Raw genomic sequence first — 139,166 nt, 5'->3', positions numbered from 1 at the left:
TTCAACACTTTAAATAACCAAGTTTTTAAAGTTATGTGATTGACACCTTGTAATGGGTCCTCGACAACTCTAAACTGCTGCAAGATGGCAGATTATCAGCATGAGAGAAGCGGGGATGTCGCTGAAACAACTGCACGTATTTTTGGTCATCACCATTCCACTATAAGTCGTTTTGAGAATAAAAATAAGGCACTAAACGATGTTAAAGACCTTCCGAGATAAAGAAGACCCCCTATACCATTTGCTAGGGAAAATCAAGCATAATAAAGGTTGGTCAGAAGGAAACCCATTGCATACAATACAATCCTAAAAAGAGAGTGGAAGGCGTACAGGAGCCTTTTAACAAGAACTTTTCGAGATCGACTCATCGCTACTGGTCATCGTGCGATAAGACCATTTCGAAGACCTTTGCTTACGAACAGACACACAGTTTTCCGTATCCAATGTAGTGCAGAGCTCGCTAAAGTTGAAAATTAGCATCGTGGAGGAAGATCCATTGTTTAAATGGAATTCGGTTCATCTTCCTTGGACGAATCGTAGCCCGGATTTGAACCACATCGAGCATATATGGGACACTATTGGGCGGAACGTGCGCGAAAGGACACCCCAGTTCAAACACATCATGAAATAAACAATGTCCTTCATCAGAAATGGTTGCTGCTACCTTAGCAACAAATTAGTCGATTTTGGGCAGGAATCAGAAGACGTTTAGATGCGGATATCCGTTTGAATGGAGGCTGCGCACAAAGTACTAATTCTTTGGCGTATAACGATCAACCATGATGTGAACAGACATCTGAAGATTAATTTTGAAATGTCTGACATTGTAAAGTTCGACTACAGTAAAAGTTGTAAAATGCATTTTTTTGTACAAAAAACACTTCATTTTGTTATTAAAATTGTGGTTATATAAATCATTTTTTTTTTCAAACATTTTTTGTTTGTTTCAATGCTAATGTTATCATAAACTATGTTTCAATAATATTATACAAATATTTTATTATATTTCATCCAAAAAAAGAGGCTGATTTTTCAAATTTTAAAAAATCAAGGTGTTGCAATACTTTTTTCCATGTGTATAGATGGAGATAAACTGTAAACATCAATAATGTTCAGCAAAGTAAGATTTACAAATAAGTCAACATGACCGAAATGGTCAATTGACCCCTAAGGAGTTATTGTTCTTTATAGTCAATGTTTAACAATTTTCATAAAATTTGTAAATTTTAACTAACATTTTCCACTGAAACTACTGGGCCAAGTTTATTATAGATAGAGATAATTGTAAGCAGCAAGAATGTTCAGTAAAGTAAGATGTACAAACACATCACCATCACCAAAACACAGTTTTGTCATGAATCCATCTGCTTCCTTTGTTTTATATTCACATAGACCAAGGTGAGCGACACAGGCTCTTTAGAGCCTCTAGTTTGTATACATAGTTGAATTATAAAGTAGCAAATAGACGACATATAGAAAACTAATTAGTCTACCATCACCCCTAAGGTTTACTGTGGTATAGAGATATTGCCATACCTATTCATCTCCAAATTACAGTGTAACCCTAGCTTAAAGTGTGGTACCCGTTTCAATGGCGTGTGGGATGTATAGATTTGCAGTCATATCTGGTCGGAATAAGGATGTAAAATTCGATTTCTCTATCCAAAGTTAAAAAAAAATGCCCTCATCTACAAGTGGCAGTCCCAATTTAGTTATACTTTAAAAAAAAGTAGTTATACTTCCTTGTGTTGATTTTATAAGAATATGCTATTTCTATTAAAATTAGTACATACATGTACTTCAATAACCTAGAAAGGAAAACAAAATTCATCCTAAATGAAGAGGTCATCATACATGCAGTCGGCTGTCCCATGTTAAGGGAGAGGTGAGAGCTCACAAAGTTGTTTAATCATACTACATCCTGTATGTGCTTGTCCTAAAACAGGAACTTATAATTCAGTGGTTGACGTTAGTTGCTGTGTGTCATTTTATTTTCGTTACTAAATGGTTTTGTTTTACGGTTAATTTTCTCGTTTGAATTGTTCCGCATTTGAACAGGTCAGGCCTTTATACCGGTATCTTCCTATCCAGAATAGATTTATTCCGTTGTGGATGATTCTACGATGACGTATATAGAGGGTGGTAAAGGGTTATTATCGTTGTACGTGTTTTGCCATTTTCATTTCAGGCGCAGCCGTGAAAAAAAGTTCATTATTCACTGTGTTTCGTGAAATCGGTAAAAAGATCAACATTTTTAATTGTTCGTTTATCGTGAAATGACAATTTTTAGTTCGCGTTTTTCCCTGCAGTTACACCCCCCTCAATGTAGACTTGTATACATATATAGCTTACATCCATGTCATTTATACTCTGATGATAGTTGTCTCACTATAGTAATCATTTCAAATCTCCTCATTTTTGTACCCAACAGCAGACAAGGGTCCTTACTGTATATATATCAAGCTATAAATTACTCCGATTCTAGAAAATCTGTGATTTAAAATACTTTCAAGCAAACAACAAAATCCCTTAAGGACAAGGACATTAAGATATAATTAAAGACAATCATTCACGAGTTTCCTTGGATACGCGACAGAAACGTTAACGTGTGGTTGAGGTATGCAAAAATCATTCCACCTTGTTCATGATAATCTAGAGATATCATACAAGTACCCGGCCACGTCCACTCTGTGTTTATGTTAGTATATTTTTATTTATATCCATCTGATGAGTTAAGCCTTTTTTAACTTATGTTTATAGTTCATTCTTATCTTGTACTATTACACTACTGTACCAGGTAAGGGGGAGGGTTGGGATCCCGCTAACATGTTTACCCTGCCACATTCTATATGTATGTGCCTGTCACAAGTCAGGCGCCTGTAATTCCGTGGTTGTCGTTTGTTGGTGTGTTACATATTTGTATTTCGTTCATTTTTTTTTTTACAAAAAATAAGAACATTAGTTTTCTCGTTTGAATTGTTTTACATTTGTCATTTCAGGGTCTTTTATAGCTGTCAGACTATGCGGTATGGACTGTGCTCATTGTTGAATGCCGTACGGTGACCTATAGTTGTTAATTTCTGTGTCATCTGGTCTCTTGTGGAGAGTTGTCTCATTGGCAATCATACCATATCATCTGATTTTATTCATATCAATGAAGAAAAAAAACAATGCCAATGGTACAGAAAGAATGCCGCTACATTTTGATATCGTCCGCTGTTTAAGCTAGAATACATGATGCAACGACATCGACAGTGCTAGAGACAATATCTTATTTAATACCAAAAGAAACGTATTTAGGACTGCTATACAGAGAAAAAACATCTTATAAATTTGCGTTACAATCTTGAAATAAATAATTTGTATACAAATTATAAAACAAAACTGTTTAATTATAGCATTTTGCATTTAGTCTCGTTTGGTGGACATCACCATGGTCTGTCGAAATTTAAATCATATTTTGAGTTGAGTTTTGTTAAAATTTTCCCGATGGTTAGATATACCTTTTTCAACCGGCATTTGTCCCTAAGTAATGACAATTGCTCCCCTGCTATAGCCCTTATCCGATCGTGCAAGACACTTATGGATAGGGAAGGTTGTTAAAAACTCCCCCCCCCCCCCCCCCCCGGCCGATGTAGCTCCATTTGCAATTAGTGATATATTAAAAACCTTCTTATTCATATAAAATTTCATAATAAATGATACAGTATTTTCCTCAGAAGTATAATCTAAAATTAAACGAACGTCTTTTTTTTTTTTGTGTTGCTGATTTTGTGTCTTATCGAGGTATAATATCTTAACAGCTTTTTATCCGTGATTATTGAAATAATTTGACTGATCATCTGCTCAGATTCTTACTGATGAGTCGAATTATCGTTCTTAGTCGAACTGAGTTGAACTGTCTTGAAGTACTACGATTTATCGCATGAATGATGAGTACTATTCTTGAATTTGTCAGAAAGTTCACTAAAATACAATTGTTCGTTCTAACTTTTATTCACTAATGATTGCAGTAGTTAGTAGCTCATAAGATTGTGGACATTATTGTTATGATTTGTTACTTACTCATTTTATCAGTGAAATGTTTCGCTAAAAATACTCACTAAAATGAACTAAACCATGGGATATACCATCTTTTCTTAAATGGACTGAGCTCAAGTTAGGGGGTAGAATCTATGAATACCTCTTTTCAAATGGACTTGACGACTATACACCAATCAAAACTAGGGGGAAAACATACTGCTAGTGACATCTCAAAACTCTTTTGTTTTCTTTAAAGACTTCAGGAACAGTCATATATATCGCTCATTAATTTGTCGGTTCTTATAAGTCCTAGGCTTTCAAATATTTGCCTTTCATCGTTCCTGGTGAAGGTATACGTCCAGAAAAGCGCTTTGGACGCATGAAATTGTAAAATGTCTTTTTTTTCCTTTTTTACCATTGTAATACATTAATTCCTAGAAATAAAAGGCACTCATTCAAAAATTTACAAGACACCCAAACAACGGGCAGTGAACGACGACTGGTTACCTGCCTTCAACATATAATTTCCCTGAAAGAAATAACTCATAGACTAGAAGAGCCAATACAATACTGACTTATTGTTATATATCTTGAAACCCCATTCGGACCCTGGAGTATATACTATTGATTATTTTTTTCGTACAAGACACCTGTGTCAACCCTCAACCAATAGACCTTTTCAACATCTCTCGACACCTACAGTTGAGAACGACTACGACAGGTAAAATGTGAAGGGTCGTCTCAAAAATAAAAAAATAAATGAGATCATTATTGATTTTATTGCTTTCAATCATTGACAATGATAAAACTTTCATACAGAGTCCAAATGACATGTTTTTTTTTTAATTTGTTATAAAGAAAATGACAGACTTTAAGTCACATTTCATCTTTTAGACATTATCCATTTTACCTGTAAACTGTAGGTGTCATTAGTCGGTGTCGAGAGATGTTGAAAAGGTTTAATAACACATAGGTGACCTGGAGTTTGATACAGCTGTGATACCGAAGAAAGCCGATTAACGTAATATTTTTAAGCAGAAGAACCTTTCTGAATCCTTTAAAATAATACAATGGAAATGAAGATCATCTAAACTATCTATATCACCATGGCAATCGAAATTTAAAAGTCTAAAAAAAATTTGAATATAGATAAAAAAAAAAAAATTAAGTACCCTTTCGGTCAAGATGTCCGGAATAGAAAAAAAATAATCGAATAGATTTCATTTGTATGATTTTTTTTCTGTCAAAATAATGTGCTGGTTAACGTCACGAATGATTTTTGTTATGTTCAAGCACTTTTATTCGATTGAATGTTTGATTTTGTTATAATGGTTTGGTAACATTAAAACGTTTAAATCCGCTGCAAATGTTTGCACCTGTCCAAAGTCAGGATTCTGATGTTCAGTAGTTGTCGTTTGTTGATGTGATTCATAAGTGTTTCAAGGTTCTCGTTTTTCTATATAGATAAGACCGTTCGTTTTTCCTGTTTGAATAGTTTCACACTAGTAATTTAGGTGGTCATGTATATATTGCTGTTCGGTGTGAGCCAAGGCTCCGTGTTGAAGACCGTACTTTGACCTATAATTGTTTACTTTTATAAGGATGGATAGTTGTCCTATTGACACTCATACCACATCTGCTTCATTTGGTTTTTATTAGCTCACCTGGCCTAAAAGGCCATGTGAGCTTTTCTCATCACTTGGCGTCCGTCGTCGTCGACGTCGTCGTCGTCGTCGTCGTCGTCGTCGTCTGTCGTCGTTAACAATTTTTCAAACATCTTCTCCTCTGAAACTACTGAATGGATTTGGTTAAAACTTAACATGATTGTTCCTTAGTATATCCTGCACAAAATGTGCGCTTCAATTTTTGATACGTCAAAAAACATGGCCGCCGTTACTTAAAATAGAACATAGGGGTCAAATGCAGTTTTTGGCTTATATCTCAAAAACGAAAGCATTTAGAGCAAATCTGACATGGGGTAAAAATGTTCATTAGGTCAAGATCTATCAGCCCTGAAATTTTCAGATGAATCAAACAAACCATTGTTGGGTTGCTGCCACTTAATTGGTAATTTTAAGGAAATTTTGCAGTTTTTGGTCATTATCTTGAATATTATTATAGATAAAGATAAACTGTAAACAGCAAAAAAGATCAGCAAAGTAAGATCTACAAATAAGTTAATATGACCAAAATTGTCAATTGACCCCTTAAGGGGTTATTGTCCTTTAATGACAATTTTTCACAATTTGTTCATCATATTTGCTAACTTTAAAAAATCTTCTCCTCTGAAACTACTGAATGGATTTGGTTAAAACTTAGCATGATTGTTCCTTAGATTATCCTGCACAAAGTGTGTGCTTTGATTTTTGATCCGTCAAAAAACATGGCCGCCGTTACTTAAAATAGAACATAGGGGTCAAGGGCAGTTTTTGGCTTATATCTCAAAAACGAAAGCATTTAGAGCAAATCTGACATGGAGTAAAAATGTTCATTAGGTCAAGATCTATCAGCCCTGAAATTTTCAGATGAATCAAACAAACCATTGTTGGGTTGCTGCCACTTAATTGGTAATTTTAAGGAAATTTTGCAGTTTTTGGTCATTATCTTGAATATTATTATAGATAAAGATAAACTGTAAACAGCAAAAAAGATCAGCAAAGTAAGATCTACAAATAAGTTAATTTGACCAAAATTGTCAATTGACCCCTTAAGGGGTTATTGTCCTTTAATGACAATTTTTCACAATTTGTTCATCATATTTGCTAACTTTAAAAAATCTTCTCCTCTGAAACTACTGAATGGATTTGGTTAAAACTTAGCATGGTTGTTCCTTAGATTATCCTGCACAAAGTGTGTGCTTTGATTTTTGATCCGTCAAAAAACATGGCCGCCGTTACTTAAAATAGAACATAGGGGTCAAATGCAGTTTTTGGCTTATATCTCAAAAACGAAAGCATTAAGAGCAAATCTGACATGGAGTAAAAATGTTCATTAGGTCAATATCTATCAGCCCTGAAATTTTCAGATGAATCAAACATCCAATTGTTGGGTTGCTGCCACTTAATTGGTAATTTTAAGGAAATTTTGCAATTTTTTATTCATTATCTTGAATATTATTATAGATAAAGATAAACTGTAAACAGCAAATATGATCAGCAAAGTAAGATCTACAAATAAGTCAATTTGACCAAAATTGTCAATTGACCTCTTTAGGAGTTATTGCCCTTTAAAGACTTTTTTCACAATTTGTTCACCATGTTGACTTACTTTAAAAAATCTTCTCTTATGAAACTGCTGTATCAATTTCAGCAAAACTTATGCTAAATGAGTTTCAGAGTTTCAGAGTATCTAGTATAAATTTTATATTTCATTTCCTTGTATGTCAAGAAACATAGCTCCTATGGCTAAAATAGAACATAGGAGAAAATGATTTTTTTTTGCTTTTGAAGAAAATAGGACGATTCAAAGAACATTTAAATAAATTGAAAAGCCAAAATAATCATTGATGAGAGATTAAACCAAAAAAATTCAGGTGAGCGATTCAGGCTCTTGAGAGCCTCTTGTTGTTATTATTTTGATGTTGTTCATGAATATATTGACAATAGTAATTCCGAGTTCTTTTTGTTCAACTTTTAAAAAGTGCTTTATATATTTTTATACACGGAGTGCTCGTAAACATGTTTAACTCGTCATATCGAACTTATTATATCTGACCTTAGTCAGGATTCTGTAATTCAGAGGTTGTTTTTTCTTTGCTGTTTTCGATATTTTTCTCGCGCTTATTTTTTAGCAGAGAGCAGATCATTGTTTTTTATCGTTTAAATTGTTTGAATATTATGACATTTCGGTGTATATTTATCCCTCTTATATACGGTTTGGTTTTGCTCATTGTTGGCGGCTCTATTGTGACATATAGTTGCTAACCGTCCTCGTTCTTGAATACGTCTTCTTGAAAAGTGTCTCATATTCAAAATCTCCGTATTCCTTTATTCCATACCACGCAATTACTGCAAAAAAATAATTCCATGCTATTTTCTTATTTAATCCAGGAGCATAAAATTACACAAAGACAAAAGTACAACATACCGAATCGTCTTGCTGAGAGCGCAATATATGAAATGCAGCCCTAGGAATAATAACTTTTTTTGTAAGTTTTGATCAACAATACGAAATAAAATCAATATATAACATATAAACTATGTTAGATTTTTGTTACATTTCAATAAATAAGCGTCAGGAATATATTGAATACAATCGTAAACCAGAGTTAGATTATGTGTGCCGGTAAAGTAAGATCTTTTTAAAGCTTATAGTACGGGGCGCCGAATGGGACTCTTGTGGTTTTGTACTCAAAATTCAATTTTGTACGGACAAAAGTGACTTTTGTTCAACAAAAATGAGTTCAGTTTAACAAAATTTGTATCATACTACAAATTTAAAATTTTGTCATACAAAATTATCTATCAGCGGACAAAATTCACTTTTGTCATGACAAAATTCATTTTTGTTACACAGACTTGACTTTTGTTACCTAATTTAAAAATTGGGCGACAAAAGTCAATTTTGTATTCAAATTAGTTTAGTTTGGTTTCTGTGAACTAATTTGCATACAAAATCGACTTTTGTTACACAAAATTGACTTTTGTGAGACAAAATTGACTTTTGTGAGACAAAATTGACTTTTGTGAGACAAAATTGACTTTTGTCTCAACAAAATTGACAAAATTGAATTTTGTCTCAACAAAATTGACAAAATTGACTTTTGTCTCAAAAAAATTGACAAAATTGACTTTTGTCTCAACAAAATTGACAAAATTGACTTTTGTGAGACAAAATTGAATTTTGTCTCAACAAAATTGACAAAATTGAATTTTGTCTCAACAAAATTGACAAAATTGAATTTCGTCTCAACAAAATTGATTTTTGTCTCACGAAAGTCAATTTTGTCTCACGAAAGTCAATTTTGTCTCTTAAAAGTCAATTTTGTCTCACGAAAGTCAATTTTGTCTCTTAAGAGACAATTTTGTTGTTACAAAATTGAATTTTGTCGTCACAAAAATGAATTTTGTAGTCACAAAATTCACTTTTGTCTCAACAAAATTGACAAAATTGACTTTTGTCTCAACAAAATTGACAAAATTGACTTTTGTCTCAACAAAATTGACTTTTGTCTCAACAAAATTAACAAAATTGACTTTTGTCTCAACAAAATTGACAAAAATGATTTTTGTCTCAACAAAATTGACAAAATTGACTTTTGTCTCAATAAAATTAACAAAATTGACTTTTGTCTCAACAAAATTGACAAAATTGAATTTTGTCTTACAAAAGTCAATTTTGTCTCACAAAAGTTAATTTTGTCTCACAAAAGTTAATTTTGTCTCACAAAAGTCAATTTCGTCTCACACAATTGAATCTTACCTCACACATTTGACTTTTGTGATTTAATTTCCATATCAGGTAACAAAAGTCAATTTTGTATGCAAATATGTTTATATTTGCATACCTTTTAGACAAAATTGACTTTTGTCATGACAAATATGAATATTGTCTACAAAAATGAATTTTTGTCATGACAAAAATGAATTTTGTCTACACAAATGAATTTTGTCACCACAAAATTGAAGTTCTCACAAAACAAGTCTGAAGCACATAGTTTTGTAAGACAAAAATGATTTTGTTATGACAGAATTGAATTTTGTACAAAACCACAAGAGTCCCATTCGGCGCCCCGTATATAGGCCATATACTTTACCTTAATTTAGGATACTAGACTCTTGAATTTCAAAGAGTCGAACTATATGTATATATCTATCGCGTCGGCCAAAGTGCAAGGCGATTTGGTGTCACGATATCTCAGTAGCATGAATTCGAATCCCAGTCAAGGAAGAACTAACATTGTTGGGCTGATATTTAGACGAAGTATATATAAATAATGTGTTTTCAGCCTTGTATCACCATTCCTAATGATTCGATGGATGACATCTGTCATAGAGTTGTCACTGGTTTAGACGTACTTATATATATGCTGTCTTGAAAAGACTTGATTTTATCTTCTAAAGCCCTGGTCACAACGAACCCACGACACATCTATGCAGCGCCACGACATGAAATTTTGTCAAATCGCGGGTCATCTGTGATCGTCGTACGACAGACGCACGATATTTCTTCTTCTTCTTTCTTCTTTTGTTACAGAAAACCATCAACGTACTGATGTTTACTTTCCGGCGCATGCCTGGTAAATGTTTTTAAAGTAAATTTATGTGAATAATTTTTTGTCTAAACATAAATTAAAAAATATTTCTTGTTCAAAGTTGTTTTTGGTCACATATTTTCGTATTTTTCAATTTTTACAATTTTTCTTTGTTTTTAATTTATACAATTTGTTTTTATTTAGTTTTAAATATTACATTTTTTATTTTTATTTTTTTTGTATAAGATAAAAACAAGAGTATCTGTTTATTTCAGATGAGGGTAAGTATCAAGGAGCACATCGTGTGTGAGTGCATCCTTGAAGTTTTCTGTAGTAGTGTTTTAAGTAATTTCAGCAGATAGTTTGTTCTAGTCTTTGGTGGTTTGACAGAAAATAGAAAATTTATAGCTGTCTTTATTGCATTGGATTTGTCTGTAAGATTCTTTATTGGTGGATCTTGTATTGGACTGACTCTGTTGTAATACATTATGCGATGGAATGGCTATATTTTCATTTACAATTGTGTGGAACATTATAAGCCTTGTTCGTAGTCGGCGTTCTTGTAAGGTTTGCCATTTCATGGTGTCAAGCATTTCAGACACACTGCTTGTGTTGTGATGTCTATTGCACACGTACCTTGCTGCCCGTCTCTGAACCTTTTCTAGTGATCTTATATTTTCATCAGTAAATGGGTCCCATACAGTACAACAGTATTCTAACTTTGGTCTTATAAGTGTTTGGTACGCTCTTTCTTTAATTGTTTGTGATTGGACTTTAAGGTTTCTTCTGATGAAACCTAAGGATTTGTTTGCTTTTGCAGCGGTTTGTTGGATGTGGGTGTTCCAATTTAGGTCTGCTGAGATGGTGATACCTAAGTATTTTGCATGTTTTACAGATTCTAAGATGTGTCCATACATGTTATAATAAAATTGGATGGGATTTCTTTTTGTTGTTATATTCATGATGTTACACTTGTCTGGGTGGAAAGACATAAGCCAATCTTTTTCCCATTGTATGGCAGCTTCTATGTCTTCTTGAAGCTTGAGGCAGTCGTTTTGAGTTTTAATTTGTCTGTAGATTATACTGTCATCTGCAAAGAGTCTGCTTTTGCTATGTTGGATGTAATCTGTGAGGTCATTTATGTAAATTAAAATAGTATTGGTCCTAGCAATGTACCCTGTGGGACTCCTGATGAGACTGGTATTTTTGAAGATGACATGTTTTCTAAAAGTACTGTTTGCGTTCTGTTTGAAAGAAAGGGTTCTACCCAGTTAATGATTTGATCTGATATGCCAAAGTATTTCATTTTGTATAGTAATCTTTTGTGTGGTACCTTGTCGAATGCTTTAGCAAAATCCATGATTATAAGATCTGTTTGTATGTTCTTGTCGTTGTTCTGGAATAGTTCATGTATCAGTGAGATGACTTGTGATTCACATGATCGTTTTGCCCTAAATCCATGTTGTAATTCATAAAGAGTGTTGTTTGTTTCTAAGTGATTCATCATGCTGCTAATTGCTTGCAAAGATATGTTCGAGTAGTTTGCAAGCTATGCATGTTAAGGATATAGGCCTATAGTTGCCTGGGTTGTGTTTATCCCCCTTTTTAAATTCAGGTGTGACATTTGCGTGGTTCCAGTCAGATGGTACTTTGCCTGTTTGTAGTGTTCTTGTAAATATTAAAGTGAGGATATCTGTACATATTTCGATGTTTTGTTTTAGAACTTTGCCTGCGATGGTGCCAGGACCAGTTGCTTTATTTGGGTTTATGTTTTTGATTAGCTTGTAAACACCATCTCTAGATATTCTAATGGGTTCCATTATAGGGTGTTTACTAGGACTTTTGTATGGAATGTTAGTGTTTGCTTCAGATGTAAAAGCAGACTGAAATTGTTTGTTGAGTATATTTGCTTTCTCAGATGGACTTGAGTGCAGTGTACCTTCACTTCGCAGAGGAGCTATGCCAGTGTTTTCGTTTTTCTGGCTTTTAATGTAGGTGTACAGTTTTTTAAGTGCATTATTGAAGCATGATTGATCTGGTTCTCTTATTTCAATATCGAAAATCATATTTTCTATGTATTGCCAGTACGAGTTTCTCATTTCTTTCTGGAGCTTTTTTTTTTTTTTTTTATCTTTTATTTGTTTTTCAATAGTCAGGATTTTACAATACCCCTACAATCACCACCTGACTATGGTTTTTGGGGTAAATATTGAAAGTTATATACAAGACTATCCATTTTGGTTTTTTAAATTTATATTCATAATACAAGAATATAGTTATTAAAGAAAAGAAAAAATATAGCTGTTCACTCACATTTTCTCTCACTACTTACACACAGTCGCTGCAATCTTACCATTAGCAGTCTATGGAAGAAGCGTATCGATAAAAACTTTTCTTATATCACAAAGCGATATTGTCTAATATCAATTGTAAATATGCAGACATTCCATGCGGGAAATGTTGTTTTCGGCAACGAAAAATTAAGAAAATACTAACTTTAAAACTTATTGTTCAAATATAAACAGCAATTGAGTCTAAATATACATTGAGATGTTAGTTAGAAGCTAAAGTTTATGTCCGTGTAAAATTTGAAGTGCTGTGTTTTTCTTATATACATAAATAAACAATGCGATACTTTTAATAGAGTCAAGAAACATTTTTGAAATGATAAGTTCATGTAAGCGTTAATTTTGTTACAGTTACGAAATTTTAGTGATATTGATCCTAAAACATTAAACCAGTCATGATCTAAGTTTGTGAATTATGTTTGCAGTTTTTCTTGACCTGCATTGTGACGTGTCATCGTATTAATTTTATATTAGAAAACTATAGCAGTAATATTAGAAAAGTATCGCATTCATAAATTTTTGATATTAAAAAATCATCGCTATGATATAAGACAAATATCGCATTGATATTTTAAAATATAGCAGTACCGTTGACTTATAGGTGATTTTGGCGTAGCAAACATTTGAATTCATCTCAATTGCATTCCACTGAATTTGCTACATGATATTGATATAATGTGTACATCTACAAATGATAAATCGTGCATTTATGTTTCATTTATTCAATAATTCAATTTTCTCGTTTAAATACACCTTACTTGTTATTACATAAAATAAATCATGAAAATTATACACCAGACGTATGTCGTGTTATATGTCACCCTGTTTTAAGAAAAGAGTCATTACTTTATACCGAGAAATCTGCCTTTCTTCGTACAAATGCTAACATTCGTCTGAAATTTCCCACAATGCAACTCGTTGATATAAGACAATATCGCTCGTTGATATAAGAAAAGCTTTTATCGAATTGCTTCTTCCATAGACTGATTAGTATGCCTGCATGTCTATATATAAAGTAAATTCAAAATATCACTGCTCACTATAGAAATTATAATTTAAATTATAAATGATAATAAATCATGAAAAAATTGTATGTAGTGGGGACCAGAATCTTTCATAAGATGCTGCTCTATTATTTTTGTTTGCAATATAAAATTCATTTGATTGGTATTGTTTTATTCTGAATTTAAGTCCTATAAAACTAGGAGCTATATTTCTTAACTTACATCTAAAGATGTAGTTTTTAGCTATAATTATTAACAAATTTATAAACAAACTCTCAGTAATAAATCCCAATAAAATTTCAATCTTGCTAATGCTGAAATGCTCATCAAATAATTTAATTTTCTGTAAAAATGGCAACCAAAAATTATATGTAACATTACAATCATAAAATAAATGTTCTATTGTTTCCTCTTCCTCATTACAGAAGGTACATAGACTTGTTTCCTTTTGCTTAATTCTATATAAAAATGTATTGGTAGGTATAATTCTATGTAATATTTTATATTGAAAGTTCTTTAAATATGTATTCCTACAACATCTTTTCAAAAGAGAAAAATACTTAGACCATTCTGAGATTTCTGAATTTGTTACATCCTCCCATTTTAAAAATTTCTCATATGGGAGTATGCATACTTTATCTACAAGATCTCTGTATACAAATTTTAACTTCTTATTTTCCAAGATCCTTTTAAAAAATGCATCAAAAGGAACAAAATTTTCTAAGTTCATATCACAATAATCTTTGATGTATTTTTTTATATATTTTGGAATGTTAGATAATAAACTATAGTATCTCAAAAAAATTTCCAAATTAAGTTTTTGTCTTACTTGTTGGAATGTTAGTAGTGATTTACTTTGACTATCTACAATGTCCCTTACAAACTGTATACCATATGATTTCCATTTCATATAAACAGGGTATTCAGATAGTGGTATTAAGTTTAAAATATCCAATGACAAAATTCTGAAACACATAACTTTGTATAAGGCTTTGCCATGTGTAGACATTCAAATATGTCTTTCCAAAATGGATTTTTTACGCATTCAGAAATTTCTTTAATCTTCTCCTTTTGTAATGTAAAGACTCTGTCACCACCTAACTGTTTTAGTTCTGCTAGTAATAAATTCTGCCAAGTACCTTCTGAATTTGATAAAAATCTCTTTACCCAAGATAATTTAAGATATGTACAGAAAGATTGCAAATGCACCATATTTAATCCTCCCTGTGAAAAATCTGCAATAAGAGTACTACGTTTTACTCTATCTGTCTTACCATTCCAAATGAAATTAAAAAACATAGCACTCAGCTCATTAAATTGTGAGTGAGGTAAATTTGGCAGGGCAGTCAACAAATGAATCAGTCTTGGCAATGCCAGAGTCTTAATTACAGTAATTTTACCTAGTAATGTTAATTTTCTATGTTGCCAGCTTTTTAGTATAGCTGAAACCTCTTTGATCTTTTTTTCTAAAACTAATATCAAGAATACTTTTTAAATCAAGCGAAAAATCTATTCCTAAAAGTCTAAAGTTTGTGTGTGACCACATAAGATTGTAATTAGGACACAATATTTTATCAGAATATTTTTTGTTACCAATCCAAACAGCTCTTGTCTTTGATTTGTTCATTTTCAATCCAGATAACATATAAAAAGAATCAAAACAATTGAGGCTTTCTTGTAGTGATGTCTCACTACCATCTAAAGTTAGAAAAGTATCATCTGCATACTGACTTAAAAGTGTTTGTTTTTCATTAATGAGGATACGGTGAATTTTGGGGTTTGACTTAAGTTTCAATGATAATAACTCTACACCAATAACAAACAAATAAGGGGAGAATGGTCACCTTGTCTGCAACCTCTCTCAAGATTGAAAAAATTTGACAAATTGCCATTGTTGATTACACAACTTTTAGCATTTTTGATTTCTTGGTATTGTTTTTTATACTTGGGATTTTTCTTTTTCTTTTTGTATAGTTTGTTTTTCTTGTTGATTAGCTTTTTAAGTTGGTAATTTACCCAAGGTAGTTTCGATTTGTTACCAATGCTTTTTGTTGGAATATTCTTGGTAATAGATTTTTGGATGTTGGTTTTGAACGTGTTCCAAAGTTCATCGAGATTTAATTTATCTTGATCTTGTTTAAGTTCTTTGTATGTTTCAGTGAGATCTTTTTCTATTTGCTCCCAATTTGCCTTTTTGTAGTGAATTACTGTATGAGCCTGTTGTTTATTTTGTGGCAGAGTTAAGTTTATTTCACTGTAGACAATGTCATGATCACTTGCTCCGATTGGTGGTAATGTTTCGACTCTATTAACAAATGATGGATTGGTCATACACAAAAGGTCTAGGGTTGTGTCGTTTCTGGTGTTCTTGTTTATGACCTGTGTTAAATTGTTGTCATTTAATATATCGAGGAGTTGTTGGTGTAGTGATGCATCAGGTTTACTAGGTATTACTGCTGGTGTGTTCCAGTCTATGTGGCCTAGGTTGAAGTCGCCACTTACCCAGATATTTGAGTTTGTTATCTTGCATAGAACTCTACTGAGTGAGATACCAAGTTGTTCTAAGGATTCTCCTTTATCTGATGGGGTCGATAGTAAGTGCATAGGTAAAGTGATTTGTTACCTTCATAGGATATTATTGCCCACACATTTTCACAATTTGTATCGAGGTCTTGATCGGTACCTGTATTTGTGATTTGTGTGGATGTAAACTGGTTTGATATAGCTAGTAACACTCCCCCATAGCCATCTTTTCTGTTTTTTGTATAGATGTTGTATTGGGAGGTTGGGATGTATTCGTATGGAGAGGTGTAATCTGAGAGCCATGTTTCAGTACCAAATATTATGCTGGGCTTACAAGAGTCAATGATGAGTTCAACTTCAGTTTTTTTGTTCTTTATTGACTGAAAGTGTATTGTAAGCAATCTTAGTGGTTCTGAGTTTTTAGCTGTGTGATTTGTTTTTAGCTTGCTTTTTTTGTTTTTGATTTTGTTTGATTTTTCTGGATTGGTGATGATGTATGTATTGGTGAACCAATATCTTCATTGTCAGATTCAGTGCTTGTTTCTAATTCTGAGTATGTATTTGACAATTCAAGTATGGTGCTATTGAAAAAAGTGGTTGAAAAGTTTAGCATACCACAGTTTATACATTCCCATGATAGGTTACTTTTGTCAAGTATTTTATACATTTTATTGTCGATACCTTGACAATTTATATGATACCATTGATCACAGCTGTCACAGCATACAGCTTTTTGTTTCCAAGTGCAGGCTTTATTGCAGGATCCACATGGATATTTTGATGGACCAGGGTTTGGCTCTGGTGCATAAGAGTTTGTTAAGAGAATGCTACATAGATATGTCAATACCAGTCTATCATATTTGATAGTTTTGGTTTTTCTTGTAAGTACAATCATTGATATTGTATGTATATTTGATTTTTATGTCTCTTGGTTTGATATTGTTACTGACCAGGATTTGTCTGGTGCCTCTTTATTAACTTTCATATTTCTGTTAGAGCTTACAGTCTTGCAGTTGACAAATAAATCTAGCTTGACACAATTAGCCAAAAATTATATGAGGGTAGTTGTTGTGGGTACTGCTTTTACATCGCGGCGCTGTCGTGTGTCGTGAAACAAAAATGGGACATGCATTTTTGTTGCTCTACGATTTTATTTTATCGTGTTACTGTCTTGTGGCTGTCGTGAAAGTGTCTTACCACAGTCGTGCGACTGTCGTGCGACTGTCGTGCGATAAACAAATTGTCGTGGGTTCCAAAATAAACAATTTTAAGTAAAACAATCGTACGACTGTTGCACGACTGTCGTACCACAATCTCACGACTGTCGCAGAACACTCGTGATACAGTCATACGATTGTCTCACGAATATCAAATTTCGTACGATGCTCGCAAAACGTTGATTGTCTGTTGTACGACAATGGTACGTTCGTCGTGCAACATAGTTTCGTTTTATTTAGAAGAATTCAATTTGGCGGAATGAATGTTGGAAAAACATACCATCTGCCGTATAAAAAGGATGGCTATTCCACCAGAACGATTACGCTTAGCTCTGCTGGAAAGGCGCCTTGCCGGACTCCCACAAGAGCAAATTATGGTCCTGTTAGCGTTGATTCGAGCTTGTAAACAGCAAAGGAACCGGCGAAGCGCCCGACGTTGGTGGGTTAGGTCATGGACCGAACGTCGCCTGATGTTTAGGCAGTATAGTACACTGATGCAATATTAAAAGCAAAAGTCAAATGGCACGCAGTATATCAGGCCTACTTTATATACTCGTAGATGGGAGTCAAACGCACGAGTGCCCCACGACTGTTGTGCAACAGTCATACGACAGTGGCACGACAGTAACTCGCGCATCCAATGAAATGAAAACCTAAACAACTCACGATTTTCATACGACTGTCGCTCGACCGACTTGCGACAAACCCACGACCGTACATTTACAATTTTTTCTGTCGTGTACCCATCGTGGAACCATCGAGGACATGTCATAGCTGATTTGACCACTTGAAATATTTATTTTTTACATTTTGCACGACAGTGCCACGATACCTATTTTATAGATCTTCCACGACAAAAAATCGTACGATCTGTTGTGACCGGGGCTTTAGCTGCTAGAAAGAGTAAAAAGTTACAAAGGAATAGATTCAATAGTACGTGTTTGAGGTGAAATGATTGATTATAATTCTGTATCTGAATATAATCATAATTGACATACAAGTAGAATACTGCTTAAGCTGGTGCTAGAGGTCGTCTGAAACTTGCTTTGAGGGGCCAGTATTTTGCTCATTGTTGAAGGCCTGAACTCATGTTGACTTCAAGATGAAGAAGTACCATAAAAGCATCATTTCACATCTTTGTTTATTCTCTATTGTTTTGGATTTTGTCACACGAAAGTTTACTCCATACCCCTTCCATTTCATTCGCATGAACAGTCTCCACAGTAATTTATAACTTTAAAAACAGTTAGTTTAAACATATTTAATTATAGTGAATTGGGAAACAAGTTTTGCAACTTATATTAATCCCTTTCCATTTTGAAAACAGTTATATTAACAGTAAATTCTATTCATAACTATTCATCTGTAAATGACTTTAAAAGTTGTCAAACAATTTTGGTTTCTGTGGCAGTAAATAGAAGTAAACACATAACAAAAATATTTGAAATGTTTATTATTAAATCTCTAGCTGCTAGTAATAATTCCAAAGAATTATATATATGTTCCGGGCCATATGAGTATTTGGACCATACGCGTATGGTCATGACAATATGCGTATACTCATATGGTCGTACGCGTATGGTCGTACCGTTCGCGTATATATGGTCGGACCATATGAGTATAATACTCGTTTGGTTATTAACGGGCCGGACCATATGCGTATTAATACCATTTAGGTATTTTTTTCAAATTACATTATAAATGTTTCAATAATACAAAAACTTTATCTTAAAAAACAGTGATGGTTACATGACAGTTTGTTAATTCTATAATTCAAAAATTACGTAAAAATTAGATATTGATGCCATAATTAGTTTTCATCGCTAGTTACATTCTTGCATGTAGGCTTGGGTTGACATTTACTACCACGTGGTATCATGTTTTTTTGCATTTGCGAGTCTCGGTAGTGCACGATCCTTTTCAGTTACACCTTTTGTTTGCGAGTGAAAAGTAGCCTTTTTTGCAGCTGCGTACAGTGATACCGAGGTCTTTGGCCATTCTGATCTCTACGGTGTTTTTAGGAAGCTCTTACTAGATCTCAAATCTCGCAAAATGACTGCAATACACCATATTCACAAGACATGATTTAAAATAAACTATGTTTACCTTATTTTTCAGTAACTTCTTGTTACAGTAACAGTTCATTAAGAGATTTTTTAAATTTAAATTTTTAAGTCGAAATATTGCCATTCACCCGTAATAACAAATCGGCAATGATCATCGGTAATGACCATCGGTATAAAATGTGTTTTTTTTTTTATATATATAGTTTTGACAAGTTAGTAAAATAAACGTTCTGAAACTTCTAATTTTTTTTTACCAAATCTTTTTATCATAATATAATAATAAAATTACCTATATGATAGCGTCTTTTTAATTAACGGTCATACCATGTGAAGAGTTTAGAAGTATTAAAAGTAAGCTGTAACAGAACGTTAATTACCCCGACCATACGCATACGGTCGGACCATATGCACGGTGGGTATGGTTGTCCTGCGAGAGAACGTTCTGTGCTGGTGATTCGGTCCTGACGGGTGCTGGTGATCAATGAATAAATGTAAACAAAGACGAAAATGATGATTTTTGACGTTTTCACTCATAAAAAATGGAAGAAAACAGTTGAGATTTTTCAATTTTGTTTCTTATGGGTTCATATGTAAGCCATTAAAAAATTGACCTTCTAAACTGTTTCAGTAAGCGTAACACAAAAATGCTCATTTTCAGAAAATCTAGAACTGAAAAAATAAAACAAAAATGCTCATAGAGTCCGCTTTCTATATCGCAATCCACACTATTTTGTGAATAAACATCGCCATTTATCAAAATTTAGCATTTTCTCAATTTATTCATGTCCTGATACTGTGCTGATGGGTCCTGATACGGTGCTGGTGATTTTGGATAAGAAGTTGGTCATATTTGAAACAAATGTTACAAAATCAATAAAATTGGGCAGATAATTGTTGTCAATAGGATCTATGACTCCTATTTTAGCTCTTGTGCATCCATTTGGCTGTTTAATATGTGTTTTCAAATGATCGTAACTTGTATTACATAATCACATAAAAGGGCAACATCTTTCGTCCAATATCAGATAACAATATATAGTATCTAAAATAAGAATAGTTTTATTAAGATATTAAATGTCCCTTAAATTGATGCTTCAAAAATGATCAAAGCCCATGCCGCATACATGTTTGTTAGCGCTCCGCACACCCCTCCCCACTTCCACCCACCAACCCTCCTCATTTCCTCCTTCATTGTTACAGTGGTGTACCAACACAACAATTTATCACATAAAATAATAACACAAAGACACACATTATTGAACAACGATCGCTCGCAGGTACTGAAAGCTAGTTCAAAGCCACATTTTCAACTAATAGATAAACCATGTTCTCATATACAAAAATCCCAATCGTGTCGATTAAAAAAGTCTCAAAACTTAAGTTCACATTTTAATGTTTGATGAAGCAGAACTTTAAAAGTGTGCAGTGAATCTTACGCTCACAACAGTTATTGTCATAATTATGTTTACATAAGACTTATAAAGGAATTAAGAAGGTATCAAGAAATATTTTACAATTCAATTTAATGATCATGAATGGAAGGAAATGGTACGGAAGTTTACATAGGACAAAAAGAAATTGATAGTATTTTTTGGCGAAAGACTTAAACTCTTCTTTGCATTATATAGTACAGTTCTTCTATAAAAGCATGAAAAAAAAACTTTGATTGACTTGCTTGCTATGTTTGCTTGGATGTTTTCAAACAATAGGTAGGCGGAGTTTCAATACATACTGGGATTTGATTGGACAAATACAAACTGACAGGAATTGAAGTTAATGTTTATTGTCCAAACAAATTCTAGTATATAGTCAACAGACTACTTACCTGTCGTTTACAAACATCCAAACAATCATAGCAAGCAATTTGATCAATGGTTTGCTTTGCATATATTTATAGAAGAGCTGTAAATTCTAAAAAAAAAATCTTGTTGTCGTAGATGGTTAAATCCTCAACAAAATCTCAATATTTTTGTTGGAACGAATAAAGGTTTTAAATCAAATGTTCGTGGACTTTTTAGCTTCTACCCTGACGAGGCATGTTAGCTGTTGCACCTGACGCACAGAAACTTTCACATTTCCATCTTCTTTTCTGAAATATTTTACCCAGCTCATACTTGACAGGATTGTTATCCTAGTAAAAGGTGTAACCAATGAATAGAACACAAGTTAAAAAATCCACAATACTATATATTCATTTTATGTGTCAATTTGTTCGAAAAAAGTCGAAAAGAAGAGAGTTTTTTTTTAATGTCATGATTATCTGTCGCTTTCTAGATCTATGCTTAGCATTTATTTCAGATGACATGGACTCCTCACCCTGGTGACCCTGTAAACTGGTCCGCCGTTCTATCCGAAGGAACGGGTTGGAGCTATTGTCACATTGCCATTAATTGGACGAGTCGTACAAATTCAACGATTCGCTAATAAAATTGGCCAATTAAAGTGATAGGAAATTGACCTCAAATGTTACTACTGCGATGCCGCAAAATAAACAAGTATCTGTTAATTAACCCCATGGTGGTACTCGCAGATAAATGACCAACGAGCGTGTTAACATGTTCTTGACAAACTGAGCCGGTATCTTTCATTCACGAAAGAACTCAGTAGGGTTATAAATGTGCTAATTTCTCTTTGATTTGCTATCAGTATAATACATAATCAAACATAGCACATGATGTACTAGTCTCGTCAAATTATTAAATCCCGTGGTCAGAATTCTGACCACGGGATTTAGGCCATACCTGTTGTCAGTGTAGCCATAAGTGAACACAACAGGGGTCCAGTTTAGTGACCCTGCTGCCTTTCATAACTTTATCCGTATACATTTATTAATAGATAAACAAAAGGCTGCAACTGGTATTTTTGTATTTAAAATGATTCGTTGTAAGGGGGCTACCATTTGATTTTTATGGGGGGGCTAGGATGAAATTTGAAAAAAATAGGCAGGACAGGAGTTTTGAGTAAAAAAAAAGGCAGGATGAGCATCTTGGCAAAAAAAAGAAGGCATGATGACAATTTGTGTAAAAAAAGTCAGGATAAACTAGTAAAAAAAAAGGCAGGACCGAATAGAGTAAAAAATAAAAAGGCAGGACAGGGATTACAACTAAAAAAAAAAGCAGGACAAATTTTTTCATCCTAGCCCCCCCCCATAAAAATCAAATGGTAGCTCCCTAACGAGAATATTTGTGGTGAATGGAAACTGTGAGGGTCATTATAAATGTTGCTGGACCCAGTTTCGTTATCCGATCTGAATTTTCTGAAATGTGGAAGGTAGATAGACATTGGCCTTTTGATTTTTTTTACTCGGTAAGTTTTGCCCTAATTGCTTGAACTTTTGCAATATTAAAGCCGATTTCAATGAGTGTATAGACAAAGGGAATATCTTTGGTTATCTTGCTTTCTGAACAGAAAAGTCATTGTTAGGTTATGTAAACTACCCTACTTTAAGAGTACACTAGTCCGACAAATGACACATCTTTCTGTCTGTAGGACCAGGCTACTTCGAAAGGAGGGTAGTATACCTTATCTAACAATGACTTCACGGTTTAGCTAACAAGCAAGCTAACCAAAGATATTACCTTTGCCTACATACTCAATGGAATCGGCTGTAACTAAAAACTCGAATACATTTTAACAGACAGTGGTCAGGTTTGTTGATGATTATTGTTTTTCCTAGATTCACTCTTGAAAAATCATTCGGTAACATTTGGTAAAGGAATTTCAGAAAAGTTCTTTTTGTAATTGCGGACGCCAAGACAATACATGAACCTCACACGACCCCTCGACACAGGTGAGCTTATATATGATCTTATAGCGATTCGGGTTGATAACCAGTTGAAATTAAACCAGTTGTTTGTGTGTGTAGATTTGTATTGTTTTAATCTGTTATGACCTTTTAAAGTTAAATGTAGGTGTTTAATCCAAGAATTTCTTTTTTAAACTTATATACTTGTTTTATACTCAATTGGTAGTATGAAGCTACGAGATATTTTAATTTTTGAAATTGACATATTCTAGTCTGCCCTTTCATAAAATAGTGAATTTTTTTCTAGTGTTCTATCGAACTTTCGAGAAAAAAAAACCTGATAACCGTTCAGACAAAAAAATTATGTTGAACAAATCTTACAGATACAGCAAGTGATTCTTAATAGCTATAAGATACATTTTTCTTTTAAAATACAACTTTTAAATCTTACGGGAAACTATTCCAAGCTTAAAACTTTCACTGTAACCTCTCTCTAACTTATCCCCGACCCCCCCCCCCCCCCCCCCCCCCAAAAAAAAAAACAAACAATCAAACAAACCCGCAATACTGTTGTCATTCTTATAGTCAGCACTAAATTGTTCACAAACAAATGTGTTATAAGCTGCTTAAGACATATGATTCAAACGCTCAGAAAGTCCTTTGTTCTATATTTTTGCTCTCCATTTTTATGCAAAACCTTTTACATTTTTATTTTATGGGTTATTGTTGAAGGTCGTACGATGACGTATGGTTGTTTACGCATACTTCCTTTGGTTTCTTATGGAAATTTGTCCATTGACAACAAACATACCACATCATCTACTTTATATAAGTATTGTATAAATTACAACGTATTTTGGTGATCTAGCAAAATGATCATAATCCCGAAAATCGTAAACATATTTTCTTATCTTAAAAGGGGGCAAGAATGGTTCCATTAACAGGCCAATAAATAAGATTACAGTTAATTTAAAAAAAAAATAAAAAAATAGGGGTACTTTTTCTCTCATAATAACAGTAAACAGATTCACAACAATGTCAATTTCAAGAAAGCAGACAACAGTTAATTAGTCAATAACAGTACAGCATCAATGATCTTGAATATATGCCACTTTTAACTAAAATATAAAGGCACAGAACCAGGACATAGGAGCACAGAACCAGGACCGTTTTTCTTATCACCAGCACAGCGTCAGGACAATTCCATTTAACGAACTTGCACGGCTTTTGCAATATAATATTGTTGTAATATACTTTGCATGGTACTTATGACGCATCAGAGAAAAATTAAGCAACACAACAGTCGTTTTATTGCCGTTCTGATACAATGTAAACAAACCCACCAGCACAGAATCAGGACCCACTAGCACCTGACAGGACCAAATCACCAGCACAGAACGTTCTCTCGCAGGACAACCATAACCACCGTGATATGAGTATATACCCATATGGTCATGACCATACGCGTATGGTCCAAATACTCATATGGTCCGGAACATATATATATATATATATATATAAATGTAAATTAAAAAAAAACAAATATGGTTGAGTTAAATAGTGAAATAAAGAAATACCAATTTCTTGCATATTATATTGCAAAGAAAAATCATTAAGTCCAAGTTTGTGAAAAAATGTTGGTCTCTTTTGCAAGTAATATTTAACTTAATGTTGTTTCATATAATCTATGTTTTAGTTGAGCGAAAAGAAATATTATAACCATTTTAGCCCAAGATTTTTAACCCATTCGAGCGAAAATGGAAATTATCTATGCCCATTTTAGAGTAATGCTTTAATCCATTTTATGATTAATGATTAATGATCAATGTTATTTTTTAATAGAAGCAAGACAGGACAATTTAAAAAATATCATGTCCATTAAAATATAACACTAAAATTTTAAAATCAAATTTTAAAAGTCCATTCTAGCCTGGAACCCCCTGTACAATGCTGTTCATAAAGTTGCAGTATAGGAACTGATTTTTCTCTTTCTCATGTCTAGATTGTGGTGCACATTCGTCTTTACATTGTATTTTTATATACGTTGTTGTTTGCAATTTGATGATAGTATCAAGACAAACGTAAATAGCTGAGTGATAACTATAAAATTACTTTTATTTTCATGATGAACCAAAGTGAACATATATATATATATTTACAACTTTAATATTAAGCCAGCATAAATTAATGCTCGTGGTTTTAGTATTATTCAACCAGGAAAGTTTTCGCTAAAATGGGCTATCGAAAATACAGCTGAACGGATTAATCCCGCGCTAAAATGGGCTCTAATGTCTGCGCTAAAATGGGCTCTAATGTCTGCGCTAAAATGGGCTCTAATGTCTGCGCTAAAATGTCCCCTAGTAGTTTTTGTTTATGAAATTGGCAAAATTTTATTGTGGTTAATTTTGCACTTGCTTTCAACTGTTGATTCTTTTAACATTTAATACATACGATGAAACAAACGATTCAACTAATAGAATTTGTATTCGGAAATTATCAAAAGCGGATAAAAGAATAAGCCCTTGACTCCATTTGCGGGTATGATGGTCTTGTGAAACAATGATAGTCCGTCGGAAGGGGGCGATAAATGACATACCCGTGTTAAGAGAGAGCAATATCTCTTGCACGTAAAAGTCACCCTTTTAGGTTGGTCTCATTGGGGTGTAAGCGTGACGCGGGATTGCAGATTTTTTGTAAGCGTGACACGTGAAAGTCAAATTATTACCCCCCAATGAGACCCCCTTTTAGATTTCGAAAAGAGCAGGTTAAGGCTACAAGGAAGCACTAGCACCCTCAAAGTGGAAACGGATTAATATAAGTTGTAATAACTTGTTTCCCAATCCACTATAAATAAATATGTTTAAACTAAAAGAAAAAGCAACACAAAAGACAGTGGTTTAAACTTTTTTTTAAATATCCTGTTTCAATCAAAAGAATGAGAAAATATCTTTGCTCCAAGTGGATACTAATTTAAATGAATATTATTCTGTTTTAATTTAACTGTACTTAAAAAATATGTGCCGCTTTTGCATTTCGGTTCTATACGTAGCAAGTCAAGCAAACCGCTTATATAAATTATGCTGTATGATTGAGCTGCACGAAATAAAAAAAGTACGACGTTATTTATACAATGCATGAAAAATAACGTCTAACTAACGTTAACAAAACTAACACCAACACCGTACGCGACGTCTATATTATTATAATATTATGATATAAATTATATACTATCAGCAGATTTGTGTTTGTCTTAAGAATAATTGTATTAAAAAATAAGTAATGATACCTTCTGTAACAAAACAGATTAGTGAAAGATTAGTGTTGTATTTTAGAAAGTCTACGAGATAGAGAGAGAGAGGGAAAATTTAAATGATGTCTATACAGTTGTTCCCTATTGGTTAAGTCCCCTATTGTTTGATTGTGATCGTTTATATATACGGTACAATTTAAAATATGATCATGCTAATAAAGTTATAAATTGTCTGTCAAAGCACCTAAGCTTCCCTTTACACGTGAAATCGAACAATGATTGACGCGAAAATCAATAGTCTGTTGCAACAGCAATGCATACTATGTTCGCATAGTGCAATTAACGCTAAATAGATATTTCTTTAAAAAAAAATATGCAAAAATGAGCAATTTTACTATAGAAGTGCTTTCTGAATATAATGATATACAAATATAGCCTTTGTATGAGGTTGATTCAAGGATATATTGACCTGAAAGAAGTATATTGACTGAGGACGAAGTCCGAGGTCGATATACTTCTTTGGGTCGATATATCCTGTATCGACCTCATACAAAGGCTATATTTGTTATATTATTAATTTCCGACCATGTTTGTATCAAAAATCGTCATTTAGGTTTGTTGGAACTTTATAGATATTACATTGTCTCCTTGACAATCACAACATATTAGCTGTTATTTCATTTACTTTTTTTTTGGACATCTTATGTATTTGAAGATTTTTTTTCGTCTAATAATCGATCACAGATAACATTTGTTTCAAAACGTTAAACAATATCCTGAAATTCATTACATGACGCTGAGACTACTATAACAGTTATAGTAGTCTTGAGCAGCATGACGTCACAGAGTATATCGATTTTTAGATATTCTAAAAATAACCGTGCAATATGCTTTTTGCCGGTCAATATGCATTTTGCTATCCGCCGTTTTTTTCTCTACCTTCGAAAATATAGTTTAACATGTGACTATCCCTTAACGAATCAAATTTGTTAAAATATACGAATTAATAATATTAAAGAATATCATCCATCTTGTGTAATTAACAGTCATATCGTGCAAAAATTTATATGATACTTCATGCACGACACGAGGGAAAACATATTATTGAGCTGCGTCGGATATAATTCGACATTACGCAAGTGCATGTATACATGTATACGACTTGGATTGATTTTGGGAACATTAATATACGATAATAACAGATGAATGTGTTCTGTTTTGTAAGGTTCTAATGTGTTCTCAGTTTGCAGTAACACTTTTTTCAATGTTTGTCGCGGGTGTAAAATTTCGCGATTTTCAATACGAAATATTTTGGCAGTTTCAAAACTTTTTTTAATACCTTTGTATGTGCACCTTTTAATTGGCGGAAATATTTTAGCGATCGACTTTGTTTTATCCTCGGAAATTTGCGAAAAATTACAAACCGCAATAATAACCGACTATACGAAAGGTTAACAGACTTATTGATATTCATTTGCATTATTATGTCATTGGCCGACTTCTATCCGAAGCAGCTAGTTGAAAAATGTGTCAGTTTACAGAGTATAGGAATGCTTTAATGCTTCTTGTATTCGCAACAATCAGTATGTTTCTTTCCCTACTGAAATGAATCGCCCGTGGTTCGGAGAGACCTTCACTTCCACATAACAGTTGTCGGTGTTGTTTTCCATCAGGAGAGATCATAATAAGATTGTTTGAACTACGTCCTACTACGTATATATTACCACTATTATCTACGGAGATGCCTCCGGGTGTGCACAAAACGTATCTATCTTGAAATGTCCATTGTATTTTACCTTGGAGATCATAACATTTAACGGTGTTCGTTTTCGGATTTGTAGTGAATAGTTTGTCTCCAAATGTTGCAACGTAGCAGTTAGGAGGTATTTCATCTCTGACTATATCGCTTATGGTCTCGTCATTTAGATTGATCATTCTAATTCCTATATTTAGCCCAGAATAAATTATTCTCGATCCATCATATGTTATTCCATAGATCCATCCATGTACAGGGATAGTTTTCTTGATTTTTTTGTTTTGCATGTCAATGATATATATACAATGGACATAAGAACCACCAGATGATACAGCCAATGTATTGTCTTCTGTAATGTATGCAACATCAAAGGATGATGATGGTAATGTTACTTCAAAATCCAGTGATCCATTTGCATTCAGAACGATGATAATACAATTTCCCAATCTACAAAATACCATCCTTCCATCAGGAAGCAGATATATACCACAAGTGTCTGTGTATTTACTTAATATGTTCACGGTCTGCTGCAGATTTAGGTTAATATTTTCAAACGATCTTGATGGTACTTTTGTTACCATTATTTGAGCTTGCTTTTGCTTTCTCGTGGTAAGCTCAATGCCAGACGGTATACTTTCAACCATGATCTTTCCGAAATTTGAGATCCCAGAAATAAGATTTTGAACAGCAGTGTTGATATTAAATGACAGAACGATGTTTTTCAAATTTTCCTTACATGATATTGACCTGATGTATTCATCTTTGCCAGTGACCTCCTTTTCGATTCGTTTCATTGACAAAAATGTTTGAAGATCAGACGCATGCTGTTTCATATCTGACATGTTCCCCTGTAATATCTCAATCTCTTGCTGTTTTTCCTCTAATGAATTAAGCAGTTGACGGATTTTCTTACTCTCCTTGTCTTCCAATGCATATAGCTCCTTTATTACATCTGCTTGTATTTTGTCGATATGATTATTGATCGCTATTCGGGTCTTTTGGATTTCCTTCTCAACCTGCTTCCTGGTCTCCAATAATGTGTCCAGGTTGTTTTGTCGTTTTTTTCTGATTTTTTCAATATTTTCGGTTACTTCTGACAAAGCCTGCTCAATTTCGTAAAACGCATTTGATGTCTTGGCGTTATGAATTACGTCATCCAGTTTAACGATTTCATCGCATCTGTTGTGACTTTGTACAGTGCAGCTACTACAGCAAGCACATTCATGCTTCTTGCAGTAAATGGTGTATTTTTCATTGTGTTTGTCACAGAACTGAGAAATCTGAATAACATCACTGGGTAATTTATGATAATCGGAAATTGGTATGACCGTATGATTTCGAGATCCTTTAGATAAACTGTGGTGTTCCTTGCAGCCTTCGCAAAGTCCTTCATCACATTCAGTACACCAGATCACGGAATGTTTGGAAATATGGCGGAGTTCACAAACATTACAATTTAAAGATGAAGTCGCCATAATACAAAAGAGAATGCTCACTCTAAAATGAAATAGCATTATCAGATCACAAAGTTATCATTTCATTGTATCATAAAAAAATCATTGATTTGAATATTTAGCGTTATTCTTATATGCATAGTTCTCATTTAATACCGGTATAGCATTAAATTATAGTGGTAGCTAGTTTCAAAAACTGTTGCCATCAGTTGTATTTCTAAGAATTATATTTTATTTTTTTAATAAATGAGTTTTACCCGTGAATGATGTGAAAATTGTCTCATTTGCTTGAAGTTTTATATCGTTTTATGTATATTATTTCACATCAGTTGTAGTGCAGAGGGCACACAATTGCCAAGCATAAAGCTACTCGTTCCGTTTTCCGTTTCCGCCGTTTAGCAACACCCATCCTTGTTGTAAAATCAATTTGTCGACGTGACACCTTCATTCACGAGGTTTCGATTTTGAATTTAATTATATTCTTATTTGATTTTCCTGCTTGTTTATACATTTTACACTGCCAAACAAACTTACGGACCCGTCAGATTGGCGTTGAAAAAATTCATATGGCGGCGTGACACTCCCACTTCACAATGTTTCAGATCTAAAATTCCAATTTGGTTGGGTGTTTATTCATTCCACGCAGTAAAAATAAAAAATCCCTCAGAGGGATGTCGCAAAATAAATGTGGCGGCGTGACACTCCACTTATTATTTATTACGATTTCCTACATGGAAACGTTGTTAAGTTGAATAAACATGATCTCTACAAAACACTTGTATCTACTTTACGCGACTTTTTATGGTTTCGTGACTAACTGGCATCGAGAGGCAGTACGTGCCGGCAACAGAGCAGGAGTGATGAACCAAATTTGATGAGCGCTGATGGAAATCAGGCCATCTTTAAAATTTAGGAATTCAAAGCCATAGAGAATGCCGAATAAAAGAAGATTATACATGATTTGACTTATAAGATGATAAATGACACGATGATCATATTGAACAAAACCTTACAGACTCTTAATAAGGACAACAGTAGTATACCGCTGTTCAAAAATCATAAATCGGTTAGAGAAAACAAATCCGAGTTGCAAACTCAAACCGAAGGAAATAATAATAATTATAAGAAGAGTTGCAAACTCAAACCGAAGGAAATAATAATAATTATAAGAAGAAAACAAAGGAACAACGGAAACATTGTGGTGCAACAAAATCAAACGCTAACATAAAAAGAAACGAACTATTTAATAACAGCTGCTATATTCCTGGCTTGTTGTATGACTTTTTAAGAAAAAATGGTGGATTGAACCTGGTTTAATGGCCAGATAAACCTCCCGCGTATAAAGCTCTGTTAAAAAAACATCGATTTAAATAACAACACTATGTGAAAGAAATTCAGCACAAAGAAACGAAAGAACACTCATCACAAAGAAACCCACAAATAAATAATAGGCATGCCTAAATAATATAAAAGTCTTACAATATGCAGTATAAATAGGCAATTTTTTCTACGAAAACTTAAAAAAGCAATCAAACCAAACAATACTTCATATTTACAAGTTAAGTCAAAAATAAACGCTAACGCTGAATGCTATATACATACTTGTTAAACAAACACATCAGCCGTTCACTCACTAAACACTAGAGATGGTATTCCATCGAAAGAAAATCATACTTGAAATCATGCATGCAACTTTCCTGACCAGAGTACCACACACATACAAATAGTCTTCGTGTTTTTTCGTATAAAACACACCTAGCCAAACAACCTTATATATTAAGTAATAAACACATGAAATAATATATTTGCCACATATTGACCTTGATGTTTAGCAATGGGGCATTTTGAGACGAATCTACAATACAATTTAACAGTTACCTTATATACCAATACGATTATGTTGTGCCAAAGCCTAGCATTAAGGAACCGCCGCACAAACCATATCATAATTTGCGCTTACACTAGCCAATGCCGTTACAACTGTAAGAGATTTTGACACCCAAGAAAAATATAAACACATCATTAAAGCTTTAATGGATCTTCCTTACCCGTTAATCGATTTGAACAGTTTAAACAGTTATCGAGACTACCTAGAGTAAAACATAAAAATATAGAATGTTTGGGTCAAACACAAGACATGTAAGGCGGTATCAGTACCTATTATAATAACGAAGTAAGGAAACCTCGCGAATATGATAGCGATCATCTAAACCTTTTAGTTTATAACCCGAGAAAAAACCATTACAAAAGAAGTGAAAATTCATCTGATTTAGGAATGTATGTGAAGTTAGCAGCCGGTTCGTTATTCGATATTCGATATTCAATATCCAACCGGTTGCTAGCAGTCGGTTGGATATTCAAAATTAAGTTGAAAATCATAAAAATAAAAGAAATACTTAATGACTTTAAAAGCATGATTTTCATAGTTAAGAGGACTAATAAGATACGTACATGTAGGAAATCGTTTCATCACCTCTTCTAACTGTCGTAAATTATCGTTGTGAATATAAACCCTTTTCTAACTTGCATATTTGTCTTTATGTAATATAGATTTTTGTCAATAAAAGAACTTCAAAGATGTACTTATATATATAGGATATTTCTTAAAACAAAAAGAAAAACCGATCACTCTTGAAACATTTAGGAATATAAATAGAAATATTTATGGAAAGCCCAAAAAAGAAATATACGTATAGTGAAAACCTACCCGAGACCGCTTAAATGAGGGTGAGACCCCCCTGGTCTTTCAATGTCCATAAAATTCAACTAAATCATAGACTCTATATATATAAAGGATGTAGCAGAAGGATCCCAGAATAATGTCATCTTCGATATCTACGGAGGGCTAAGAGTGTCACTTTTCAGCTAAAATTGTCAAAATTTTAGGACAAAGGGCACAGGGTGATGGTGAGAGCCCCCTGATCACCCAATCTTTCTAATATTATGCAGACATTTAGTTAATACTGTGAAAGTACTTTTATTCGCGGGGAACCAATTTTCATGGTTTTCGTGGATGACTTTATCCACGAATTTAAGTGTCCAACGAAATAAAACAACTATTGTCAAAATCAAAATCAAGGCATGGAAAGATCCTTATGTAGGTTTTACTACTGATATGGGCCCTCCGTAAACATAGAAAACAAGAAGTGTACCCAAATTCCTTTTAGTCTCGTTTGTATCTACATATTAACTAACTGTCTGCTTAATAATATTAGGCAGATTGAGAGACCAGGGGGCTCTCACCATTGCCCTATGCCCTTTGTCAAAAAGAAATTAGTACGATACGGACAATTTGTTGATATATATACATGCAAGGCTATTATGAATGAATTAATCTACAAAGCGAGAACAACAATTTAATATTTTCATAGATCCTTTTGAATTATTTTGGACATTCCATTGCAGTCGTTTTGTTAAAATGTGATCCAATATTTTATGTTTATTTGTTATAATCTGAAAACAAAAAAGTCTACTGATTAGAAAAAAAATAAAATAATAAGATTAACAAGAATGTGTCCATAGTACACGGATGCCCCACTCGCATTATCATTTTCTATGTTCAGTAGAAATTGGGGCCAAAACTCTAATTTGGCAATTAAATTAGAAAGATCATATCATAGGGAACATGTGTACTAAGTTTGAAGTTGATTGGACTTCAACTTCATCAAAAACTACCTTGACCAAAAACTTTAACCTGAAACTTGCACTATTATTTTCTATGTTCAGTGGGACCGTGAAATTGGGGTCAAAACTTTAATTTGGAATTAAAATTAGAAAGATCATATCATAGCGGGGAACATGTGTACTAAGTTTCAAGTTGATTAGACTTCAACTTCTTCAAAAACTACCTTGACCAAAAACCTTAACCTGAAGCGAACGGACGAAAGGACGAACGGAAGCACGGACGGACGGAGGCACAGACCAGAAAACATAATGCCCCTCTACTATCGTAGGTGGGGCATAAAATACAAGCCGATGAGGTGATCTAGTTTGCTTCCTGTGGCATACATTTCATCCAAATTTTTGCTTGGAAGAATTAGGGAAATCCATTTGAACCCCCTCTTTTGACGGAATAAATACAAACAAATATGAAGAAGGGAGAGGGACAAAAAGGAAATTTTACCCAATAGTTTATGAGAAAAAAAATAGACATCATTCAAGGATTACAACACTAGAAAATCCCTGGTCAGATTTATGTGCCTGTGAGAGGTAACCAGTTAGGGTTGGGGGACCTTACACGGAAGCAGGACAAGTCGCCCCACTGGCAAGTCGCCCCACTCCTAGTCGCCCCACTTTTTCACCAACTCGCCCCACTTTAAAAAAAACCGCCCCAACCTGGATCACCAACTCGCCCCACTTCTTAAAAAATCGCCCCACATGTGAAATTGGTTAAATCATGTTTAATATTACTCCTGCCAACTCGCCCCACTTAATGGAAAACGGTAATATTTAGATATAAAATTAAAATATAAAAACTCGCCCCACTTAAAAATAATTTTCGTATTATTGAAGAATAACTGTATTTTTTTGTGGCATAATTGTCAATGAGATCAAAAGCAAATGTGGTATAATTGTCAATGAGATCAAAAGCAAATGTGGTATAATTGTCAATGAGATCAAAAGCAAATGTGGTATAATTGTCAATGAGATCAAAAGCAAATGTGGTATAATTGTCTATGAGATAATTGTTTTTGAGACATAAAGCCGATTAGATCAGTTTATACTGTTACTTGATTGTGATTTGTAAATTTGAATATATATCACAGACTTAATTTTCATAATTTTTTCTTCAGTTCTCCTACAACAGACGAGGTGATGTATTCTCTTTCTGCCGTAACATCATGGCCTTACCATTGTTACCTGCTAGTCACATTGAGCCAACATTTAGAGAGCTAACCAGCCGTGTTACTGACCCAGCACTTAAGAAGTTTACCAGTTATGTCCGCAAGACATGGATCACCAGCGCATTCTACCAAATAGCAACGTGGTGCATATTCAACCAACCAACAAGAACCAACAACGACGTAGAAGGCTGGCACAGACGCCTCAACAAGAACAATCTAATTAAAAACCGATCTCTCATCGCTCCTGTTTCTGATATGTCGCGTGGGAGATCTAACGAAACCCGCTATGAGGTCACATGTGAGTGACCTCGTAAGTGTGTCTTTTTCGACCAATGAAATTGAGTCTTCCACAATCTTGGAAGTTTAACGTAAGGTAAAGGGATGTAACTCATTTTATTTACGACGAAATCGACAGTCAAAATCATTCATTAACTTTTTTGATTGGCTTATCAATAGGTCGTCAACTCATTTGCATATCATTATAAATTCATTACTTTTAGTTCACTCACATGTGACCTCAAAGCCGGTTTCGTTAGATCTCCCACGCGACATATCAGAAAACGGGAGCGATGAGAGATCGGTTTTTAATTAGATTGCAACAAGAAGAACAACGACGAAAAGCCAGCATTCTATACCCTCATCAAGAGACACCAGGCAGAAGCTAGCGAACAATAGCTAGCGAACAATAAGCCAGCGAACAATAAGGCGATATATCGAGAAACCAAAAAACCGAATAAGACAACAACGGCCGTTAAATAAAAAAATATTCAAAAAGGCAGAAAATCAGTTAAAATATAGCACCCTTCGATACCTAGCGCAAAAGAAGTGCCTGTTTTTCCTCTACAAGACCTGTATAGTCATACCCCGTGACACCCCTCATTATTTTTCTCTAGAAGTCCTAGAATAGGCCGACCCCCCTAATTTTTTGACTTTTTTTCAAATTTTGAGCTCTAGTTTCAGATTTTTGAACATAGCGCCCTTCGATATCTAGCGCAAAAGAAGCGCCTGTTTCTCCTCTACAAGACCTATATAGTCATTCCCCGTGACACCCCTCATTATTTTTCTCTAGAAGCCCTGGAATAGGCCGACCCCCCTAATTTTTTGACCTTTTTTTTCAAATTTTGAGCTCTAGTTTCAGTTTTTTGAACATAGCGCCCTTCGATACCTAGCGCAAATGAAGCGCCCGTTTCTCCTCTACAAGACCTATATAGTCATACCCCGTGACACTCCCATTATTTTTCGCTAGAACTCCTGGAATAGGCCAACCCTACCCCCATTTTTTTGACAAATTTTTTGAATTTTGAGCTCTAGTTTCAGATTTTTGAACATAGCGCCCTTCGATACCTATCGCAAAAGAAGCGCCTATTTCTCGTCTACAAGACCTATATAGTCATATCCCGTGACACCCCCATTATTTTTCTCTAGAACTCCTGGAATAGGCCGACCCTACCCCAATTTTTTGGACAATTTTTTCGAATTTTGAGCTCTAGTTTCAGATTTTTGAACATAGCGCCCTTCGATACCTAGCGCAAAAGAAGTGCCTGTTTTTCCTCTACAAGACCTGTATAGTCATACCCCGTGACACCCCTCATTATTTTTCTCTAGAAGTCCTAGAATAGGCCGACCCCCCTAATTTTTTGACTTTTTTTCAAATTTTGAGCTCTAGTTTCAGATTTTTGAACATAGCGCCCTTCGATACCTTGCACAAAAGAAGCGCCTGTTTCTCCTCTACAAGACCTATATAGTCATTCCCCGTGACACCCCTCATTATTTTTCTCTAGAAGCCCTGGAATAGGCCGACCCCCCTAATTTTTTGACCTTTTTTTCAAATTTTGAGCTCTACTTTCAGATTTTTGAACATAGCGCCCTTCGATACCTAGCACAAAAGAAGCGCCTGTTTCTCCTCTACAAGACCTATATAGTCATTCCCCGTGACACCCCTCATTATTTTTCTCTAGAAGCCCTGGAATAGGTCGACCCCCCTAATTTTTTGACCTTTTTTTCAAATTTTAAGCTCTAGCTTCAGATTTTTGAACATAGCGCCCTTCGATACCTAGCGCAAAGGAAGCGCCTGTTTCTCCTCTACAAGACCTATATAGTCATACCCCGTGACACCCCCCATTATTTTTCTCTAGAACTCCTGGAATAGGCCGACCCTACCCCCATTTTTTTGACAAATTTTTCGAATTTTGAGCTCTAGTTTCAGATTTTTGAACATAGCGCCCTTCGATACCTAGCGCAAAAGAAGCGCCAGTTTCTCCTCTACAAGACCTATATAGTCATACCCCGTGACACCCCCCATTATTTTTCTCTAGAACTCCTGGAATAGGCCGACCCTACCCCAATTTTTTGGACAAATTTTTCGAATTTTGAGCTCTAGTTTCAGATTTTTTAACATAGCGCCCTTCGATACCTAGCGCAAAAGAAGCGCCTGTTTCTCCTCTACAAGACCTATATAGTCATTTCCCGTGACACCCCTCATTATTTTTCTCTAGAAGCCCTGGAATAGGCCGACCCCCCTAATTTTTTGACTTTTTTTTCAAATTTTGAGCTCTAGTTTCAGATTTTTGAACATAGCGCCCTTCGATACCTAGCGCAAAAGAAGCGCCTGTTTCTCCTCTACAAGACCTATATAGTCATACCCCGTGACACCCACCATTATTTTTCTCTAGAACTCCTGGAATAGGCCGACCCTACCCCCATTTTTTTGACAAATTTTTCGAATTTTGAGCTCTAGTTTCAGATTTTTGAACAGAGCACCCTTCGATACCTAGCGCAAAAGAAGCGCCTATTTTTCTTCTACAAGACCTATATAGTCATATCCCGTGACACCCCCATTATTCTTCTCTAGAACTCCTGGAATAGGCCGACCCTACCCCAATTTTTTGGACACTTTTTTCGAATTTTGAGCTCTAGTTTCAGATTTTTGAACATAGCACCCTTCGATACCTAGCGCAAAAGAAGTGCCTGTTTTTCCTCTACAAGACCTGTATAGTCATACCCCGTGACACCCCTCATTATTTTTCTCTAGAAGTCCTAGAATAGGCCGACCCCCCTAATTTTTTGACTTTTTTTCAAATTTTGAGCTCTAGTTTCAGATTTTTGAACATAGCGCCCTTCGATATCTAGCGCAAAAGAAGCGCCTGTTTCTCCTCTACAAGACCTATATAGTCATTCCCCGTGACACCCCTCATTATTTTTCTCTAGAAGCCCTGGAATAGGCCGACCCCCCTAATTTTTTGACATTTTTTTCAAATTTTGAGCTTTAAATTAAACAATGACATAAAAGGTGCTATAATATACAGGGTAGGACTACTTTTACATACGTTCTAAATTGAAGTGGGTTCATTGGTGGCCCTACACCTACAAATAATTCGTTGATAGGTGCAGAGTTATTGTGGTACTGCATATTAGCCTAAAAAGTTATGCGACTTGTTAAATCAATGGATTGGATAAAAACCATTTCAAAATTGAGTTAAAATTGCTATATTTTAACTGATTTTCTGCCTTTTTGAATATTTTTTTATTTAACGGCCGTTGTTGTCTTATTCGGTTTTTTGGTTTCTCGATATATCGCCTTATTGTTCGCTGGCTTATTGTTCGCTAGCTATTGTTCGCTAGCTTCTGCCTGGTTCAGGAGACTGCACGAAGAAGCGCAACTACTACCAATCCAGATTAAGCTAGTGTCCGAGGGTAAGCTACTCGCTACCAGCGCAAGCAAGCCCGCACTAACCAGGCCATTCTTTTCAACATGTGGGAACAGTATATTGCAGGCTCCATATCAACAACCAGACTACTACGCCAGTGTGGTCGGGTCAACGGTCCAGTCGTGGAAGCAGACAGCTATTGAACTTTCAAATGACAACACATGATTCTTGACTTATTTTATAGAAAATTGCATATATTTACCATGACAAACACGTCACAAAAATGCTGTTCCTAACCTTTTATCTGTTTTATTTCAACTATGCAGAAGAAAAGAACAAAAAAAAAGGAAGCCTTTCAAACATTCTCATAAGTGGGACCAATTGGAAAGCCAACACACATTTCAATTTAATTATTTTATTCGTAAGTGGGGCTAGTTTGTAGCCTTTAACTCTATTCATACTTGTACTATTCATAAGTGGGGCTAGTTGACATTCACGTTACCGAAATATTAATACTCACTTCTTACTGCTATATCAAAAAAAAGGAATAATATAAGAAGTTTCTATAAGGTTTTTAATGGGATAGCAAATAAGTGGGGCGAGTTGGCAAGAGTAATATTTACGGAATTTAACTTATATACAACGGGATAACATCTTTTTCCATAAGTGGGGCGAGTTGGCAGGAGTAATATTTACGGAATTTAACTTATATACAACGGGATAACATCTTTTTCCATAAGTGGGGCGAGTTGGCAGGAGTAATATTTACGGAATTAACTTATATACAACGGGATAACATCTTTTTCCATAAGTGGGGCGAGTTGGCATTGCTACATTCATCCTGGTTAATAATATAATATAAATCTAGATATTATCGTTTTCTTTCAAGTGGGGCGAGTTGGCAGGAGTAATATTCACGGAATAACATCTTTTTCCATAAGTGGGGCGAGTTGGCATTAATACATTCATCCTGGTTAATAATATATTAATCTAGATATTATCGTTTTCTATAAGTGGGGCGAGTTGGCAGGAGTAATGTTTACGGAATTTAAGTTATATACAACGGGATAACATCTTTTTCCATGAGTGGGGCGAGTTGGCTTTACTACATTCATCTTGGTTAATAATATGTTAATCTAGATTTTATCGTTTTCCATTCAGTGGGGCGAGTTTCAGGAGTAATATTAACGGGATTTAACACATTTCACAAGTGGGGCGATTTTTTAAAAAGTGGGGCGAGTTGGTGATCCAGGTTGGGGCGTTTTTTTTTTTAAGTGGGGCGAGTTGGTGAAAAAGTGGGGCGACTAGGAGTGGGGCGACTTGCCAGTGGGGCGACTAGGAGTGGGGCGACTTGCCAGTGGGGCGACTTGTCATGGATTCCCTTACACTCACTGTCACTTTCGATTCCTGTGGTAAAAAGTGTTCAACTTACATATATCTTATAATTCAATTTAAATGTATTTCGAAAGTACCAAAAATTTACACAAATTATGTTGGATTCAATAATTTTACCTGATGATTACGATTATGTCATTGTTTGTGCTAACTGGGCGACCAGGAAAGTAAATACTAAAATGATCACATGATATCGTCTTGGTACCTGTTTTGACGCGGACCAGAAATGACGCACCGATTTAGTTTTCGGTTTTATATTTCTAAACAAAAGCCGTGACGTCATCAAGATTTACCGTTCCATAACATGTTGGTGAAGGTCATCTGACTACAACAAAGATGCCTAAAACTCTACCCAGAAATGTTATTATTACTTGAAATATTAAAGATAATGCAATTTTCGCCATTTTATTAAGGTCAAAAACATTCTACCCTTCCCTGGATGATTATCAGTCCTCACATCCTCTTTGGCCAATAAAAATATGTAACCGCATGCTTCCCCATTTTGTGTTTTTGAAATCACATGACTGTCATGTGATATGGTTTTACATTTAAGCGGGAATCACAGTAGAACAAATGATCGTCGCTTATATGATTTTCTATGGTTTATCGATTTTTTTTCATTCAATGTATGAGGTTAACATTGATAAATGTATTGTTGTCATTGGTGTTTTATGAATGCAATTACTTTTTATTTTCAAATATATGGAATATATATATCAGTTTCATAAATTTTGTACAATTTTATAATAAAATTGAAAGAAAAAAAATAATTAAAAATTTTGTTCTACTTTCCCTATGATCATTAAAGTGTATGAAAATTTCAAAATTTGTAAATAAAATAGAATTTGTTGAACAGTGTTTACTTTAAAGAATCCAGATTGAAGCAATTTTTCGATTATCAGGTACGAGCAAGTGTTTTTTACTGGTTTGTTTACAGTGCGTCATAACTGGTACCAATCATTTTTTGACAGTCCGTTTGTAATGTTAGCAAACATGATTTTTATTGCTTTTAATGTTTCAAATATCTACTGTTTAATGATTGAAATATATTAACAAGTAATCAATCTTTTATTTCATGCCGTTTTTCTACTTCTTTTAAATGGTTGATTAAATGCAGAGACAAATACAACGTTAGGTGCGTCATTACTGGTTCCTCTGGGATATTTATATGCAGCGTACAAAACTAGTTAAAGTGCGCGATTTATTTAAATATTTTTATATTGAATGTTTCTTTATATGAGTTTAAATATTTATTATATATTACGTTTGAACTTTAATTGATTTTAGATGTGTTCGAATATTTGTTATTTTTTATATGTTTGAAGATTTGAATTAAAATAGTGTTGGTCGCTAAATCAAATGAATGAGGATATCGGTTGCACTTCTGTAGATATAAACAATGCAATTTCGCATAGTAACTCTAAATCTGTTCCACTTAAACTATGAAGTTTTGTAAAAAAAACACCATACTAGAATAAAAGATCATGCAAAAGTCAAAACATGTGGCTGTGCGCGCTGAGTGGCATATTTTCAACATTTATTGGCTCGAAGTTTTAAGAGTGGAAACTTATCCCAAAATTATGTTCTATTCCTTCCTTTGGTTCTTCCTCAGAATTCAATTTGGCCGCTATCCACGAGTATTTTAAAAAGTTTTTTATGTGTCAGCTGTCTGTTGTCTATTTTCTATTCTAACTGGAAACCGATGAATTGAGTTTCATGTTGGTATTTGATATACGGTACTACCGAACGAGATTCAAGTACTCGGACTACTCGAGTACTCGTTAAAATCCTTAATATAAACCTGTAATATAAATGTCATAAAATTATGGTCAATTATGACAAGAATTGTACACATGAGAGTGCTAAGAGTGCTATTTTTCATGTAATCAATATTTCCAAGGGCCATAACTCTTTTTTTTAAATATTAGATCTGCACTTATTTTCTGACTCATCAACACATTGAGGAAATAAACCTAAAATATAAGAGTGCATACAATGAAATGTCTTGCTATCTTTACTAACGATTGCTATTATGTCGATAGTCCTTAATGTAAAGCTTTACTACAACTATCATATCAATTTAACATGATAAAAAAAAATAAGGTCAAGGTCAGATAAACCAAACTGGAAATACATGTTCACTATACAATCATTCCATACATCAAACATACTTTAACTTTTATAAGTATAGTTGCATCGGGTCTTTGCATCGGAAAAAGACACATTTATTCTAAAACCAGTTGTTAGCATGCCACAGGTTATAATCTTCTCATATATTATGATGGTATGATACTAAACCCCTAACAGGAGGGATTGTGCCTGATATTCAAATGATGAAGACATAATCTTTCAATCAGTTTAATTGAAGTCTGGAGCTGGCATGTCAGTAACTGACAGTAGTCCTTTGTTAATCTATGTATCAGTCATTTTGTTTAGTTTCTTTTGTTACATATTACATCGTACTCCGACGTCCTTTTAACTGAGTTTTACTGTCCATATTGCTATGCGTTTGTTTTTTTCTACATTGGCTAGAGTTATAGGGGAGGGTTGAGATCTCACGAAACATGTTTAACCACGATGCATTTTTGCGCCTCTGGTATCTATCGTCCCTCTTTTAGTATGATGTTCATTATAATCACTGAACTAGTACACATTACAACGTACTCCACTTTTCTTGCATTTGTTGTAAGAATGTAGAGAAAATAAATGAATAATTGCATAGATCCTTTAAAATTAATGGGTTTTTTTTTTTTTTTTGTAAATCGTCATCTTGTACTTTTTTGCTGTCAAGAATTTTGTATGGAGTTGTATAATCACAAGTTATAAATCATTTAAAAAAAAAAAAATTTTAAACAGCAATTTTAAAAAATTTAGTGCTTCATATATATGTTTTGGTATTTTGCAAGATACATGTATACATATGCTATTTGCTTAGAGTTAATTTTTTTTGTGCTGCTTTTTATTATTTATTGCATGCTGCATGCCTTGTTTTATTTGTTATTGCATATGTTTTTATATTCGGTGAAAAGCTCATTAGAGCTTATGTTTGTATTGTTTGTCAATATGCCGAATCCAAATAAAAGTTTTACCTACTTACTTATGCATTTATGCAAGTAATACGTTAAATTAAGACGATGAATTCATGTACCAAAAAGCTCCACATTGGCCCTTATTGTTTGGTGGTAATGATTCAGTATCTTTCAGTATTTTTGCATATAATTTAGAGGTCAGTTTCTATCGGTGGAAGACACCGTCGCGTATGGAAAGAACCAAAAACCTTCGGCATTTTATATTTGAATGCAATGTTTTGTCCACATCGAAAACAAAAATAAGGGTATCTAACTGCATGCATATTTTACAAATCGTTAAAATACAGTTGAATTCTGAAGAAGCTTTGTTCTTATGTAAAAACAAATGTTTGTGTTTGTACTACTAGATTATAAATTTTGTAACCTCTCTCGCTTCTTTTGTGCATATTGTAAATATTTATAGCTGCATTTGTTATCTCTGTACTATTTAATGCATAGGTTTTATGAGAATAAAAAAGTAATTTTAAACTTGTTGATCATGACTGTTGTCAATTACAAATGTATATTGGTATTGTATCAGTACTTTTCCTTTATAATAAAGGTGACTTCACTAGCCAACCAATTGACGTAAACTAATGAATAAATTGCTCTATAGATATACTAATAACCCAATAGCAGTATTTGGAACTATACTTCAGTGTGTATAATTGCCTTGGTCAACATTACTATATCCTTGTTGGTGAGGTTGGTGTCTAAGGAAGGATTTGAACACTATCTCTAATCTTTCGTAGAAAAAAAAAGTAGACTTTTCTTCTTTGATATTCATTTTGTCAGTGATTTCAGAGGACATCTAGACTTGTTTAAAGGAAATAGATAATAACATTATTGGTACCAATTCTACCAATGATGTCTTAAAATTTTTACATAGAAGCTTTATTTATTAACTGACACTTTCAATATGACTATGCCTCTTTTTTTTTTAAATTTGTATTTTGGTGCTAATTTAGTTCAGTTCAGATATTTTTAATAGATAACCAAGTCAAGATTGTCTGAAAAGTTTACATTCTCTTGTACTTAAATTTCACAAAGTAAACAATAACTTTATCAATGTACACTTTGGGGCAGATGTGGAAACTTGTTTCTCCAAGCAGTAAAAAGTTTAAATTTTATATTTTTCTCTGTAACTGTTACAATTTTGATTTTCCAAATTCGTCAATAAAGACGAAATCTTACAACCAACAGAACAAATGCAGAACAACTGTCATATTCTTGACTTTTAAAATGCAGGCATTTTATATAATATATTATATAGAAAATGCTGGTTTAAACCTGGTTTAATAGCTCTAAACCTCATAGTTGTAGTACAGGTAAAAAGTTTGTCTGTGTATTGCATTTCTTTATTAATTGATTATGATAATGTAAAAATTAACCCAAATTAGTATTTCTTTTACCCTTACATTTGAAATAACTATAAACTGCTTCCAAACAAAAAATTTAACCAGAAACAATGTCTGTAAGCAATTTTTGAGCACCTAAGATCACCTCCAGATTTTGTGTTGCTAACTCATATCTATTATGTTTTTGTGGTTCAAATACTGTTGTATGTCTTGGTTGTCCCCCCCCTAACATTGTTATCAGTTAGTTTGTCTTCAACTTCTTCCACTTTATATGAATTTAAATATCCCTTTATTGTCTTCCTCTCCTGTTTTAATGAGTTTTTTTCATTCATTACTTGTCTTTTTATTGGACACTGTATCATGTGGATATTGACCTCAAAATGTCCTTTCTAGGTTTTACTGTCTTAGTCAGGCTACTGCTTCATTGCTGTATACCATACATATCTCATCTTTTCATATATAAAATTTAAACAACACATTAAAATATACATGATTTATTTTTATACATTTCTAAAATATAAATGTACTGGCATTGCACCTTTCTATAAAATGTTGTATGAAGAAATGAATATGCATGTAACAGTACAAATTGGCATGATTGTATGTAAAATGTTTTTAATCTTGACATTATAAATTTCATAAGTGATCACTGATCGGATAAAAAAAAATACACACTTAAAAACTGAATAAGAGCTTATTTCAGCTAAAATAATCATCTGGTCAACAAATATTTAAAAAATAATTAAAGTTCACTTTATTTTCTAAAAGTTTATTTATATCTTGTTACCTTACACCTTTGTAAAGATATCTTTCATAATGCTTTTTAAGAAAATTTATAGAACAAACAATAGGTTTTATTACCAAAAAGGTAATTTATTTATCAGGGAAATTTTGATTAAACAAGTTATATCAAACATTATATTGCAATAGACAGGAAGACATGTATACATTTCTTTTTAATTCAAATTTACCCTCTCAAAATTGACTTGCTTTTGACAAATTCTTGCAATACTTTACTTTAAATTTGTTTTCTGATTTAACAATGATGTGCATTACAAAATATTCTGAGGAATGGAGTATTTAATTCTATAGAGTTACAACCAAGAACTATTTTGTTCAAAATTTTATTTAATGAAAAAGAAGAAATTTCTTTTTTATTAACAAGGAAATAAAGTAGTATTTTAATAATTTTAAAATTTTCATTAAAACATTAAAGAAGCAAATATTTTAATAAACAACAAATCAATTTGGTATGACCATGATAATTTTGGTAAAATATGATATCTAAGTTGCTTAAACTCAACACTGCCCCATCTTAAAAATATTTGAATGTAAAATGAAAACTGAAAATGAAATATTTATAATTGGTATAATTATTTTTCGATGTCAACTTCAGCAAATAAAACAAAAACACAAACACAAAAAGGCACATCACATCAAAGAGGTATTTTTATGTATACAAGATTTCATGATCTTATAAATGTTCAATGTTTGAATTATCAAATTAAAACTTGTGATTGTAATAATATTTTACAAAAAAGCATATTTTAAGATAAGTAACTAATACCTGCTTGATCGATATATCAGAGACATGATATAAACATCAAAGTTAGAATTTCTTTACATAATATCAAAGGAAAGTCGTTGTATAAAATCATCAATATGTATAACATTCAAAACATTGCCAGACAGGCATAAGTGGCCTTTTTTGTTTCTATATTGTGAGAATGAGGCTTGCTAAAGTCATACTCAATTGAAAGCAAGGTGTACTTAATATACCTATATGTGGTTGAAAATAATCTAATAAACTCATGTTTAATTTTTTTTAGACAAAATGACTTCAATATTATTGTTTGTAGTAGCACCATGGAACAAAAAAGATAAAAAGATATTGTGCTCTGCCATAAAAATATCTTATATAATTACTTAATGAATCTAAATGTATAAGCTTTTATGCAGGATAACAATAAATAAATAAATAAGAACTTCCAATTTTATGGACAGTTTACAGTGAAATCATTTTTTTTTAATATCGTATCAATAAATTGTGTATTGTAAAACATAAATTACCATTGCCAGTTCTAATTTTCTTTGGTAATGTAGTTACGGCAGTTGAACTGGAAGAAATACAAGCATGCCATGAAGTGTACTGTTTTTCATTAGTGGACAAAATATATAATAATAAACATCAAAATTGAAATCATATTTTGGCAATTAGTTTTTAATTTCAAAATCTGCACTTCCCTTAAACTTTCAGTTGTCACTGAACAAAAAAAAGCTGGATGTGTTTGAATTTCATAACTGTATTTACCTTAAAAATTGTTTTTGCAGGTCATTTCAAAAGATTTGATTCTCCTCTTATCTATCAGTATTAAGTCTCTTTTCATTATTTTTAGCGGATTATTTTGTAAATGTTAGTGCTGCAGTTTAAACATGATAAATATGAAAAATATGAAGAAAAAAACACTTTCAAACCCTCATATACAACCATTTAATAGTCACAGCCATAAAGCAAATCTTACGTAATACTTATAAATGTACACATTTCTGTCACCATTTGATGTTTGCTTCTCTCGTTATGGACTTTTGTTATGTTTTTTTTCCAGAATCCTCTGGTTATACAATTGTGGTGCCATCAATAATTTTCCCCCCTATATACCCTGGTTTTCTTTCAAAAAATTTCTTTCTTATAATTTAAAGTAATTGTTGTCTTTTTTATTATTTTTTTACAGTTTTTGGAAGAGAATGTTAAAAGTATGAAACTCCAGAAAGAATAATAAAACTTTAAGATTTTAAGTCTTTTAAAAAGCTGGTAATTTTGGAACAGAGAAGCAAACATCCCACAATGCAATCCCTTTATACAATCAAGTCACAGTCAAAATATTATGAAGTTGAATTATATATTAACCATCAACTGCACTCCCATACATATCTATCATTTTTCCTACAAAAAGTTATACAAACTTTTTTAATTTGTTCATTCACTCAGAAAAATATCAATTTTTTTTAAAAGTTTATTTTCTAGTTATCTTGTCGTCCTCTCTGATTAAACTAATCATCTAAGTTTTAAGTAGAAAACTTCAAAATGTGTCGAATTACAGTACATGTATGGGACGGAGTTTGACATATAAAAATAGTAACTTTTGTCCACATGCTGATGAAATGAAGTAAAATGTCTGAATTCTAGTTTGGGCATGATTTATTAATTTACAAAAACATAATAACTGACAAACATGATAAAAAAGTCATTTCATGACAAATTAAACATGATGATAAAAAGATTAAAATTTACAACTGAACGTTACTCTTTACAAAAGGTGTATACCAGTGTTACAAAACAATAAAATTTTTTAATTTTAGACCAATTAAAATTGACTGCAAATAGCCAACACAGTCATCACCTCAAAGATATCTTTCTAAAAATTTAAGACCTGGCCCATGTGTAAAAAAAATTACATTTAAAAACTAAAACTAATCATTGATTGTTCATGAGATAGGATCAATTTTCATATTTAGATTTTTTTGTGAAAAGCAGGCTGGTATTGGACAAACCTATTTACATTTTTATCACATGACAAAGGATTATGAGGGATGCGTGGGGTAACAGATGGATTATTATGTTATTTGATGAAACTAACAGATCTGATAAAAATGACAACCATTTTACAAAAATCATATCCAATTAAAATCAATCCTAAAAAAAGTCAGAATTGATCAAAATAAAACAGCCTAAATCATTTAAAATATAAATCTCAGATTAATAAAGTGGATGCTTCAGTCACCAAAGCATTAAAAAAGTAAATCTTAGATTTACATACATTTAAAAGTTATCAACAATAAAACTTAGCATTTTTAGCACTAAGCTGATAAAATGAACAAGCAAAAATTGAGAAAATGCTGATTTTTTTTATACATATATACAAAGTTTAATAATCTATTCACAGATTATCTGTACATATTAACTGTACAAATTAATAACAATCAACAACCATTTGTAAAAACAACCACAGTTCGCTCCCCTGAGACAGTTCCTGTTTGGCTTGGAGCATTTTGATTGGATAAAACAATAAAGTTCACAATCACACATTCGATGATGGCACATTTTCCAGGAACTTGTCACTTGAAAGCATGTTCTGAAATTATCAAAATGAATTGTTAAATATTTGAAATGTATAGAGATTTGTGTTTAAAGGAAATACTTAGTAAACACATCTGCATTTTATTTAAAAAAATATGTTTATGTGTTGCAGTTTAACCACAACTCCTGATTTTCATATTATCCTCTAATTGGCTGTTAGAATAGGACTGTACTTAGATTCTTTAAGTGTGACAACAATTTCAAGGGAAACAGCAAGGCTCACACTCATGAATGACAAGTCATAATTCATTATTTCTAAATTGTTTCTAGGCTGTCAACAAATGGTCAAGAGAAAAAAAGAAGTCTGGAATTCCAATTGCCCTGATCATCATAAGCAATTTTTAGTTTTAGATGTACTGGTTATTTTCTGTTTAGATGCAAAGAAATAGTAAGACAGAGATTTACTTGTTAAATCTTATATTTTTTCAAGGTGACATTGTTTTGTGCAAACTGATGATGCAGTTTTACTTTTACCAATGTTACAAAAGACTTGTGTAATCTGTGATTAAATGATCTGTTCTTTTTGTTTGAAACATTTATTGCAGTATAAACATCCTGTTCCCTTTAATTTCACTCAAATATATTGTTTTCCTCCTGGATGAGATCAATTTTGTCCATCAACCATTAACCAGATGCTCCGCAGGGCGTAGCTTTATACGACCGCAGAGGTTGAACCCTGAACGGTTGGGGCAAGTATGGACACAACATTCAAGCTGGATTCAGCTCTAAATTTGGATTGTGATTAAATAGTTGACACAGCATAGGTTTCTGACGCAGAATGAATGTGTTCTAATGAACTTAAAATTTTTGTTTTCTCTTAGAGCAATTCACTATGCTGTTGAATATTAATCCTCTCAAAACAAGAATGTGTCCTCAGTACACGAATGCCCCACTCGCACTATCATTTTCCATGTTCAGTGGACCGTGAAATGGGGGTAAAAACTCTAATTTGGCATTAAAATTAGAAAGATCATATCATAGGGGACATGTGTACTAAGTTATAAGTCGATTGGACTTAAACTTCATCAAAAACTACCTTGACCAAAAACTTTAACCTGAAGCGGGACAGACGGACGGACGAACGGATGGACGAACGAACGGACAGACGGACGGACGGACGCACAGACCAGAAAACATAATGCCCCTCTACTATCGTAGGTGGGGCATAAAAATGTTTGAAGAAATTTTCTTTTTTATTTATGAAATTTCAAATGAGAAAAATTGAACCCAATTTTTTTAATCACATCCCCCTTTCCCTTATTCCAAAACTAATCTCAATTAAAATTTCTAATGGAGTTTGCAACAATAACTACTCATTTAAATACATCATAAAATATTAAGATGTAAAAAAAACTGCTTGTTATCACTGAATGTTATTTATTATAATTTATCAGTTGGTAGTAAAAAGTGAATATACATTGTATATTGTATATAACAAAGATTTAAGTTGATTCTGGACAAAGAAAGATAACTCCAATTAAAAAAAATCTTGCTATTGCACAATATTTTGCAATTAGATATTTCTTGCTTACTATTCTGGACAAAGAAAGATAACTCTAATTAAAAAAAAATTTGCTATTTCACAATATTGTGCAATTAGATATTTCTTGCCATTGCGCAATACTGTGCAATTGAAAAGACTTGCTATTGCACAACACTTAATATAATAATTTTAGATCCTGATTTGGACCAACTTGAAAACTGGGCCCATAATAAAAAAATCTAAGTACATTTTTGGATTCAGCATATCAAAGAACCCCAAGATTTCAATTTTTGTTGAAATCAGACTAAGTTTAATTTTGGACCCTTTGGACTTTAGTGTAGACCAATTTGAAAACAGGACCAAAAATGAAGAATCTACATACACAGTTAGATTTGGTATATCAAAGAACCCCATTTATTCAATTTTTGATGAAATCAAACAAAGTTTAATTTTGGACCCCGATTTGGACCAACTTGAAAACTGGGCCAATAATCAAGAATCTAAGTACATTTTTAGATTCAGCATATCAAAAAACCTAACTGATTCATTTTTTGTCAAAATCAAACTAAGTTTAATTTTGGACCCTTTGGACCTTAATGTAGACCAATTTGAAAACGGGACCAAAAGTTAAGAATCTACATACACAGTCATGACAGTTAGATTCGGCATATCAAAGAACCCCAATTATTCAATTTTGATGAAATCAAACAAAGTTTAATTTTGGACCCTTTGGGTCCCTTATTCTGTTGGGACCAAAACTCCCAAAATCAATACCAACCTTCCTTTTATGGTCATAAACCTTGTGTTTAAATTTCATAGATTTCTATTTACTTATACTAACGTTATGGTGCGAAAACCAAGAAAAATGCTTATTTGGGTCCCTTTTTGGCCCCTAATTCCTAAACTGTTGGGACCTAAACTCCCAAAATCAATACCAACCTTCCTTTTGTAGTCATTAACATTGTATTTAAATTTCATTGATTTCTATTTACTTAAACTAAAGTTATTGTGCGAAAACCAAGAATAATGCTTATTTGGGCCCTTTTTTGGCCCCTAATTCCTAAACTGTTGAAACCTAAACTCCCAAAATCAATCCCAACCGTTCTTTTGTGGTCATAAACCTTGTGTCAAAATTTCATAGATTTCTATTAACTTAAACTAAAGTTATAGTGCGAAAACCAAGAAAATGCTTATTTGGGCCCTTTTTGGCCCCTAATTCCTAAAATGTTGGGACCAAAACTCCCAAAATCAATACCAACCTTCCTTTTGTGGTCATAAACCTTGTGTTAAAATTTCATAGATTTCCATTCACTTTTACTAAAGTTAGAGTGCGAAAACTAAAAGTATTCGGACGCCGGACGACGACGCCGACAACGTGAAAGCAATATACGACGAAAATTTTTTCAAATTTTGCGGTCGTATAAAAACTAAGTAAGAGATGCTAATTGACAAAGTTGAAAGCTGTTGTTTAAAATTCAAAACGTATCTGGTGAAGTCATCATTCTTATGGTGTCAAAGCAACATGAACCAGATGCGCCGCAGGGCATAGCTTTATACGACCGCAGAGGTTGAACCCTGAACGGTTGGGGCAAGTATGGACACAACATTCAAGCTGGATTCAGCTCTAAATTTGGATTGTGATTAAATAGTTGACACAGCATAGGTTTCTGACACAGAATGAATGTGTTCTAATGAACTTAAAATTTTTGTTTTCTCTTAGAGCAATTCACTATGCTGTTGAATATTAATCCTCTCAAAAAAATGTTTGAAGAAATTTTCTTTTTTATTTATGAAATTTCAAATGAGAAAAATTGAACCCAATTTTTTTAATCACATCCCCCTTTCCCTTATTCCAAAACTAATCTCAATTAAAATTTCTAATGGAGTTTGCAACAATAACTACTCATTTAAATACATCATAAAATATTAAGATGTATAAAAAACTGCTTATTATCACTGAATGGTAAAGATTATTTTAATTTATCAGTTGGTAGTAAAAAGTGAATATACATTGTATATTGTATATAACAAAGATTTAAGTTGATTCTGGACAAAGAAAGATAACTCCAATTAAAAAAAAAATCTTGCTATTGCACAATATTTTGCAATTAGATATTTCTTGCTTACTATTCTGGACAAAGAAAGATAACTCTAATTAAAAAAAAATTTGCTATTTCACAATATTGTGCAATTAGATACTTTTTGCTATTGCCCAATACTGTGCAATTGAAAAGACTTGCTATTGCACAATACTTAATATAATAATTTTAGATCCTGATTTGGACCAACTTGAAAACTGGGCCCATAATAAAAAATCTAAGTACATTTTTGGATTCAGCATATCAAAGAACCCCAAGATTTCAATTTTTGTTAAAATCAGACTAAGTTTAATTTTGGACCCTTTGGACTTTAGTGTAGACCAATTTGAAAACAGGACCAAAAATGAAGAATCTACATACATTATGGTGCGAAAACCAAGAAAAATGCTTATTTGGGTCCCTTTTTGGCCCGTAATTCCTAAACTGTTGGGACCTTAACTCCCAAAATCAATACCAACCTTCCTTTTGTACTCATTAACATTGTGTTTAAATTTCATTGATTTCTATTTACTTAAACTAAAGTTATTGTGCGAAAACCAAGAATAATGCTTATTTGGGCCCTTTTTTGGCCCCTAATTCCTAAACTGTTGAAACCAAAACTCCCAAAATCAATCCCAACCGTTCTTTTGTGGTCATAAACCTTGTGTCAAAATTTCATAGATTTCTATTAACTTAAACTAAAGTTATAGTGCGAAAACCAAGAAAATGCTTATTTGGGCCCTTTTTGGCCCCTAATTCCTGAAATGTTGGGACCAAAACTCCCAAAATCAATACCAACCTTCCTTTTGTGGTCATAAACCTTGTGTTAAAATTTCATAGATTTCCATTCACTTTTACTAAAGTTAGAGTGCGAAAACTAAAAGTATTCGGACGACGACAACGACGACGCCAAAGTGATAGCAATATACGATGAAAATGTTTTCAAATTTTGCGGTCGTATAAAAATGAAGAATCTACATACACAGTTAGATTTGGTATATCAAAGAACTCCATTTATTCAATTTTTGATGAAATCAAACAAAGTTTAATTTTGGACCCCAATTTGGACCAACTTGAAAACTGGGCCAATAATCAAGAATCTAAGTACATTTTTAGATTCAGCATATCAAAGAACCTTACTGATTCATTTTTTGTCAAAATCAAACTTAGTTTAATTTTGGACCCTTTGGACCTTAATGTAGACCAATTTGAAAACGGGACCAAAAGTTCAGAATCTACATACACAGTCATGACAGTTAGATTTGGTATATCAAAGAACTCCATTTATTCAATTTTTGATGAAATCAAACAAAGTTTAATTTTGGACCCCGATTTGGACCAACTTGAAAACTGGGCCAATAATCAAGAATCTAAGTACATTTTTAGATTCAGCATATCAAAGAACCTTACTGATTCATTTTTTGTCAAAATCAAACTTAGTTTAATTTTGGACCCTTTGGACCTTAATGTAGACCAATTTGAAAACGGGACCAAAAGTTCAGAATCTACATACACAGTCATGACAGTTAGATTCGGCATATCAAAGAACCCCAATTATTCAATTTTGATGAAATCAAACAAAGTTGAATTTTGGACCCTTTGGGCCCCTTATTCTGTTGGGACCAAAACTCCCAAAATCAATACCAACCTTCCTTTTATGGTCATAAACCTTGTGTTTAAATTTCATAGATATCTATTTACTTAGGCCAACTAAAATTAATTAGTAGATTTTCATCCAAATTTTTGAAAAACATGGGGCGGGTGGGAGGATTTTATTTTTTAAATTTTATTTCATATGAAACCCTTGTCACAAAGTTCTTCATACCGCGGGGTTTATGCTAGTGGAAAACAAGCTTGTATAATGTATATACATGTTGTATAAGGAATCTGACACTATTTTTTAAACTCTTAAATAAAAATCCCTGATTGGCAACCACTGTTATACATGTAATTGCTGCTTTAGAAACCTATTTATAGTATACATCAAAGGGAAGAGAAATGCTCTCTTCAGTTGGACTAGACCTACACCAAATTGATTTTGCTTTCTAAGCAATGGTTTGTAGTCCACATAAAATCAATAAAATGTATTGGTACAATTGTATGCAACACAAGTATTATGAGTACAAAATAAAATGTAAACTCAGTGTGGAAAGTAATTATGTGATGTAAAACATGAACTTAACCAAAAAGTAGTTTTTTAATGACTAAATTGAGGGTATTGGGACAGTTACAGAGGGTGTTTGCTGTTTGTCAACAAAAACAACAGCCATGGGTAAATATAAGGGAATTAAAATGTGTGTTTGTCGACTTTTTTTCTCTCAATATACGGTAATAAATCAAACAAATTCGTGCTTGTGTCAATTTCTTTAATCCAATCATGTTTTTGTACCAATTTGTTCTACGATTCTTGCGCTTTGGATATCATTTACAGTCCAAATTTCCTGACACAAAGTCATCGTATAAATATAGAAAAAACACGGTTTTCGATTCACTTGTGACTACCGCAATTTGCGTTAAATGACAAGGCGTTTTACTCGTTACTCGAATATTTCATGTCCTTCTCGTTATCAATCTCTATTCTCGGTAGATGTTGTCATAATAGAGCAGCAGAATATGTCGACTCAATCATATCGTTATAAGATTACTCGGAGAAATACAAAAAACGAAATTTGAAACAGGAAGTGTTGAATGAAACGAAATTATCGATGGTTCCCGGTAACGGACATGATAAAATCCGGATATCGTATTTTTGTTAAATAAAAAAAATTGGGGCGGGACGATTTCAGAGGGGCGGGCGGGGATGAAAATCTAGCAATTAATTTTAATTGGCCTTATACTAACGTTATGGTGCGAAAACCAAGAAAAATGCTTATTTGGGTCCCTTTTTGGCCCCTAATTCCTAAACTGTTGGGACCTAAACTCCCAAAATCAATACCAACCTTCCTTTTGTAGTCATTAACATTGTGTTTAAATTTCATTGATTTCTATTTACTTAAACTAAAGTTACAGTGCGAAAACCAAGAAAATGCTTATTTGGGCCCTTTTTGGCCCCTAATTCCTAAAATGTTGGGACCAAAACTCCCAAAATCAATACCAACCTTCCTTTTGTGGTCATAAACCTTTTGTTAAAATTTCATAGATTTCCATTCACTTTTACTAAAGTTAGAGTGCGAAAACTAAAAGTATTCGGACGATGACAACGACGCAGACAACGACGCAGACGACGACGCCAAAGTGATAGCAATAAACGATGAAAATTTTTTCAAATTTTGCGGTCGTATAAAAATGAAGAATCTACATACACAGTTAGATTTGGTATATCAAAGAACTCCATTTATTCAATTTTTGATGAAATCAAACAAAGTTTAATTTTGGACCCCGATTTGGACCAACTTGAAAACTGGGCCAATAATCAAGAATCTAAGTACATTTTTAGATTCAGCATATCAAAGAACCTTACTGATTCATTTTTTGTCAAAATCAAACTAAGTTTAATTTTGGACCCTTTGGACCTTAATGTAGACCAATTTGAAAACGGGACCAAAAGTTCAGAATCTACATACACAGTCATGACAGTTAGATTCGGCATATCAAAGAACCCCAATTATTCAATTTTGATGAAATCAAACAAAGTTGAATTTTGGACCTTTTGGGCCCCTTATTCTGTTGGGACCAAATACTCCCAAAATCAATACCAACCTTCCTTTTATGGTCATAAACCTTGTGTTTAAATTTCATAGATATCTATTTACTTATACTAACGTTATGGTGCGAAAACCAAGAAAAATGCTTATTTGGGTCCCTTTTTGGCCCCTAATTCCTAAACTGTTGGGACCTAAACTCCCAAAATCAATACCAACCTTCCTTTTGTAGTCATTAACATTGTGTTTAAATTTCATTGATTTCTATTTACTTAAACTAAAGTTATTGTGCGAAAACCAAGAATAATGCTTATTTGGGCCCTTTTTTGGCCCCTAATTCCTAAACTGTTGAAACCAAAACTCCCAAAATCAATCCCAACCGTTCTTTTGTGGTCATAAACCTTGTGTCAAAATTTCATAGATTTCTATTAACTTAAACTAAAGTTATAGTGCGAAAACCAAGAAAATGCTTATTTGGGCCCTTTTTGGCCCCTAATTCCTAAAATGTTGGGACCAAAACTCCCAAAATCAATACCAACCTTCCTTTTGTGGTCATAAACCTTGTGTTAAAATTTCATAGATTTCCATTCACTTTTACTAAAGTTAGAGTGCGAAAACTAAAAGTATTCGGACGACGACGACGACGACGCAGACGACGACGCCAACGTGATAGCAATATACGACGAAAATTTTTTCAAATTTTGCGGTCGTATAAAAATAACTATTACCTTTCAATTCACAGTACAACTGTATTAACTAATTACTTATAATACTTACTGTTAAAGAGTTGATTTCTTTTGAAAAGGCACCTATTTCTTTTGCTGCTTTTTGGTCTTTCTGCAATGAAAAAGAAAACTCATATTTATACAGAATTACAAAAACTATAATGCATTTCATATTCATTTAGAAGCCTATAAGTATTTTTCAACTAATTCTTTGTCCGAACTTAGTATTCTGTTTTCGGATTATAAATATTACTAATTAAAACTAAGCCTAGGGAAATCTCTTATTTCTATTTGATCACCATTGTTTAAGGAAACATTCTACATAGCCATCTTGACAAAATAACGCTGGTAATACACAGTTACAGGATCAATGTAGTACTTCTGGCATTTTGTTTTAGAAATAATGTTTCAGTGACAAAAATAAAGAGGCTCTTGACCATTTGATCCATATCTGACATTGGAATTTAGAAATCTCTCGCTGCAATTACTTTAATAATATTTCTAAATACACATAATATCAAGACCAACGTGGGTATTAAGGGCTGATTAAATTTGACAGTGCACAATAGGTGCATGACCTCTGCATTTACTTTCATCAAAATATATAAAAGTTTAGGCTTTCTTACACAACATTTGCTACTGGTAATAGAAAACTCCAGAGAAATGGCACAATAGATAAAACAGACCTGTACCAATGTATCACGAATAAGAAAAAATTGAAAACTTGTCATAAGGTCCAAAATATTGAAGAAAACTTATTATTAAAGTTAAATATTAGTAAAATTTCACTCATATAATTTTATATATTTCACTCATATAATTTTATATAATCTATCCAAATTATTAAAGTTTATTTTTTTTTTTTTTAAATATATCAAGCATGCATTGGTAAATATACAAATATATACAATGTACATATACAGATGTTTTAAAGCAAAAGCCTATCCTGCTCATGTCTGACGATTGACAAGTAAAAGTTACAGCATTTGCAGCATGAATACTGTTGAGTCATATAAAAAAGCTCTTTTAGCCCAGTTTGTTTCCAAAATAATCCAGTCACCAACATAAATGATTCAAATCCTTAAATACAAATGAATATTTAAATTCAGCAAAATATATTACCATGCATATGTTGGATGATGTAAACAATTGGGGGAAAAAGACTTAAGTGAAATCTTGATTGTCATATGAATAAAGTTTGTGTACATAGGATATGTGTTGACTGTGTGTAGTTGTATTGCAATGCAAAGGGTGAAATTTATATGGCAATAATTAAACCTATAACTTTTGTCAATTGACAATGAATCAAAGTAGGGGGTCCAGAAGAAAAGAGGCAGGTGGAATATTCAAATCTCAAAATTCAAGAGAAGAAAAACTAATAAAATCATGGCAAATAAATATGGAATGTGTCAATGCGACACAGATAATTCTCCTGCTTGCATATCTTAAAGTACATAACTGAAGAATGATAAAAGTGATACCACCTAAATCTATACATAATTTGAGTTTTGCAATAATAAGTATTGTGTATATAAGTTTCATAACATTTGGTTGAGGTAAACTTAAGTTGGAGAACGGAAACAAAATTTAACAATTTTTCCATTAAGGGGCATAACTCTACATGCTCTAGAACAGCTAAAGTGACGCCACAACTAAAGTTAGAGAACGGAAACCAAATTGGGGACGTTCAAACATACAGATGGATCATGGGTAAAACTTGATGCCTCTTACGCTACAGCAGGGGCAGATGAAGAAAAGACAAACATGTCCTCAAAAAAAGACTGTGACAAATGACTTTATGGAAATGAGATTCGTCAATGATAATAGCCGAATACAGCTCACTGTCATGTATCCTTAACCTGCTAAAAGTGGATCCACAAAGCTGACCTGTTAACAAACTTTAACAATTGTAAGACTCCTTGAATGCTAGAAACATCTGGCTTGTGTATTGTTTATAAGGCAAGTCAATGCAAGACAAAATCAACAGAAATATGGTCTATTGTGATGAAGACAGATTTATATACAATCTATTGGCACATGTTGGAAAATATTTGATGGTCTGAATTGTAAGGTAAAGTATATCAAGGGTAACCAATCCTAAAATAATCAAATGATAAAAATATCATGCATTTGTAAAAAGTAACCACACCCAGGTATAAATCATTTACCAATAAATGCTATATATACACCAATAAAACAAAATGAATATAGAAAAATTTAATTTTACAAATTTAACAAATATTCCATTAGATCCATAGATTTTTCATTAACATTTTTCAATAGCTCATTTATAAATATGACAGTCACATTTTAGGACGAAATTTTTTAAATGTAACATTTGTAGCGGTTTTGGAACAGACCATAAGAGACAGAGGATTAATCTGCTTATTAGTAACTGAAAAGTCCACAGAGGATTTTTAATTTTAAGGGTTTTACAATAAAATTACGGACATCTTTGAATCAATATTAAAGAATTTTATGTATAACCTCTTTCAAATTTTTATCATCATCATTTAGTTTCAAAAATACAAAGAAGTATGAACCAAACAAAAATAAAGAAAACATCAAATAACAATCTATTTCAACAGTTATAAAAGATTTTTTTTAAGCTAACACAAACACACTTTAAGAAGCCCAAAAGACTATAGACACTGCAGAGAACCAATCTTCACATAATTATCATCATACATAAATATATACATGTATATAAGTACAAATCAGAAGGAAAAAGAACTTTTTTCAATTCTGAATTTCCTTCTCTTTCTCTTTCATCAAAAACAATCACCACAAAAGAAGTACCTTGAAAGTTCTACATTAAATATTTGGAAACACTACTTCCACTAATTACAATAAAAACAATGTCTGCAATTACAAATGATCAAATATCCTAAAAGATAACTTTCTATGACACTGAATCTATATATCTGGCGGATAATTTGTTTTCTGGTAAAGGTATACTAAAAGATTATATAACCCTAAAAGAATGTGGTATATAAGGTAAAGTCTGATTATGAAGAAATAAAATAGTAATTCATTGTTAAGGCAGCTTACCTTTTTGTGCTTTTCTAAGGGCAAAAGTAAATGTAAATATTGAATTTCATCAACATTCCTGAGGTCAAAAAGTTAAGAAAGGTTCTTAATCGCATAAAATATCTCAAGTCTCTATTGTCAAAAATATAAACTAAGCTGATTTCATAAATTTTCTATTTTCAAAGGTTATTATTATATGTAGGCTCAGAAATATTCTGAATTTCTTTTATACTTTTTATGATTGTAAGTTCAAGGAAAGGGGACATAATTCATGGAACTTGCTTCAGAAGATCAAAAACTTTTTTTTGTACAATCTGAATAAGTTAGCATACAAGTTCCAAATTTGGAAACTTTTTTTTCTGCTTTCTGATGTTTAAGCACAAAAGCATTCTCCACCATAAGCAATATGTTTCAACTTTCAACTTTACCATAATTCGTAATACATTGAAGGTGACATTATTAAGTGCATCAATAATTGATACTGGAGTAATTCTAAAATGATGACTTGTTTGAATGAGTTCCTCTATAATAGTTACCTCAGGATCCATCCTGCCGTTTACCATTCTCCCATTACCAAAATCTATGGGACAGAGAAAATCATCTGCTTCAGCATCAGACTTACTCCTCTTGTGACCAAATATACCATGTTTCTTTACCTGAAAAGTAATTTTTATGCATGTTATCATTTTCCAGTTTTTATAAGAAATTAACTTACATTTGCTTGCTTGTTTTTTTTTTCAATATGTTATCTATAATCTATATTTAATGTGGAAATTGATGTTATACCACATCTTTAAAATAGGTGTTAAGCATATCACTGAAAATCTCATCTTTTATCATGTAATCTCATCTGATGTCAATTAAATCATTCAATAGTACATTTGACTTGAGCAAAGAGGTATATTATTTTTACCTAAGAAATCAAATACTGATGATAATACAAATTTGAATCAATCAAATAAAATTGCCACCAGTGAAAAATAATTGATTCAACAGTATTATATGGAATTTAGATTTTTTGATTTTTTGATAAAATCTGTAAATGTGTCAAAAGGAGTTTATCATTTGCTTACTTTGCAATCACATAACTCCAGATATTTCCAAATACATTGGTATATGAGCTGACAGCATTTTGATTTTGACCCCCCCCCCCCCCTCCCCCATTCTTTTAGCTAAACATAACAAAGTTATTAAAAACTAAAATGAAAGTATATGAGAACAGTGACTAACTTACAATCAAGAATAGTAGATTAAAGTAAAGGTTTTATTTTGCTTGGCACTTTTAGAAGTTTACCCCCTACCACTTTTCAGTCTATCACTACCCCATTAAATAAAGTGCCCCAGTAAAAATAATGAATAAATATTATATCACTTACCTTGACTTTGGCATTAGGTAAGAGTGGAATATATGCTGGGTTAGATTCATGCTCTCTCTTCTTGTGTTGTGTATCGTTCCCTATTAATGCTATAAAATGTGTGTTCAGATGTCTCCGTAATAATGTCTTATTTGATGGTATTGATAACAACTGGGCAAATAATTCAGCACAAAATCTAGGTTCCAAAACCTGAAAAATAAATCATATAAATATTAAATAACTGATGGCCAAATACAGAAAATTTTGAGGATTATGACTGTTTTATAGGGTTCACACATTTAATTTATTTTTTTTACCAAGTTATTTATGCCTGAAACAGACATGAAAATCAATAATAATATATTTGACAGGCTCGCTTTAGGATGAAAACAATTTGCTTTTTAATTCAACTTGTCTTAAAGCAGCACACTACATAATAAACCCTTTAAGTTTTGCTTTTCAGATTCTTCAATTTACAAAAATCATTAAACCTACATCTGAAAACTGTATTCTACAACCAAGCTACCCTTGCATTTTCAACAATGTGAAAGTGAATCTATATATATGTTAGAGCTGAATCTTTTTTTTTTTAAAGTATATCACTCATTGTCATAGCTGTAATTTTCACAAAAGGCAATCTTATTCATTTAAGTGTGTTGGAGTTACTGTTCAAATACACTACACAATACCTACAATACCTAAAATGAAAATTCTGTCCATATTTATAAACTTTTTGATATTCACCATTAAAGCACCATGTACACCACTGCCCCTCATATTTGGAGCATATTCTGACAAATCAATCGTCCGTAACCATTCCATTACTCTATGATTTGTCCATAAGGCAACATCTCCAGGGATATTCTGCAAATGACCCTAAAAATAGAAGAAAACAAAATCATAGGTTCAGGGTTTCCCCTGGGTCAATTATTTTTTTCGCCACCTCTTTCGCCAAAACAATATATTTTTCGCCACTTTATTATTTTTTTTTCGCCAAGTAACATAAATATATTTTTAGTTTTAAAATTTATCTTTTTTTTCTACCCCACTCCCCCCTTTTCCTTCTCTTAAATAAGATGATTTCACCCTTTTGTACTAAGAAGTGGTTTTTACAACAAAACAGAAGTTTTTATCACATGAAATTGATCCCTTATTTCATGTGTAGTCATTACATTGAAAGGTTACTCTCATTCTAGGGGTTGTTCCCAACCTTTTGGATATATTTCTTCAAAACTACAGTTTTCTTTTCTTGACCATCATAAATGAAAAAGTTGAGACGTAAAACTATGATTGAAACCGTGACGTGTGTCACTCAAACGACTTTAAAGTAGTCTCCCTAATCAATTACCTATGTTAAGTAAATGAATAATTAAAAGTTTAAATAGGAGATTTTTCTTGGTTTTGAACATTTTTCGTCACAACAGCTTTCTTTTCTAAACTATCTTTAAAAGGAGAGGAGACGTCAAAAGTTTGCTTCAAACACGTGCGTCACAAAGTGGTAAATAAATTATGTATGTGACATTTAGTGGAAGCCATTTAACCATATCATTTTGTCAAACAATTCAATCAACACCTTTATTAATTAGTCCTTTGTTGTCGATAGCTATAAAATGCAATCAGCTGATAATTGATTTTCTGTCCAAATCTTAATGAGATCAAGGTAAATTCCAAGTATAGTCTGATCCGGTAAAGTCTGAGAAACTCGAAAAAAGTAAATAAACAAGATGGAGGAAAATAAATGTTATATATATTTCTTTCGCCAAATTCTTTCGCAAATGACGAATTTTTATCGCCACAATTATTATTTTTTCGCAAATTGCGAAAATGGCGACCGCCAGCGGAAACCCTGCATAGGTTATATAAATGCTTTTAGAACTTGATGTTTTTAAGGAACCCCTTTTTTCATTTTGAATGATTACAAAGACATATTCAAAGTCACTACTTGAACTACATTTTTCTTTGTGATACAAAACAATAAAATTTCTACTCTGAAAGCACATACTTATGTAACTTTCCAAACTAATCTTTTATCCTTTGTTTTCTGCTCTTTGATCGGGTTGTTGTCTATTTGACATATTCCCCATTTCCATATTCAATTTTATTGTATAAATAGGTTTCTCGCTTATTCAAATTATTTAATACATGATAATTAACTAACATGGTTTTACCATCAACCTTCACTATAAAATGTAAAGGAAAAGCATTTATAAACATTGTTTAGGACTTTCTACAAATGATTGACAAGGTAATAAAGCAAGAGAAATTTTGTAATTATGATCCAGGAAGAAAGAAACTGTTTTACAAGACAACTAACTCAACACCAATCATGGTATTTATACTGTTGAACAGTTGACATTATTGATACTTTACAAGAACTCTATATATTTCATGAACTACATGTTAAAGGTGTTCTTCAACTGCATCCTGTGTGATACTATATTTCTCTAAATTATGACAATTAAATATGTTAAATTAAAATGTTGAAAGTGGAGACATATTGGAATCAATTTCTCCCATGATTTCAAGAACTTTTTTTGTGAAAATATGGTGACTTACTTTATTTACTTTTTTAATGATGTGCAAAAAGATGTGTTCTTTCTATATGACATAATCAGGCATGGTCACCTTTTTTCTGGGTGCCACAATAGCAACTTCAGAGTAAAGCAAGAAAATTTTACATAATAGTGATATTTTGACAACAGAGAACGGAAATCAAATGAACCACATATTGATTACAATATAGGTGGGGAAATATGACCACAAGAGTTTTTTTTTACACATTGTGACTTGGATGGAGAGTTTTGTCATTGGCACTCATACCACATCTTTTTATTTGGAGAATACACTTAACCCTATTTTTAAGATCTTTCACTAACCTCATCTGGTGAAGGTCTTCGTCGTAGGCATTGTGGATTATAACTATGAGCACGTAAAATCTGTATTCCTCTTCTGATACTGATGTGGTGTAACTCATTGGTCACTTTTAAAGCTACTAAATCATCCTGTAATGTATAATGTATAATTGTTGTGAATTTTTTTTTTGTGTTTAGTTCAAATTAAACGTTGAATATATATTTATCACAAACATACTTTTTCTTAACAAGTGTGATTATGAGAAAACAGAATTTGTATCTTAAGTTTCTTTTTAAATGTGTCGTATATGTACAGGGTCTACCTGGTCTGTAAGTGTAAGGCAAATACATATAAAGCCTAGCTGAATAATATTTGTATATTCAGACATATGTATGGCTGATAAAACCTAGATAGTAAGTGTGTAAAATGGAATGACCTTTATGTTAATAGAAGACAGGGTAAATTCAGCTTCCTTTTAATCACTTAATTTTCATTTCTTGTATCCATGTTAGCCATTTTGAAAAGTTAAGTCAATTCTAAACTGATTTTGTGTTCACTTCTTTGTACAGTTTTTTGTTGAAGGGGGTTGGCTGATGTATCAAATAAATGGAGAATGTGTCCATGGGACAAAACAGATGATGCCCCTGCTTGCATATAGCTTTATAAAGGGACAGAACTAAATCTGTGTTTTGTAGTAATTAGCATTGTGCACAAGTTTCATGACATTTGGTTAAGGCAAACTAAAGGAAGAGAACTGAAACAAATTTCATGATGTACATATGGTTAACCTTAATGCTGGTTCTGTACTTACAATTGTAAGAAAATGTAGCATTCTGCCGTCAATTCTTGCATCATAAAAATAATCTTTGTACTGTGGAAGACCTATATCATCTAACCATCCTGCAAACAATATACAAGTGTTAAATATAATATGTGAATGTAAAACATAGGTAACAAGAATAAATAATACATTATTGTTTGCTGAACTTATTATAGAATGTTTTCTCAAAATACTTATTCATAAATATTACAAAATTTTCTATTGATGAATTATTTAAAAAAATTTAGTAATATAAATTCAGAAATAATTGCGTTTTGCCGCGATAGACCAAAATGCGAGAATAATTACAGCGATTACAGGAAAAACTGTATATAAATTTATCTGTCAGAGTTCAGAATGCAAGTTCTTATTATTGCCATATTCACCCAGTCACATTATTTGCAATAATAAAAACCTCGCAATTATTTCTGAATTTATAGTAATAATGATTTGTTTATTGTCAAACTTACGTGTGACCCAATTGTGATCCAGGAAGTTGAATTTTTCTGCTGAGTTTGCTGATATTGACTGAAGTGCTAGCTGTAATTTTTTCCGATGCAAGTAATTCTTTATTCCTAATTCCTAAAATATTAAATAACAATACATAAGTGACTATATAGCTTTTGAAAAGTAGTCCTTTATTTCACTGTTTTTTTTTAACATACTTTTCTGCTAAAATCTTCATAAATGTACAACTTGTTGGCAGTCTACACATTTAAACATTTTTGTTGAAAAAGCGAGACATAGTGATCCAACATTACGTCATAAGCATTCACAAATAATCACTCTGTGATTAAGTTTTTAAATTTTAATAACTTTCTTAAACTATTTTGTATTTGTACAAAACTTGGACAGAAGATTGATCAAGTGCTAGTATCTAGAAGGAATTTTTGTTAAAATACCTGTTTGTCCGTATTTTACTTATAAATGAACTTAGCTTTTCTTCCAGTTCTTATAACATACAGTCTGCAGTTAAGTTTGTAAAACATTTATTAGATTCCTAAACTATCCTGGATTTTTCCAAACTTGGACAGAAGCTTCTTACAATCAAAGATAGAATCGAGAGGAATATTTTTATTATTTTTTTCCCTCATTTTTGTTGAGCCTGCGATTAACAGCAAAAGTAGGTCAGACACTGGGTTCTGTGAAACCCTTACAAATTTTTAAACTACCAAGTCGGACCCACATGCTCACACATTTTTCTAAAATGTTAAATCAAATTACAGTGAGTTGACTATGGGTGTTACTGTAAAACTTTACCTATAGCTCAACCTGTTTTTAAAATTGACAACACAATAGGGACATTTAAATTGACCAGTTGGTATTGTTAGATTTAAATCTACCTTGATGCTACCTGTAAAGATTTTTATTCACCTAACCCAAAGTTTCAGCATGCTTTTTTCCTGAACTTTTTCTTACCTAGGATTATTCTATCAAAAAATTGATAGGGAAGAAAATAGTTTTGGTTTTCATTGTTTTAAATCCCTGATATATATAATTATCTATTTTTTACCTAAAATTCTAAATCAGTAAAAGATTAAATTAAATATGTCTTACTATGTTTGAAAATTTAAACTGTTTTTACACACTAAATGCTTCTTTAAAATTCTAACCCTTATATATAGTATTGTCCATCTCCCAGTGAAACAAGAAATAGCTGTTCAGGTGTTTACAGTTTAAATTTTCAGATGGATATGTTGTTCATTTCTTTACATGTCCCTTCAAGATTCTCATTTTGGATTATTATTTGCAATGTTTGAAATCTTTTGATGTCATTGTGCATACAATATTGGAGTTATTTTATTTGAATTCACTTCTTAGATTTTTTATAGCAATTTTGCTTCTTAAAATGTGATGTGTTTTTTTCAAGATTTTATTGTCATGAAGGACATCAAGGAGGAAATAATTCATTCAAACTGTTTTGTGGGACTTACATATGATGTTGTACATGTAAAATTCGAAAATAATTTTGGAGTAAACCTTGCTGTGTTTTTTCTTTGAAATCTATTATAATATTAGTGGGACTTTTGTACATAAAATGCTGTGTTCACTCAAGGAAATTCAAATTTTCATACAATGGGATTTAGTTATGTTAAAGATTAAAAAATTTCAAAACTGGAATTCAAGTAGGAGATATAGTGTGAGTTCATCCAACATGTTTCTGTGGCTTTAAATGTGAATTTAAAAACATTCATTATTAATTTTGGGATCTATTACAAACTTAAGATGATTTACCATTTAAATGGGATCTTGGAAATGAAATAAAATGTTGAATTAATGCAGTGGATATAGTCTAATCTAGTGATAAAGTGAAAAATGAAAGTAAAATATTCTAAAATATTCCTAACGCAAGGAAATGTTTTAAGTGAATGTGAAATTGGAAATAGTCATTATAAAATTCTGGATCAAATATTGTTTGATTTGGAAATTTATAATAGGAAATGAAATAAAATGTTTACTGTGGATATAAAAAAATCAAGTGATATATAGTAAAAATATAAATAAGATATTACAAAATATTTGTAAAGTGAGGATAACTATTTGGAATATAGTAATGGAAATGATAAAAAAAATTTACAAGATTCTGAATTATGTATAGATTCTGCACCTGTTAAATTAGGATGTATATCATGGGAAGTTAATCAGAATTTATACTATGGATTTAGAAAAAAATCTAGTGAAGTAGTGAAAAATGAATGAAATTGGGAATTATTTAAAAACTTTGGAACTCTGGATGAGATGTCAAATATTAGTGTAAAAAAATAAATGAAATTGTTTATTCAAATATGATTTTGATGTTTCATAAAGTGAGTAAAATATTACGACTGGATTATTTAGGGTATTAAACACTGCTAGTAGTGGCTATGCAAACATTAAGATGAAATGTAGTGCATTTTAGGCCATGCAATTTTAAATAAACTGCAAGAAAATAACATATATGATATAGTCATTCTTGTTTGGCTTGATCACTCCTAATATTTTGAATGACAGTAAAATAAAAAATCTCTCAATAGAATAATCCTAGGTAAGAAAAAGTTCAGGAAAAAAGCATGCTGAAACTTTGGGTTAGGTGAATACATTTTTTTACAGGTAGCATCAAGGTAGATTTAAATCTAACAATACCAACTGGTCAATTTAAATGTCCCTATTGTGTTGTCAATTTTAAAAACAGGTTGAGCTATAGGTAAAGTTTTACAGTAACACCCATAGTCAACTCACTGTAAAATGATTAAGAATTTTAGAATTATCGTTTATTTTACAACCTAGTAGAATCGAAGACCTCATTGGTGTGAACATGGTGAATTTGAAATACACTACACACATAAAATATAAATAAGATTTTTATCAAAACATATCCATATCACACTTACTTTTTCTAAATCATGTGAGGTAAATTTTAACATCTGGTCGCCATTTTTGATATATTTCCGACATTCTACAAGATACATATTTAATCCAATCTCATTCATCCATGCTGTCACACGATCACTGTCCCATCGAGCAAAAGGTGTATTACTGAAAAAGAAATATCCATGTATGAAATCTGTCTCTAAAAATTAAGTACAATGTATGCATGAAATAATAATAAAATAATATGTTTCTACAACAGACAAGTTTTTTAGTTGAAGTAAATTACTGTAAACTGTTTAAAGACATCTTCCAAATGTGATACTTTTGCCTATACGTGTAAGACCACATAAATTTAACACTCTTATTCAGGAAACTACTTAGATAAATATGACACATAATTTAATCTAGTCAAACCTTAGCGATAAACAAGTCTTTATCGGGTGAAATCATGTTTTTTTTTAATTTTTAATGAGAAGAATTTATACAAGTATGTTGTCCACTTGATCTCCAATCCTTTAAATATTTATAACTTCACTTAATTAATACAATTTTAAGATGAAACCTTGTGTAGCTTTCTCTTGTATTTTGGGTCTACCCAAACCAATATAAATTCAATTTAGGATTTTCATACAAAATATTTAGTTATTCTCAGTTTTAAATTCTTTTTATCATATCTTTTCAAAAATAATTCTTCTTTCCTTCTATAGTGTTCTTAAAGGCTTTGTCCATTTATCAATTTTTAATATTCCTACTTACTCCTGAACTTTGGTATCCTTGGACCAGCCAAGTCTACCAGAGGCTGTCGCCCGAACACCTCCTCGTTTAAACTGCTCTGTTTTTTCTCTTTCATGGAAATCTTGAGATCCACTTCTTTTTAATCTAAATAAACAATAAAACAATGTTAATATGTATTCTTAATTGCTTTACTAAGGATATTACTTTCAACAATCCAATGTTCACAATACATGTTCTATCAAAAAGATTTACAAAATATTGTAGTGTTTACAAAATAAATCCTCTGTATAAATTCTCAATTCTTCAAGTGAAAACTTTCAACACTCACTTCAATGAGATCATATTTCAGATAAATCTTGCAAATTGAGGAATACCTTTCTAACATGTACATACATGTATATAGTAAATAAATTGAATCTCTCTAGAACACGCATGTAACAAGGATGTGTCCATAGTACAAGGATGCCCCACTCTTTAACCAAAACTTTAACCTGAGCTTTGCACTATCTTTTTCTTTGTTCAGTTGACCTTGAAATTGGGGTCAAAACTTTAATTTGGCATTAAAATTAGAAAGATAATATCATGGGAAACATATGTACTAAGTTTCAAATTGATTAGACTTCAACTTCATCAAAAACTACCTTGACCAAAAACTTTAACCTGAAGCGGGTCCAACGGACGCACAGACAAATGAACAAATGGACGGACGGACTGACGAACAGAAGCACAGACCAGAAAACATAATGCCCCTCTACTATCGTAGGTGGGGCATAAAAAGTAACAATAAAACAAAGCAATACTGTTGATTCATTTATTTTCGTGGGTACCAATGTTTATGGATAGCGGACAACTTGAATTTTCCTTGATATTTAATTTGGTTTTGGCAATTTCTGCATACATTTCCTTTAGAAAATTAGTATGTCGATGAACACTTCAATTAGTGGTTACCTTGATCCCATCAAATTTATGAAAATTGGTATTCGATGAATATAAATGAATCCACAGTATCTTGTATAATAAATACATACTTTCCTAAAAATCTGCGTAATCCTGATTTTTTCTTGGCATCCATCGGCATTCCTCCTGCAATACCACTTAAATGTTGGAGTCCATCCTCATCATCAGTAACTACTTCTGTTTGAGCTGAAAAGTGCAGTTAACAAGTCATTAAATAAAAGAAAAAATCCAGACTTTTCAGAGGCTCAGTTTGTTTCGCCAAGAATTCTTTCTATTATAGTTTCTTCTTATCAAGACCTTTCATTTGAAAAGAAGCCAACCAATTATGAAAAGTCCACTGACTAGCTATGGGCATAACATTTACTTCACTTGAATAGTTTTAGTGCAAAAAGACAGGTCTAAATAGATTTTCCACTGTGCTGCGAGTAGTCCAGATCATCATGATAACTGCTAGTTTTTTGTTTTTTTTTCAAATGTCTATTTTTATAGATTCCTTATTCACAGGAAGGCATCAAAGCATATACTTAAAATAGCCTTCAAAGACTTCATAAGTATTCGGACTACACTACGAGTAGTTTTTCTAATAACAATTTGACATCCATAACCAAATTCAGGAAAATAAAAAATCCTGAGACTAAATCATACTTCATGTTAAACTTTGTAATCTGTTCTTGCGGTATGTAAAGTTTTGTTTAGAAATATTTACAATAAACAAATCTGTTATCATTATGCTTTTACAAAAACTGAACCATTTGTTACTAAATACAAGAAGTTAACAACTTTGATCTATCATCACTATAGTTTTAAAAAGTTATATAAACAAAAATTATCTTAGATTCTTGCCAAAGTAATAAAAGAAATTGGCAAATTTATAACATATTATGAGAAAGTAAAAAGATTCTTTAACATCAAATTACAATGAAATGTACATTTTTCTTCTTTAAATAATTGTTGTTAATTGAACAAATGCATGCACATATGGAGTATACTTGAAACATGCTAAACAGATATGTTTTCAACATAATATATACTTAAATTATATTCATTTATTTCTAGCATTCTAAGGTATTGTTAAATTGTCACATAATATTACATAGCATAATTATTAAATTTACAATTATTTAATATACCGATCTCAAGTTCTTTCTTTTAAGGTGAGGGGCTAATGGGGGGTTTGTTTTCTAGTGTTACCCTTTTCTGTCCATTCAGCAATTCAAAACAAAGCTATTGCATGAGCATCAGCCAAAACTTGAAATCTATGATGACAAGGTTGAAAGAGTGCAAACTCATTTTGATGGGGGAGGGGGGAAAATAACTTCAAAAGAAGCAGGGACATGCTTTTAAATCTTCATTTTCCATTTCATTTTTAAATTTCATATCTATTTCTCATTTTTTAAATAACATCTTCAATCATTTTATATTTAATTTCTATTTCTAATTCAATTTCAAAAAGTTATTTTCAATTCAACAATAAAATGTAATGAAACAAATTTATCTAATAGATACAACCAATAGACAAACCAAATCATCATTATTTCAGGAATCAATAAGAAAATGGATTATGAAAAATAAGCAAAAATACATTACCTAAATTCAAATCATCCATAATTGTTATTAAAACAATACAATCAGTGACAAGAATCTGGAGTAGTAGTACATCCCATTATTAAATGATTACCCACTCTTACGTAAACCTACTTAACGCCAACAGGATGCTAATAAACATATTGTTCTTATCATTTCCTCTTAAAACAACCGTATGTTAAATGGATGGGCAATTTTTATCTGTTGTTATGGAAACATAAACAAATGGTTTACTGCATCAAAAGAAATATGAAATCCTAGATAACAGATGCATAAATGAATTTGTTTATTGTTCTTGCATGCATTTTTGTTTTTTTCATTCATAATTAACTTTGAAATATTATCTGTAGAGAAGTGATATAGTTAAGAAGATTTCGAATTTGAAGATTGAGTTGATAAAACCCTATTAAAATGAGGATACCATTTTGAAAATATTTAGCAATAAATCTAAATCATGGTTTTATCGCATTTTTGTTTGATTGTAGCTATTTTAACATCAATTAAATTTCTTATCGTATAGATATCATGGATATCGTATTACACAAGAAACTATTTTAGACATAATTGAAATGTGTAGAATTTCTAAATATTCTTCACACATGAACGTATGATCTGTCCAATCGTTTATGTTTAATTATATATATTGTGTTGAATCAGTAGAAAGAGAAAAAAAATCATCTTTCTCTAAGGCTAGTTAAGATTTGTCCCCCCCCCCCTAACCCTTAAAAAAATCACCCAAAAATTAAAAGGTTGATATTAAATCTCAAGACACTATTTTAACTATTCACAAGGGCAAATACATAATAACTAAGAACCCCCCCCCCCCCCTACCCCTTAAAAAAAATCACCCCAAAATTAAAAGGTTGATATTAAATCTCAAGACACTATTTTAACTATTCACAAGGGCAAATACATAATAACTAAGAAAACAGTTTAAAGAAAAAATAAAAGAATAACGTGTCCATAAGACACCAATGCTGATGATTGTAAATATGCAAAAGTCAATGCACCAATTCATACCTATTGACATTATGTTTTCTTTGAAATTTGAAGACATTTGTTTTTGTATGTTGTCTTAAGAGATTGCTGGGGTGCTAGAGAGTTCTCACTGAATAACAAACAGTAATGGGGTAACTCAAGAGCAGTGTAAGTTACACCACCGAAATATCCACCTTGATCTTTTTTTGCTGGTAATATTAATAAGCATTTAGTTTAAGTTTCATCACATGTTTAATTGAGGTAACCTAAAGTTTGAAAACAGAAACCAATTTTGGGACGTTCAGATCATCGAAGGTAAACCTTAGTGACCATGCCACTCCACAGGAAATAAATATTTTTTTTCTCAAATATTTCCATTTTGAGTGTATTCTTAATTAAATCTTGATAAGCATGGCTATTAGCACTCTCTATATCACATTTACCAAAACAAATTGCTCGTTGTTTACGTCCTATTGTCATATTTTTCATACAGATTCAGAACTTGAACAAATTAATGTACAAATCATGAAAATAAATTATGAAACATAACCTGATTGTCATAGATTTTTGGAATGCCACAAGAAAGAGATTGTTGGGCAAATTATGACATAAAACAGGTCACATTTAGACCACAAACACAATTTTTGCAAGGTCTTTTTCTTTACAGAAATGAATACATTTACCCAATACTTTAAAAATATTGGATTTTATTTTACAGACACAATTGTTATTTTGCACAAGAGCTTTCTAAAGCCTCTCAAATATATACAATTTGATTATTTTTGCATACAAAAATAACAATTCATGTTAGAGTTAGTGATCTTTGGCAAGCAATTTAATTACAGAGTGTTTTATTATTGATTATAACCATGCTGACAAACTGGAATATAATGAGCTTACAACTGAGGAGGATTATAATTCAGAATGGGGATATACATGTAAATCTGGACGCATGCCTTTTTATTTTTTTGTTTTGAGCAGTGTGTATCTGAGAAAGATTTAAGCACAGAAAAAATGATAAACTGTGTAATGTCTATTACAAGTGGAAATATTCTTGAAGTTTCCTACTCAAAAATAGTCTGTTTTCACATTAGGTGGAGGTGATTCATTGATAAAAATTTGACAAAACATCATGAAAAGTTTATGAAAAATGTATTTTGATCGTTAAAAGTCAACTCATCTTAAAAAAAAAAGAAACTTTTAAATTCAGTTCAAAAATTAATTAATTTATACTTTTAATGATATGTATGATTAATCAAGCTACTTGTTCTTTTAGATAAAAATATTATCCTTGTTTTCAAAATTCCAATAGGGAACTTACTTTATATAATTGTATAAATAAACCGATTTTTCAAGACGTTTCGGCCATTGGCCTTCTTCAGTTCTTTGTTTTTCCTCTCAACTATATGACTTTATCTTAATTTTTCAAGAAATTTCAGCCATTGGCCTTCTTCAGTTCTTTATTTTTCCTCTCAACTACATAGCTTTATCTTTACAATATAAAGAACTGAAGAATGCCAATGGCCAAAACGTCTTGAAAAATTGGTTTATTTATACAATTATAAAAGTATTAATAAATAATCTAAGTATACTTCAAACTGTTTTGATATATTACTCAAGGCCTTAAATTAAATCTGAAACTAAATAGGTTCATGAATAGATGTTAACCTTTTGATCTTTTATTTATACTTTAAGTTATATGCATAATCATTTGAGCATGATTTTACCTTTATTTTATTAAAATATGTCTTTCAGATATTAAATACAATGAATAGTTAAAATAAAAGAAATTTTGCAATATCTGAAGTAGTTATTAAGAGCTTTATCCATGGGTTTTCAGATATATCATTTTTAAGATTAAGATCAAGATTATGAAAAGGGATGAAGAGGTTATCAGGATCTTTAACCATGGGTGTCAAGCCCTATTCATATTCAGAGAAATCATTTTTTTAAGATTAAGATTACATAAAAAAAGAAATGATACCACTTAATCACACTGCTCAAAACCTTACAGGGAACCAGGCTGAACTGTAACAGTATTATTTGTTAGTCAGAGTATTGGACAGAAACGTGGCATGCGGAGGTATTTACACTTATCTACTGCAGACTCTATAATGGTAATCCCATCACCTAAATTAGGGGCCGAGGTACTCCTTTTGCCGCTTTTCACCCTCATCAAAGCCCTGCCTAATGCAGGAAAGCCCCGAGACCTTCGGACTTCGGTATGATCTTCCTTAACTAACGTACCATATGATTCCGGACCAGCAGAACTGTAGCTTTCTGGATGATTATTGTTAGTAATTATATGTTTCTGGAATATAAATAAATTATAGTTAGTAAAAATGTGTCAACTTTGGAGTCATTTATTTACTTAAGTTTGAAAGTGGTATCATGGGTTTTGATTATTGATACAATTAAATGTGATATTTTTTTGTATTTTGAAATATAAAGTAAATCTAAATATATGATTAAAATTAACTTCTTTTCCAATATATTAATACTAATTAGTATTGGTATCTATTAAATGCTATCTTTATGCTGTCTATTAGAAAACTTACATAGTAATCACAGAATAACTTTTTAAAGTTTTCAAAAATACATGTTTTTCATACTTTGTTTGATGGTAAATATCTTTTATCATGGAAGGCATTTTAATTTTGTCATTCTAAGAGGTACATTTCATCTTGGACCTCATGTTAGTCTACCTAAGTGTTCTACCATAATTGTGAAGCTAAGGCATTTCAACTGACAATGACCCAAAATTTAGATCAAACATAACAGTTCTAGAAACAGGAATTGTTTGGATGGACCAAACAGCTCAAATTCAGGATTTTATAAAACTGTTCAAGTGACTTGTAAAATTTTTATAATTTCAAAGTTAGTAATAAATTGAATAATAGGAATATTCTGAAAACCATCTGTAAGACTGTTTAAGAAAGATTTTGAATATTCAACAATGCATATAGAATGTCATAATGTAGTAAGTTTTAGTTTTTATTTCGAAAGAAAATGTTGAAATTTTTTCACTTCTAGGATAAATTTATTTCAGAGTTTAATCAACTTACTTTTTTATTAGTCGGTGTGACATCTTCGGCACTATTTGATCGTTGTAATCCACCAGAGGATCTTTTTGGAGTACTGACCAATAAATTGTTTCCATCATATGACTGAACTATAATTAGATTTTTAAAAATGAAGTGTAAATATGTAATTCAATAAATATTCTGATAAAACTATACCTCAGTTTAATATTTTTGAACCCCTTCCCCTCTAAAAAAAAAAAAAAAAAACATAAACCACTGTATAAATTTTTCCTAAAACTTATGCATGGAAAAAAATGTCCAGATCAAATAAAAAGAAAGAAATTAAAATAGTAGTGTGACCTTTTTAGCCACTTCTCATATTTTATTGTAAATTCAGAAATTATTTAAAGGTTTTTGTTAATGTGAATAATACAACTGGGTAAGTAACTCAATAATATGAACTTGCAGTTAAACATCTAATACATAAATTTTTATCGGACCACAGATGAATTATCACGTTGTGATTGGTTAAATTCCGTCACGTGGTGACCCCCTATGAGACCGTATGGGGTTAGTAAGTTTCATATGGGGTTAATGGCGACGTCATCTATTAATGTTGTTGTGTTTCATTGTTTATTTTTCAACAGAACGCCGCAGAAAAAGTCCAGCGTCCGATAAATTCGTTATACGGTTAACTACTGACCCCCTATGCATCCATAGAGGGTGAATAAAATTCATAAGGGACTCAGCCTCCGTCCTCACCCCCTATGGATTTTACTAACCCTCTATGGATTCGTATGGGGACAGTAGCGAACCATATAACTTATAGTATGCAACTTTTCCTGAAATCAAAACAAGTAATCTCTTTGCCCAATCTTTAAAAATCACAGTAGTTTGGAATTAACAGTATTTGTTTTGTCATGAGAGAAAATAAGTTGTACTTACCAGGTGTACTTGTAGCACTAGGGGAAGAGTAATTCTTGTCATCAAACTGTAAAACACAAATTAAGTTATAAAAATATTTCTTTGTAGTCAACTGATTTCATTTCTTATTTCTTATCTTTTAATCCCATGTCATAATGACATTTTAGATACGCATTTTATTTTCAACCGTAGATTCCAACATGATATCATCAACATTTTTGAATAAGTGAATGTGGATATTTCCATGACACACAGATGATGCCCCTGCTTGCAAATAACATTATAATAAATAAACATAACCAGAGACCTGTCAATGTGAAGACATCAAATTTTAATTAATGTGTGTTTTATGATAATATGTGTTGTGTATAAGTTTCATGTCATTTGGTAGAGGCAAACAAAAAGAACAGAAATCAATTTTGTGAATGAACAAGGCTAACACTTAATGCCCCTTTTGATTAGGGCCATTCCAGAAAAAAATGTATGGGGGGTTGGAAGGCACTTTTTGTCAGCACCCACCACCCAGACAATTGTAATTGAGACTTATAGTGCATTATAGTGTGAAAAGTTGCTCTGATACCCATCACCCATGTATTATTAATATAATGTGCCTTCCAACCCCCCCATACATTTTTTTCTGGAATAGCCCTTAGCAGCGATGGCATAACATATTATGATTGATAAAATTGTAACAGACTACAGCTGTTTATGTTTTTAAATAAATTGTTTTTCTGTAACCAAAATTTCTCAATCTTTTTTCTTTTAGATTTTTTATTTAAAATCAAAATCTGTAAATTTGTAAACTATTTAAAAGCTGATAAATACCATATCTCTAGTAGGATCTGACAATGAAGGTGTGGTAGAACTTGTTGAGCTTGTGTCATCTTCAGCATTAATCATCATTTCTTCTAATGCTAGAATAAGATAAAAATAAACACAATGTAATTAGCATGGTTTTTTAAAATACATATATTGTCATAAGAACTGCAATTTATCAGATAGTGTCCTATTTAATATAGTGATACATTGTATTGTGACTAAGTGTGAAATTGTTGTGGTTATGCTGACATGGCTTGATAACTTTGATATACCCTGTCTCTCTCCTTTTTGTTTATTATTTGAAATGTCTCTGATTTGCAAGATTTGAACATTGGTAAACAACTGTTGCCTTATTTTAGGAGACTGAAAAGACGAAAAATAAGCTGAAAATTTTTCATTCGCATTCAAAATGTTTAACGTCCTAACGTCAATTCTAATTCGAATTGGAATGCGTGTCAAATTCGCTTCACTGTCCTAACGACGTTAACTTTTAATTCGGATAAACAAAAACATATTTCTAATGCGAATTAGTTAATTCGAATTACCAATTTGAATTAAAAAAGAAGTGTGAACGTGATTAGTGAATTCGATTCAAATTCAATTTGAATTAAAGGTACATGTGAACGAGGCATAAGTCAGATAAAATTGTTAATGTATACATACCTTTTCTACCCTGAGCATGAATGACCATTTCTTCAATCTTTTTATATTTTCTTACTAATTTCCTCATTTCATCAATTCGTTTGTCCTAAAAATAGAAGTAATAACAGTTCATGGATTTAGTATAAATAGTTTTAATTAAGTATTATGTGTCCTAAAATGTAAGTGATAACAGTACATGGATTTAGTATAAATAGTTTTAATTAAGTATTATGTGTCCTAAAATGTAAGTGATAACAGTTCATGGATTTAGTATAAATAGTTTTAATTAAGTATTATGTGTCCTAAAATGTAAGTGATAACAGTACATGTATTTAGTATAAATAGTTTTAATTAAGTATTATGTGTCCTAAAATGTAAGTGATAACAGTACATGTATTTAGTATAAATAGTTTTAATTAAGTATTATGTGTCCTAAAATGTAAGTGATAACAGTACATGGATTTAGTATAAATAGTTTCAATTAAGTATTATGTGTCCTAAAATGTAAGTGATAACAGTACATGCATTTAGTATAAATAGTTTTAATTAAGTATTATGTGTCCTAAAATGTAAGTGATAACAGTACATGGATTTAGTATAAATAGTTTCAATTAAGTATTATGTGTCCTAAAATGTAAGTGATAACAGTACATGCATTTAGTATAAATAGTTTTAATTAAGTATTATGTGTCCTAAAATGTAAGTGATAACAGTACATGTATTAAGTATAAATAATTTTAATTAACCTGTTTTTCATCAGAGACAATATTGGTCATCCTTAACATATTTTTTAGATGGATGTTTTATTTAGTTGCATTTATTACATGCATATTTAGGACATGTTTATATAACCTGTTTTGTATTAGACTGATGGGTTGGTCTAAAAATGAAGTTTGAAATGCTTTTCTATCCATTGCCTACTCACATCATGGCACTTAATTATAATTCAAAATATACACACAGCGCCACTAAATATTATTTGATAGCTAATTTAGTGTCTGCTATATAAATAAACCATGACACTTCTCAACTTTTTTCATCAATCAATTAATTTCCCCCAGATTACATCATTCCATTTGAGTTATCTCCCATTATTATAATCTTTCATGAATTATCTCCCCTTGTACATCTATCATAACACCTGCTGTCAAGATTGTACTTAAACAGTCTAAAATTAATGACATACTTTTTCTTGATTTGATAACATCAAGGCATCTACTGCCTTCTTTAACTTTTCCACTTCATATTCTAAAAAAGAAATAATAACAAATTAAACCACACCTATAGCTTAAGTACAAGTTGCATAATTTTACAAAATGAGATGAACTTATATGATAAACCAAAATATATATAGGCCACAAAGCTGCAGACATGCCTAACCAAACAAAATTTATTTTTTGTGCAAAAAAAATGCAAAAGTTTTACTGAAATGTAAAAATATGACATGCAAACAGTCTAACAAACTTCAATAAGTATTCATATTAAAACCTCAAAATTTGTTTTTTATGTCTCATATCCATGTACTAGTATTGACTATGGTTTTTTAAACCTCTTTTATACTTTTTATTATTTAAACCAAAGAAAACAATGAAATGGTATGGTAACTTTTTTTTCCCATCACCATTTTTTCTTTCTACAAGCACATAATGGCTTTCATATCCACAGCACAAAATTAAGACGCTTTACATTTAAAGCACCATCTGTGCAAAAACCTACATTTTGCTAATAGAACATTTAAAATAATGAAATCACACATTTTCAACATAATATTAGTAGAACTCAATTTTCTATGACAAAGACAATAAAACCTCTAAAACATATAAAAGTTGTATCATCCATGCAACTCTACACAAAAAGAAACTACATAAAATGTAATTGTGAAAGGTAGTATGAAAACTAAATTGTATGATACCTTAGGTCATCATTCATCCTCTCAAAAAGCCCATGGTTACCTTAAATATAGACCTCCTAACTTCAAAAAGAATAAATACAGACACAAGTAAAAGACCAGCCTGGCACATTCAAAGTTCAGTCAGGCATAATAAGTAGGTTACAACTGCCAAATTGTTGCTGGAAGTTTTGCCTATTCATTATCTTTATATGATTGGGTGCAAATAATGTCTATCTGTGACCAATTGAGAAATCAAAAAAGTGTTACAATGTTACTAAAGAGGCCATGGTAATAAGTTATAAAATGCTTATCTATTCCATTAAGACGTCCATTATCACTGAACTAGTATACATATTTGTTAAGGGGCCAGCTGAAGGACACCTCAGGGTGCAGGAGTTTCTCACAACATTGAAGACCCACTGGTGGCCTTCGTCTGTTGTCTGCTCCATGGTCGGATTGTTGTCGCTTTGACACATTCCCCATTTCCATTCTCAATTTATCTCATATGTAGGCTTCAATCTTTTCAAAAAATTAAAGTTATAGGAGTCCTCTTGTAATGTAAACTTTCATACTTTTATGAGGTCTGAATATTTCAAAACTGACCAGTAATTAACAGCCTTATAGTGGACACATATGATTAATATTAATTTACACAAGAAGCAAATTTGAAAGAGACGTGCTAGTCAATAACTAAAGCATACCTGACAGTCACACAAATGGTCACAAAAACTATTGAGAAAATATATTTACAGATGCAATTAATACACCAAAAGTAAACTGTACATTTGTTAAAACCATTTCATATCTAGAATAAAATCATGAACAAAACTTATTGCATGATTTCTTCTATATCAATCAGCAAATATAAAGAAACAGAACCAAAAACAGGTGTCCTCAGTATTTAATAAGCAATCTAATTTAAATACAGATACTGTGTTCAAAATTTCACTAAAAGGGTCTGACATCATTATATTTTTGATAATCAGGAAGATTAAAGTATGTACCTAGTGAATGTCTTAAGGTCAAAAGTCAAGGTTATGTCAAATGTGCTTAGCAACCACCGTTTTGAGATCTTCAGTTTTTGTCATTTAAATGTTGAATCAGAATTGTTTCTGCCTTTTAAAAAATAATTATCAGAACAAAGTGTATAGGAGTTTTGTCAAGCCAATGAAGGCGAAAAAGCAATACATTATCTGTCTTTCAAGAAGGCTGCGTTACGGCAAACTGGCTTGGACATAAAAACGGCTGAAAAACAAATATGAATGAGTATTCTAATTAAAATCAACATGAAAATGTTCTCTGACTAAATGTGATGAATTTAGGTGAGCATGCATGAACTATGGGATTTTGTGACTGTTCTGTGATGGAATCTGGCTTATTGGGCACTTACCAATACCGCAAGGGAATTTTCTACGTCTAAGCGCTGCTTGAAATGTGAAAAGAAATAGGAGATATTCTTTAAACATCTTGCATGGGGAATTGAATAACTATTTCTTCTGACTCTATAAGCTCAATTAAAAACATTTTTGAATGGTATATTATTGTTAAGAATATTCAAAATCTTACAGTACCCTATAATTCAAGTAAAGATGTTCATGAACATACTTTAATGACTATTTTTATTGTTAACTTAATAAATAAGTAGAAAGTAAAAAGGTCAAAAACTTTAAATTTTTAAAATCATACCCTGCTCATATCAAAATATGTCTATCCCTCCCTTACTTTCCAGAGAACATTTTTTCTAAAAACAAATAAAAATTCCAACCACCAAAACTAAAAAAAAAAAAGAAAGAGAACTCTGAAGAAATAGATTCATTAGAGGAAGAAAGTGTTAGTGGAGAATTAAAGGGGAATTAAAAAAACAACGACCATCTGTTTCAGGCAATCTTTTCTTACGTTTTCGTTTTAACCTATCTAATGTACGTTCTCGTTCTAATCCTTTGGTACAGCTTATGTCACCTGGAATCGAATCAAGCTATATAACTAGAACTCATCTGCATTATTTCAATATGATAACTATCTGTAGGGGTACCAGTGTTTTTTAAATTTTAATTCATAAACTTTCAGGGGAACCCTGTGTCTAACCTGCAAGAGCTGGTATCAGTTATGTTTACTTTAAAGTAGAGGCTCTAAAGAACCTTTGGGCCATGTGAGCTAAAAATTAAGTTCATTTATCGCTATGATAGGAGTAAAAAAATGATATTTTATTCACAATTTTGCATAAGATACTGTCTTTTGATCATAGAAAGCTCTTGTCCAAGTTACATCAAATTCAATGAAGGTTTGACAAAGTTCATTGATGTCTCAAACAATTATCAAACAATTGGGCTGAATGATAATGTTCACACAGAATACAATAAACAACAGCCATTTAACAGAAAATTGCAGCAAAAAATAATTTACTGAATTTTAAGGGGATTCAAATATCCACCAATCACAATGTCTTTGTTTTTTGCAACATATATTATTTCATTTTCAAATACGCCTTGTTGCTCTCAAACCCCAATTACAATTTTTTGTAAATGGAGGCTTTTCTAAGTGTAATTTTTTAAAGCAGCAAATAAACTTTAAAAAGTTAATCATTCATCTTAAACATGTTAAAGTGTACTATATTATAAAGATACATTAGGGGATAAAATGAAGAGTATAAAGAACCACAGCAAATGATTAGATAAAAAGCAAATTGATGGAAACCACAATTTAAATGGAGGGAAAAAAATTAAAAAATGTTTTTAATGTTTCATGGATGTTTTATAATAAGAAGTTAAAAGTTAATTTTGGAAATCCATTTCTCCACAAATTTGACATTTACCGTTTGAATCTGATCCTACAACTGTTCCATTTCTGACTACCCTCTGTCGAAGTTCGTTGATTTCAGCATCCTTTATTGCTAATTTTGATTCATGTTCTTTGATCTGTCGCTAAAAAAAAAAAAAAAAAAAATCTATTTTCAACAAATTTCAAAATACAAAAGAAATGTGTCAACGATTGTTTTGCAATCTACAATTTAAACCAATAAAAGCAAATATCTACCTCATTATCAAAACAATAAACCTCAGACTTGAATCAATTATAACACAATAATAGGTAATTATAATCAATAAATTGCAGTAGAAATATATGTAAATCTTGTTTTGGTATTAGCTTGGTATAGAAATTTGATTGTGGAATCAATTATAACGGCGAGTGCACCTTTTGTTCTTCCTCGATGTTATGAGTCTAGAGTGTTTGCTCTGTCTGAATCAGATGAAAAGCTTGGTGTTTGTGATAAGTGAAGGTTTTTTTTCAATAACAAGTACCAAACCAGAACAAGGATATGTAAAGTTTGTAATTACGCATCTGAAAATGAAAGTTGTATCATGACTTAAAAGTTGACCTAGAATTTTTTTACTAACTAAATGGCAGAAATCGTTTGTATTTTTCTTTTTAAGATAATTTATAGACTTTCATGCCATGGGAAAAGAGTTGGAACTTGGAACTAGCTATTTAATTGAGAATTTAAGCCAGTTTGGCAATAAGTGAAAAGAGATGTCAGATTTGTTTCCCTAAACATTGCTGTAGTGTATGCCCCTTATACATTGGTGATATTCACCCTAAACAATGTAATGCTTACAAAAGTTTAACCCTGTAGGATAACTCATTGGCAGGGTTTGAACACATCAGAATATATGCAAAGATAATGACTTACTCAAAGCTGAAATTAGCATAGATCTTGACAAATAACTGAAACGGACATTATACGAGTTAAATAATGACACTTTACATAAAGTATGGACATTTTTCTTTGTGTTGGCGACAAGGAAGGATGGCGGTTTAATGTTTACTTTCCCTTTAAGTCTTGTGAAGACTTTGTTAAAGTTTTGATGTTGATTTTTTTTAACTATGAATATTAAATTCTGCATTTATTTATAACATTGACAATTTGTTTTTTATTTAAGGAATGACTGTAATATTTTTTTCTGTCTATGAAGAAATAACATAAAAAATTTGGTGCACACTGAATAATGCGTGTAGCAGGTTATTTAAAGGGAAATCACACTATTTATACTACTAATAATAATTCATTGAAATTTTGCATGTAGACATTTCATACTTATTACGATATTTTAGGCGGAAAAAATTTTGGGGTCACCGATGTTGTTTTCGAGATATGACGTCATCAAAACTTCAAGAATCGCGTTATACCAAAATATAGAAATAGCGCTCTAAAATGCTTTAAAATGGCAAAATTATTGAAAAATGATTTTGAACTGGAATATCAAATACAGTCAAATGTTATTTGTACCTTAAACACATTTTATGGTCTCTGTTTCCTTATTTTTGGAGACCTTTGGTCATTTCCCGCCATTTTTAATTGCTATTTATAATAGATTTTTCTTGAAATAAAAAAAATCTACTAATGTTTTCCCCTTCAAACTTATGCATAAGTTGCGGCTTCAGGGAATATTTAAAAAGCATAAATAAAAAAAGGGGGTCACCGATGTTTTAAATCCGTTAAAACGGAAATAATGTTATCGTCGAATTTTGGCGGGCACTATAAACTTTTCTGTTAACGTTATAGAACGACGTTGCTGGTATAACAGCATTTCTTGCAACGCTTGGGCTGAATTAAAATATAATAACTATATCATGATTGAACATTTTTTTAGGTATTTAATTATTCATTAATATTTTTATCAATCTATTGAATCGTTAAACATAGATACAGTAACATTTTATTGTAAAGTAATTGTCAAAGTTGAAGTCATCATTGGTATTTCTTAATTGCATTTGTTGTATGGGAAAAACGAATGTTTGTCTCCGATGATGCCGTATTATACAAATAAGTTTCGGCTTCCAGGTAAAGAATCTTCTATCTCAGAAGACCGAAGGTATCCGTGCTAAAAAGTAACACGTTCCTTTTAGACTGCAGACAGAGTAATTTCACGAGCTTGTCCATTCGCACCGTGTAGATAAAACCTGAAATGCCATGTTTAAAATGCCATAAACTCTAAACGTTAATAAAAACTATTTTCGTAAGGAATTAAAAAATGGTTAACATTTCCGTAATAACATAACGCTTCATAAGTCAGTTATTCGAACTGTGGAAACCCAATTTTTTGTCTGAGTTCTATCATCCCGCACCCATTTTTCATACATCGTTTCGTGTTCATTGTACATAATATGTTCAGTGTTCATCGCCTGGGTATGAAAGCTTTATGTATTACTTATATATGATATTTCCGTTCGATTATTCGCGCAACTTTGGTACGTTATGAGAAATACAATGCATCTGATAATTCAGTGCTAATACAGATTGACAATAAAAGACACATCGTTATATTGATATCAGTTGATATGTAATAAATAAATCTTTTAACTTATAATAAACGGAACTAGTTTTTTTTCTTGTTCTCAATCTGTTACATCTTTCCGTGTTTCTGTGGAAAAGTTGATATATTTTATCTAACTCTAGTTTTTTTATCAGTGTTGATAACATTTGTAGACATTTTAATGAGTTCGAGTTCCAGTTAGATTTTGAGTTGAAGTTCGAGTATCATTTTGAGTTCGCATATTAACTCGAGTAAGAGTTCTAGATAAAGCTCGAGTTCCGCTTATAACTTTCAAGTTATAGTATTACTGTGAGATAGTATGAGAAATTTTGGTAAGAGTTAAAATTTTGAGATCCGATATTATTGATTGTGAGATGTTAATAAATTAGTATTGTATTATTGTATATCCGATGAAATTAAGAGAAAGATTGCAGTTTCTATTTTCTGTTGGTGCTCCTCTTTTTCTTTGAATGTATATTCTTTTATCACATTTATGTTTCAATATGATATATATTCTTTTGTTTCCCAATGCGGATTAATAATAGGTAATTTGAAAATAACTGATTAATTGTGTGTGCCATTTTCAGCACTCTGATTTCATGTTGGCCATTATTTTTAAAGAACAAGGTATCAAGAGAAAATCAGCTGCCTTTGTATTAAAAAAAATCGTAAGGGTTCCGCAGAACCCAGTGTCTCGCCTTCTTTTGCTGTTAATCCCTCAACAAAAATGAGGGGGAAAAAATCAATAAGACTATTCCGCTCGATACTATCTTTTCATTGTAAGAAGCTTCTGTCCAAGATTGGTAAAAAATAAGGATAGTTTATGAATCTAATAAATGTTTTAAAAACTTTAACTGTAGACTGTATGTAATATTAACTAGAAGAAAAACTAAGGTTATTTATAAGTAAAATACGGATAATCAGGTACAGAATTTTAACAAAATGTCCTTCTAGATACTAGCTTTTAATCATAAACAAGCTTCAGTCCAAGTTTAGTACAAATCCAGAATAGGATAAGATAGTTATTAAAATTTTTAAAAACTTTAACCACAAAGTCAATGTTTTGTATCCTGGCAGAAAACCTAAGTCTATTTATAAGTAAAATACGGAACAAATGGATATTCTTTTTTCAAAATTTACTTCTGGATACTATCTTATGATCATAAACAAGCTTCTGTCCAAGTTTGGTAGAAATCCAGAATAGTTTAAGAAAGTTATTCAAATTCCAAAAACTTTAACCACAGAGTGAATATTTGTGGACGCCGACGCCGACAGAATGTAGGATCGCTATGTCTCCCTTTTTCGACTAAAGTCGAAGGCTCGACAAAAATTGTTGTCCTTTTCAGTCATGATCGGATTCCGACAATCTCTATATGTCACTGTTTTTTGAAAGGCAAGTGATCACATTGAGAGATCTGAACACGCACCTACATCTGAACTACTAGTTTTTGTTTTGTTTTTTCCCCGTCTTTTTCTTAATTTTTGCAAATATTTCAGTGGCAAATATTAAACGAAATTCAGCACAAAGGCATTTTTCTATATGAGTTGAATACTCTTTTACAAGACGGACCCTGGTGTGATGGTTACAGTTTAGCACTCTGATAGATATGTTACTTTACATAAGTACATGTATTTGTGTGTTAAATATTTCTCTTGTCGGTGACTTGTAAAGCCAAATATACAGTGTGGAACTTTTGTTGTGGTCATCAATAGGATCAAAATAACTAGGCATAGTGTTTGATATTCCCATATTGCTATGACGTCTAGCGGTCGTATGTTTTAATCTGCTGGTCGTACAGTTTGCTGCATGTAGCTACAGTTTGAAGAAATACAACAACATATTTTTTTTTTTGGTGCTTAAATTATGCAAGCATTTACAAAGCATTAAAGAAAGATTGCGTATGATTTATTTTATAATACGGTGCTAAATTTTCATTGATTTCGACAGCAAGAAACCGATGTAAAATTTTGTATGCTTCTTACAGTGATTTTTAAATGGCGTTATTCTTAAATAACTTTTGATATTTCAACAAATATATGATTACTCTACAATTCACTCGTGTTCATGTATTTGTGCTCCACCTCCCCAAAAGATAAAGAAAAAATAGAGGGATAGAGAAACGTAAGATACCAAAGGAATATTTTAGGAAAGATGGATGACACTTGGATAATTTCTGTCGTCACATGCAAACACTTCACACATTAACGGCCAGTGGCAAGTTAAATACATATTCAACTAGAACATATTGACTTATGAATTTTGACCCTGCTTTGTATAACCCGTCAGGCTGAGCCGGATAAATACAGATGTGAAATTAAGTTTTTATGAATTGTTTAAATACATGTAGCATAGAAGACTATATAGTAATGACGTTTCATGTGATATGAGAAAACTTACAGTCGACAGAAATTCCTTGTTCTGGTTTACGTCCCTACGCTGGACAGAAAACTACAAGGTCATGAAGCTGTACGCTTACATGCTGTTTCTCTTGGTAATAATATATTTTAATTTTTTTTCCGGAAAATATACGCTGAATCCCACATACCGCATCGCGACGATACGCTGCCAACAGCTGGGTTACACTAATGACAGGACGATTGCCCGGGTTGTGACAGGATATTCACCGGAACTTTCTTGTTATTTGATAGATTATTTTAATATTTGAATACCTTCGAGATACAAGACTATTTTTTATGAAAATCTAACCGTGAAAAATAGTTTAAAAAATAGCAAAAAAATATGACCGGACGGATTTCACTCTATGTACGCTTTACGTATGTTGAACTGATCGACAAAAATTGTTAATATCTCTTTTGATTTACAATATTTTTTCATACCACTAAGAACTCTGCGAGATTAATAGTTATCTTATATGAAAATTTAAACTTTATAATAAGTAAAACAAATTGTTTTTCTGCAATTTTTTTTTGACCGGACGGATTTCATATTCGCCAATTTACGTGTTGATTATATTGAACTGATCGACAAAAAGTTTTAATATCTCTTTTGTTTTACAATATTTTTTCATACAACGAAGAAATCTGCGAGATCAATAAATATTTTATTTGAAATTATATAAACTTTACAGTAAACTTAAAGTGTTTTTTTTTTTTTATACAAAAACGAGTTGAGTGGACGGACATTCATATCAAGACCATATCAAGACCACTATCGGCTATTTTTGTTGACATACATTGTGATTGTGTCCATTTCAAGTAGCATTTTCATTGTTGTTCTTAAATCAAAACGTGGTTTGCTTTCTTCTGCTTTAGTGAAACGTCCCATCGAGCGGCCGCCATTTTAGAAATTAACAACCACTGCGACGGAATCGAAAACGGCGACGTCATAATACGGCCACGACACTATAGCGGCGCCGAGAGCGATGCGTATAAACAATAGTGTGATTTCCCTTTAACAGTGTGCACCACATTTTTTATGTTATTTTGAATAGACAGAAAAAATATTGCAGTCATTTCTTATAATTTAATTCTAAATTTCATTTTAAACCGTAGAAAACCATGAAAAAACATTGATGACATCACGGTCACATGACTAAATTATGTCTATGGGCTGATAACAAAATAACGTCAGCCAATCAGAAGACGTGTCACATCCAAAATTAAATTATTAACTAAATGGCAGATATTGTATTATTTTTTTTAAGATAATTTACAGACTTTCATGAAATGGAAAAAGAGTTGGAGCTGGCTATTTAATTGAGAATTTAAGCCAGTTTGGCAATAAGTGAAAAGAGATTTGTTTCCCTCAAAATTGCTGTAGTGTATGCCCCTTATACATTGGTGATATTCACCCTTAACAATGTAATGCTTACAAAAATTGAACCCTGTAGGATAACTCATTGGCAGGGTTTGAACACATCAGAATATATGCAAAGATAATGACTTACTCAAAGCTGAAATTAGCATAGATCTTGACAAATAACTGAAACGGACATTATACAAGTTAAATAATGACACTTTACATAAAGTATGGACATTTTTCTTTGTGTTGGCGACAAGGAAGGATGGCGGTTTAATGTTTACTTTCCCTTTTAAGTCTTGTGAAGACTTTGTTAAAGTTTTGATGTTGTTTTTTTTACTATAAATATTAAGTTCTGCATTTATTTATAACATTGACAATTTGTTTTTTATTACACATATAACAAAAACATTAAATGTCAGAAATAGACTACTACGTAAGATGTGTGCCTCACCTTTAATTGATTCTTGCTTCATTTTAAACATGTTTAAGAGCAATTTATTGTAACAAATCACAACACGACAACAAAACTCTTTTAAAGCGATCATATATGACAATTTTTATTCATTTGAGGTATTAAATCATGTAAAATCAGTTAACATTAATATAAAAGTCGTGATCAATTCATTGATCTTAATTTTGCACTTAAAAAACTCTGATATGTATCAGTACTACAAATTAATTTTTTGTTAGTTGTGTAACTGTGAACATAGGAAAATATAAACCCTTTATACTAGTATTGCAATAACAAACCAATAATATGACAGACTTTTATATTATGATAAAGCTGTGATCTACAATGATTTTCAGATTGTAACCTTTCCATTTATAATATGCTATTTTTCAAGCATTACTATCAACTTCTCTTTAGCCATGGCGTAGTCAGTTTATTTTTGATTTATGAGTTTGACTGTCCCTCAGGTATCTTTTGCTCCTCTTTTTATGCAAACTTAAAAAACTTTATACAAATATTTCTCTGCATTGTGAATTCTTGCATTTTGAAATATATATGTTGCTTTTTGGCTTAGCTTTGTTCTTAATCTTGTTTTGTGGGTTTTTTTATTTTCCGTGCCCTTAATTTGAGACATCCTGATTGAAATACTTGCCACTGGATTTCAAGCAAACAACTATCAATCAACAACTTGTGAGATTATAAGTGGCTATCTTTGCAACACAATGTATGATCACTCCACATCTTTTTGCAATGCTTACACTGTGGATTCATTATTTTCCTGGGTACCAATTTTCTTGGATTCATTATTTTTCAGGGTACCAATTTTCGTGGATTCATTATTTTTCTTGGTGCCAATTTTCGTGGATTAATGAAAACTTGTATCTTTGTGGACATTTAATTTTTGCGTTTTTGACTTCCCAAGTTTACATTTAAACTTATGGAAAATTTGTAATTCGTTGAACATTTAAATTTGTGATTCACCCAGACCTGTACCCTTGAAATCCATGAACATTTGTATCCAACGAATAAAAATGAATCTACAGTATGTTATCCTGTAATATTTCATACCTGTGAAATTCGTAACCTGTCATCTAAATCTCTTCTGTCTTTGTCTGCAGATGCCAATCTGATCTTCAGACTGGAGATTTCTGCCATTAGATCTAACTTGTGTGTTTCCAATGATGTTCTTGTGAGAAGTTCCTGTAATGAAAAGGCACAGTTCTTAAAGTACATTAACTCTAAAAACAAAACAATTCTGATTTTGCTGTACTTCTGCAACAATTGTTGTTCATAGGTAACAAATTATCTTATCTGTCTTGTCTCCTGTATGCAAATTCATTATTTTTGCTGTACTTCTGTAATGAAATTCAGGACAAATTATTTCATATCATACTGTACTCCTTTATACACATTTCTTAATTTTGCTGTACTCCTGTAACAAATTTCTCTATGTTGCTACAATCTTGAAACAAATTATCTAACCTTTCTGTACTCTTGTTACAAATTTCCAGATATTGAATGTATTCCTGTAACTTTGTTTAACAAATTTCCTGATTTTTGGTTTACTATTGTCACAAGCGTACAGAATGACTGTCGCTTAAAACAATGAATTTACTGTTCGCAGATCACAGCTAAGTCAATTTTTCTTAAAGTTATTTTTTCACCATGTTTCAGATTTGTGTTATAAACCTACATGTAAATCTGAAATAACAATTAAGTATTGTGTGCCTTGTATAGATTTTAATGCAGTTTAAATTCAAAATCAATTGCAGATTCAGAATATTGCAGTTTTACATGAATTGTCTTTTGTTAAGTAATTTGTTGCTAATATTCAAATTGATGTTCTGTTATTTCAATTATTCTTCAGTTAATCATCAATTACATAAGGTTACAATGTCTCATGCAGGCCTACTTGTAAAACCAATTAAAATATCAATCAAGCATGGAATGAGGTCATGTTGATCTGGCATTATTCCTTAACTGATAAACAACATCTCTTAAACAAAACATTGTGAGGCATTAACTAAACATTATGAAACATAAACTACCAATAATAGGAGTAATAATGTAAATAAAAGATATAATTTTCTTCTAGTTTAATTGAATATTTCTAGAACTTCTAGAAATATGAACTATGATATAATGATACTGTTAACATCACTTATATTGAGCTATATGTATGTGTTGTTCTTGGCTGAAAAGTAGCTGGCTCACCGTAACTATATAAATGGTCCTTGATGTATTTTTTTATTTTTGCTTACAATGGTCGGTAAATTGTTAAACAATATCAAAAGGACCTGAGAGCTACGATTTACAGCTAGGTTGAAAAGCAGCAAGAAAAAGGTTAATAGTTTAAGTAATTGAACAAACCAGTGATCAACCTAATAAAATCCAACACCTCAGAGAAGGACACAGCTGATAAATTAATACTGAACTTCAGAAGTGATCATTTGACATGAGGTACAGGAATAACAGTGCTATTACCTTGACATATATATATGTGTGGAGATGTGGTATGATTAATAGACTGTTGGTTGCTTAACATCCAGTGGCAAATATTTCATGCATGTTCAGGATGAGAATAAGTTAACAATGATTTCAAATGAGGTAACTATTCACCATAGCCATGATAGAGCAAAGGAAAAGGTTGTGATAAACACCAGACCCCCTTATAGTCTTCATCAATAAACATAACCCATACTGTATAGTCAGCATGCAATGCCAAGCATCACTAAATGTCAAACAATCAAAAGAGAAAGCCAACAGCCATTTATGAAAAAAAATGAAACAACAAAAGAATGGCAGACAGCAACAAATAACAACTGCTAGATTACAGGCTCCTTCCTGTCTTCACACCAGCAAATAAATTGTGGTTGGGTTATAAATGTTTGTACAGTGTACACCCTGGCACAGTAGTGTTATAACAATATGAAGACAATAATCTGAAGGATAAATAATCAATTGAAAAGAGGTCAGACTGATAACATCCTAACTAAGCATAAATAACAACCACAGAGTACCACCATAAAAACTCTCAAAACTGACAGCTAGTTAAAGACAAAATTTCATATAATAAAGTTTTCCAAGACAGAATATGAATCGGTACACCTCCAAACAGATGTAGTCTTTCCCTTTATAGACATTAGAAGTAGTCTGGTTATAGCCTGGGTTTGTGCAAAGCCAAAATATAAATATTTGCAGTATTTTGAGTTAATTTTTTTTAATTGTATATCACTTTCAGGAGTGAGGACTTTTGACTTTTTTGTAGCTCCTAGTTTTTTTATTGGTGGAGGACCCGAGAAGTAGTGCATAGAAAAACTTTCCTGCCTAATAGGCAGATAACTGGCAATCCTAGTCAATAAATATTGGAGTGAATGGACCATAATAATAATGACTAGATAGCATCATTTATTTATATTAAACTGAGGAAAGTAAAAATCAATGTTAGTACCAAAATTGCCCTTTTCAACATCTTACTGCAATATGAAGTTGGTAACCATAAAGAAGTTTATTTAAAGGACCAATAGGTTTTCATGTACATGGATATTTTCATAATTTATGAGCTTTAAAAACTGCATTACCTTAAAAAATTAGGACCCTTTAATGATATTTTCGTTTCAATACTGCTCCAAATCTATTTTGACAAATAAACTTCAGTATACATGTACATATATCTCCAATAAGAATAAAATTGTACAATATCAAGAATATTGCAAGTTATATATGTAAAATCAAAAACACCTTACCATTATTTCATGAAGCTTAGATTCCCACAAAGAACAATAAACTCCGGCACTGGCAGGGCGATGACCATTTCGACCATTGGAGCCAGCTGAATGCCTGTATCGAATATTTTCATCAGACATGTTTCTGTTTCTGATAAAGTTCTCTTTTTACAAGCCACAGTAATCAATTAATTCTAAAATTCACTTTTTTTTTTACCGAATCCCAGATGTTGTATTTTAAACAATAAATAATCCTAATGATTCAACCAGCTGGCATTTACAGTAATCGGAATAATGCAGTAATCTGAAATGCACTGCTAAATCAAATATCCAAGTTTTGTATTTCTGGATAGATTAATTCCTTCCTGAATGTATATAGGTATAATTATTACTTAATCATCAACCAATGAAAGAAGATAGGATTTATCTAACATAATTCACTGTGCACCTGAAACTTTCTGATATTCTATAGCTAGAATAATGTAAAAAAGTGAAAATATTTTATCATCTCATATTTCGCCTCAGCACAGCATGAGATTTCTTTTTTATCCAACTCCACCTTAGACAATGTTAAAGAAGCATATATCAAAATAAATGAATCAACAAATTTGATTTCCTGATAGCAAAATCAATTATGGGTCAGAATAGTCAAATTTCAACAAAACTAACTCCTTCTAATTATCAATGAAAAAACTTTCCAATTTAAAATCAATACAATTAAATTTTAATAGGAAATGTTGTATCAGTTTTCCAGTTCTCAAGTCTGCATACACCGATAAAAAAATTATGTCGACTGGCAAGCAGACATATTATATATATAACATTTTATATACGCAAAATTGGTCAGAAGTTGGACGACAAGTGAAGAAATCGGTTTCCTCGTCTGATCAGTCAAACAATAGAGCCGTTTGTGACTTAATTTACTATATCTGTCGATATTTCATTGTACTTGGTAGATCAAAATGTAATTCCTCATTTGATGCTGAATAAGTTTCATGAAACAGATCTTGAAATTGATGTTGATTGATCAAGAATGTCTATTTCTTATTGATAAATACCTAATCAGAAATAAATGTAATAAGCCTCAGCATAAAGAGTTCTTTGTTCCTGTCAATCTGAACGATAATCCTAAAATATATGTTTCAGACTACTATTCCAGTCTTTGGGAAAATTGATATGTGTAAATAGGTCTATTTCCAATTTCTCAAATTCACTATAGAAACTGGAAATACATGAAATAATGGCCAATATTTGCATCAAAAGTACTTAAACCGCTGAAATCAGAAACTAAACAGTCTGATATATCAATGAATATTATATATATATGTAATATATAATATCTTCGCTCAGGAAATTACGGCTATATCCAGAAGCTATGAATAATCCAGAATCAAGAAGGAATTCCCAAAGCAATTATGAAAACAGGAAAAACTACCAATGTCCGAAGCAGAAAATCACCAATGGCTAGTAAACAATTCAAAATGCACATTCAGACTTTCTCCTTTTAGAATATTATATTTTATTATCAGCATCAAATCAGCGTTACTCCATTAATATTTCCAGCAGTACAATGCCTCTGGCTAACTCACTGACTCAGTGCATTAATATCTGTTTAACCTTTTCTAGGTTAAGCAATCGCACATAACGTATTCATTTAACTTTTGTTTTGATGATGATAAAAACAGATAAGGGGATGAGGCATCTTCACCGATTACACAGATATCAAGCAGAGCTAGAAGTTATACAAATAAACTTATCGTTTAATCCATTCACTTTCAATGAGAGGCTGGACCATAATCACCTGCTGTTTACAGCATGGAGTTGTAAATGAATCACATTTATTAATATTCTACTAATTTCCCCAGCTCCTTAGACAAAAGTAACGAATATATTACAAGATCAGCACCAATAGATAAATCTTTATTTTCATTGCCTTTCTTCTTTGATATTACGAAGGTACTTGTGCATCTGGCCAACATGGCACCATTTAATAGATTGCACTTTCTGTCCTTCTCAATCAAATATTGCACTATACAATCCAAATTTGCATTAATAGTATAAATACTTAAACTTTGTTAACATATTAAAAACTTTCTTTCTATTCTTCACATGAATGGAATAAGTTATTTTTTATCATCAAACTCTCTATTTACAAACATTTCAACATGAAATTGACCAAAACCTCAAAATTTATAGAAAACTATATCAATTTGTTTTCCAATTCTATTTCAGTACTACCAAAATTTTAAATCAACACTTAATTTGATGTCTTAGATCATAAAATTTGTCAAGAGAACACAGATTAATTCCATGTTAAATCAAATTATCAAAATCATCACATCCCACATGACAGCTAGCATGGCTTATGTCAACAATAAACAAATAGCATAATAACGATTTTCTCAATTTCATAATGGAAAGATCACTGATCTATTAACCTCAGTAAAGTTTAAAAATCTCAATCAATTTAAACTCAACCATCAATCAATATTTCATAAAATATCACTAAACTTGATTTGAATTTTTTTTTTTTTTTTCTAAATGAATCAATGCTCCATTGTTGAATATCAATTATCATTGAGAAACTAAATATCCATGCAACCTTTTATCACTCAGTGGCAGATCAAAGGTGTTGGTTCCCCCCCCCCCCCCCTTTTCCCTTTTTTTTTGACTATCAATGCAATTGAATGAGGACATGCAGTTGGAATTCTCTCCCTTTTAAAAATTGCTGGATCCTACCCTTTCTTTTTTGACTGCATTAAGTATGTCTTCTTTCATTTATGTGAAATGTATTAACAGTTGAAAGGAAAAGCATGGCTTTTCTTTGTTCTAAATCCCATGACGAACTTTCTAGGGGGAAATGTTGGGACCATCTTCTTTTAAAAGTTTTTATTTGTTTTACTAGTAAACTTTCTAAATTTCTGATTTTTTTTTGCTTTTTAAATGAGTTATTTGTATCTAGATGATCAGTACGTTTTGTACAATTGTTTCCGTTGACAATGTTAAACATTTCCACAAATCAATAAACACTTGTTTGATGCTTAATTAGATCACTTATAACATGTCCCTTGATAAATCGTAAACATGTTTATTCCTTATGAAGAACATCCCCAAATGATGTTAGAATGAATTTAAAAGGTTAAATATTAGCTGACCTAGCTGGTGTAAGGTGACATGTTACATGGGTAATTACATTTAATCAGTATGGGAATATCCAATAACAATTTCATTATCATAGCTCAACTAATTTCTGCTTGTAGTACATATTAAACCTTTACTGAGAAATATGTTATGTGGCCTATTAATTTCTGAGGTACTTTAGTATTATAGTGTACACATGAATTATGTCTTTAAATCAAACCTTAGTCTTGAAAAAAGATGTCTTTTAGAAATGTCAGTAAACAAAAGTATACCTAGTGTACTGCATATTTCAGTGGTGGATCCAGAACTTTGCCTAAGTCATGCTTCAGTGATTCCCTATATAATCAACCAAATTTTTCCCACAAAAGGGCCCCCCCCCCCCCTGGATCTGCCTATGTATTTTCTGTCTAACTTAACAATGATCTTTCATCAAAGGCACTTAGGTTCTATCCATGGGAAGGTCAACTATCCATACCCGTATGCAAAATGATGGAGAACCAATATCCCATGGATAGAAACAAGTGACATTTTTTTCCAAATTTTCATGACTATATGTTAAATTGAAACTTTTGGTAAATACTGCATGACCCTTCCAATAGTAATATCAACACTAAATACCATGTTACTCTTTCCAGAACAGTCAGCTAAAAATACCTGCCAAACTCCAATTATCTTTTGCAGATCTAAACACATGTTGCAATATAAAAGACATATGAATTAATGAACACCTTTGATCCTATCATAATAAAGCTGTAAATTGTAAACAAAGCAATAATTACAATAAGAACCACCAATTTGGACAGTTGCCCTTCTCATTTACCAAATCATTAACTGGCCACCATTAAAAACAGAAGTCATTTATAGCAAAGCAGACCACTATTACAAAGGGATAAGAAAAACTTTTCACTGGAAGTTTATAAATATCAGGAATTTCAGAGGGCAATATCAATTTCACATACAGAGTGCATTTGTTTCTAACCCGAAATTTTGTCATCGATGACTATCGTTTAGTAAAGGTTAAGCTGCTAGATACAAATACATCGTTTAATAAACTTTATCGACCCCACGTTGTCAGACAAAAATAGATTACACTCACGCACTGTAAACAAACAAGTAAAAGTGCGGGAAATAAATAACCAGGACTTTGCGAAAACAACACGTGCTCGTAATTATTTAAACGACAGATGCAGAAACAAATTTATCGTTTACACGTCTCAACGATAAACGATCAACGACTACGCGACTACTTTGAGATTCTGGGGTGCTTCTAAACACTGCTAAGGAGTCCTTAATGCACTAAGAACTTATAACATGCCACTAAGGACTAGATGGGTGCTGTTACATGTAATTTCTTTTCATATTATGGTAGAGAATGATATTTAATGCATAAATTTCAATTTTTGTTGAAAAATAATCATAGATAAATAAGATATTCAACATTATTTAGACATGTGCCCGTATTTCTTTGATGTGACGAAAATCAATGAACCGTTTGACACGTGTCAAATTACATAACTGATTACACAGAAATCATGCTATTTGTTGTGTTTAATGGACAAGATTGGTAAAGTTGGATACTAATAAATGAATTGTTGTTAAAATACTATTAATGTGGGTTTTTTTTCAGAATGAAGAAGTATTTTTTCTCAAGTGTATTTTGCAATTATTTTTTGTAAATAATAAATTTGTCTCCAGAACAACATATTATATCTAATGAAGGTTGTTTAATTTGATATTCATATTAATAAATGACAGAATATATATATTTCTTTTAAATATTTAATTCACATTTATATATATATATATATATACATATATATTATACAGATATTTACATTACATTTCATAGCACTGAATATAAGACATTTCAGTTAAATGTTCAAAATCTCGGCTGTGTCCGGGCAACCCTAGGTCTTTTTGTCTGGCATGGTTTCTTGGCAAGTCTTTGGGGTAATGGCATGGTAAAGTCGTACCGAGTACTTGTCACAGTTTTTTTCTTTTTCTGCAGTCAATCTTGACTTGTCACAGCTGTCTTTCATAAGTTTATGAAAAAGACGATCTTTTTGGTCAGCTGATTTTGTAAGCCAGCATTGATACAATAATTGGTGGCGCTTATAGTAACCAAACAGCAGGTAATTGCCTTGGCTCTACAGTGCTCGTCTTAAGTCGGCAAACTCCAGCTTGACTAGTTCGTGGAGAATTTTAACAAGTTCTGGTATGCTTTTTGGTTTCCAGTTAATTGCTGTTTTGAACACATGATTTATTGATTCACAATTGTTATTTGTCCATAAATCAACATGCTGAAGCTGATTACGTGGTTTTAATACATATTCGTACAATCGCTCTTGAAGTTTTTGAAAGTACGTGTCGAAATTTGGGTAAGAGACAGATATGTTTGCTGCGTTTTCGTTGAACTCATCATGATCTTGGGCTGTGATAAGTCCAGTAGCACCGAAAATTGAATTTAATACTTCGTAGCGTTCTTTGTCGTTGGAACCAAAATGACACAGAAATTAATAACTATAAGTTACCCTACGGCCTTCAACAGTGAGTAATGCACATACAAGTAAAGCACATACCACATCTATAGTCGTTATTTCATAAATTATTTCTTACAATATGTTAAACAAATAATTTTGTAATAAAAAAGAATACAAATTGGATTCCCTTCTAACAAACAAGATCTTCTTAAAGAAAAGTGAATTAAAGAAATATTATTTGAAAATATTTCTGTTGGTCTTTTTCTTTTTTTTAAATTTTCAAATCATGTGGTTAAGGCATATTTTCAAGGCATTTGTACAAAGCATTCTCTTTTTCTGTCAACATTATATCTTTAATTCTAAATTAACAAATGCAGGAAATTATTCGTAAATAATGTACTAAACACTGTGGAACATTTTGAAAAACATTTATTGCTTTCATATTTATATATTTGAAATAAAACCTAATCTGACTAAAATTCGTTAAATGATTATTTTGAACTTCTTTTACTTTTAGAAAAAAAAAAATCAAACAATTTCAAATAAATAAGTACCGTATGAAGCCTTTGTAAACTGATATCAAACTGGTTGAAAACTAAAAAATAAATGTCAAACAATTTCAAATAAATAAGTACCGTATGAAGCCTTTGTAAACTGATATCAAACTGGTTGAAAACTGGTGGTTTTGATAAACCCCAAGGACGCCACATGATTTTTTTTTCAATTCAATCGTTATTTGTACTAGAACTTATAAAGCAGTATTAGAAAGTGGAAAAATAAAAATCATGATTTATAGTTTTTTTTCGGAATTTACTCATGTTTTAGTGAAGCCATTTGTATATACACGCATCTTTGTCGGAAATAAAATAAAAACATAAAATTTATAAATATATATATTCATTTTGTCTTCATGTCTCTTACATAAACATTTTACCAAGCTGACCACACTCTTACTTATTACTTGGCACACATCAAAGATAAAACCTATGGCAAATAACTTTGTCGGGAAATAAATGAAACAAAAGCAAAATTATTTGTCCTTTTAATAATTTTAAATAAAAACAACACATTTTATTGTGATAATCAAGTATTAATCTTTTCGATACAATTGTTAATTACTTAAATTAAAGAATATGATTGTTTAATCAGTTGTTATATTATTTGGCACATGTCAATCGGTTCATTGATTTTCGGTATATCAAAGAAAAATAGGTACGTGCCTAGAAAATGTTGAATATCTTTTTTATTTATGATTATTATTCTATAAAGTTTGAAATTTATTCATTAAATATCAATCTCTGACATAATATGTAAAAATAACACAAATAACAGTAGTCCTTCTATAGTCCAGTCAATCTAGCATAATTTTGACCCTAACCCGAAAGTAATTGCAACAGAAGATTTTTAATCTGTAGCATTATTCCCCAAATATACACAGAAAAAAGTCCAATAAAATCTAACTTGAGGAAGACAAAAAAAAATCACCATTTAAATTTCCTATGGAGATTTGCATTGAAAAGGGACATAACTCTTTCAAAAAAGGAAGAAATATCAATAAAAATTGATACAAAATTATAACTTTACTGCTTCTATTCATCAGAATGTATTGATTCTTGATTTTTTAGCAGTCTTTAGAGTATGACAAACAACTCTAAAGGTGTTTTCATATCTTTTACCTAGCAATAATCTAGATTTCGTAATTCAATAGTTGACCATTTATTGAATTTGTCAGCATGTCACGGCAAAGAATCTCAAATTTGATAAAAATAATAAAGCATGTATCCTTCTTTTTGTGGTTTACAGTTTCTTTAGATAAGTAAGTTGATGAACAAATATAATTTACAGATATAAACAATACCAAATCTTCGCATTATTTTTTCAAAATGGTGACAAAGCTTCAAATTTGCAATTTCTTTAATGAAAAATGCACGAAAAAAATAAACCTACCCATAACACTTCGGTTTTGTACATTTCATGAGCAGAAGATTATATAATTTAGTCAAATACAAACTTATAACCCCATCAAAGTATCATACTTTACATAAATTTCAAGCAAAACAACCAAAAACTGACCAAAAAAGACTCATGTTTGCAAGAGTTATCTCCCCTACCAATGTTAATTTCCATAGGAAATTAGAAATGCTGATTTTGAGTTTTCCTCAAGTTAGATTTTATGGGACTTTTTTCTGTGTATATAAAGGGCATAATGCAATAGATTAGAACTAAAACGTTTTCTGTTGCAATTAGTTTGAGGTTGAATCTTAGTTTGACTGGACTACTAGTCCTTAGTGGCATTTTATAGTCCTTAGTGCACTAAGGAGTCCTTAGCAGTGTTTATTAGATGTACCGGAGATTCTGTACACAAGCAATATAGCCATGCAGTGCTATAATAGCAAACTTGATTCTAAATCCAACTTTACAGAATAATGCCATTTCAAAAATCTAGCTGTGGATTTATTATTGACAAATCACTTATAACTTGTAAAAATGTGAGATCTAATTAATGTGACTGCAAACATTTTGTAAAGGAAAATTGCTTCTGAAATTAGGAATGAAAGTTTTAATTATGGCAGAGACATAAAAATACAGTATACAATGTACACTGCTACTTTTCCATAGGTACTATTTCTGTACTAAAAAAAATGCAGTACTAGAAATTTACTTTTAATATTTAGTACTATTTCTTTACTTTAAAACTATTGTAATATTTTGGTTCTTGTAATTTACAGTACTTGATTTGTACTAAAATTTTTGGTACAGAAATAATACAATATTCCATGTTTGAAAATCATAACTTTAAGAGATTTGAAATAGAAAAACTTTCAAAATGCTGAAAATGTAACGGTAGTAACCAAAAATCTGTAGTACCTAAATTTCAAGTACAAATAAAGTACTGTAAAATAAATACAGGTACCTAAATATTAAAATAATTTTAGAGTAACAAAATAGTGCTGAATTTTAAAATTAGATTTCCAGTACTACAAATTTTTGTTACAGAAATAGTACCTATGCAAAAGTAGCTGTGTAGTGTAGAATGCTTACAAAGGATGCATTCACAGAACATTTTAGCCATTTCTTACACAATCAAATCCTGATTTTAACAGTAACCAAGTTGCCAATCATACATAAAGAGAAAATATAAATTGAAAACAATGAGCCTGATCCACACTGGAAGCCAGGGCTTTATATTTGTAATCATGATAAATGATGGAGTCAACTGGGATAAATTCATCAATGAACAACTGTTAATGTTATTTTTCAGGATAATCGTGACCCAGTTGGTGGTTTCACAAGATATAATATCCAATTAGTGTTAATGAAATCTATTTAAGAGCCTAGAGGTTAATAAAAACAGTCTTATTGAAGACGAGACAATGATTACCGGTAGATGCACTGACTAACTGTAATTCTTTATAAATATTTGGTATAATGAGAATACTGGGTACTACAAGTGCATCTCCTCAATATTTTAATTGATCAATCATAAATGTACTTTTTTCAGTCCGTAGCTTTATAGTCGGTGTAATTTTAATGTTAAATTAATATCTTGTAATTATTTTATCAGCAGTCATAATCAGTAAGTTCAAACAATTACATTTCATAAACTAAAGACAGAGTTGAAACGAAAGAAATGCACAAAAATGATGTTGGGTTTTTTTATCTCTTTTCAAGTTTGTGTTCCTGCACACCATTTTCAACAGATATAAAACTTAGCATGACTACTGTTCCAATAAACTATGAAAATGAGGTGAAAGTCAGATTAACCCTACAGGACAGACTTGTAAATAATTGAATCATTCAACACACTAAGTTTAGATGACCAATTAGCTTTAATGGCTTATAGTTAAAAACTTAACATTGCCCTGAGCTACATCTTAACCCCATTGTAAATGAGATCAAGGTTAGACAACCTCTAATGGTCATATACAATTTTTAATTGTTGCATACACCAAATACAGTTCACCTACTGTCTATGGTGTCTATTCGAGAATTGAAACTTACAATGCAAAATTTAAATCTACCAATACTCCATGAAAAGTAGGTTAAGGTCACAGAAATATATTTTACTATTTATACTGATCTATACTTTGTTAATAGTTATACATGTAAATGTACCTGATGCAGTATGATGTAACATTTTCAAATAGTTCATAAAACTACAAGATCTACTAAAATCATTAAAAAATCAGAAGTCTTTACAGAGATGCTGATTTTAATTCTTGATAATATAAAAATGTGCATTTATACAGCAATAAAAGCTTCAATGAATCACATTCATCATAATTTAATACTTGGCAGTGATGTGCTCAGAGGTAGTGACATAAGAGTAGATAAGATCGTGACTGGAAGAAAACATCTTGTCTATGGTTTATCTGTTTCAATTGAAAACACATGTTCTAATGTGTCCATGAGAGAATCTTCCCACAGATATATCAATAGTTTTTTGGCAGCTGGGGATTGCAATTTGAAAGTTGAGCTTGAAAAAACACATTGATGTGTAGTGAATGTAAACAAGGCTATAAATACATACCCAATCAACTGTTTGTCAAACTTGTTTACTTAATATATTTGTTTTTATGCTATGATGATTTGGAAGTGTGTGGTACAGTCTTTAACTGTATAGTACTGACAAAGTGAATTTAGGTGCACACTATGCACTGGCAGGGGCTGTTTCGGGCTCCAAAAAAGATTGAGCCCTGAGATATTGACAGCTGCTTCAAATGCATATGTTGTCGCCAGTCTAGAAAACTTGGAGAGAACTTTATAGCCAGCTAGAGTCTTTGTTTTCCTCTACCCAAAATCACACATGTTATTTTCATAAAATTCACCTATCTGTAATTTAATAATCTGTGAATTTGAATGAATGTTTCATAGTTAGTATGAAAACTTTTAACCATAGGATCTGTACTTAAGCCAAATAAATTCAAAAATGCTGACTAAGATAAACTTATTTTTAATCCATAGTTTGATCTTGCAGTTGGGGATAGACTCTTTTTTGTAAACTTCTGTTAAAAAAAATCAATTTTGTGCTATGGTACAAGTACAAAATGTAAAGGACTCAAGATTAGGTACATGTACAAGACGCATGGTCTCAAGATTAATTATATGATGTATAATGGTCCATGTATATGTTTAGGAGCCCTATATTCTTTCTGAAGATTAGTTTAGTAATGAAGTCTTACTCTCTATTTTTTCTAGAAAATTTACACATTTTGTCCTACAGAAAATACTTAATGATGTGTATGTGTGCAACTTTTGATGGATAGATTGGTATTTTAGTCCAGTGATCAATATTACAACTGTTGATGGATGGATTGGTATTTTAGTCCAGTGATCAATATTACAACTGTTGATGGATGGATTGGTATTTTAGTCCAGTGATCAATATTACAACTTTTGATGGATGGATTGGTATTTTAGTCCAGTGATCAATATTACAACTTTTGATGGATGGATTGGTATTTTAGTCCAGTGATCAATATTACAACTGTTGATGGATGGATTGGTATTTTAGTCCAGTGATCAATATTACAACTGTTGATGGATGGATTGGTATTTTAGTCCAGTGATCAATATTACAACTTTTGATGGATAGATTGGTATTTTAGTCCAGTGATCAATATTACAACTTTTGATGGATGGATTGGTATTTTAGTCCAGTGATCAATATTACAACTTTTGATGGATGGATTGGTATTTTAGTCCAGTGATCAATATTACAACTGTTGATGGATGGATTGGTATTTTAGTCCAGTGATCAATATTACAACTTTTGATGGATGGATTGGTATTTTAGTCCAGTGATCAATATTACAACTGTTGATGGATGGATTGGTATTTTAGTCCAGTGATCAATATTACAACTTTTGATGGATGGATTGGTATTTTAGTCCAGTGATCAATATTACAACTTTTGATGGATGGATTGGTATTTTAGTCCAGTGATCAATATTACAACTGTTGATGGATGGATTGGTATTTTAGTCCAGTGATCAATATTACAACTTTTGATGGATGGATTGGTATTTTAGTCCAGTGATCAATATTACAACTTTTGATGGATGGATTGGTATTTTAGTCCAGTAATCAATATTACATGCACATCAGGATGTTTATATGATATGATAATAAACCCTGCCTTATACTCAATTGACACTGAGTGGAATTTTAATTGGATACTTAACAAGGTACCAGTTTTCAGAAAAAAAACATGTCATCTTAATAAGTCCCATTATTCTGATTCTGAGACGGCATATTCTTACTCCTGAACTAATTTGGTTTAGTTTACTTGGTATTGAACTGGTAGATATAACTTCATTGGCGAATCAAGGGGGTTGGGGGGTTCCGGGGGTTGGAACCCCCTCTTTTTTTTGGCCAATCAATGCATTTGAATGGGGACATATAGTTGGAACCCCCCCCCACCTTTTGTCCTGGGTTGGGACAACCCCCCCCCCCTTTTTAAAATAGCTGGATCCGCCCCTGAACTTCATACCTATAGGCATTTGGGCAGATGTATTGGTTTTGTAAATTAATACAATAAATAAATGACATGTTTGCAACTTGATTTTTGATGGCAACAGTTCTTTTTTCAAAATCTTTTTTAATATTAAATCAACAGTAAACCAGTTCCTATAAATTTCAATCATGTTAAATTGTGAACATTTGCTCTTTACATCTAATAAATGTTTCATAGTCATGACAGTGCATATACATGTAGATATGCTTATAGATACATGTATGCAGTCTACTGAAGGATAAAAGCAATAAAATATGTCAAAAAGAAAACAACTTGACCAAAGAGCAGACAACAGCCAAATGCCAAAAATGGGTCTTCAATGCAGCTGGCCCTAAATAAAACTGTACTAGTTCAGTGAAAATAGGCGTCATACTAAACTCCAAAGAGATATAAAGGAACTAAACTCCAAATAGATATAAAGGAACTAAACTCCAAAAAGATATACAGGAACAAAAATTATAAAACATACAAGACTAACAGAGGCTCCTGAATTAGGACAGACACAAAAATACTGAAGGTATATATACTTTAAAATAAAGATATACATGATATATATGACAAAGCAGAAAAAATATATATATATGTTATGGTTAACCAACTGTTCATCACTAAACAATTCAAGATTATATCTTGCATTCTCAACAAAAATCCAAGAAAATAAAATTGTTTTGGTAAAATCAAGGATTTGTATAGTAAGACAAATCCTTGGTAAAATTATATAGATACATCTTTCAAATTCAATTTTATATATACATGTATATACTCAGCTTCGAATGACATTAGGCACAAAATAATGGTTGAAACGTTGTACTTTTCACCTTAATCATTATGCTTTAATAATTTTCATTAAAATGAATTTAAATGCACATTTCACCTGTTCATAAACTGAAAGCTTCATCAATCTTTTGGAATATATACATATTGAAATTGATCATAAATCCATAATTGGTAGACAAAAAATAAACAAGGAAGAAATTTAGGTTAATGAGGTGGTACTTTCTAATCTATTTCATGACAAAGGCAATGGATTACTGCACTCAGGTAAAAATATAATGTGTTTGTTCTCAAAATATCATATTAAGTGGTTTTTGGCAGCTATAGTTGATAACTATGAGATGTTTGTATATGAAATGGTATTTCCAGATGAGAAGAAAAGAATGATCAACAAAAAATTCTAAGCTAATCTGTTTCAGTGGAAAGAAAGAAAACAGACCAGCTTCAGGGGAGGTTTGGCACAGTTCTCTGCATCAAAGTCAAGAAGAAATCTATCATGAACATTGTACTGGTACTTCACATTTCTAAATTATGAACAAATCATTCACAGATTGTGTATTTCCGTAGGTTTTTTAGTAAAGCTGTAGACATATACGCCTAATTAAAAAAAAAAATCCTCAAACATTAAAAGTTCTTTATTAGGGATACATCAGGTTTAGAGTTCAGGACATGTTTCCATTAAAAAAATTTAATGAGTCTGTATTTTGAACATATACATACGGAAGCAGGACAAATTGCCCCACTGGCAAAACGCCCCACACCAAATCGCCCCACTTTTTCACCAACTCGCCCCACTATAAAAAAAATATAAAAAATCGCCCAACCTGGTTAACCAACTCGCCCCACTTTTTAAAAAAATCGCCTTACTTGTGAAAAGGGTTAAATCCAGTTAATTTTCCCCCTGTCAACTCGCCCCACTTATTGAAAAAAGGAAAAATCTAGTTCTATATATGAAATTTTCAGGTCTACCAACTAGCCGCACTGAAATGAAAACTTATTTTGATTTTTGTAATCTACACAGAATACAACAAAAAAAAAAAAACGAAATTTATTAAACCAGTTGACAGACCGTATTTCAGCGGGATTTTAACCCTTTTCATAAGGGGGGCATGTTATCATACCTATTTGCAATGGGAGTTTACCCTTTCCATAAGTGGGGTGAGTTGGTTAACAAAAGTGGGGCGTTTTTTTAGAAAGTGGGGCGAGTTTGTGAAAAAGTGGGGCGATTAGATGTGGGGCGATTTGCCAGTGGGGCGATTTGTCATGGATTCATACATACATCATATAATTGAAAACCTTTTTGGTGTGTCCCAGATGGATGAAGAGTCCATGGAGACAAGAACTTATCACAGCTACATGTAGATGTAAGTATCCCTAGACCATTTTAATACTTTGCTGGGCAAAACAGGAGGTTTTTAAAATATTGAAGTTTTGACACTTTATCCATATTAAGCAAACCATAACTATCTACAGTAAAGCATGTGTGGGGGTGTTCGTATTCACAATGAAATTATATTGTACACAATTTTGATTTTAAGAATAACAATAGATTCTATTAATAAAAATTTTGAAAAATGGTGTTTGAAATCAATTAAACCAAATTGCTGTAATAAGATATCCTGCATTTTATATCATATTTTTCCTTTATAAGTTTAAAGGTCAAAATGCTAAAAGTCCTCTACTTTTATCATGTTAAAAATTAAAATCTTTCAGTTAGCATGAACTTGTTGTATATTTGATACAATCAATTGAGCTAAAATCCTCATTGGTGTATCTAATACACTTTTTACAATTTTAATGTATTCCCTTCTCTCATCTTTACGTAAATTGTGTATCTTGTAAAGATGAGAGAGAGAAGGGAACAAATTTTCAACCATGCTTACTTTCATTTATATGATTTCATTTTCTAAATATAAATTTGAAAACTTACTTTTTCTTTCATACCCACTTTCACTGGCATAATGGAAAATTCACTTAAAAAATCACATAAAATTTTATAAAAGTCCTCAAATTATAAAAATGTCTTTTTGTGACACTTAAAGGTTGACCTATTCCTCAAACATGTCATATCTTAATTATTGTATTATACAAGTAAACAGTGAAGGTACATTTCACCTCAGGGGACCAGGTAAAAATTCCTGTCAAAGGGGAGATAATCATTGACAGCTTCCTTGTCAACTTAATTAAACCCCAGGTGTTAAAATTAAATAATGTCTTTGATGTTGAGTTAACTTTAAAATTGTGATTTATGGCAAATTACCTTCAAAGGGAGACTACCTGTGAAACCATACAAAGATCAGATGGATTAATTCTTAAAATTAAAACAAAATGCTTGTATAACAGCTCTATGTTTTAGCATTAACTTAAGCAATTGATTTTTATTTCAAAAAGTTAAGTATAAAAGAAGCATCTGAGAAACACATGTGCATAAATGGTAATTGAAATGGGGCACATGTGTCATAAGTCATTGATGTAGTATTTATTCACTTTATTGCATTTTAACTAGTATACGTATTATACATTTGTTGGAAGTATTTTTTACAAATACCGAAATTGAACATGTCCTTGCAATTAATTTTTCCCATGTGTGGTAAAATGAATATATCATAAATGTCAAACAAGACAAAAGGCTGGTTTGAGGCCGCCATAATAAAAAGATATATATATACTTCACAGTTTTTTAGTTTATAAGGACCATAAACACTTATTCCTTAACATCTTCATAGTGTAATGTCTTCTTTATCCTTAATTTATTGTTCTAGGATCATAATCATGTCAGCTTTTCTCAAAACAATGACTTAAAATCAAAACTAATCTAAATCCTCATTCAAACCTAATAAGCAAATATAAACAGTGCTCCACCAAAAGTATTGGGGTCCCTAATTTGTGTAATTGAGGGCTGATATTATTTGCTTTTCAACTTGTCTTTTAAAGCAACTAAGTAATGTTGTCACCATTCAAATATATAACAAATGTAACATTTCTACTCTGACACTGCAACATGTGCAGTACTGTAATTTTAGACAGAATAGGTAATTTACTATGACAAAATATTATCCAACAAATTAATTAAGACAGAATGCAAACTTTATTGTCTTTGTCCTACACATTTTTTCAAATGGTAAAATTGAGTTGTATTTTTTATTAAACTTTGTAAGTTCATGAAATTGAAAGGAAACAATGTTTATTATACAAAAAGGACTAAAGGTAATTTCAAGATAGTGGCTGATTCATTATTGAGGTATAACTGATGGGTGAATAAAATGCAAAAATTAAATAATTTTAAAAAGTTGGAATTATTAATTTTCTCATTGTTGAAGGCCCTACTGTGACCTATAGTTGTTAACTTCCATCTAATTTGGTTACTGGTTGAGAGTTGTTGCATTGGAAATAGTGTGTTACTACGAGCATGGGTTTGTTCATTGTCAAAGGCACTACCATGTCCTATAATTGTTGAGAACTTCTACATCATTTAGTTCGTGGCAGAAAGTTATGTCACTGACAATCACACCATATTTCTAATTTTTATATTGAGATAAAATTGCATACCCTATTATAGCTAACTATGATAATGCTGATGTCAAAAATGATACACAATGTATTCAACAAAATAACAAAAATTGTTCTAACCATCATGTATGAAAAAGGATTCAAATACTAAGGCTAGGCTTTATTCCAATCTCTTAAAATGTTTCTATAGGTAACAGTATGTTAGATATAAAGTTAAAAATTAAAAAAATCATTGAAATGAAGAGAATAGAAATGACACTAACATATTTTCTTTTAAATTTATCAAATATAATTCTCCTGTTGCAAAAGAATGGGGAGGTAACATAACACATGTTGAAAATGCTTTTATTGAGAGGCCAGCGCTGATGACCGCCTTGCTACATTGAGGACCCGTTTGTGGCCTTTGTTTGGTTGTTGTATATAACTTATTCCCCATTTCCATTCTCAATTTTATTTCTTAATCCTACTACATTTTGTACTAGGCCTTTTGTTATAGTTAACAGATTTTTACCAGTATAATAAAATCAGATCCCTAGTCCGATACTAATGACTTGAATGCACTGTATTAATTTCCTTATTTTACAAGGTTTTGATTGCTAGCTGTACATGTAGAATCATATACAGGTAGCTCTTTTCAACAATTTGTTGACCATATTTTTCATTTGTCTGAGATTACCCTGATGCAATTGTAACTGATTTTATGCTCTTTATGATTCCTCAAATATGTGAAATACAAGTATTGTATTCTGTTTGATTGACCATGTTGACTATAACATTAAAATGCACTTCTAGCATGCCTTAAGGTTCATCATAAGGAATTGAAAAATATGGCCGTGTTTACACCCTAAAAATTACTATGAGTACAGACAAACTGGTACATCCAGGAAAGTTTTAAGGCATGGCAGGAACTAGATATATAAAAGTTATATGAAGTCTACGTTTCAGAAAATTAAAAACTTACCTGGATTTTGATGTCCATTTTTTTCCAGTCTGCAGAAGATAGCAAAATAAACAAACACCCGAGTTTCATTTGATACGGTCCACTCAGTTACACAGTTTAAACCTGTTAAATCACCTATTGTTTACAGGTGTCTATTGTCCATCTATTGTCCATTTAAATCAATACTACTCACAACATTGATTATATGAGGGGAGCTTCTCAATCGTTTTCACGACTTAGTTAATTTTTGCACCTTCTGCAGGAACGAAAAAAAATGGATAGCAAAATCTAGAAAAGTTTATAATTTTCTGAAACATAAAATGCATTTAAAATTTATATATCTAGTTCCTGCCATCCCTTAAAACTGTTGCAGGTGTATAGGTTAGTCTGTACTCAGAGTAAAATTTGGGGTGTAAATACGGCCATTTTAGCCAAAAGGTTATGATGAACCTTAAGGAAATCATCATACCTATATCATGTATGTCTTAACTTTAATAAGAAGACAAAACTCGAGATTTTTCATTAGAAGCACAATAATGTGACTCATTTATTAAGGAACAATAACTCATTTGAGAAACAAATTCACCATTGACAGGTTGTCTGACAAAAAGTTGTGGACAAAATGATAGCAATGTTTTCACCTATATATGCAAACTAGAAGTATATGTTTACATGGATAATTATACTGTACATAAAGTGAAACAAGATACACTTGTATTCTGAATGGAAATGTATTTATAAACGAGGACGGAGTGGCAGAGGTTCAGAGAGTTCAGTTAGATTTTCTGACTGTTCAGCCATTGTTTTATCCCAAATTTTCCCTCATCATACATACCAAGTGACCTTTATAATATTTAGAAATCTGACTTACTCAAGGGGATATGCAATTCTATGATTTCTTTGTTTCTTTAACTTTTTAAATCTTGATAACTTTGCAGCTCAAATGGTTTCCCCAAATCAATGTCAAGGTTGAATTTACAAAGGGAGACGACTGTAATGTTTACATCACAGTTATCTTCCTTTTCCCACAAAAATTTAACCAAATAATGATCAATAATGGGATCAAGGTATTCAAATGTTTACATCATTGATTGGACACAGTAGATTAATAAATAACAATAAGATATGGAGTTTTATAGCTACTGACAGAAGTCAAAAGTATTTCACCACATAAAAATCCCTTCTATTTGCAGGTCAAATTTCAATGATGGATTTTTTATTGTAATCTTAAAAAATGTGTCAACTTTTAGATGGTAGTATGGTGTATTTTATAACAAGTCATCAAGAAATATATGAAATGCAGATTCATTTTTTTCTTTTCTAATTAGTTGAATGCAATTTATTAGAATAATGGAAAAAAATTAATTCACTATATTGATCTATATTTGACCAAGGATTTGTATAGTAAACCTATACAAATCCTTGATTTGACTGCAAAATTTCAATTGCTTTTTTATCATGGTTGATGGGAAAAATCTTGAAAGTTGGATTTGAACATGCAAATGACTTCTTATTAATCTTGTTGAAGAATATTCATTTTAAACTAGTCTTGGGCAAGATTAATGATTTTTAAATAGTACCAGACTAGAATATCCATTTTCAAAATCTTCCACACCACATAATATCAAAAAGTCATCCATTATTGCAAATAATTTGGCAAATTACACCATATTCAATTTATGAGAATTCTTTCTGATTTCTGAACATAAAATTTATACAGAGCAGTTTGGTATATAAACAATGGTAATTTTATAGCAATACCTCTTCTAGTCATTAAAATATCATATATATCCAATTTGAAGGGGGGAAATGCTCACACCTTCTGTCCTGTCTTAGAAGGACTATTGTTTTTATAAATTATTACCAGGTCGATATACTGGTATTAATTTCAATTAATCCCTGTGCCCATAATAAAAACAAAAAAGTCATGCTCTATGTTTTAAGAATTAAAATTGTTAAATGCTTACAAGGAACTTGTATTAAGACATAATATATAACTATATAAAGTAATCCAGCTTTGTCTGTGTCAACTTGAAGGACAATAATACACGCTTACTGGTTGAATTCAATTTTAACCAGTGTATGTTAATTTACTATATCACGTCAGATCTTGTGTGTTGACAAATAAAAAGGAAACAGCTTTTTTTGGCAAAATTAACCTTATAAAGTAAGGACTGGAAATGCATTAAAATTAGTAATTGAATGCAAATTAAAAAAAAAACTGTTACACATTTTAAATAATCAATTCATACTTTAATCAACACCACTTTTGTTAACAAGGGGAGATAAATCTTATTTTTTCCTTTTATTCAGATGTGATTTGATATACGTTGCAGTTTTAGATCTCTTAAAACAAAATAATGTGTAAATATAAGTTTCATAATCTTGCATATTTGTCATTGACAGAAAAAAATCACAAAAATAAATAACAACAGTTATTAGTATGATTGATTATTGGTGTTATATACACAATTTTACACATAAGAATATATGGTATAATTAAGTGCCAATGAGACAACTCTCCATCCAAGTCCCAATTTGTAAAAGAAACATATTTTTTATCACTATAGGCCATATCATGGAGCCAGTTATTATTGGAGGAGGAAGCTTAAATGTTGATAGAAAACCACCTATTCTAGACCGGAAAATTGGAAATCTAAAGTCAACAGTATTTATGGATTTAAAGTATAACTATATTCAGAAATTATTGCATGCATTTTGCATTGCAATTTTGTCATTTTAGACTTAAACACAGTTTTAATTTTTGCGATATTTGAACAAATCCTGTTTTATTCATTTGAAAAAATTCAAATTGCGAGTTTAAATTATTGCGATTATAGCTCTTACTCCTTTTTTTGCAATAATAAAAACATACATTGTATAGCAATAATTTCTGAATTTACAGTAGAATTATACAACATGAGCCTCAGCTTAATTTTACTTACTGACTGCAACATATCTTCTGTGTTGATGACCTTGTCACGTCTCTCTGCCAGAGAATATTCCAAATCTCGTATCTTTTCAGACTGGGCATCAATTTGATCAGTCAAGACACTAACATGTAAAGACAAACTATCCTTTTCTGATTCTGTTTTACGTAGCCTTTCTTCAGCACTGTCATGTAAGGACCCCTGAAATATATTATGATAGATTTCTCTTTATTCTCCTATATTTGCTTTGTGTGGTAGCTAGAAAAGTAGCAAGTATCAATTGTAGTTTAAGAGTTATTAATTTGTTTTGTCTGGTGGAGGAATTCAGAATTCAACAATTGTAACTAAAGTCATGCATGCTCTGAACAATAACAACTTTACCCAGTTTACCCAGTTCCTGTCCTACATGCTGAGCTGAATTGTACACACACTAAAGTGAATAAATACCCAACTATGCCAGAACATTTAAATATTTTTATGATGATTAGTTCCCTTAAAATTTTTTTTTTTAGATTTTTTGAAATACGACCGAAGGCTAAAAATTAAAAACCCGAATAATAAAAAAAGATTTTATTTATAATGATTTTGAAATAGTGATGTGAAATTATTCCTCTCTGATTAAAATAAAGGCAACAGTAGTATACCACTGTTCAAAATTCATAAATCGATAGAGAAAAAAACAAATCCTAGTTACAAACTAAAACTGAGGGAAACGTATCAAATATAAGAGAACTACGACACAACAGAGACACAACACCGAAATGTAACACACACAGAAACGAACTACAGTATAATGTAACAATGACCATTTTCCTGACATTGGTATAGGGCATTTTATGAAAAAATGGTGGGTTGAACCTGATTTGGTGGCATGCCAAACCTCCCGCTTTAATGGCAGTGTTAATTATAACAATAAAATAAAAACAATTGAATAAACAAACCAACATGACAATTTGAACCTTAAAGATGTTATTATTGTAAAAACTAAGAGCACACTCTTGCACTTAGACAAGATTATTTGAAATATTATTTATCATAGTGAAATAAAATTTTAAGATAAATATTCCTAAAGCAATGAACAAAGAGAAGTTCTCCCTAGGACACAAACTCCATAATCTTGTTTATTATAATATTGGGAAGATGTGGTGTGAGTGCCAATGAGACAACTCTCCATCCAAATAACAATTAATAAAAGTAAACCAATGAATTATAGGTCAATGTACAGCCCTCAATACAGAGCCTTGGCTCACACCGAACAACAAGCTATAAAGGGACCCAAAATTACTAGTGTAAAATCATTGAAATGGGAAAACCAACAGTCTAATCTATATAAAAAAAAAACGAGAAACGAGAAACACATATAAATTACATAAACAAACAACAACTACTGTACATCAGATGCCTGACTTAGGACAGGTGCAAACATTTGCAGCGGGATTAAACGTTTTAACGGTACCAAACCTTCTCCCTTTTTCTGAAACAATAGCATAATATCACAACATAAGTTCATAAACCTGAAACACTGACAGGCACTCTACTGTCTCCACATGGCACATAACAGGGGGCAGGACCTTTTCGGGACGTCAGGATTGGGTGTTTTTAAGCTGTGGATTTCAGAATTGATCCTTTCGTGATCCGGGAACTCTTGTTTTGAATTTCGGGATGTCAGGAATTAAATTTCTTTAAATTTGGGACCTCAGGATTTCATGTTTTTAAGCCCGGAATTTCAGGATCAGGACCCCTCTGACCCCACCTCACATAAGACAAACTTGGACTATAACTTAACTTATATTTTTAATGATCTATAGGAGCCTTTTAGTTAACAGTTAACATATTATAAGTAACTCAAACAGGAAGAATCGGCAGCTTTATAAAACCTGAAAATTCCATGCATTTATAATAATATAACTCAACATTATGAAATTCCTGACCAAATATCAAATCTGTCTTATATTCAGAAGCTTAGAAATTTTGATTAAATTAGAGATGGATAACCAGACAGAGAACAGACAAAAGGACAGACAGAAGGAGCTCTCTTAAAAAATTTCATAATATGCTCTTATTTATTTAATTATCACGAACTGATGTATAATGAAACACTATAAAAATGTATATTAAATCTACAAGAAATACTCTAGAAGAACTTCAGTCCAATAAAAATGCTGTTTAATGTTCATAATTCATTATTTATAATATTATTTATAATGAATATGGAATGTAAAGGCATGTATATTTTGCCAATATTCTGTGTCTATTACCAGTTTATTGTCAGTCTTGCTTTTCATTAATGTTATTGCAAATTCACATATCAGTATTAACATTAAAGTACAATAATGTATACTCAATGTAAATTATTCTGCATTTTACATACATTTCTGTGTGAAAAGTTGTTATCTTGCTTGTTTAAAGTTCAAAAATAAAATTTGAAGTTACCAGTATGTTTTATCTTCTCAGGAAACTTATTATATTGAAGCCTGATAACTAATAATTAAGTAAACTACTCTTCTTCACAACGGTTGCTGCAAATTGGGGAAACATATTTTCTATCCGAGAAAAAATAAGCGAATATTAACACCTGGCGAAAATAACCCGCTATACGCTATGCTGTTGGACATTCTCTTCTGAGATTATACACACCTTCGTTAGCATACTGTAATAACACTTTATTCATTACTTGGGTCCAAAATTTAATTGCATGAATTCTGAGTCTGATACAACAATCATACTCCAAACTTTCAGGACCACAAGGTCAGACAGGACATGTCTAATATACCTTGCAACATGAATTCTGAGTCTGATACAACAATCATACTCCAAACTTTCAGGACCACAAGGTCAGACAGGACATGTCTAATATACCTTGCAACATGAATTCTGAGTCTGATACAACAATCATACTCCAAACTTTCAGGACCACAAGGTCAGACAGGACATGTCTAATATACCTTGCAACATGAATTCTGAGTCTGATACAACAATCATACTCCAAACTTTCAGGACCACAAGGTCAGACAGGACATGTCTAATATACCTTGCAACATGAATTCTGAGTCTGATACAACAATCATACTCCAAACTTTCAGGACCACAAGGTCAGACAGGACATGTCTAATATACCTTGCAACATGAATTCTGAGTCTGATACAACAATCATACTCCAAACTTTCAGGACCACAAGGTCAGACAGGACATGTCTAATATACCTTGCAACATGAATTCTGAGTCTGATACAACAATCATACTCCAAACTTTCAGGACCACAAGGTCAGACAGGACATGTCTGATCTACTATATAGCTTGCAACTTAATGAACAAAAGGAGACATGATATATACTTTGAGGCATCAGATATCCAATGACCCAAAATTTAGAAAACATCTAAAGGTCAACATATGGTGTTCAAAAATTCCCACTAGTATGAAACAACTTGTACACCAATGCAAATCTATAGACAAACTTTACTTTCTTTAGTCCTAACAAATTGAGCTAAAATTGTCACTTATCTGTCATGAATAATGAAGAGAAGGAAATGTTATTTTTCCACTGTTATATCACTCGTCTGTTTTTAAATGGTTTGGAAAAAAGGAAATTAATAACCAAAGATTTAAGGAATAACAGTACTTAGTTGAAGAGCTGACACCGTCAATTGGCAATTTGACAGTTGCAAATGCATTTTTACTGGCGATGGCGATTATTGGGTAGAAGTTGTTTTATTTTTGATGATATTGTAGACTGTAGTTTTTGACATTTGTTGATCCAATGAATTGGAAATGGTGGCTCCCTCCTTAGTTACGACTGGTCAACTGTGGATTTGACCGTAACTTTTAGCCAATGAAAAAGATTGTAACATAAAAAATGCATTAGAATATGTTTTATCATTTCAAAAAATAGAATGGGTTATGACCTCACCTAGATTTCTACAACTTTAAGCAAGTATGTAAGTCATATCAACAATGTACTAACTGAACCTTTTACACCAAGGGTTGCACATACTTACAACAAGAGCTTTGCACTCGCATACATGGTGCATAGCTGTCTGATTATCATTTTATTTACATACACTCAAAAACTCAATTTAATGGGCTTGATATTTTAAACTCAAAAATTTTATCCTTAATATGGCTTCGTTATTTCAATAAATCAACTTTTACCGATAACAAATTTAATAAATTATAATTATTAAGAATATAAAGTAAACAAACAAAATTCAGCATACCCCTTCAGCTCCTTGTATTGTATGAACATCCTGAGTTATTTCCCTTGAATTAGATCCTCCAATATAATCCATAATTTGGGTGTCTGATAAGGTATCTAAATCAGACTGAACATCATTTAGGTTTATGACATCCGTATCACGTTGAAATGAGCAGAAAATTGTGAAAGTTATGTAACCACGATAGTGTTCCATTATTGAGTCGCAGCCAAATTTTCCACTTTCATGCTTGTTTTATCTTTCAAATTTAACTTCTAATTAATGCACACATACAGAGAAAAGCACATATAATCACTGAACTTTTTTTTACATGAAAAAACGTGTAAAAAAATGAATAAATATAAAAATGTAGAAAATTAGATATCAGTATTTCTTTAAGTTATCATAAGATTCATATCTTTCAAGATGATGATAAATATTTGAAATCTAGATATGAAAAAAATGTTTTATCCTTGTTAACAATTTCACAGCAGTCCTGTATTATTTTCTTTGATTAACAGATTTTCCTAGTATGAATTCTTAACACTTTACACCACTTGTTTCACACTTCACACTAGTTTCCTTCACACTCTACATCAGGTTTCTACAGATGTAACCAAATGAAGTTTTCTTAAAGAACTTGTAACAGTTACACATTTGGGTTAGACACAATTAAATGAATAAGGCCAAACAGCTATGCTTAAAAAGTGGTTTTGATAATTCAGTGAAAATATATCTTAAACTGATTTTGCAAATAATAAATCCAGACTTAAATTATAATATCCTCTCAAAGCAAAATGACACAAAGTAAAATATGATACTTTAGTAAAAAATAATAAGATTTATAAATCCAACAATTTTTTCCTGAATTTTTCAAAACAATATCCAGCAAACTTTTGAACCATATGATGACTTATCATTCAATGATATCCATAACCCACAGCATAGTCAGAACTGAGATACTTCCAAATTCTAATCCACAAGATTTACATCATAACATGCAGAATTCATGTCTGCTTTTGATAGACCTTGATTAGCGAACCATTTAGGAATTAATCAGTTGAAACAATTAAACAGATTAAATGCTTTCCTTTTTATCAAAGCAATTTAACTAAAGCCAAAAAATCTAAAGAAAAATCTTGGCAACCTATGCTAAATCATATGCATGTTAAGTATTTTTTCCTAAAAATATAAATTTTCAGAATTGCATTGCATTGTTTATATTGGAAGCAATTTCTGAAGTATTTGTGCAGAAAATGAGCAATTTCATTATCTTAATCAAAATCTGATGAAAGGTGGGGAAAACACTGAGGGAAAACAAACAGATGGTAATAAAATGAGATTAAGCTGTGATAACTTAGAATATAACTGTTGTGTCTTATTAATTCCATGTTATAAGTAATTGTAAAAATATTTATTCAATTAACAGATTAAAATAATATGGTATAATTATCTCCCCTTTCCTCATATACTCATCATTTGGAAATTTTGGTGTTAGAGATCAGAATTTCTGGCAACTGATTTACAAAAATCATGGCGACAGACATTCCTTTGCAAAAATATTCTGACTGCCAACTATTTTGGACGTTTTATTTCTTTAAAGGAATTAAATTTTTAGTACCAAGAATTGATCTAATCATCCATTTTAGTAGTCAAAGTACTCCTCTAAACTTAAAGTTTGGTTGCAGCTGAGCTTTCAACAAAGTGCCACAATATTACATATAGTGCTTATTTCTTTTGCTGTGTTCATAGTCAAGCAAGTGTATAATAATTCGTGTCATTACATATTATATACCATATTCCTATATTCTACAACTATCACCATCAGTTAAAATGTCTGGGTATAATACATTTTACTATTCATAATCAACTGAAATAATCTGTTATCGGAATAAGTTGATACTACTTCTTAAGGTGGTACCCAACACTTTCACTAAAATTAATTTGGCTTGTTTAATTTTCATAAAATTTTGACAAAGTATTTACTTTGACCCTTTGACAAAAATATAAAAATTTCAAAAAAATTGAACCAACCGTTTTATCAGAATAAATACACTGGTTATATAGCAGTTTGACAAACACTTATTTTGATCATTGAAAAGCTTAATATTCCCTTAACAACACAACGTAATTAAAACGTTTAGCTGAATTTACAGAGTTATCTCCCTGTAGTGTTAGGTACCACCTTAAGAATTGACTGATTGTTTGTTGTTTACTTTAATGTCCAATGGCAATAATGTCATGTATATGAAGGATAAATAGATAAGTTTTGCATTGAAAAGGGTATGTTAATAAGGGCAAAAACTTTGCATTACTGGTTGGCTGCTCAGGTTCCAATGGCTATCTCTGAACCAAATAAGCAATTCTATGGCACTTGAGCAATGATTTATATGAAAACAAAAAGTCATGTTCTACATTATTTCCTCAAAGCAAAGCTGACCTCAGAGAGTTTTCAATTCAAACCTCCCTCTCCTTTATGGATAAATTGCTCTCTATATTTGTGTTCATTATTTAACTTTTTAAAATCATGACTTTCAGGCCCGTAGCCAAGAATTTCCAAGGGGGGTTTGTTGGACTCATGAACTCGACTTTAACAGTCACAATTTGAACAAAATGTTGACTTTAACAGTGCTTATTTGATTTCAAGTGGGGGGGCGTCCGAACCCCCCGAACCCCCCCTGGCTACGGGTATGACTTTGAGTATATATGTAATGAAGATTTCTTTTGAAAATAGCTTCAAAGTAATAAGATCGTTATATAGGCTTAGGTCTAAGATAAAACATAAGAACAGATGTAGATGTTTATTGTTATTGTTTCTACCTGTTTTGATATCACACAGCTAAAACACCTGTTTCATCTATACTTACATATTACGTCAGAACATGCAAAATGTATGTTAGTAGGATACCCTGGACAACCTATATACCTTGGTAATGATACCACTTTTTGTAGATCAAGGTCATCTTCATTAAGTGCCTGTCTTTGTAAAAGGGTGGTTCTTTTTATTTCACGTCTTTTCTTGTTTTTCGTATTCATTTTCCATGTTTAGTGGTCCTAATTTCTTGTGCGTGTCCCCCATTTGAAAAAAAAAAAGTTACGATACCTTCTGAAACTTGGTGTTATCTAATAAAAATTGATGTATATTGTTACCATTCTACTTTTGCAATTCGATTGTTTATGTATGGAATGTAATAAAGTTCATGATCATACAATTTCTATGAATAATTTTTTTTCAAATCAGATGCAAGTAGCAGATGCTCAGGTATTTCTTTCCCTAAACAGTAAAGATTTTATTTCTTTTGCTTTCTTTTTCCTATTTTTATTTTTATTGCAACCTTTTTGTGCATTTCTGTTTTCAGTACCCCCATTTACCACCCTCTTGTAAGAATCAGGCAATTTTGAAAAAAATCAAATCATGGCAAAAAAAAACACTGACCTAACAATATCCTATATTGAAGTTACCCTCATCCTGAATTAGAAATGGTTGGTTGTTCATTTCTGTGAGTCTAGTAATTTGAGAAATATCTAAATAACTTTTAGTTAGAATGATAGCAACTTGTGGAGTTAGCTCCCCCTTAATTGTAAATTTCTAGTGCATTTCAATAAAATTATATCTTGAATTACTAGAACAAGAAAAGAAAACAAATGCTATATATATTTTGAATATAAATTAATGTCAACTTGAGTGGGTTTTTTGTTTATCCTTTTTCACCATGCACTGCCTGATTCTTAGGCAGTTTGGCACTTAATGACTGACAGTCTGCTTTTATTCATTCAATTGCTGAAAGATTTTTTCATCTTGTTTTTATTTCATGATATTAAAACATAAAAAGCCTTATCCTGAAAGATGTTTTAAATGTAACTAATTATAATATGGTATTTGGATTTTTTTTATTATTCATCAAATATTTATAATTATTTCTCTAATTTTTGTGCTATTTTCACATTTCCTGACCGGTGTGAGAAAAATATTTCTCCTCACTAGTGAAAAATCTGTTCTCGGCAAATGATTAGTCGAAATTTGATTATGACGTCAAAATGTTTTGTTTTCTTCTCAATTTTCCTATTGTGACGTCATGAAAAAAGGCGACCTTGCCTGATGACGTCGCATATAAAGAGCACAATTTTCTGAAAATCTTTGAAAAAGAACGAAAAAAAGCATTAGAGAAACAGATTCCGACACTATAACTCGTGTATTACGATATTTCTCCACTCTCGACAGTTAAATTTTATTATTTAAAGGGCTCGGCAAGCCTCGCACTTTAAATAATAAAATTTAACTGTCTCGAGTGGAGAAATATCGTAATACACTTGTTGCAGTGTAAGAATCTATATAAGTACTATACATTCTTAGGTGTGAAAACCCAGCATCAACAGTAATGTTTACATTTGAAGATCTTTGAAATCAGAACTGATTCACATAAGGTCATAGTTATTTTTGTGCACTAATGCAGGCTAAATAGTTGTATTGTACCTTATAAGATGACTATATCGAGCATAGTACAAATGAAGATTAACTATATATAAAAAAAGCTGAATCCATTATAGAAATAAAAACAATTAATTTAACCCATACTCCTTTATAAAGACACTATATAAATGTTCCTTTCTACTAAAATTTAAAAAAAAAATATGCTCATGATTTGCTCAATTCAAGATTGAATTTATTCTTCATTTATTGATAATCATATCCATAAAACTAAAATACATTTTGAGTTATCTCCCCTCATCTGGTATTTTCTATAAAATGAATTTTACAGTTATGACTTTTTTGAGAGCTGTCTACAAATAGTTTTTGTTAAAACATCTTTTCTATTTCTTTAAATTTTAATTAAAGTTATCATACATCAAATCCATTGTCTCATTGGGAATCATACCACATCTTCTAATTTTTATATAGATATCAAGAAACAGTTTACCATGTAAATTATATCAGTTTCAAAAACAAACAACTAAATACCATTGTGTGTCTCCTCTTTCATTTGACTTATTGTTCATTTACTTTTAATTTTATCTTAATTATTGATAATTTACCCATAAATCACATATAACGGGATACAGACGACTAATATGAGAAGACTTCTAAGTTGTCTACCTTCAAACTTACTAAAGAAATTGTAGTAATTTCCTCAGCCGTCTAGAATCTATACCAGTACTTATCTTGCCAGAAATGATTCAGTATCCAGACATCAATTATACATATTAAATGATGTATCCTAAGTATTCATTTATTCAGGCTAATAATTAAGGTGTGATAATAGATTTGTCAAATTCTGGACAATAGTATCAGCCATACAAATCTCTCAAGTCTATTAAACACTCATAGATCAATTATCAACACCACTGATCTAGTTAAATGTCAGTATATAAAGTAGTTTTACCATTTCAACAAGAGGCCCAATGTAAGGTGAAGAATCTTGATTTATCTCCCCTGTTCAATTTGTTAAATTTACTAGAGAGAAATATTTGATATGTTTTAAACAATTTTTAACACATAACAAACAAGTATGCTGTTACAAAATTGTACAATAATATCTGAACTTCTCTATAAAACTATTATTATTACACCCCAATCAATGAGTAAGGGCTAAATTATAGCATTTACCATGCCTGTCTGTCTTTTCATCCAAAAGTTATGTCCTTCACACATTTCTTAAGTACTGCTTAACAGAATGACTTCCTATTAGATCAGCAGCTAGGTAGTGATAATGTGTGTGCACTTTTCAGATCTGTTAGACACCTAAATTTACTTAATGTTTAACTATTATACATGCACTTTAAATTTTTCAATATGGGAATTTAAAATTTGTCATCTGTGACACATTTTAGCAGTAAATGCTAAACAGAACATACTATATCAGTAGATTGACGGTGGTGAGATGTAATTGCATCAGCATTTTTAAGATCTGGCAGATATTCACTTCCTGTGTGCTGATACATGTACTTTAAATATTTCATATGTTGAATGCATGAACTTCACTTTTCGTCACACTTTCCTCAAAAATTACTGAACAGGATGACATTTGGCAGTGATGGAGATTTAATGGTGAAGCGCTTTTCAGATCTGTCTGTGAGATACCTACTTCATATTTTTTCCTGATACTTTCATTTGTGAGCAAGGATAATGCTTAGCAAGACAATGCATGCAGTTTCTTTTAAAAATGAAATGATTTAATTGGATTGTTTCAGATTCCCTTGAAGCAATTCACAAAATGTAAGTTAAGTGTTGGAATTATATTGGGAATCAATTATTATAGAATCAATAAGACAAAACAGAGATTTCAAAAGAAAGAAATGATTTGGTCTACCTGGGTATTTCAATTTTATTTTTTTTAGCTGCAATGTTGGGAAACCTTTAATGTAAGACATACAACATAATTATATCAAACAAGCACTAAATGTAATGGTGTTATTTTACTGCTTTCAAATATTTTTTTTTCATTTAAAAAATTTCAATTTACCATAGTTACATATGCCAGTCCATTTCTCTACATGAAAATTAAAATTTGGGATATCATTTAAACATTATGGGCCATCAAAGAATGGTGGTCACCATCAATCATGACTTTGTGTGGGATTGGGGGCAAAGGGGTTTATAGGCAAACTTATAAAATCAACATGTTAAAGTACTTGATTATTATTATTGAGAGATTTTTATGCATACGAAAGCATTTAGTCTCAATATAATGGAAAAGATAATATATCAAAAATCTGCAAAATAAATAAAAGTGTTGGTCAGCCTTCATTTTTGGACATCCTAAAAGTCAAAATTGGTCTAACACCCTAACTCCCAACACCCCATTGGTCTGAAACCCCTATAGTCCAACATCCAATTTGTAGTACAATTCAACTTTACCAAAAAATATATCAATGCACACATCATATATTGTATACAAGCCTAATAACAATTATGCCTGCAGAAGTGCTTTCACTGCAAAATGCATCAAATGAATACATAACTTCATCAGCAGCTATAAATCATGTTATCATTAGACTATGATGACAGATTAAGTGTGCTCTATAAATAATTGGACTATTTGTTTCATAAATTAAAAATAGATGGAATTATCTTATTCTCTATATATATAGTTCAATGCTAAATAAAATTCAAACAAACAAAAAATTTTGACAAAGGAAGCAACAGAAAATAACAAAAACAAGTGTCAATAGAAAGCCATATCCTGCTGATATTTCAAAACTTATCATAGTTCCATTGGTCAGTGATTTATGAAATCTGGATGAAAAGCATAGACTTGACATATATTTTTTAAACTCATTTACAATGAGAAGAGCTATACTTATTTTTTTTAGTTTATCATGTTTATATGCTCATCAACTTCCTGGCTAGTGGTAGAGATTCATTATTTCAAAACTAATTATAAACTTTAACCTGATAACAGACAGACTAAAATGGATAGACCAGAAAACTCAATGCCTCTACAGGGGTTAGGGTAAATCTTATTCATAATGTCACATTACTAAATTAAGTGTATTTATATATATCCCTGCTACAATTAATAAGTGATACCAGTGGCGGATCCAAGGGGGGGGGGTTCCAGGGGTTGGAACCCCCTTTTTTTTGGCCGATCAATGCATTTGAATGTGAGCATATAGTTGGAACCCCCCTTTACTCTGTGTTGGGAACCCCCCTTTTTAATATGGCTGGATCCGCCACTGGATACTGTTGGGCATAATAATGTTCTTTCTAACATATGAACACAGAAAGATTAATATAAAAGTTATAATAGAAAAATATAACAAAATGTTTATACATATACTCCGATATGAATTCCATTGTAACCTAAAAAAAACAACTTGTTTTTTACTTTTTACTCTTTAGTCCAGGGAAACATAAGTTCTTATCTTCCAGGACTGGACATATTTTGTGTCAAATTAACCTCCATTGCCCATATGAATATATTTGATTGATATTTATTTCTCTCCAAAAACTTTTAACCTCTCATAATGGAATTGTACCTACCATATTTGAATTCAGGTGAGCATTTTAAATAGTTAAGTTGTCTTTGTTTATATCTTAGCTTATTTGATTCAAACGAAGATTAAAAAGGGGTTGGGTTGCCTCCCTTATAGAGTGACATACAAATGTATATGGTTAATGCATACACTTTGTAAAAGCCCCACCCCTGACATTGCTTTGATGTAATCCCCTTCTTATATAAAAAACTAGATGTGTCAAAGCGACACGAATGGGCCCGTCTCAAAAAGTTGAAAAATCTGCCAAATATCTGAAAGCATTTAGAAAACAAGAATGTGTCCTAAGTACACGGATGCCCCACTCGCACTATTATTTTCTATGTTCAATGAACCGTGAAATTGGGTAAAAAATCTAATTTGGCATTAAAATTAGAAAGATCATACCATAGGGAACATGTGCACTAAGTTTCAAGTTGTTTGGACTTAAACTTCATCAAAAACTACCTTGAGCATAAACTTTAACCTGAAACTCCCACTTTAATTTTCTATGTTCATTAGACCATGAAATTGGGGTAAAAAACCTAAATTGGCTTTAAAATTAGAAAGATCATATCATTAGCAACAAGTGTACTAAGTTTCAAGTTGATTGGACTTCAACTTCATCAAAAACTACCTTCTACTATCGTAGGTAGGGCATAAAAAGTCTGTATTACTGTGATTTTCAACAATTTTCAAAGTTTGAAAACCTTAATTTCAGCAAAAATTAGCAGAGCGGAACAAAACTTAAACTTGATCTGTAACTCATTACGAGTAACTCACATACCAAAAATCAGCCCAATACCTGAAAGCATTTAGAAAAAAACTCTGTATAATGGTTTGTTGCGGAATGACGGAATGACGGAATTTCGGAATTACAGAATTACAGAATTAAACAATTTAGGAATATCGGACAAGGGTAAAACTATATGAAAAAGAATCATTTGTGTATAATTATATATGGTTAATTCATATACTTTTTACAAGTCCCAATCCTAATACAATTATTTCGTACCTCCTCCTTTTCCTTTTTTCAAAATTATATATCCCCATTGGTAAGTCTTGGAAATTGTAATTCACAGATCTACAAAAGTCTAAATTTGTACAAAACTTGAACCATGTTTTAATCTAACATATACATATGACATAAATTGGAATAGACACAATTTGTCTCCTTTTTTTGTGACTCAGGTTTGCTGTTTCACTTATTTTTTCCCGAATACATGGAGGTATTGTTATGTTTAAAAAAAATTGAGTACAAGTAATGTAATGATACTCAGGATTTAACAAACCAAAATATTAGATTTGATGCTGTACTCTTAAAGTACTGAGTAAAGCTTTATGACCAAATCCTTATACTAATGTTCTGTAATGTTCTGAGTTCTGTAGGTTAAACTTACATGACTTACATATCTACTCCTCCTCCTGGGTCCCGGTAAAGTCTGATAATACACACGTCTCACAAAGTCATCATAATCTGCAGCTGATTTCCTCCTATCCATTGTTAACTCAAATTCAAATCAATGTTTTAATCCATTTCAAAAGCCACTATATGCCAAAACACTTTCACAGTTCTGGGGTAATAAAATATTTTTTTCAATTTATTCCTTCGTTTTATAAAGCCACAACACTGAACGTCAAATAGATACACAATTACGCTAAAACAACCAGTAACAATTCTTTGTTTTGTACTTAATCATAAAATCCCCCTTTGGTTAAATTTATCCATGTTTTCCCCCCTTTGATGTTTAAAGAAAGTAGTTACAAGCTCTTAAATAAAAACACATCCAAGTTTTAAATTCCCATTTAATTAATTAAAAAAACATTGATATTAATTAGAAAATTGGTGCACATTTTTTTATGCTTTAAAAGCTGTTGGAAATCTGTAAATCAAGCTGTCGACACTTTCTTAATGGATAAAAAAAATCGTCTTCTATTTGTCTCAACTTTCAATGCAATCTTAGAGGCCCCTCATGGGGGGGTCCTAGTAATCACATAATCACCATTTTTTTGCCAATATAATCACATAATCATTAAATATTTGCTTATCTTTAGTAATCAAATAATCATAAACTAAAAATACAGTCCTAGGTAATCAAATAATCATGAAATATTTGGCTTAATAATCAAATAATCATTAAAAAAACGGCCAAGTAATCACATAATCAAAAACCCCATGAGGGCCCTCATCTTAGAAGAACATTCATATATATATATATCTATATAAAGCCTAGCTATCCTTGGTTTTCAATATAAGAATATATATATCTTACATCCAATTTATTAAATCACTACATTTTTCTCCTCTTTCCTTAGAACTGTTAAAAGCTTTTTCAAACAAGAATAAGCATGATAAGTAAACTTTAGTCTATCATCCTTTTGTCTAATTCATTAAATTCACTTTTTACGAGATCAATATTTCATTAGTCTACAGCTATAGCACAATTTTGTTCTCATTTTCACAAATTACTTTTTTTTTCTCAAAATCATCAATATAAATTCCACTATTTTTATGTAAGCCTATTTTTCAGGCTTAAGTTAAATGAATATTAAGAATCTCTTAGATCAGATGGACATTTGTTACATTTTCCATTTGGCTGTTTGACCTGCTATTTCCTCCTTAGAAATCACATTAATTATTGGAAACTAGACATAGGCCATCACTCATGGTTCTTTAACATTGAAGAGTAAGAAACCTCCAAAGATGAAAGATATATTTCATAAAAATTCTATGTTCCTATGTGAGGTCAATGACCCGTAAAATCCTAAATAAGCAATTAGTCAATATTCAATTCTGATTATCATGATTAAACACAAAAATCACATCATTAAATTCCAGTTGATTGAAAAATATTTTTTTTTCAATATATATTAAAAAATTAAAATTTATTCAATAACAATTTCTATGTTTTCCTGTAATATCTTTCTAATCACTATGTTTAAATGTTTTGAATCACTTGGACATCTTTTTCACACTTATAGTTGTTAACACAAAGTCAATGTTAAAAATCTCAAAAATTATCAAGTAAACTAATCAATCATGATAATGATCACAATAATCAAGTCAAATAAAACACATGTAAAATCCAACAAAATGATTATTCCATACAATCATGAAAGCGATACTTCTGATTGTATTTAACTACTATAAACACTGAACTATCAGATTGTATAATCACTAAGGTCTAAGATGACATTCTTTCTGTACATCAGGTGTTTACACTATAATAAACCCCTATCATAAAATATCCATGTATTATTCATGAAGACTCTCCATATGAATTTAACTTTTAAATAACTTCATTCCGTTCAAGTTCTAAAAGTTCACCATCTATTCAACTTTGTATCCCATTAAAGAATATTAAATTGGGATTTTTTTCACCTGGGTGATTTTCTATCTCATTCCAAATCCAAAAGAAGTATTTTTACGGAATATTCTGCCGAAATTTGCATTCTCTTGGGTATTTTATCAACAGATATAATGCAAGTATAATCTGTTTTACTAATATATCGCTGACAGGTTGGTAGGTAGTATACCAATCATTGTTAATTAGTAATTACGACACTACTGCTGATTTACAACAATGAAGAAAGACAATCTTGTCGCAAATAACAGCATCTTCAGACTGTAAAGAAGCTATATATATGTTTTGTACTTTAGAAAATAATTTCTTAACAGAGAAATATATTTTAATTTCCTAATAACGACCTTGGTTAATGTTTCAACCATAATTTCATGAATATTTCATAGATTTTTTTCTAATCTTTGCATCTGAATTCCAATAACAATAGCACATTTTATACCATAGAAAGATTCAACATCTAATTACACTTTTCCTTGCTTTAAAAAGTTTATTGATAAATAAAAGGCACAGAAGTTCAACAGAATAATCTTCTTCATATAAATGTTTATATTATTTGCTCATTAATGGTTATGGTTAAGATAACAAATGATTTTATTTGTTTATTATCACTTCCTGCCTCCTGCAGTAGCATCCTGACCTTGACATGATAAAGACACTAGGCAGATGTAAAACAATACTACATCATAAATACAACTACTGATATAAACTGCCTATCATAACCTATATTGACCTTGACATTACAGTAAGTCTCATCCAAATGACTTTGACAAGATATATTTATATAGACACTATGATGTAAATCAATACTTCTGTCATAAATACAACTACTGATATAAACTGCCTTATCATCATCTATATTGACCTTGACATTACAGTAAGTCTCATCAATATGACCTTGACAAGATATAGACACTAGGCAGATGTAAAACAATACAACTGTCATAAATAAAATAACAGATATTGCTGCCTTATCATAAGCTTCATTGACCTTGGCATATACAGAAAAGTTTCATTCATATGACCTTGACCTTGAAGATATGTATTTAGGTGAATGCTCAATCTTTTATACTAAATATTGTGTCAGTGATCAGTTATTTTTTAAATAAGTTCCTATTAAAGCCAGATATAAAACCATTTTCAACTGTAAAAAATAAAATTACTGATAGTATGCCTTATCACAAAGTTACATTGACGTTGACATGTATACAGTATGGTCTCACCTATTTGACCTTGACCTTGAAACAAACACATTTTCAAGAGTTATCTACCTTAGCCAAGGTCTACTTAATACAATTTTGAATGAAACCTTTCAAATTTTCTACCAATAATTTCCATCTAAAATTTATGTCTTCAGGTGAAAAATATTTTTTACAAGAAAGTGTTTTTTTGCTTCTCCTGCAGAAATTTTATATAATTTATGTTATGAGAAAGTTGTTTTGTACAAATGTATTTAAGAAACCACCAATTATATAACACCATCTACTGTGAAAAGGAAGCTGCCCTTCACAAAGATATGACCACAAACCACAAAACCTCATCCAAGCTGCATAAACCATCAAAGATCATACAACTTAATTAATGATTTTTACATTAAGCATAAATATGTTTTATAAATCCATTAATCTAGCATGCTTTATTATTTTTGGCTACATCTTCAGCACTAATAATCAGATTAATGTCAGAATGTCAAAAAGATTAACACAACATCAAAAGGTATCTTATACAAATGTTTGCAATCTGTCGAAACAATTGCACTTACAGTATTAAGTTTATTTTAAGTATGTATGTACATTCGTATTTCAGGTATAATGTCAAATCTCAAGATTGAAGAGAAAAGTGGAATTGGGGAAAATATTACCTGGTGGAAATCAAATGTAAAGGTTTAAAATGTTTCTAGACACACAGCTGGGTCTTAGTGTCAGTTCCCAAGGTAACATCTGAGGGAATACATTTCCATTTCTATATTTGTGGCTCCAACATGGTGAAATCTGACCAGGGATCTTAGTGGGTATGGCAGCACCCTCAGAGCCTGATATCTTATTTAAGAGAAACTAAAGCCTTTAAAAATGTTTAAAACTGTTTTATGTCAATGTTTTATTTGCTCAGAAGTGACCTGGTGACCTGAGGCTATTACTTAACATGACCTTTTGTCTTAGGCAGGTACGATACTGAATCTAATATTTGAATTCAAAGCTGACAAATTCTCTCTTTCTACTCCTACAGCTGGCATTTTCTAAGAGAACAGTCACTTCATGTCTCTGGTTTGACATAGCCTTGGATTAAACACCCACCTCTAACATTCTGTCTAGTACATGCATGTAGCAATACAACAAGACAGGTTTATTAGACTGAAATAGCCTCTTACATGGCGGTAAAAACAATGTATACATTAAGTTCAGAAATTTTTGCATTATTATATTGCAAGTTTGAAGATGGCCAAAATGTGAGATCATTTTTTGTGCTTTCCAACAAATTCTTCATACATTAATGCTATCATACCTGTTATTTAAATGCAAGTTTTTTTTGTTGGCTTTATATATATCATTGCAATTTTAACAATAATAAAACTAGAAGTGTCAAAGTGACACGAATGGCCCTGTCCCAAAAAGTTGAAAAATCTGCAATTTCAATAACACATTTGGACACAAACATGATGGTTGTCTCACAAATCTGGAGGCTTATAGAAAAAAAATCTGTATAACTGTCATTTTCAATAATTTATCAAAGTCCAAAGCCTGTAATTTCAGCAAAAATTAGTGGAGCGGAACGAAACTTCAACTTGATCTGTAACTCATCATGGTTAACTCACATACCAGAAATCAGCCAAATATCTGACGGTGTTTAGAAAAAAAGTCTGTATAACTGTGTTTTATAACAATTTCTCCAAGTAATTTCAGCAAAAATTAGTGGAGCGGAATGAAACTTAACTTTAATCTGTAACTCATTATGGTTAACTCAAATACCAGAAATCAGCCAAATATCTGAAGGCGTTTAGAAAAAAAGTCTGTATAACTGTGTTTTAAAACAATTTCTCCAAGTCCAAAGCCCGTAATTTCAGCAAAAATTAGTGGAGCGGAACGAAACTTTAACTTGATCTGTATCTCGTTATGGTTAACTCACATACCAAAAGTCAGCCCAATATCTGAAGGCATTTGAAAAAAACTTTGTATAATGGTTTGTTGCGGAATGACGGAATTACGGAATTTCAAAATAACAGAATATCGGAATTTCGGAATTACGGACAAGGGTAAAACTATATGGCACCGACAACTTCGTTGCGGGGCCATAAAAATTGCAAATATTTGATAAATCACAGTACTGTGGAGTGTGGATTCATTATTATTCATAAGATACCAAATTATTAGGGTTTTGTGTGTACAGGATAACCAAGAATTTCTACAAATTACAAATGTTCTAAAGGCTTATATGGAGACATTTGTAGAAAACCATGAAATGAAGTACCAACAAAGAATTCATTTTTTTTTCTTAATCCACTAAAATGAGTACCTTTGAAAATAAATGAATCCACAGTAGTTTCGATATTTCATACAACATTTACTTTACTCACTGGAGATGCATTCTCCTCAACACCAATCATCCATCTTCTTATATAGGATGTAACTTCATTGGGAACCATGGTGATGACCTTGCTTTTTTCATCGCAGGTCTCCAAGAAATTCTTTAAATCCTCCATCAGTTTGACAATTCTGGCCTGATGTGAATGTCGTCTTGGGGTCTTTCTTCTACTCAGTTCCGCTTTACCATTGGGTGGTTCAAATTTGGTGTCTATTAGATAAATATAAAATCTTCAGAGACCAATTGATTTAATGGATATAGGAAGATGTGGTGTGAGTGCAAATGAGACAACTCTCCATCCAAATAACAATTTATAAAAGTAAACCATTATAGGTCAATGTACGGCCTTCAACATGGAGCATTGGCTCACACCCAACAACAGGCTATAAATTAAGGGCCCCAAAATTACTAGTGTAAAATCATTCAAACGGGAAAACCAACGGTCTAATCTATATAAAAAACGAGAAGCTAGAAACACGTATAAATTACATAAACAAACGACAACTACTGTACATCAGATTCCTGACTTAGGACAGGTGCAAACATTTGCAGCGGGATAATGATACATTTTTGTTTTTTGTAACATGTTAAATGTGTGTTATAAACATGTTAAATGTAGTTTGATAATATAAATCCAGGGGTAGGGGGTATTTACAAAATCTTTAGATATAATATATTTTGAGAATAGGTTGAAGACTGTACAAATGTATCAATAAAAACATTCAACAGAAACTGAAAATTAATGTTCATCTGATGGTAAATCAGGTCCTCTTGGTTAAAGGAGTTATCTCCCATGGCATTTGAGATGGTGTGACTGTTTGTCTGTTTGAAGAAGTAGAAGGTGTTTGTTGGTTGTAAAAACCTTGATTTATCATTGATTTGATTTAATACATTGACAAATTTTACACTTGTCTCTGTAATTTGGTTTGTACAAAAAAAGCTTACTTGCTAAAACATTGTCCAGTTGTTTTAATGCTTCTGCAAGCATGTCACTGGCCTCAATTCCACTGTTAGAGTCCATAATATTTCAGTCTGAAATTGATACAATCAATTGGTCAAAATAAAAACTTCCAAAAAATAATTTGCCAGGCACTTTCTCAAGGACCAAAAAGTTCATTTCATATATATATATATATATATATATATGGAAGTGTTTAACGACCTTGACTGGCTATACAGCCCTCGCACAGTCGGCTCGGTGCCGGAAGGCGTTTGGTGAGCTTTATCATATTTTGATGACGTGGGTCAGGAACATTTCCTCACACTTTGTGGTCTGAAGGACTTTTGACAGTATTTGTTATAAATAGTTTCGAAACATTTTAACCTAATGGCTACCCTAAATGTAATGATTTTTGTTTCAATTGATTAAACTTAAAAGTGAATCAATTATTTTTAATTTAACCTCCAAAATTGGCTTAGCTAAATATGTCTATTCTGTACTAAACAAAAATACATACATCTTAATTTTCATTTCAAAGGGAGATAATCACTTTTAATGTTAGTTTTTTTTTTTATTTCATTGCACTTCAACCAGGAAAAACTAAATCTCTACACTTTGAAATAACTTATGGAAGCTTGTATGTTAAAACCTTAATTTATCTGTACCTGTATATTTTAAAGTAAAAAATTCCAATCTTCAATATTCGAGTCAATATTTCAGCATCCCATTTTTCTCATGGTGATTTTATAGAACATCACTCTGAAAATATAAAAGAATGATCCTTATAAAACTTACAAATCTACAGTAACATTGAAAATAAATTTAAATTTGATTTAATTCATGAAAACACATTAGTCAATATTTCATACAATGTTTACCTTGAAAGGTCAAATCCCTTAATGTTTAATGCTTTTCTATGTTTTTCTATACAAAACATGACTTGTATATTGAAAATCTGTCAATGAGAAAAAAAAACACCTATATGTTTGCCAAATATAACAAGAAAAATATACAATTAAACAACATGTATGATTTATGTATGATAGTATTGCTTAAAGATATGATGCACCGTAGGATCTTAAAGCTTTTTTAGATACAAAATAGTATCGAAGAAAGAATATAATATACATTGATTATCTTGAGATAAATATATATATCTATCTTCCTTATTACTCATCCTAACTGATAAAAATGTTTCTTATATTTTTATATTACCGGAAATTAGCACAGTTGGTAAATTTGATAAAAAAAAAATGTACTGAGTGTCTGTTAATATAAATCTTTTATATGATCTCAGCTGATATCAAGTATCCCTTCTCAAGTTTTTTTTATAATAGATATAAGAAGATGTGGTATGAGTGCCAATGAGAGTCAGACAACTCTCCATCTAAGTAAATATTTATAAAAGTAAACCATTATAGGTCAAAGTATTAGGTCTTCAACACTGAGCCTTGGCTCAAACCGAATAAGCACATTTTTTTCATTTAATAAAGGACCATAAATCCTGAATGCTAAAGTAAAAACTGTCAATTTAAACTTGGCCTCTATTTTATCATCTAAAGTAACTAATATAAATTTGATTTTTTATTTCTCACTGATCTAAAGTCCCCCCTGGTAAACAGATATACCCCCCCTCCCCCCCCCCCCCCCCCCCACACACACACACACACTATCTGCCTTATAATCTATCAGTTCCCTCCTTACAAGTTTCAATTAATAACTGGAATAAAGTGAAAAAAGGATAAATGTGAAAAATTTATAACTGTATAGATTCTATTCATAAGGTCCTTGACAGACAAGAACAAATTAAGATACTGAAATAATAAAGACTTTAATTTAGCATAAAATTCTAAGAAATCAATTACTCTTGAGAGAACGGAAATTACAATGTTATCAGTTAATAATCATTATCATGGAAAATTCATAAAACTTAAATGAGCAATTATTAGGATCAATCAAAGAGGAGGGGGTTTACATGAGAGGGGGTTTAGATGAGAGTGTCTTTGACATTGTCTAAAATATACAGGCATATAAAGATTTTATGGACTTATAAGCAGTCCTTAAGTCTTAAGAACATCTCAGGGCCTTACACAGTACTTAGGAATACAAAAGTTGTACTGGAAACATCACCAAATTCAGTAATTTCATTGCTTGATTTCTAAGTTTGAGAATGATAATAGTTCTCAATGTTTTTATGACAGCATTATAGGACAAAGCTTTCAGTTATAAAACTTAAAGACAGTACTCAGAGTACAAATTTTCTGCTAGTTAAAGGTGTCAGACCACCAATTAAAAATCCCTATCTGTTCAACCAAATTTTGCAATTTTCACAGCTTTCTAAATATTTTACCTTAAGTTTAACTTCATAGAAACCAGGTATATCCTTAATTTTACATGTATCAGCTTTCTACATGCCAATTTTCACCATACCTTTAAAGCCTTCTAACAAAATAACTGACCATCAAACAGAGGTACTCCAAAACAAAAACCTGGTTTTCTGGAAATCTAAAATTAGTATACTATGGAGCGCATTAATCCTCAATTTTTTAATGCAAACTCATAGACAAGTAAATTTTGGCTCATTGAAAATGATCTAGATATATTTCTCTTTCACCAAACGTTTCATTTCTGCAAAATTGTTGGTTAGTTTAAGTAAACAAGGACATCAAAAGCACTATTTTGTGTCAGAGTAGGGCTACTTTTACATGCGTTCTAAATTGGAGGGAGTAATTGCCCCGGCGAGAAGAAATTCATGACTTCATGAACTATCATGAATGGTTCGTGAATGTTCATGAATGGTACATGAAAATTCATAAATAATTCATAAATGAAGGTTCATGAATCTAATTCATGAACTGTTCATTAAAAGTATTTTATGAATGTTCATGAAGTTTTGATGAATCACTAGCTGCTCATAAAAATTCATGTAATGTTCATTAAAAGTATTTATGAATGTTCATGAAGTTTTGATGAATCACTAGCTGCTCATAAAAATTCATGAAATGTTCATTAAAAGTATTTATGAATGTTCATGAAGTTTTGATGAATCACTAGGTGTAACATTTATAACTCACATCACACGTATAAATGAGTATCATAGGTACCGTTTCGACCGTTTAGAGTAGAACATTTTACATAATTATTCGTGAAATATCATAAATGTATGGTGTTTTTATTTTTTTATTCCTGCAAAATAAAAAAATAAAATAAGATGAAATAGAAGTTGTAGCTGTATTTTAAGATAGATATTATATACAAAACTAAAATTTTAAAAGGAAAACGTATATTTTAATAAAAGTGAAATACATTTTCAAAACATTTTCAAACACCCATATTAAGGGGAAGTAACTCTTGTGATTTTAAATTTCTACAAACCGGCAAACCCCGCAAATCGGCTGTTTCCGTAGTCCAACGGTCGACCGATTTTGAGAAGTTCACTGAAATACCATAACAGGGACGAATCAACTTCGGGCCGATATTATATGGGACGAGATTGACACCTTGACTTAAACGCACTTGCAAAAATGACGTCATATGATTACGCTGGATAACAAAAATGGAGAATCCAAACGCAGATGTTTTCAGATAAGTATTTGATTTAACATATAATGATTATGAAATACAATTTGTTGAGGCAATATAAAACATTTAGGATTTTAATCTGAGCAAAACATCAGAAAGTTTAGGCAGACAATAAATTAATGAAGAATGATAAATTTGAGTTGAACTTTAACTTCCAATGCAATTTAAGATGCATAATGCTGTTTCTATTGAATGTATTGCTTCATACAATCATTACCTCTTGAACAATTGATTCTTTGTGGATATTTTTGTACTTTTAGGGGATTAAATATGAGCTGCCAGCAATGATATGAAACAGATTTTATGCAGACTCCATTTTATTATACCTTTATTCAGCAATTATTGTTGGAAATACAGAGACAGCAAGTTTTGAATTACAGAAAGGAAGAGAAGTTTATATATCACACATAATTTTTATATTAGTTAATCAGTTTGTGGATTTACCAGTGATAATTCCAGTGGAATCTACTGGAACAATTCATGAACAAGAAAGGTTCATGAACATTTAAGTGTTCATGAACTTCAATGTTCATGAACAATTTATGAACAAAGTTCATGAACAATTCATGAACAAGAAAGGGTTCATGATCATTGTTGTTCATGAACATTTAAATGCTCATGAACCTTTCTTGTTCATGAATTGTTCATGAACATTAAAGTTCATGAACATTACTGTCGATTTTCAGTTCATGAATTGCTCATCAAATGTTCATGAAGATATGATGAACTGTTCATGAAATCTGTTCATGAACAGTTCATGAAATGTTCATGCATATTCATGAATTATTCATTATCATCTCACAGGGGTCAGGTGGTCTGACACCTAAACACCAAATCCAGTAATTTGATTGATGATTTTAGGCTTTGTCTGAGTATCATCAGATCATACCTAAAAATAAAGATTGCATGATCTTAAGGCTAGATGCTAAGCTTTTGAAATCAAAGCAAAACAATACAATATCTGTATCAAATCACACCATAATTTCTTTGGTGTATTTGCCAAAAAAAGGTAGAAGATTTCATTTTTCTATCAAAATTTATTTGGCAACACCTCTTCAGTTTATGAACACTTATTATAATATCAACACATGACATTTTTTTACTGGTATAACGGGCACTTTTGGCACTTTTTTACTGGTATAACTGGCACTTTTGGCTCTTTTGGCTCTTTTGGCACTTTTGGCACTTTTTTCAATCACACTCAATCTGCTTCCCAGTGTTTATTAATATCAGAATATGTAATAAAGTAAATAATAAAGATAAAGAATTTTTTTTTTTTTTTCAATGAAGCAAATTGTGTTAATGTGTGACTTGGTGGGAGTGTTGGCAGATGTGTATGAGTGTGTTATGGGAAGTTGTTGTTGTAAACAAAAGGCATAATGCTTAAAAAGTTATACCTTTCTTTTCAACCAAACATTGGTACCAAAGACAAAGACCAAGGCATTGTGAATAACTATTAAGGTAAAGTCACAAAAAGCCTAGAAAATGAGTTATAAACTCCTATAAAAGGTTGTCCTGTGACAAAATATGAAACAGTTTGAAAGAAAAACATTAGTACTGGGTCTCCTTTAAACTGACATACATTTAACATGCAAGGTGTACATTTATAAATTTATTCTCACTTGTACCCACAAAAGTAATACTAAAACATTGTTTAAATTTCCTTCTACTCTCTGCATCATATTGATAACAATGCATGTCTCAATTTGAATTATGAGAGAGATAAAACACTATAGTTCTATAAATGGAAACCTGTAATATTTGTCACTGAACATTATAATTGGTACACTTACATTTTGTATCTGCAATTCAAATTTTTTTTATATGTTTTGATGAATTATTAGTGTAAAATTTTTGATTTCTGATGACATTTCTGTCAATATATCTGAATGGACTTATTATTTTGACAATTCTTTTTATATAAAGGCAACAGTAGTATACCGCTGTTCAAAACTCATAAATCCATGGACAAAAAACAAAATCGGGATAACAAACTAAAACCGAGGGAAACGCATTAAATATAAGAGGAGAACAACGACATAACATATACTAGTATTAAAAATTTAATAATGGTACAAAAAAAAGCTTACCAAAAATGAATTTACTCCTTGTATCAGATATCGATTAAAACTGCGATAATCTCCAATATGTATATCTTTTATATCAAATCTACTCCTTTTTTTAAGTATCACATAAACTCCTGAATTAATATTCCATTTAACATCAACACAATAAATATGATGACAACAAAAGGAAGAAACAATCATTCAATATTTGAATAATGGTAGGTTTTAATTAACCTCAGTGTTTATAAGAAAGCAATTATTTTGAATATAAATGCGTAATGAAAATCAATGTCCCTGTCATTTACATGTATTAACACATGACAATTGTAAAGTGATATTTACACTTTCAAACCAGAAGTCAATTGCTTGCATTACAAAGAGTGATAATAGAATATGATTTATTAATCCTTTGGTTGACGATTTATTACCACTATCAATTTTTCCTGGCCTACAGCTTTTTTTTACCTTTTTGTACAAAAATGAATTATTATATAATACAGAAATGTCAAAATAAACTGTTTGTGTGAAGATTAAGACACCCATTTTATGTCATGTGCATTTTTTTTAATGTTTGACTTATTTCCACAGTGATAACAAAATTTGTGTAGTTACACTTATTTTTTTAACATTTAGGTCCTCATGTCAACACATATTTTGTATCTGAGTGTAAATAAAGAATTGAATCCTAAAAAATATGTAAACATCATTTAAATAAAATGCAATTTTGAAGGGACCCTAGATTTAAATTGGTGTTCATCCTAATTTCTTTTAGAAAAAATGTCTATAATTTGAGCAACTTAAATCTGTACCGGGTACTTAAATTGTGTCTATTTTCCCTTTTACTTGTGCTTTGAGCCATAATCTGATGAACCAAGCTTTTACTATCTATTTTTTACAGTTTGTTCTTATGTTTTGCTGTTTCACTACTGTCCCAGATTATTGGGAGTCTCAGCTTAAGCAAATATAATTAATATATCACTTTATGAGCCTGTTTACAGTCATTTGTGGTTGTGG

The 139,166-nt window shown here is 31.6% G+C and overlaps 3 protein-coding genes across 19 annotated transcripts; all 3 read right to left on the bottom strand.

Annotated features, from left to right (window-relative positions):
• Nucleotides 1-10,584: 10,584 nt before the first annotated feature.
• On the bottom strand, nt 10,585-11,133 carry LOC139483181 (uncharacterized protein B0403.1-like). Its single transcript, XM_071267217.1, has one exon. The coding sequence runs from the start codon at nt 11,131-11,133 to the stop codon at nt 10,585-10,587; it is 549 nt and encodes a 182-aa protein (XP_071123318.1).
• A 16,279-nt stretch (nt 11,134-27,412) lies between these two features.
• On the bottom strand, nt 27,413-39,639 carry LOC139481706 (uncharacterized). The gene is made up of 2 exons (XM_071265178.1): nt 39,583-39,639; nt 27,413-29,622 (listed from the first exon to the last, which is right to left on the bottom strand). The coding sequence occupies exon 2, from the start codon at nt 29,598-29,600 to the stop codon at nt 27,900-27,902; it is 1,701 nt and encodes a 566-aa protein (XP_071121279.1). The 5' UTR covers nt 29,601-29,622; nt 39,583-39,639; the 3' UTR covers nt 27,413-27,899.
• Nucleotides 39,640-46,358: 6,719 nt separating this feature from the next.
• Nucleotides 46,359-132,596, bottom strand: LOC139481717 (liprin-beta-1-like). Of its 17 annotated transcripts, none has more exons than XM_071265190.1 (24): nt 132,510-132,596; nt 131,557-131,774; nt 112,477-112,662; nt 89,513-89,644; nt 81,731-81,839; nt 80,815-80,877; nt 78,214-78,275; nt 77,049-77,133; nt 76,392-76,480; nt 75,588-75,633; nt 74,685-74,791; nt 73,711-73,930; nt 69,129-69,243; nt 68,122-68,244; nt 67,386-67,530; nt 64,485-64,596; nt 64,006-64,094; nt 63,218-63,343; nt 61,086-61,217; nt 60,363-60,551; nt 59,523-59,642; nt 59,008-59,021; nt 56,009-56,068; nt 46,359-48,024 (listed from the first exon to the last, which is right to left on the bottom strand). In XM_071265190.1, exons 1-23 carry the CDS (start codon nt 132,583-132,585, stop codon nt 56,041-56,043), a joined length of 2,586 nt encoding a protein of 861 aa, XP_071121291.1. In that variant the 5' UTR covers nt 132,586-132,596; the 3' UTR covers nt 46,359-48,024; nt 56,009-56,040. The 17 variants fall into 17 exon arrangements, with proteins under 17 accessions (XP_071121291.1, XP_071121297.1, XP_071121288.1 ...); XM_071265196.1 differs by having other exon boundaries at nt 73,867-73,930; XM_071265187.1 differs by lacking the exon at nt 59,008-59,021.
• Nucleotides 132,597-139,166: the final 6,570 nt, after the last annotated feature.

The sequence above is a fragment of the Mytilus edulis genome, chromosome 7 (assembly GCF_963676685.1).
Source record: "Mytilus edulis chromosome 7, xbMytEdul2.2, whole genome shotgun sequence".
NCBI lineage: Eukaryota > Metazoa > Mollusca > Bivalvia > Mytilida > Mytilidae > Mytilus > Mytilus edulis.
The sequence above is the reverse complement of the archived record's forward strand: the minus strand, read 5'-3'. Positions and strand labels throughout refer to the sequence as shown.

Bases quoted from the DNA above. Each gene is read 5' to 3' on its own strand.
- LOC139483181 (XM_071267217.1), bottom strand. From the start codon at position 11,133: ATGTATGGACACATCTTAGAATCTGTAAAACATGCAAAATACTTAGGT.
- LOC139481706 (XM_071265178.1), bottom strand. From the start codon at position 29,600: ATGGCGACTTCATCTTTAAATTGTAATGTTTGTGAACTCCGCCATATT.
- LOC139481717 (XM_071265187.1), bottom strand. From the start codon at position 132,585: ATGGACTCTAACAGTGGAATTGAGGCCAGTGACATGCTTGCAGAAGCA. The intron at 78,276-80,814 runs GTAAGAAAAGAT...TTTCTTTTTTAG, and splicing joins AGATAGGTTAAAACGAAAAC to AATATGAAGTGGAAAAGTTA. The intron at 67,531-68,121 runs GTAAGTAGGAAT...TTTCTTTTTCAG, and splicing joins AAGGATACCAAAGTTCAGGA to TAATACACCTTTTGCTCGAT.